The sequence below is a fragment of the Eptesicus fuscus genome, chromosome 18 (assembly GCF_027574615.1).
Source record: "Eptesicus fuscus isolate TK198812 chromosome 18, DD_ASM_mEF_20220401, whole genome shotgun sequence".
Classification (NCBI taxonomy): Eukaryota; Metazoa; Chordata; class Mammalia; order Chiroptera; family Vespertilionidae; genus Eptesicus; species Eptesicus fuscus.
Window position 1 is genome coordinate 6,907,510 of NC_072490.1, and position 127,016 is coordinate 7,034,525.

Below are 127,016 nucleotides of genomic sequence, written 5' to 3' on the forward strand. Positions count from 1 at the left end.
TTCTAAAGCTCACCTGTGTGGGCTCATTAGTGTGTGTGGTTTTTAAAAAATATACTTTTATTGATTTCAGAGAGGAAGGGATAGGAAGAGATAGAAACATCAGTGATGAGAGAGAATCATTGATCACTGTCTCCTGCACGCCCCCGACTGGGGATTGAGCCTGCAACCCAGGCATGTGCCCTGACTGGGAAATGAATCATGACCTCCTGGTTCATAGGTCAAATCTCAACCACTGAGCCACGCCAGACAGGCAAATGTGTGTGTGTGTGTGTGTGTGTGTGTGTGTGTGTGTGTGTTGTTGTTGTTGTTGTTTTTTAAAATATATTTTTATTGATTTCAGAGAGGAAGAGAGAGGGAGAGAGAAATAGAAACATCAATGATGAGAGAGAATCATTGACCAGCTGTCTCCTGCACGCCCCCCACTGGGGACTGAGCCCGTAACCCAGGCATGTGCCCTTGGCTGGAATCGAATCCGCTGAGCTAAACCAGCTAGGGCTAGTGTGTGTTTTTATTGTATGTGAAATCCATCTGTGATTCATATGTGAAAGACGAACACTGTATGATCTCACTTATATGTAGAATCTAAAAATATGGAACTCAGAGAAACAGAGAGTACAATGGTGGTTGTCAGGGGCTGGGAGGTGAGAGAAATGCATAAGTAAGTCTTGGCGTGTATGTGCAGCTCAGACCACGGTTTATAGGCACTCCCACAGGCTTCCTTTTAGTGGGGAAATGGAGGCTCAGGGAAGTCAGAAGAGTATCTTGAGGCCAATCAGCAGTTGGGCAGGGAGACCACCCCAGGTCAGAAATTTACCTATCTGAAGTGTCTACTGTTTCTCTCCAGGTTACCAAACCTAGAGCAGATGCCTTCTGGGTAGACTTAAGGTGGGCAGCCATCACTCCTTCCTAAAGAGTTTTCCTCCAGGCTCTGGTTGAGCAGCAGCAAGCAGGCAAGGCAAACTGGAATGACTGGGGTTGTTAGTTAGAGGAACCGTTTCTTCAATAGAAGCTTTGGGGCGCCCCTGTGTGGTTGTCACAGGAACTGCTGGTCCAGACTTGGACTGAGACAAGCAGGCAGCAAGGTCCTGGCCCTGTGCCAGACATGCCATAGTCAGGGGCTCATTTGATCTTCAGCCTATTGGCCTGTGAGCTTCGCTGGTTTGGTTCCCAGTCAGGGCACATGCCTATGGTTGCAGGCTTGATCCCCAGTAAGGGGTGTGCAGGGGACACCCCATGGATGTTTCTCTCTCATTGATGTTTCTATCTATCCCTCTCCCTTCCTCTCTCTAAAATCAATAAAAACGTTAAAAGAAACAAACAAACAAAAAAAAAGCTTAAATGGAACATTTAAGTCAGACCCTCAACTAGGCTTTGGAACTGAGTAGTCATTTTGGAACTGAGTAGTCAAAAAGGGCGTCCCAATTTTATTAAACCCAATGCTTCCAAATTATTGTCATCTCAACATTGAATTAACAAAAAATTATTGAGATATTACATTTCCTTTTTCATACTAACGGTTTTAAAATCTGGTAAGTATTTTGCACTTACATCACATTGCTATTGAGACTAGCCATACTTCAAATATAGCCACATGTGGCCAGGGTGACTGCATTGGACAGGGCAGCTCTAGACATTATCATATTGAAACCACGGCTCTGAGAGAGACTGACCCACTTGCACAGGTTTCAGTCACATGCCAGAGGTGCTCACACCTGAGCATTGTTTCCTTATTTCTTCTTCATAGAGGCGATCACACTTCATCACCACCTTCTTGCCTGCCTTCCCACTACACTGAAACATGATGAGGGCGGGAACTGTATCCATCCACCGCCAATGCCACCACCATCAATTCCCAGCAAGTTGTTGTCCGACTGCCTGCACAATTAGAGAAGTGGCTATTTGCTCAGCACCCTCCCTGAGCTAGGCACTTAGTCACTTTATCATCATTCCCCATCATAGCCCCAGAGGGCCCACAGTCACACATACAGTATGGAGCATAACACCATCTTGGGAGGAGAAGCCACTTGCCCAAGGTCACCCATGTGGTAAGTACCCAAGTAGGACTAGAAGCCAGGCCTGGTTGGTTCCCACACCTCGTGCCTTCCACCTCACCAAGGGTGGCCACTATGTTTGCTTTCCATCTCAGAGGAACTGTCATCATCCAGTCCAAGTCTGGTCTTTGGGGACAAGAAGCAGCTATATTTTATTATAAACTAGGAGCCCAGCACGCGAAATCGTGCGGCCCGCCCACCCACCCGGCATTCTGCCTTGACACCCAAACCTCTCCATGCAGAGCTCCAGCACACCTGGCCCAGCCCCCACCCCCCCATATCCCACCCCTCTGGCCTTCTCTGGCCGCTTCAAGCCCAGCTCTCAGTCCCTTGAGTCGCCTCGGACTGGTCCTGCCTTCTCCAGGCGCCTCCCCATTTCTGCCCCATCATGGCGCTGGAGGAGAGCATAGAAACCTCCCGCGTGCTGCACTGTGCTCCTTCCCCAGGCAGGTGAGCCGCGGGGCGCTCTGAATGCGAGCAGTGGGTGGCGAAGGACTGGTGAGGGGGGCACTACAGGCTCTCACTCCCCTGCATGGCCTCCTCCGGGCGCCTCCCCGCTTCTACCCCATCTCCAGGAACAACACCCTGCCACATATGGGCAGGCAGCCTCCTCCTTAGCAGTAGTGACTGTGACACCATTAGGACCAATTAGCATATTACCTCTTTATATATATAGATATTTACCACTGTTCAATTTTTTGCATATATTACTGTGATAAAAATAAAAATTACTTAGAAGTTTAAAATCCCCTGCATACCACTCCTTCCCCGAAGAAAAGTGCATAAATTAACCTTTATGTATTTCATAGCTATTTTTATTTCTGCTCTGATGTTATCGGGAAATAAAATTATTTTGAGGTTTTCAATGAACCTGCTGACATTAGAAATTTCTGTATCTCTCTTGCTCATGTGAAGGGCTTTGTAATTATCCCTTCATTGAATTTCCCACCTCCTGGCAGTTATCAGGGCTGGAGAAAATGCCCAGTCCACACCAAGTAGTGGGCATAGTGTTTTGGTAAGAGTGTTGAGATAAGCCGAAACCGGTTTAGCTCAGGGATAGAGTGTCGGCCTGTGGACTAAAGGTCCCAGTTTGATTCTGGTCAAAGGCATGTACCTTGTTGCGGGCACATCCCCAGTAGGGGTTGTGCAAGAGGCAACTGATCGATGTTTCTCTATATCGATGTTTCTAACTCTCTATCCCTCTTTCTTCCTCTCTGTAAAAAATCAATAAAATATATTTTTTAAAAAAAAGAGTGTTGAGATAAGACTTAGTTATAAAACAGTTGGTTAGAATGAGAGTTCTGTTCAAAAAGAAACAACAGGCTCAAGGTGGAGTCCCTTGTCCCCATCACAGCAAACCAAGACTTAATTGCAATTTCAGCTCCTCCCGGGTATGCGACCTTGAACCAATTTTTGTTCATTAAGAGTTCTAATCTGTAGCAAGTCCCCCAGTATTTCCTGAAACCTAACATTTTCATAGAGTTTTGGTGCTCAGGCAGCAAATCTTGCCACTTATTAGCTCTGTGACCTTGGACAAGTTATTTAACTGATTTAAACTTCTGTTTCCTCATTCACAAAATGGTGATAATTATAATGTCCCCATTTCTTAGAGTTCTGGTGAGGATTAAATGGGACAATGTTATGTATGTGATAATGTATGTAGTATTTACTTGGATTGGCCAATAAATTAGCTATGGTCAGTATTATTTATAAGAACAATGTTGATCCTATGCAAACATCTGTATATGCAGTTAGCATACGTGGTATTGAAAGTAATATAACACATTAAAAATAATATTTCATGGGGTTGGTATTAGATAGACTGTAGTTCAGATCTGAATTCAGTTACTTGCCTTCTCTAGGATTCAAGTGGAGTGATCAAGCAAAGTTAAGGTGGTCTGTGCACCCCACTGGGGCTTATGTTAGTGGAGACCTCACATATCTGGTCCTACGTTGATGAAACAAAATTCACTTGCTGAGATTTTTGGAATTTGAAAATCAGCTTTCATCTTAAGGCCATATAAATAGCATATACAATGCAATAATGACCATGATATAAAGAGTTCCTCTATGTCATTAAGGAAAAGGCAACTGAATAGAAAAATGGGCAAAGGCTCTGTCAGAAGAAACAGAACAAAATGCTACCTGTATGAAAAGATTTCCATCCGGGTGAGACCATGCGTCCCTGGATCCGGATGAGGCCTCGTGCACCTAGGCCCGGGTGAGCCCAAGTGGCCCTGGGTCTGGGAGTGGCCAAACGTTCCTGGGTCTGGGTGAGACCATGTGTCCCTGGATCCAGGTGAGGCCTTGTGCAACTAAGCCCGGGTGAGGCCACGTGCCCCTGGGTCTGGGAGAGGCCAAGTGTCCCTGGGTACGGGTGAAGCCAGATCCTGGGTCCGGGTGAGGCCGTGCGCCCCTGGATCCATCCAGGTGAGGCTGGGTCCCAGGCCCGGGTGAGACCACGCGCCCCTTGGGTATGGGTGAGGCCACGTGCCCCTTAGTCCAGGTGACGCCGTGCCCCTGGGTTCGGCCGAGACCAAACCAGAGGGAGTCGGACCTCCATTACCACCATTTGTCCACCATCCAGAGCTGAGGGGTCAGTGCTGACATGTACACATAAGGAACTACTGGTCATCGAAATTGGGTCTCAAAAGAATTGTTGGTCCAGGGGGAAGCTCGCTACAGATTGATTCATTTGCCTGTCAGCATAAATATTATTGCTCGTCTCACATTCAGTTCTTATTAGTATATATCTAGTGACATTTGATCTCATTCATCTAGAGGAAATGATGAACAACATAGACTGAGGAACAAGAACAGAACCAGAATCAAGGAGGCATCGATCGGACTATCGGGCCTCAGAGGGAGGATAGGGGAGGGTAGGGGGAGGGTGGGGGGAGGGGGAGAGTTCAACCAAAGGACCTGTATGCATGCATATAAGCCTATCCAACGGTTAAGTTCAACAGGGGTTTGGGGCATGCGTGGGGAGAAGGGTGGGATGGGAATGGGGGGATGAGGACAAATATGTGACACCTTAATCAATAAAGAAATTAAAAAAAAAAAAAAAAAAAGAAAGAAAAGATTTCCAACCAGTAATATTCAAATAAGTGGAAACATTTTAAATAATGTAACTGGTTGTTTTGTTGTATAGGAAACAAATTGATATTGGTGTTTGCTTAAATTAACCTTTTTATTTTGAAATAATCATAGATTTACATGGATTTTAGGTAATAATACAAAGAGATCCGATGTACCCTTTACCTAGTGTCCCCCAATAAGTGTCTTGCAAAATTATAGTACATGATGATTACAACCCGGTTATTGACATTGATACCGTCAGGATACAGAACAATTCTATCACCATAATGACCTGTATTGTTGCCTTTTAGACTCATACCCTAGAATGTTCTATATATGGAATCATACAATATGTAAACATTTGGGATTGGCTTTATCTTTTTTTTCCCACTCAGCCCAGTTCTTCAGAAATTCATCCCACTTGTGATGTGTATCAATAGTTTGCTCCTTTTAACTGCCACGTGGTATTGCATGGTTTGCTTGCTTTGAACAACTGGACCATTTAATAAGTTATGCTGGCCAAACTGGCTATCCATGTGAAATAATTTTTTAATTATTCACCTGACGATATTTTTCCATTGATTTTTTTTTTTTTTTTTTTTTTTTTTTTTTTTTTTTTTTTTTTTTTAGGGAAAATGGAAGAGAGAGGGAAAGACAGAGAGAAACATCAATGTGAGAGAAACACATCAACTGGTTGCCTCCTCGGGAGGAGCCTGCAACATGCCCTTGATCAGGAATCAAACCCCGGACCTTCTGGTCCACAGGCCGACGCTCTATCCACTGAACCAAACCAACTAGGACTGAAAATAAAATTTTTAAAGACACTTTTACTCCATAACCATAGGCAAAAATAAATAAATAAATTTCAACGTGATAAAAGGCTCAAATGAAACGAAGCTGTTTCACAGAAGACCATTCCTACCCTAGTTAATGTCACCTTCCTGAATAAGAACGAAAAGTCAGAATCCACAAAACACAAGGGCGCTTTGACTAACCCCATACAAACAGAAAACACTTGTTTTGGCAAAATATGTCAACGCAGAGATGACATCGCTCGAAAATATATTTCTAACAAGGGTCATTTCTAGGTCATATAAAAAATTCATGCAAACCAGCAAGCCAATTTGGAGAAAAAAAAAAAAAAGTCATCGAGAGTAAGGCCACCACAGACAAAGCCAGGATAACACACACTCTCACACACACACACACAACACACACACACACACACACACAACATACAACACACACACACACACACACACACACACACACACACACACACACACACACAGTGTTGGCCAAGCCACGTTTCCCCCAGGACGGCCTCATGCCTTCGTCCCCTCCACCACAAAAACAAACCCAAGGAAACTGACAACTCCCACTTCATCCCAATGAAAAGCCGGGTGTGGAAAAGCGAACACAACCTCGAAGCAGGGCCAGGCCCTGTCACCGCGCCCCTGAGCTACCCACCATCCCTCCGACGCTGCTCATGGGGCCTCGCGCCCCGCAGTCCTGGTGCCAGGCTCCCCAAAGAGCGACGCCTCCCCCAGAGCAGGAGCCCCGCCCCCCGCCCCCCGCCCCCCTGACCCCTGACGGCACCTTGCCCCTAGGACAGGGCCCCAGTCGGCGCTGCAGCCCGTTCCTCCCGCCCACCCTGCGCGGCGCTCCATCCTCCATCCCCCCCGCATGCGGCTGCTGACCTGCCAGGCCGCGTGGCCTACCTCAGCCAGGGCAGGTTCGAACGCTCCCGTCCGGGTCCTCTCCTCCAGGATGGTGTCCGCACCAGTTCCGCTCAGGAAGCCCCATGGGGAGCGCAGCGGAGGGGAGCCCAAGGGGTGAAAGGCACAGGCTAGGCCCTTCTGTCAGGAAGCGGCAGGGCGCCAGCCGACTCTTAGCTGTGAGGGTTCTCAGCTGTGAGGCGCCTCGGCTGTGAGGGATCTGGGCTGTGAGGGGCCTCGGCTGTGAGGGCCCTGGGCTGTGAGGGGCCTCGGCTGTGAGGCGCCTCGGCTGTGAGGGATCTGGGCTGTGAGGGGCCATGGGCTGTGAGGAAACTGACAACTCCCACTTCATCCAAATGTGAGGCGCCATGGGCTGTGAGGGGCCTCGGCTGTGAGGGGCCATGGGCTGTGAGGGGCCTGGGCTGTGAGGGCCCTGGGCTGTGAGGGGCCTCGGCTGTGAGGGGCCATGGGCTGTGAGGGATCTGGGCTGTGAGGAGCTTCCGCCGTGAGGGGCCATGGGCTGTGAGGCGCCATGGGCTGTGAGGAAACTGACAACTCCCACTTCATCCAAATGTGAGGCGCCATGGGCTGTGAGGGGCCTGGGCTGTGAGGGGCCATGGGCTGTGAGGGGCCTCGGCTGTGAGGGATCTGGGCTGTGAGGAGCCATGGGCTGTGAGGGGCCATGGGCTGTGAGGGGCCATGGGCTGTGAGGCGCCATGGGCTGTGAGGCGCCATGGGCTGTGAGGGGCCTGGGCTGTGAGGGGCCATGGACTGTGAGGGGCCTGGGCTGTGAGGGATCTGGGCTGTGAGGCGCCATGGGCTGTGAGGGGCCTCGGCTGTGAGGAGCCATGGGCTGTGAGGGGCCTCGGCTGTGAGGGGCCTGGGCTGTGAGGCGCCATGGGCTGTGAGGGGCCATGGGGCTCTGAGGGGCCATGGGCTGTGAGGCGCCATGGGCTGTGAGGGGCCATGGGCTGTGAGGCGCCATGGGCTGTGAGGGGCCATGGGCTGTGAGGCGCCATGGACTGTGAGGGGCCATGGGCTCTGAGGCGCCATGGGCTTGAGGGGCCTCGGCTGTGAGGGGCCTTAGTTATGGGGGGGCCTCAGCTGTTACTGGCCTCGTATGGGAGGAGACCGGGCTGGGCGGGGCCTCAGCTGTGAGGGGCCCTGGGCTGTGAGGGGCCATGGGCTGTGAAGGTTCTCGGCTGTGAGACGCCATGGGCTGTGAGACGCCATGGGCTGTGAGGGGCCATGGCCTGTGAGACGCCATGGGCTGTGAGGGGCCATGGCCTGTGAGGGGCCATGGGCTGTGAGGGGCCTGGGCTGTGAGGGGCCATGGGCTGTGAGGGGCCCGGGTTGTGAGGCGCCATGGGCTCTGAGGGGCCATGGGCTGTGAGGCGCCGTGGGCTGTGAGGGGCCTCGGCTGTGAGGCGCCATGGGCTGTGAGGGGCCTGGGCTGTGAGGGGCCATGGGCTGTGAGGGGCCTCGGCTGTGAGGGGCCTCGGCTGTGAGGGGCCATGGGCTGTGAGGGGCCTCGGCTGTGAGGCGCCATGGGTTGTGAGGGGCCCGGGTTGTGAGGCGCCATGGGCTGTGAGGGGCCATGGGCTGTGAGGGGCCATGGGCTGTGTGGCGCCATGGGTTGTGAGGGGCCTGGGTTGTGAGGCGCCATGGGCTGTGAGGGGCCATGGGCTGTGAGGGGCCATGGGGCTGTGAGGGGCCCTGGGCTGTGAGGCGCCATGGGCTGTGAGGCGCCATGGGCTGTGAGGGGCCATGGGGCTGTGAGGCGCCATGGGCTGTGAGGCGCCATGGGCTGTGAGGGGCCCTGGGCTGTGAGGCGCCATGGGCTGTGAGGCGCCATGGGCTGTGAGGGGCCATGGGGCTGTGAGGCGCCATGGGCTGTGAGGCGCCATGGGCTGTGAGGCGCCATGGGGCTCTGAGGCGCCATGGGCTGTGAGGGGCCATGGGCTGTGAGGCGCCATGGGTCTCTGAGGGGCCATGGGCTGTGAGGCGCCATGGGGCTCTGAGGGGCCATGGGCTGTGAGGCGCCATGGGCTGTGAGGCGCCATGGGCTGTGAGGGGCCATGGGGCTCTGAGGGGCCATGGGCTGTGAGGCGCCATGGGCTGTGAGGCGCCATGGGGCTGTGAGTGGCCATGGGGCTGTGAGGGGCCATGGGCTGTGAGGCGCCATGGGCTGTGAGGCGCCATGGGCTGTGAGGGGCCATGGGCTCTGAGGCGCCATGGGCTTGAGGGGCCTCGGCTGTGAGGGGCCTTAGTTATGGGGGGGCCTCAGCTGTTACTGGCCTCGTATGGGAGGGGACCGGGCTGGGAGGGGCCTCAGCTGGGAGGGGACTGGGCGGGGCGGGACCTCAGCTGGGAGAGGACTGGGCTGGGCGGGGCCTCGGCTGGGAGGGGACTGGGCTGGGCGGGGCCTCAGCTGGTAGGGGACTGGGCTGGGCGGGGCCTCAGCTGGGAGGGGACTGGGCTGGGCGGGGCCTCAGCTGGTAGGGGACTGGGCTGGGCGGGGCCTCAGCTGGGAGGGGACTGGGCTGGGCGGGGCCTCAGCTGGGAGGGGACTGGGCTGGGCGGGGCCTCCGCTGGGAGGGGGACCGGGCTTGGAGGGGCCTCAGCTGGGAGGGGACCGGGCTGGGCGGGGCCTCAGCTGGGAGTGGTCTCGGCTATGAGGTGCCCTAGGGCGGCTGAGTTGGCACTATGTTCGGAAAAGATCTGGCCAGGCCCAGTTGGGTCTGCACAGTCCGCTCTCCTTCACTCCCCCCTAAGAGACAGGATGACCCCGCCCTGGGGAGGCATCTTTGCCCTCTGAGTCAGCACCACAGGGGAAAATGCAGCCTTTCGGGGAGAGGGGGAGGCCTCGGCCTGCGATAGGCCCTATTGCACGGGTTGTACTGTAGGTTAGCCTCTACTCGCGTTACTGGCAGTTGGCGCTATTATAATTAACGCGGCTATTAACATTCATTTCAGATTGTTGTGTGAACTGTTTTCATTTCTCTGGAATCAACACCCCAAAGAGCAGTTGCTGTGTTGTATGGTAGTTTCATGTTCAGTTTTTTAAGAGACTGCCAAATATTTCAAAGTAGCTGTATCATTTTACATTCCTACCAGCAATGTATAAATGACCCAGTTTCTCCATATCCTTACCAACATTTAAAAATTGTAGTGTTATCACATTGTAGTTTTAGTGAGGTCAACCATAATTTCAAGTACTTTTCTGGGGCATTTTTAATTTAAGTTTGTTTTTATTGTAAGTTTAATGTCAATTCCGTGTTGTGTTTCAGTAAGAACAATACAGATTCTGTATCTCTGGCTCCAGCCAGATATCCAGTGGTACAAATTAGCTCCAAGTTATACATACTGAACAAAAGAGGCTGAGTGAGCGAAGGAGTGGGGGGCAGAGATGGAAGGAGAAAAAACAAAGAATTGAGCACACAGGCAGGTTTTCCATACCACCTTCAATGCTATCCTGCTTCAGAGGGAGGGTAACAGTAGGCAAGGATGCGCAGCCATGGATTATTGAACTGGCATCATGCTTTTCAGCAACATTTCAGCAGAGTTAGAAACACTTTTTACAGCAAAACTATTACAACCACCTCCCCAAACAACCTTTAACCACCTCAGGCTAACACCCAGTTAATTGTAAACATTGGTATAAAATTCCATTTAAACAATTAGAAAAAGGGGAAATGATACTACATATGCCTCTATAGTGTGATTAACCTCTCTCCTAGATGCTTGCTTTGCCTAGAAGTCATTTCCATTTCTAATGGCGACATCTGGAAAGAGACAATGCAGTGATGCTGAAAAAGCCTCCATGCAGTCCTGTTAGTATCCTTTTTTACTTTAATTGACTTTAGAGAGAGAGAGAGGAAAGGGGAGGGGAAGAGAGAGAGAGAGAGAGAGAGAGAGAGAGAGAGAGAGAGAGAGAGAGACATTGACTGGTCACCTCCAGTTATGAGTATCTAAAACCCGCAACCTGGGTGTGTGCCCTGGCTGGGAATTGAACTCACAACCTTGGCGTATTAGGAGGACACTCCAACCAACTGAACTATGGGACCAGGGCTATGGTCCTGTTAGTGTCTTAAAGAACCTAAAAGTTGGGACAAGTAAAATCCACAGAAATTCATTCTGGCTTTTCCAACTTGTGGAAACTGTTGTTTAAAATAAAACACAAAAAACAGCCGAAACCGGTTTGGCTCAATGGATAGAGCATCGCCTGCGGACTCAAGGGTCCCAGGTTCGATTCCGGTCAAGGGCATGTACCTTGGTTGCGGGCACATCCCCAGTAGGGGGTGTGCAAGAGGCAGCTGATGGATGTTTATCATGGATGTTTCTAACTATCCCTCTCTCTTCCTCTCTGTAAAAAATCAATAAAATATATATTTTTTAAAAAACAATAGGGCCCTGACAGGTTTGGCTCAGTGTATAGAGCGTCAGCCTGAGGACTGAAGGGTCCCAGGTTCGGTTCCGGTCAAGGGCATGTACCTTGGTTGCAGTCATATCCCCAGTAGTAGGTGTGCAGGAGGCAGCTGATCGATGTTTCTCTCTCATTGATGTTTCTAGCCCTTGCTCTCTGTAAAAAAAATAAAAATAAAAAAATCAATAAAATATATTTTAAAAAAAATAAAAAATCCAATAGGGCAGGAACCTAAATCTTGAGACCAAATGTAAAAGTCAGATTTGTGGTTCTCAGTGACAATGGGGGAGTTTCCAGGGGAGCGCGGATGGAAAAGAGTAGCGTGATCAAAAGTACAGAGGTTTCTCTTGTTGGCCTGTGTCTCGCTTATCTTCATCTTCCACATCCTGCACACAGCACTTCTTTATGCTGCTCTTCACTCTGCATGACAGAAGTCTGTAGCGTCAGATTATCAGGTAACAACTGCATAAATTTAGAGTCCTTACAGCTTTCTTGACTCAGCATATCCTGCTCTGCAATTGCATCATCAAAAGCTGGTTTTGCCAACCTGCTGGCATGGGCAGGGGCATTAAAAATTTAATAGTGGAGCCGAAACCGGTTTGGCTCAGTGGATAGAGCGTCGGTCTGCGGACTGAAAGGTCCCAGGTTCGATTCCGGTCAAGGGCATGTACATTGGTTTCGGGCACATCCCCGGTGGGGGGTGTGCAGGAGGCAGCTGGTCGATGTATCTCTCTCATCGATGTTTCTAGCTCTCTATCCCTCTCCCTTTCTCTCTGTGAAAACTCAATAAAATATATTTTAAAAAAAAATTTTAATAGTGGAGCCCTACCTGGTTTGGTTCAGTGGATAGAGCCTCAGTCCTTGGACTGAAGGGTCTCGGGTACAATTCCGGGCAAGGGCACATACCTTGGTTGCAGGCTCAATCCCTGGCCCTGGTCAGGGCCCATTCGGGAGGCAACCAATCTCACATCAGTGTTTCTCTCTCTAAAAAAAGAAAATGTCTACCCTATCAATAAAAAAATAAGCTTTTAAAAAAAGGAATTTCATAGTGGAATACAGAAAAATTGAGAGCAAGATCTAAGCTAATGGTCTCCTTATCATGTATCATGGGAAGATGAACAAACTTGTTGCCAAAACAATAGAGTCCCAGAAGTGCCCCCCTTTGGAATCCCCAACCCCCATTGCTTATAATCTGTAACCATCTTACCCATTCTCATTCCCTTTGCCTACTTCCCCAGGCTGTATGTAATACCCATTTAAACTTTTGCATATCCATTCTTATTCAATTTGCTTACTTCCCCATGTAATCGTTGTCCTTTACCCAATATAAGCAGCTGGTCTATGGGAGGGGCAGATTTTTGTGGATGACCTGCCAATCTCCCAAGTTGCTAGCAATATTGGAAAATAAAAATGCTCAGATACGATTGAACCGTTTCTGCTTAATTGGCTCAAGTACTGACAAACATCTGGCACCATTTCATTGTCCAGTTTCACATGGAATTGATTTTGCACTTATGTCAAAAGCCAGCCAGGCATATTTGTGTAGATTTTTCTCTCATTTCTCTAATTTGTTCCACTCTTCTCTGTGCCCCTTCAGTTTCCTCTTCTTTTCCCCACTTTATCCTTCTTTTTTGAAATTATTTTTGCTTTTGTAGCTCCTTTGCCTCAGCATAAAGTTCAGAACATCAGAGTTAAATCAGCTTAAAAATAAAACAAATTGGAAAGTGTTCCCTCCTATATTCTAGAAGAGATTGTTTAGAATAATTCTTTCAGCATTTGGTAGAACTTTCCATGCTCTGATGTGAAAGTCAATGAAAGTCACTATGGTTCTGTGGTAAGCAGTTAGACATGAGTAAGGCAAAGGACAATGGGCCAGATACCAGGTCACCAGTGTTAATGTGAAAAAACCATTGAAACCTGTAAAGAATTTTTGTGAGTTTATTTGAGCCAAACTGTTGACATATGCTGGGAAGCAGAACCTCAAGGAATTGAGATAATGCTCCGGAGAAATGGCGGTTACATCTGTATTTATACATTGCAATCAAAGGAAGAGACGTAGGTGGGTTACATGAAATCCATTGGTGATAGATTAGAGAGGCAGGAGAAAGCAAATTGGGCGGGGAGGGGGGGGGGTGGAAGGGGGAGGGGGACGGGAAACTCCTGGGATTGGATAAAAAGTAAAATGATGGACACATACTTAGGTGGGTGCAGGAACAATTAACATGATAATGAAGGAATTTGTGGTCTCTGTCCTGGCGCCCAGCACATTTGGTGGTGCACCAGGGAGTCCAGAAAAAGGGAAGTTACCAGTTACCCAGACACTTCAAGGGTATGTTATCATAGATGCAAAAAGACAGATAGGCTCAGTTAAGGTAAAGGTTGACCTTGTCAGTGAAGATACCGGCCTAGGACGTAATTGCCCACCATAACTTCTTTTAGTTCAAGTTTAATTTCAGACCATCCTTTGTGGTTACTTTAGGTCTCTGAGTTTGCAAGACTGCCATGCAGGCCTCCCCTGAGCTTGTCAGGTCAGCATGCGGCCTCTTTTGTCCACACCAGTGTAGAAAGCCCCAGGTCCCTAGCAATGGATAATTGTAGGATGTGACCTTGCCCTCAGGGTGACTTTTCCTCTCCTAGCATATCACTGGTCAAGAAGTTTGGACCCCTGACCTTTCCTCCCTAGAGATAACATCTAAGCCTCAGTTGTATTTCAGTTCCAAGTCCAGAAAAGTAGCAAAGCCAGACCAACGCCCCTATGGTTGTCATCAGGACCAGCTGCATTGAATAAAGGCCTCCTGCCCTGGTGCTGGGCAATCAATCAATGGAAACCACAACCCTGAAAGGACACACCTGGAAAATTGCTGAATATTCTATTGAGATCTTTTCTTGGGACCTTTCCTAAAATCTCCATTCTTAAAACCCTTAGGCTGGAGGACCCTGGGTCCCTTTCCCTTTCTCCTCTCCCTCCATTATATCAGGTTACCATTAGCTTCCTCACTCCCAAGTTCCAAGGGCCCTTCCTTTACCTCCATAACTTGTTTCCTAAGCCCATTTTGTCTAGGACAGTGGTCGGCAAACTGTGGCTCTCGAGCCACATGTGGCTCTTTGGCCCCTTGAATTTTTAGCAAAGGCCAGCTTAGGAGTACCCTAATTAAGTTAATAACAATGTACCTACTACCTATATAGTTTAAGTTTAAAAAATTTGGCTCTCGCCGAAACCGGTTTGGCTCAGTGGATAGAGCGTCAGCCTGCGGACTGAAGGGTCCCAGGTTCGATTCCGGTCAAGGGCATGTACTTGTTGATATTTGGCTCTGTTGACTAATGAGTTTGCCGACCACTGGTCTAGGAATTACTTTCTACCTCCGTGATTTACCAAATATATATTCTCTTACAGTTTGGGTTTTGGCTCTGAATTCTTTCCTAGTCAGAACCCAAGTACTGAGGTTGCTGAGCCGAGGTTTGGTCTGACCCCAGCAGTCAGACACCTGATGACTTTCCTGCCACCTTCAGCAGATCTAGTTTCTTAATTTGGAGTTTTAAAATTGTGAATTCAATGTGTTTAATACTTATAGGGTTATTTCATATTGGGTGAGTTGTAGTTTGTGTTTTTTGAGAAATTAGTCCATTGAATCAAAGTTATCCATTTATGTGTGCATAATTGTTTTTAGTATTGCTTTTTATCCTTTTGATGTCTTCAGGGTCTGTAGTAATATCCCTTGTTTCATTCCTGATATTGGTGATTTGTGTCTTCTTTTGGTTAGCATGGTAGAGGGTTGCTAACTTTATTTATCTTTTCAAAGAACTGGCTTTCCCCTTGACTTTCTCTATTGTTTTTCTCTTTTCAGTTTCACTGATATCTGTCCTAAGCCTTTTTTTTTTTTAATGTATTTTTATTGATTTCAGAGAGGAAGAGAGAGAGAAACATCAATGATGAGAGAGAATCATTGATTGGCTGCCTCCTGCACACCCCACACAGGGAATCAAGCCTGCAACCTGGGCATGTGCCCCAACTGGGAATTGAATGGTGATCTCCATTTTTAAATATGTATATATTTTATTGATTTTTTACAGAGAGGAAGGGAGAGGGAGAGTTAGAAACATTGATGAGGGAGAAACATCGATCAGCTGGCCTCCTGCATACCCCCTACAGGGGATGTGTCCGAAACCAAGGTACATGCCCTTGACTGGAATTGAACTTGGGTCCCTTCAGTCCACAGGCTGACGCTCTATCCACTGAGCCAAACCGGTTAGGGTGGTGGTCTCCATTTTTATTTGGAATACATTACATTTAGATGCCTCGAATGGAACTGTCGAGTAGGTAGCTGCAGGTACGAATCAAGTGTAAGGAAGAAATATGGGCTAGACTAGGGAATTAGATGAGAGTACCACAGGCCCGTTAATGGTATTGAAGCCACAGCAATGGATGGCTGCACCTAGTGGTGTCAACAGAGAGGAGAAGAGGTCCAAGGGCTGAGCCTGGAGTCTCCTGATACAGACTGAAGTAAGTAAAGGATAGTAGTATTTGAAAAAGCTGCTTTGATTGATTGTTTGGGGGCGGCGGGGGGGGAGTTCTCTCAGTTAAATAAAAAATAAGGCCATCCACTGAAAACGAGGATGGGGGGTGAAATGATTGTCTTGGAGGCTGAGAGGCTGAATTAACCAGAGATATTGAGTAGAATTTCCTAGAAATGTGGAAAGCCTGCTTGAGGTTCATAGTCAGGAACTGAATGCCACTAGATGGGAAGTTATGTGCTGCTGTGTGGGTGCAGATGTGGAGCAGGTTAGGAGAGTTGAGGGTCAGTTCAAGGACTCTGAGAATAAGATGGCAGAATGGCAGTGGGGGATTCGAGTCTTCCCAGCATCAGTGTCCTTCCTGCTTCCCAAGACCTTGGTCCTATTTTCAGTGCTGCTTGAGTTTTCACTGGTGCCTTCCCAGAGGCTTTGCTCCTTGTCCATCTCCCTGCCCTGCCCCCACATGGGCCTCTCCCACCTTCTCTTTTGGTTACCTGTGCTCCTGCCCACAAGTCAGCTCAGTCAGAACGGAAACCTTCATTTCAAAGGGCACAGTTAAGAGGACTTTCTGTATTTGACTCTTCACATGGATGATGTCTGAACTCAATTTTCTTAGAATGAAGGCTCACTGAGGCATAGGAAACTCTGCTCAATCCCAGCCCACCCATTAGGTGTGCTCCTAGCCTTACTCTTGTGAGTTTCATTATGAGATGTGAAGGTCGCCTCTCAGCCACTCCTCCCAGTGTCTTCTCTATGGAGCTTTGGTCCCGCAGGGGAGAGTCTGACCCAGGTGAAGAGGACTGCAGTGGACATTAGGAAACACTTCCATCTCTCCCTGACTCCCTTCAGGCTAAATAACTTATTCCCCCAGCTTTTGGGGGTCCTTCTGGCAGATGTTCCCTTGCTCTCAGCCCTCTCAGGAATTGTTTTGGCTGAACAGACACTTAGTGAAGCGTGAAACCCCTTCTCAGGGCAGCCTGCATGCAATGACTGGTGAATACCAGGTTATAAGTAACCAGCTTCCTCCACTCAAATTGAGGCATCTCACAAGACACTTTCCAGCCTCAGAGCTCCCTGTGGTGTGAGGTGAGGCCTTCATTGAAACCTTGTTACAGCTGAGCTTTTCCATCTCCCCAATTCTTGTCTCCTACCTCTTTCTCCCACAGATGCTGTTCCCAAGAGCACCCCTTAATAACTCCCTGCACTCTAATCTTTGTTCCGGAGTCTGCTTCCTGTGTCCCCCACTTACAGCAGTCGATGCCAGAAGTGGTCCAAGAAAGCAGATGCTGAGATTTTATTGCCTGTAGAAATTTGTTTTCTTGGCATAGCACTAAACCCATACCAGTCCCCTAAAATAATCTCTTCATGGGATTTCTCATTTTCTACAAAATCATAATGGTATGTCATCTGGGTCTCAAGCCCACATCCTTCATCAAATGTAAGTTGTACCTATACTTTCTCCTCTACTGACCCAATCTCCAGACCAAGACACTGCCTCTTGGAGGCTGGCTCAGATGGCTGTGGAGTGTCTCTATCCTGAGTTCAGCCCCAAAGTGGCCCTGAGCTCACCTGTTCATGCTTCTCTGCCCCTTGGTGCACCTGCCCCAATCCTTTACTGGGCTGTGTTCAAAACTCCCTATAGGGCTACCAGGGAATAACTGACTTCTAGCCTTTAAAGAAAATGGGAAACTAACAGAAAAGCCCTACTCTGGATTTGGACAGAGTGTGTGTTTGTCAGTATTGCTCTTTTGCAAGACTTCCTGCTTCTGCAGAGATTCATTCCCCACCACATTAGCTCTGGAGGTTGGTGGGCACTCACAGAAGTCTATCAGCAACCACAAAGCATCCTTGCTTTACCCTCTTCTGTTTCTTCTCCAGCGGTCTCCACCTAGTGTGGTCTGAGTGGTGAGTTTTTCTGGCACCGGTGACATTTCTGATTGCTCAGCCACCACCTCTACTGGGTGTGGCCATCTTTTCAGGCATCAAGCAATGGAGATTCAGAGGGTCCCACTCCCAGTTTATTGGACATATCTCAAAATACTTCATCCCACAATAATAATAATACATTCCATTTTTAAACGAGATCTACATTGAGTAACCAGGGTTTGGGCAGACCAGATGAGAAAGAAGTTAACTCTGACTGCTCTGATGACTTTGGGTAGCTTTAGATAGCTCACTCCATTTCTGATGAGGATTGATAAGAGGTAAGAGAAGGGGCGTTGGTGTCCAAGTGGATGTTATAATCTGGACTGTACCCATTCTTCCCCATAAGAGTGTGCAAATCTTAGAAAAGTTATCTAAAATACCTACCTGGTTGTTCTGAGGATTGGATTTTCTGTAGGTGAAATGCCAGTGTGGCTGGTTCAAGGTCTCTTTTATAAACTATGGCCTTGCCCTAGCTGGTGTGACTCAGTGGTTGAGCATCTACCTATGAACCAGAAAGTCTTGGTTCAATTCCTGGTCAGGGCACATGCTGGGATTTTGGACTCAATCCTCAGTAGGGGGCATGCAGGAGGCAGCCTATCAATGAATCTCTCTTATCATTGATATTTCTATTTCTCTCTCTCCCTCTCCCTTCCTCTCTGAAATCAATAAAAATATATTTAAAAAAGAAAAGACAGCCGAAACCGGTTTGGCTCAGTGGATAGAGCGTCGGCCTGCGGACTCAAGGGTCCCAGGTTCGATTCCGGTCAAGGGCATATACCTTGGTTGCGGGCACATCCCCAGTAGGGAGTGTGCAAGAGGCAGCTGATCGATGTTTCTCTCTCATCGATGTTTCTAACTCTCTATCCCTCTCTCTTCCTCTCTGTAAAAAATCAATAAAATATTTAAAAAAAGAAAAAAGAAAAGAAAAGACAGCCTTGACCGGTTTGGCTCAGTGGATAGAGCGTCGGCCTGCAGACTGAAGGGTCCCAGGTTCGATTCCGGTCAAGGACATGTGCCTTGGTTGCGAGCACATCCCCAGTAGGGGGTGTGCGGGAGGCAGCTGATGGATGTTTCTCTCTCGTTGATGTTTCTAACTCTCTATCCCTCTCCCTTCCTCTCTGTAAAAAATCAATAAAATATATTTTTAAAAAAAAGGAAAGACATGTCATCATTAAAGAAAACTTGAAAAATAATGAGGAATAATCTAATCAATGACTGTTTTAATTTCTGCCTATTTCATTCTGGTATGTGATCACATGCACCCATGTCTCATTACACATAAGCATAAGCATCCATGCGACCTTAGTCTGCTTTTTTGTTGTTTTGTTTTTTTGTTTTGTTTTTTAATGCCCCTGCCAGAATCGAACCCAGGACCTTCACTCCGCAGGCTGATGCTCTATCCACTGAGCCAAACCAGTTAGGGCTATTAGTCTGCTTTTTTAATTTTAAGATTGTTCCGGGTTTCTACAAAGTTTTCATAATGATTTTTTTCTCTCAGAGACACACTACTTCCTGGGACTTCTGTGATGAAAGTGCATTTGATTGCTAAACTCCTTAAGAGAAGAACCATGTACTTTTAACCCTTCTAAAGACTAGAACAGTGTGGGAATATGCTAGTCCTCAGTAAGTGTTCGTTGCCTTGAAACACACACACACACACACACACACACACACACACACTAGTAGAAGATAAATTCTGGGAATAAATGACCATCAAAGGACTGAGATCTCATCAATCCTTGCACACAATGTGGCATGTGTTTCCTGAAAATGCAGCTAAAAATACAAATACTATGCTATCAACCACACATAGTTCTCCATGTTCAAATCTTCAAAACAATATTGTGGTCTTACCTTTGATTATATGCAGGCAACATTCCTGCCTACACTTACACAGAAAATAAAAATAGACCACATGTTAGGTCACAAAACAAGTCTCAATAAATTCAAGAAAACTGAAATATCAAGCATCTTCTTTGACTACAACAATATGAAACTAGAAATCAATTACAAAAATATTGGAAAATTATACAAACACATGGATGCTACAAAACATTATTAAACAATGAAGCGCTTAACAATGAGGTCAAGGAAGAAAATAAAAACACAACAACACAAATTTTATGGGACACTGCAAAAATAGTCCCCAGAGAAAAATTCAGCAATAGAGGCCTTCCTTAAGAAGCAAGAAAAGTCTCAATCTAACCCTTTACCTAAAGGAACTAGAAATACCACAACAAACAAATCTTAAAGTGAGTAGAAGGAAGGAAATAATAAAGATCAGAGTGGAAATAAATGAAGTAGATCTAAAAAGCAATGCAAAAGATCAATGAAACCAAGAGTTTGTTCTTTGAAAAGATAATCAAGATCAATAACCCTTTAACCAGAGTCACTAAGATACAAAGAGAGAAGACCCAAATAAATAAGAAGTGAAGGAGAGAAGTAATAACTGACACCTCAGAAATACAAAATATTATAGAAAATATTATAGCCCTAGCCTGCAGACTGAAGGGTCCTGAGATGTTTCTCTCTCTTTGTCTATCCCTCTCCCTTCCACTCTCTCTAAAAGTCAATGGAAAAATATCCTCAGGTGATGATTAACATACACACATAGTTCTCCAAAAAGGAAATATTACAAACAACTATATGCCAACAAATTGGAAAATCTGGAAAAAATGGATCAATTTCTAGAAACCTACAGCCTTTCAAAACTGAATCAAGAAGAAACAAAACTGAACAGACCAATTAGAGCTAAGGAAATTGATGGGAATAAACTAACAAAAATCCTGGATGGATGGATTAACAGGTGAATTATACCAAATATTCAAAGAATAACTAGTACCTATACTCTTCAAACTATCCAAAAAATCCAAGAGGAAGGAACACTTCCAAGCTCTTTTTATGAGGCCAGCATTATCCTAATGCCAAAACCAGATAAAGACACTAGAAAGAGTATTACAAGTCAATATCCCTGATGAACATCCTACCTAATAAAATGGTAATATGTAAATTACCATCACTCCACTATGCCCACGATTGGGCCAGCGGGAGGCGCAGGGGGCGGGACTCGGGGTGCCCGGGGTAGCCGATTGGGCCAGCGTCTGCACCATGGCTGTGCTGCAGAACAGAAGGGGCCTCTGGGGCAGCGAGCTCACGTCCCACCACGAACCATCAAAAGCTGGGGAGCTGGGTGCCTGTCTGCTCCGGCACCAGGCCTTTCAGAAGCCTCCAAAGCCTCTGCCACGCTGGAGGCTTCTGAAAGGCCTGGTGCACCAGCAGACAGGCACCCAGCTCCCCCGTGATCAATCAATCATGCACTGGGCCTCTAGTAGATGATAAAATCCTTAACAAAATATTAGCAAATCAGATCCAGCAATACATTAAAAAGATTACACATCATGCCGAAACCGGTTTGGCTCAGTGGATAGAGCGTCGGCCTGCGGACTGAGGGGTCCCAGGTTCGATTCCGGTCAAGGGCATGTACCTTGGTTGCGGGCACATCCCCAGTAGGGGGTGTGCAAGAGGCAGCTGGTCGATGTTTCTAACTCTCTATCCCTCTCTCTTCCTTACTGTAATAAATCAATAAAATATATTTAAAAAAAAAAAAAAAAAAAGAGGCAGCTGATCGATGTTTCTCTCTCATCGATGTTTCTAACTCTATCCCTCTCTCTTCCTCTCTGTAAAAAATCAATAAAATATATTAAACACACACACACACACACACACACACAAAAGATTATACATCATGACTAAGTGGGATTTATTGCATGGATTCAAGGCTGGTACAATATTGGCAAATCAATAAACATGACACATCACTAAACAATCGGAAGACAAAAATCACATGATCATACCAATAGAAGCAGAAAAAGTGTTCGACAAAATCCAACACCCATTTTTGATAAAAACTCTCAGCAAAATGGGATTAGAGGGAGCATATCTCAACATAATAAAAGCCATATATGACAAACCTACAGTAAACATCATACTCAATGGGTAAAAACTAAAAATATGTCCCCTAAGAATAGGAACAAGACAGCAATGTCCGCTTTCACCACTCTTATTCAACACTAGAGGCCTGGTGCCTGAAATTCGTGCATGGGGGGGTGTCCCTCAACCCAGCCTGCACCCTCTCCAATCTGAGACCCCTCAAGGGATGTCCGACTGCTCGTTTAGATGGGCAGTCGGACATCCCTCTCACAATCCAGGACTGCTGGCTCCCAACTGCTCGCCTGCCTGCCTTCCTGATTGTCCCTAACTGCTTTTGCCTGCCAGCCTGATCACTCCCTAACCACTCCCCTGCCAGCCTGATTGGTGCCTAACTGCTCCCCTGCCAGCCTGTTTGCCCCCCCCCCCCCCGCAGGCCTGGTCACCCCTAACTGCCCTCCCCTGCAGGCCTGTGTCCCTCCCAACTGCCCTTCCCTGCAGGCCTGGTCACCCCCAACTTCCCTCTTCTGCCGGCTTGGTCACCCCTAACTGCCCTCCCCTGCTGGCCTGATCACCCACAACTGCCCTCCCTTGCAGGTCTGGTGCCTCCCAACTGCCCTCCCCTGCTGGCCATCTTGTGGTGGCCATCTTGTGACCACATGGAGGCAGGATCTTTGACCACATGGGGGCAGCCATCTTGTGTGTTGGAATGATGGTCAATCTGCATATTAATCTTTTATTAGATAGGATAGAGGCCTGGTGCATGGGTGGGGGCCGGCTGGTTTTCCCTGAAGGATGTCCCGGATCAGGGTGGGGGTTCCCTTGGGGCATGGGGCGGCCTGGGCAAGGGGCCTGTGGTAGTTTGCAGGCCAGCCATGCCCCCTGGCGACCCAAGTGGAGGCCCTAGTATCTGGGGTTTATTTATCTCCTACAATTGAAACTTTGTAGCCTGGAGCAGAGCCAAGCCTTCTGCTTGCTCTGTGGCGGCAGCCATTTCTGTTGTGATTTATGTATCTTTTATAATTGAAACTTTGTAGCCTTGAGTGGAGGCCTAGGCCAGCAAGGGCAGGCAGAAAGCTTGGCTTCCTCCATTGCCCAGGAAACCCAAACCTCCCTCCTGCTCTCTATGGCCATAGCCATCTTGGTTGGGTTTATTTGCATATTCGCTCCTGATTGGCTTTGTGGGCATGGCTTGTGGGTGTGGCTTGTGGGTGTAGAGGAGTGGTGGTTAATTTGCATATTACTATTTTATTAGATAGGATAGTACTAGAAGTCCTAGCCACAGCAATCATACAAGAAGAGGAAATAAAAGGCATCAGAATTGGAAAGGAGGAAGTAAAACTCATTATTTGCAGATGACACGATATTGTACATAGAAAACCCTAAAGGTTCCACAAGAAAAACTACTAGATTCAATGAATTTTACAATGTAGCAGGATACAAAATCAACACCCCAAAATTGGTGGCTTTGTTATACACCAATAATAAATTCTCAGAAAGAGAAACTAAACAAACAATCCCATTTACCATTGCAACAAAAAATTAGGAATAAACTTAACCAAGGAAGTAAGAGACTTGTACTCAAAAAACTATAGGTCATTGAAAAAAGAGAAGATATAAACAAGTGGAAGAATATACCGTGTTCATGGACTGGTAGAATCAATATAATTAAAATGTCCATACTACCCAAGGTAATCTACAGATTCAATGCAATCCCTATTAAAATACCAAAACATATTTCCCAGATCTAGAACAAATACTACAACTTATGGCGAAAATTGTGTTACGTCTCGAAATAGGAATGATCTCTGACATAAACCGAGGACCTACTGTATGCACCCTGGTGTTCATAGCAGCACAATTTACAAGAGTTAAGATCTGGAAACAAGTGCCCATCAGTAGATGAGTGGATAAAAAAGCTGTAGTACATTTACACCATACAATACTATGCAGCAGTAAAAAAGAAGAATCTCTTACCCTTTGAGACAGCATGGAGGGACTTGGAGAGTATATGCTAAGTGAAATAAGCCAGTGAGAGAAAGAAAAGCACCACATGATCTCACTCATATGTGGAATCTAATTAACAAATTGATGAAGAGTGGATCCAGAGACATGGAATCATGGAACAGAGCATGGAATCTAGGGGGGAAGGTGGGGGAAGGGTGGGTGGGTGGGAGATAATGAACCAAAGACCCTGTATGCATATATACATAACCCATGGACACAGACAATAGAGTGGTGAAGGCCTGGGGCGGGTGGGGGGAGGGGTGTTGGAGGGGGTCAATGGGGGAAAAAGGGGGCATCTATAATACTTTCAACAATAAAGAACTATTTTTTAAAAAATTAAATTAAAAAAAGCCCTAGCTGGTTTGGCTCAGTGGGTAGAGCACTGGCCTGCAGACTGAAAGGTCCCAGGTTCGATTCCAGTCACAGGCATGCACCTTGGTTGTGGGCACATCCCCAGTAGGAGGTGTGCAGGAAGCAGCTGATGTTTCTCTCTTATCGATGTTTCTAACTCTCTGTCCTTCTCCCTTCCTCTCTGTAAAAAATCAATAAAGTAAGTATATATTTAAAAAACAACAACACTACACTGTAGGAAGCGGTTATAGGGTTAAGCCTCGGACTGACCTGCTGGCAAAGTTGCAAACAAGTCCCAGCTTGGAGGGCACAGTTTTCTAAGCATAATTAAGCTTGATCTTGTGACTGCTCCCTAGACCTTTCCTGGGTAGCTAGTGGGCTGTGGGAGGGGCAGCAAGTGCTGCCAAAACAAGTGAAACTTAACAACAACATTGTAGATTGCCTTGTTTGTCCCTGATTATAAATAAAGCCTCAGCTTTGCAGTCTGGATCTGTTCTGTGGCCTCAGCAAGGCACAGAAGATCCACCTAGACCCAGCTTTTTCTCTTTGTCTATCGTTTCTCCATCCTTCGTCGCCCCTGCTCAGGCTCCCCGAACCCTTGGCTGTGCTTGTGTGGCACACTACACAGGTGGCTCGATAGCTCAACCCAGTTCAACCTCTTACCACAGCGGCATTAACACACATGCAGACGCTGAGAATAAAATATTAGCAACTGAAACAAAGGCTGGAATTAAGGTATGTGTTAATCATCCTTTGAGAACAAGGATATAAACAGGAACATGTTTATGTTCTTGGAAAGGAGGCCAAGGGGAGGCTAATATTTCAGAGGTTTGCCACAAGAAGTAAATTTGTTTTTAATCTTTGAATGTCCCAGCTTACACAAACCCTGAATGTCTTAGTGCCTGCCTATGGCTCTGGCTGAGGGAACTGTGATTTGGGGTAAATACTTAAATAAAATTAATATCTTTAAAAATGGCTATCTTGTGGGATGAGGACAAATATGTGATACCTTAATCAATAAAGAAATTAAAAATAAAAATGGCTATCTTGCTTGGAATTTCAAATTAGAGAAAGGTGGCATAGTGAATAGGGATTTCTAAGTGTTCAGCAATCAAATGCCTTGAAAAATAGTAACTGTAGATTGAAATTACCTTGAATGAATATATCAATTTGAGAAAAATTATCATTTTTTTCTGATGAATTTATTGGAGTTGCATTGTTCAATAAAATTATACACTCAAACCAGTTCTTGAACATCTTCCATCTTGAACAATTGGATTCTTGACCAAGTTATTCATGGAGAAAATGTCTTGGTTATTGGAATAAATTTCAGTTCTCAACCTGACAACCCTTTCAGGCTGATACATCAGTATGACAAAAAAAAAAAAAAACCATCTCTCAGGCCACGAAGGAGAGAATACAATGTGGGTCTGGTTACCGTTAAATCTCACCTTGTTAACATCTCAGGAAATTGTGCTGTAAAGCCTAAAGAGGCCATCAAGAATGCTGATTTTGCTAAATGTGTAAAAGTGTTCATGAAATAATGATCACAGGCAATTGAAGGGGTAGGAAAGTTGTTGTTGATTTGGATAAATGAAAAGAAGTTAGCCAGTGACAGCCTTTCAGAGGCAATGGTATGTGAAAAAGTGAAGATTTGACCTTGGAATGAGTGCTGAAGTGATTTGTTTAAGGCTAGTAGGGGATGGTTTGATAAATTAAGAAAAGAAGTCTTTGCTTATAGATTAAACTGTACATTAAACATGTACTTTACATAGAAAGGTGAAAACAGAACAATTTGGAGTTCTGGAACAAGTTAATTCAATTTTCATTCTAATGAGGAAAAAATGATTTAGTTTTTGAACACACTGCTTCTCCAACAGCCTTTTGGAACAAATTAAGTTTGAGAACCGAGGTTCCACTGTATAGGTATCAAGTGTACCATCTATAATACATTGTCTGAACATTTGCATTGTGTGCTTTCCATCCAAAGTCTAGTCTCTGTTTTTCATTATGCATCACCTCTACCCTCTTTTATCTGTGGTCTGTATCTATGCGCCTTTTTTTTTCTTGATTCCTTCACCTATTTCACTCACCCCTCCAGCCCTCTCCTCTCGGACAGCTGTCAGTCTGTTCTTCGTATCTATGAGTCTGTTTCTATTTTGTTTCTTAATTTTGTTCATTATATTTCACATATAAGTGAAATCATATGGTATTTGTCTTTCTCTGACTGGATTATTTCACACAGCATAATACCACCTAGGTTCATCCAGGCTGTTGCAAAAGGTAAGATTTCATTTTTTTTTACGGCTGAGTAGTATTCCATTGTTTAAATCTATGCATCTACTGATGGGCACTTGGGCTGCTTCCAAATCTTGGCTATTGTTAACTAGCACTGCAATGAACATAGGAGAGGTCACATATTCTTTCCAATTAGTATGTCACATTTCTTTGGATATAGTCCCAGAAGTTGAATCACTGGGTCAAGGCAGTTTCATTTGGAATTTTTGAAGAACCTACACACTGTTTCCTACAGTGGCTGTACCAGCCTTCATTCCCACAACAGGGTATGAGGGTTCCCTTTTCTCCACATCCTGGCCAGAACTTGCCATTTGTGGATTTTTTTAATCATAGCCATTCTGACAGGTGTGAGGCAATATCTCATTGTAGTTTCAATTTGCATTTCTCTGATAATTAGTGACATTGAGCATCTTTTCACATGTCTATTGGCAATCTGTATGTCCTCTTTAAAGAAGTGTCTATTCAGGGCCTTTGCCCATTTTTTAATTGAATTGTTTGTTTTTGGTGTTGGTGTTGAGTTGTTTTTCATAAATTTTTGATATTATCCCCTAATCAATGCATCATTGGCAAATATGTTATCCCATTCAGTGGGTTGTCTTTTCATTTTGTTGATGGTTTCCTTTGCTGTGCAAAAACCTTTAGTTTGATGTAGTCCCATTTGTTTGTTTTTTCTTTTGTTTCCCTTGCCTAAGGATATATATCACACAAAAACATTGAACAAATTGCTTCTCCAACAGCCTTCTGGAACGAATTAAGTTTGAGAACCGAAGTTCTACTGTATAGGTATCAACTGTACCATTCTATAATACATTGTCTGCACATTGCATTGTGCAGAGAGAGAGAGGGGGGTGTCTTTGGTATCTCATCCTTTTCTTATGAGGACACCAGTTTAATCAGGTCAGGGCGCAACCCTTAGGACTTCTTTTAACCTTAATTACCTTTCTAAAGCCTTATCTCTGAATAACATCACATTAGGGTTTCAATATCTGACTTTGGGGGAGGACACACGTCAGTCCACAACATTCTGCCTTCTAGCCTCGCAAAACTCATGCCCTTCTCATACGCAAAATACACCCACTCCATTTCAACATCCTCCACAATCGTAACCCATTCCAGCATTCGTCAAAAGCTTAATCTAGCCCTAACCAGGTTTGGCTCAGTGGAAAGAGTGTCAGCCTGTGGACTGAAGGATCCCAGATTCGATTGCGGTTAAGGGCATGTACCTTGGTTGTGGGCACATCCCCAGTTGAGGTTATGCAAGAGGCAGCTGATCAATATTTCTAATTCTCTATAACCTCTCCCTTCCTCTCTCTGTAAAAAATTAATAAAACAATATATTTTTTAAAAAGATTCATCTAGATATCATCTAAATCAAGTATGTGTGAAACTGAGCTATGATTCATTTTGAAATCTTGGGAGAGGAGCGAGAACATTTAGTCTGAAACAGGGTTTTAAGACTTCAATATACGAGTTGGGAGTTGGGGGACGCATTCAGTCTGTACTTTTGAATTAAAATATTTTTAAAGTTGAATATCTCTTAGGTACCTCTGTGACCAGGTCCTCCTGCCTTGATGGATTATACACTCGAGCCCAACATGACAACAAGTGACTATTACTACCCTGATATCCTCTCAAGCCCCTGTGATGGGGAAGTTATCCAGAGAGAAAGCAAGTTGCTTCTTGCCATCTTTTACTGCCTCCTGTTTGTATTCGGTCTTCTGGGAAACGGCGTGGTCATCCTGGTCCTTGTCATCTGCAAGAAGCTGAAGGGCGTCACAGACATATACCTCCTGAACCTGGCCCTGTCTGACCTGCTCTTTGTCTTCTCCTTCCCCTTTCAGACTCACTATCAGCTCTCCCAGTGGGTGTTCGGGACGGTAATGTGCAAGGTAGTCTCTGGCTTTTATTACATTGGCTTCTTCAGCAGTATGTTCTTTATCACCCTCATGAGTGTGGACAGGTACCTGGCAATTGTCCATGCTGTGTATGCCATGAACGTGAGGACAGCCAGAATGGGCACAGCCCTGAGCCTGGCAGTATGGCTGATCGCCGTCATGGCCACCAGCCCCCTGCTAGTCTTTTACCAAGTGGCCTCTGAAGATGGCATCCTCCAGTGTTATTTGTCTTACAATCACCAGACTTTAAAGTGGAAGCTCTTCACCCACTTTGAAATAAATATCTTAGGCCTGCTGCTCCCCTTCACCATCCTGATGTTTTGCTACACTAGCATCCTGCACCAGCTGAAGAGTTGCCAGAACCAGAACAAGACCAAGGCCATCCAGTTGGTACTCATCGTGGTGATTGCATCTTTAGTCTTCTGGGTCCCATTCAATGTGGTCCTCTTCCTCACTTCCCTGCACGACCTGCACATCTTGGACGGATGTGCCACGAGCCAGCAGCTGATTTATGCCACCCATGTCACAGAAATCATTTCCTTCACTCACTGCTGTGTGAACCCTGTTATTTATGCTTTCGTGGGTGAGAAGTTCAAGAAACATCTTTCAGAAATATTTCAGACAAGTTGCAACCACATCTCCCTCTTCTTGGGGAGGTCAATCACCAAGGAGATGGGGGAGAAACCATCCTCCTCCTATCAGCACTCCTCCCGTTCCTCCGGCACAGACTACATTTTGTGAGGACCGTGCCTCGAAGTGGGTCTCTACTTTCCCAGCCACTCCTCTTCCAAAAGACAACAATGGTTTTACACTGGAGTATGAGTATCTTTTTAGATTTAGAAATTTGGTTATAGACACAAGATATATTTCACATTAAATTTGTATTAGTAGGAATTTATTGAAGTTTTATATAGAAAACCATTTCTCAAAAACACTTTCAAATGCTGTTATAATTCTGATTTCAATGTTTTTTTGCATATAAAATAATAGTATTTTGTTTTGAGTGACTGGAGTTTCTGGGGTAAAATGACTGGGCTGGTATAGCAGGGATCCAAAGGAGGGTAAAATTAATAAGGGAAAATTTTATTTTGTTACTTTTTTGTTTTTTTAGCTGTGGAATTTTAGGCAACTTCCTTTAAATGCTTCAGTTAGTTTCCTTACATGTAAAATACATATCTGATTCATGTGAGAGGATCATACAGGGTTACAAAGCTGTGTTCTGATGCCACCTACCTGCCATTTGGTAGCTGACAGTGACAAGCATCACCTGCAGTAGGATAGAAGAACTGAAGCTTAGTTCTGTATGTGTCACATGTTAAGAATATGTTTGTCGCCCTAACCGGTTTGGCTCAGTGAATAGAGCATCGGCCTACGGACTGAAGGGTCCCAGGTTCGATTCTGGTCAAGGGCATGTACCTTGGTTGTGGGCACAACCCCAGTAGATGCAGGAGGCAGCTGATGGATGTTTCTCTCTCATCGATGTTTCTAACTCTCTATCCCCTCTCCCTTCCTCTCTGTAAAAAGTCAATTAAAAAAAAAAAAGAATATGTTTGTCAAGGGAAGACTGAAGAACTATTCCAGATTGAAGGAGACTAAAGAGACATGACCACTAACCAGTATATAACCCTAAATTGGATTCTAAATCCGGGGGAAGTGCTGTGAAGGACCGTTTGGGTACAGTTGGTAAAATTTAAATTTGAACTGTATATGCGATAACCCAAGTATGAAAGTATCAGAAGAGATAAAACGGAGAGACACTTAGAACAGCACCTGGGGTATGGAGGTCCAACAGCTAATGTTACCTGTTATTACCTGCTAGGAAGTAAGCCCCATGAGGGCATCAGCTTCATCTGTTTTATTCACTGCTGTATCCCCAGAGCCTGGAACAGCCCCCAAAACAAAATTCCTAGAAGTGACAACCCCTGCAGTTCCGATGTCTTCACCAGGTGGCACTAAGGAGCGCGCCCTCACCTGCTCCAGACCAGCCTCCGACCCCGGAAGTTAAACCCCCCGGCTCTTTCTAGTTCCTCCAGCCGTCTCCACCCCTGATACATTGAACCTAATCGTCTGCAGCCCTGAAGTCTGGGCAGAATGTGCCGGAGAGCAGAGCCGCGGTGTCTGCCAAGCAAGTGAAAAGCTGCAGGTGGTTCCCGGGTGCAGGCTCGTACGCCAGCCCGGAGCCACGCGCGCAGCCCGGGACCCTGCAAGTCCCGACGCCGAGAGGTGCCGACGGTGGAGAGCCCCCGCCTTGAGACGCGTCATCTCCTCCCAAGTCGCCGGGGCCGGGCCAGAGCTCCCTCCGACGGCCCCCTGAGCCCCGTGCACTCACAGACCCCCTCCCATGATTCAGAAGTCACGCCCGGCGCTGCTGCAACCTCAAGATGTGGGAGACAGGATGGAAACGCTTATGGTAAACTGCGGGAAAGGGAAGGCAGAGGGGCCAGGACTGCCGCCTTGGGAGGGTGCCAAGGGTCGGCGACCCTTGTGGACCCTTTCCTGCGCCCCGGGTGCGTGCAGATCGGAGGACTTGGCGAGCAAGGAGGAGGGAGGAGAGGATCGCAGCTTGGGACACACGACTAAAGATCGCGCTGGTGCAGAGAATGGTCTCTGGGCGGAATTGCCGGGGCCTTGGGGGGCGGGACAGGTTGGAGGATGGGGGCGGGGCGATGTGCCCGTGAGGTGCGGGCGCTACGGGACGTCGCTTAGAGTTGGGTGCCTGGAGTGACAGAGGTGGGAGGACACCCGGGCAGATGGTTATTTGGACCATCTCAAGGCCCGGTAACAGCGCCAAGCCGGAGACGTTGGGATCGCTGCGGGCGGAGAGGGGGGCCCCTTTGGGTCTCCAGCCCCCAGCGGGCCGCGAGTTGGTGCGTCTGTCGGCGCCGCGAGGCCACGCCCCCAGGCGTCCGGATTGGCTGCCGCGGTTGGGCCTCCGAGTCCCTATTGGTGGTGACGGAGGCGGGGCTGCATCCAGCTCTGGCCTGGAGAGTTATTGGACTTACAATTTAACTGGTTTTAGGATTTACTGATTTACTTTTAAACATTTTAAAAATATATATTGTATTGATTTTTTACAGAGAGGAAGGGAGAGGGATAGAGAGTTAGAATCATAGATGAGAGAGAAACATCGATCCGCTGCCTCCTGCACACCCCCTACTGGGGTTGTGCCCGAAACCAAGGTCCATGCCCTTGACCGAATCCAACCCGGGATCCTTAAGTCCGCAGGCCGACGCTCTATCCACTGAGCCAAACCGGTTATGGCTACTTTTAAACATTTTTAAAATTGGTTTCAGAGAGGAAGGGAGAGGGAGGGAAAGAGAGGTAGAAACATCACTGATGAGAGAGAACCATCCATCTGCTTCCTCCTGCACGCCCCACACTGGGGATCTAGCTGCAACCCGGGCCTGTGCCCTGACCAGGAATTGAACCATGACCTCCTGGTTCATAGGTTGACGCTCAACCACTGAGCCATGCCGGCTGGGCTAGGATTTTATTTTTTTAAGGGATGTAGAAATTGCTTGGGGAACTAGTTTGCTAACTATTTAAGTGCTACTATTGGTGTACCTGTGTAGTATTGTTTGGTTCTTTTTGCCCCACAAAACAAAGAAAAACAAAGAAACTGGATTACTCATTTTACTTACTAGCTTGAATAATTTTGGCTATTTAGAAAAAAATCAAATAGTTATCAGCTCTATTTATATATTTACCAAATATTTATTGAGCCAATAATATATCTAAGCACTGTGCTGTGAAAAAAAGGATTTGAAAAAGATAGTTTATGTAATGGAGGAGGAGGTTCTCTCTTTTTTTTTTTTAATCCTCACCTGCTTTTTTATTGGTTTTACAGAGAGAGGTAAGGAGAGGGAGAGAGAGAAACATTGATGTGAGAGTGAAACATCGATCGGTTGCCTCCTGCGTGCACCTCAACCAGGGATGGAACCCAAAACCTGGGTATGTGCCCTGACAGGGAATTGAACCCGAGATCTGAGCCACACCAGCCAGGGCTGATTCATTCATTGTTGACAGTTGAGCACCTACAGTGTACCAGGCTCCATGCTAGAGGTACCCTTGAGCTGTACAACCAGGACCTGTCCTGGACCCTCAGTCATAGGGAGATGAGCTCAGGTGTGGTGGAAGCACTGATGGGGGTTTTCCAGGGCGCGTAAGATCTAAGCAGAGGCCCAGATTAATTAGACATGGGAAGAGCTCGGGCAGAGTTCTCACAGGTGAGAAGAAGGCAGAGAGTCCATCCATTATAATTGCAGAGTGTAAGAGGCAGGAGGCTGAGAGCACAGGCAACAAAGATAAGATGGGGCCAAAACCGGTTTGGCTCAGTGGATAGAGCGTCGGCCTGCGGACTGAGAGGTCCCGGGTTCAGTTCCGGTCAGGGGCATGTGCCTTGGTTGCAGGCACGTCCCCGATGTGGGGTGTGCAGGAGGCAGCTGATCGATCTTTCTAACTCTCAATCCTTCTCCCTTCCTCTCTGTAAAAAATCAATAAAATATATTTAAAAAAAAAAAAAGATAAGATGGGGCCTGTTGATTCGTGGAAGGTTCTGCAAACCAGCAGTTTGGATTTTATCCTGGGAGGAATAGGAACAATTAAGGAGTATTGTTTTTAAATTTTAATTCAAGTCTCTCCCTGAAGGTGTTTGCCCCTGGAAGCAGTGTGGTCAGATTTGCAGTTTTAAAAGATGACTGTGGCTGCCGGGTAGAGAATGGACTAGAGCCGTGGTCGGCAAATCACGAGCCACATGCAGCTCTTTGGCCCCTTGAGTGTGGCTCTTCCACAAAATACCACGGCCTGGGCGAATCAATTTTGAAGAAGTGGCGTTAGAAGAAGTTTAAGTTTAAAAAAATTTGGCTCTCCAAAGAAATGTCAATCGTTGTCCTGTTGATATTTGGCTCTGTTGACTAATGTGTTTGCCGACCACTGGACTAGAGGGATCAAAGTGATGAGGTGAGGGAAGAGGTGGTGGCTGTCACCGAGGACGATGGGGCCCTGAGCTGGGATGACAGAAGGTGAATTTGAGAGCTGCTAGGAGGTAGGATGAGCAGGTGCAGAGGGGCCGCGTCAGGGGTGCTGCCCAGGTTTCTGGCTGGGTCGGTAAATGGCACGGCATTCACTGGGACAGGGCAGCCAGGAGGAGGAGGAGCAGGTGGGGGTGAGGGAGAGAGAGGAGTTCAGGTTGGAAATGTGCCTGTGGCACAGCTGAGTGAGTGGATATGTACGTGGGTCTGAAGCTCTGGAAGGAGTTGTGAGTGTGGACAGAGGGCTGGAGATGGAACCGTGGGAGTGGATAGAGGGGGTAGGCGTGTTGTCAGGGAAAGAAGAGGACCGTTTCCACCCAGAAAAGAGGCCGGAGAAGTGGGAGGCAATCCCCGAACCAGGAGAGAGCATCCCAAGACGAAGCCGTCAGAGGTCAACGGTGGAGCCACGTGCCCACCTCAGGCTGGGAGTGTGGCGAAAAGAGCCTGAACTTGGCGTCCCGGCCCACAGCTTCAAACCCTGGGTCTTGGGCCACATCTGTAACCTGTGTGAGCTCTAGTTTCATTTGTCGAGTGGGTTGAACACCTAGCTCTTAAGTGTTGTGAGGTTTTTGAGGTGGTGGGTGTAGATGCCTTGCCCAGTGATGTTTTGGGAGCACGGTGGAGGGTGGGTTGGCACAGTTAGAGCTGGAGAATGCCCGGGAGGCCACCAGGATGGATCGGTGGGGGCAGACTCTGGGTGAGGGGTCATCAGCAGGACTTGGTCATGAAGCAGTAGATAGACTGAGGAGTCTTTTGTGTCTCCCAAATGTCTCCTGGGATAAATCCGTGTGGATTAGAGAGGAGGCAAGTGTGTGGAGAACTGTTGGCTGAGATTCCATGTTGGAATGTTGGGGTTGAGATGCCTGTGTGCCAATGGGAGGTGGAGGGGGCGTGGGAATATCAGTGTCTGGACCGCGCCTCCTGGGCTGGAGGTGTGGGTGTTGCTGCCTGTGTGTGGTGTGGGTGTGGGTGTGTGGGGTGGGTGTGGGTGTGGGCAGGGTGAGGTTGCCCTGAGAGGCTGCAGCTGGAGGAGATAAGAGGAACAGCAACATCTGCAGGCAGGCTGAGGGAAAGGAGACACAGCAGGGCAGCCGGAAGAAGAGAGAGAACCCCAAACTGAGAGGGGAGGCCATCAGCCATCTCAGATGCACCAGAGCGGCCACGTAAGAAACGGATAAAGACGGGAATGAGGTCCTGGGATGCAGGGGGTCCTTGGCAAGCACCAGGGCCGCTTAGTGGAGAAGCCTTGGCTGGATGGCAGGTGGTGGGGGCCTGAGGCGTGAAGAGGGAGAGGAGATGGCTGGCCATTGAGCTGGGAAGCTGGGGGCTTGCGAGCTTGTTTCCAGGCAACAGAGAGAGAGTGCAGGGAGAATGCTCATTGGTCGAGGCTGAGAAACACGACACTTAGGGGGATGAATATGTGTTAGCAGAAGGAGCAGGAGCCTCTCCTTGGGGGCGGGGATTTGTGACCAGACCTGTAGTACTACACATTTTACTCCGTTTCACTGTTGTCTTCCCAATTTTTTAAAAATATTTTTATTGATTTCAGAGAGAGAGAGAGAGAGAAGTATCAATGATGAGAAAGAATCATTGATTGGCTGCCTCCTGCAAGCCCCACACTGGGGATGGAGCCCACAACCCGGGCATATGCCCTGACCGGGAATCGAACCATGACCTCCTGGTTCATAGGTGGGTGCTCAGCTACTGAGCCACGCTGGCCAGGTTGTCTTGCCAATTCTACCATCCTTTGATACTTTTACAAGCTGCTTGAACGTGGTTATAAACTCCACTGCTTACTGTCTGAACTTACCTAATCCTTTTCCCAACAATCTTTTAAGTAATTCCAGTTATAACTTGCGACTTAATTGTTTGGTGGAATATGGAATAATTTCTCATCATAATCATTTTGGTTACATGATGTGCATAAAGGCAACTTTATATTCATCTTAATAGTGTTTTAGGACCACGTGTGCTATTTATTTAAAAATAACAAGGGGGCCCTAGCTGGTTTGGCTCAGTGGATAGAGCGTAGGCCTGCAGACTGAGGGGTCCCAGGTTCGATTCCAGTCAAAGACATGTGCCCAGTTGTAGGCTCGATCCCCAGTAGGGAGCATGCAGGAGGCAGTTGATCAGTGATTCCCATCATTGATGTTTCGATCTCCCTCTCCCTTCCTCTCTGAAATCAATTAAAAAAATGCTAAACAAACAAACAAACAAACAAAAAACCCAAGGGGGAGAAGACCGTTTTGAATGGAGCTTTCCAAGTAATTCTTTGGAGAAGGCTTTCCTTTTTTATTGGATTTTTATTTTTCAGTATTTCTCTTTTTCTTTTTCTTTTTTTAAATATATTTTATTTTATTTTATTTTTCTTTTTTTATTTTTAAATATATTTTATTGATTTTTTACAGAGAGGAAGGGAGAGGGAGACAGAGTTAGAAACATCGATGAGAGAGAAACATCGATTCAGCTGCCTCCTGCACACTCCCACTGGGGATGTGCCCGCAACCAAGGTACATGCCCTTGACTGGAACCGAACCTGGGACCCTTGAGTCCGCAGGCAGACGCTCTATCCACTGAGCCAAACCGGTTAGGGCTATTTTTCAGTATTTCTTAATTGTTTATCTATCAAGAGCTATTCCTTGGCTCAGAAGTTCATGTTTCATAGTCCAGGAACTCGGGTCAGTGACAAACTTCCATGGAACACACAACCCAGAGAGATTCTTGACATTCCAAAGTCACTTTGCACTCTGAAAGATGTCAGCCTTCCTCATCTCCTCAAAATCTTCCATGGGATCCTAATTTCTGTAGAAATCTGCATTTGTCTTCTTTCTTGGTTCAGCCACAGCAAACTTACAGCAAGCTGCAACCCCAGGGCTGCAGTGATGGCTCCAACAATATGAATGGCGGACGCCTGGCCAGAAGGCTGCGCATCTGAGTGCTGGAGGCTAATCCCAGCATGGTTTCGTCAAAGCACTGGAAGGCCAGCTGGTCCTACTCATCTTAATTAATACCAGCGCATCCTTCTTGATTGGATTTGTGCAAGTGACTTTTTGCCACCCTGTGTGACTGCGGCTGGATCCTGGGGCATGCTGTGAGGGCTCTGATGCTTGCCTGGGGGAGTCCATTGAGTTTTTGATGGATTCCTGCCCTTCCGGGTGGTGCCTCAGGATTCATCAGTGTGTGTGACAGTCCTGGCTTACAGGAGAGCCAGCAAAACCAGGAAAGGCCACTGGTCTACCGCACCCTCAGCGAGCTGCTTAGGTCTCAGAGAGATGGGTGGGTGAAAGGAAGGGGGAAAGTTTTAAATTAAGGAAACCCATAGGTCCCACAGGAAGTGGCGCGCGTCTTACACTGTGGCCGAGCTTAAGGTTTCATTTCCTTTGTCTTGTTCCTATAAATATCTGCAGGCCCTTGTAGCCAGGGAGCCTGGAAACCAGCCGTTCAGAGTCCAAACCCTATGATCAGCCGGTTTTGCTTTTGTGAAGATAAGGAGATGGGCAATAATTTTTATTTATTTTTTTATGGGCAATAATTTTTATTGTGGGGACACCGATGACATAGACCAGAGAGCTCCCCCTGCCGCGTGCTGTGCTCTCAACAACCTCGCAGCGCCGGTCACTCCTGGCTGCGCTTTTCCCTTCTCCCGAGTATGAAGCCAGCAGAGGGCGCCACCAGGTGACGTCTATGAGAACCTCCCACAGGTGAGGCCGCTGACAGCGTTCTCTTGTCCCGCAGTTGCACCCAGCGATCAAGGCTTTCCTGTGCGGCTCCATCAGTGGCACCTGCTCTACCCTCCTTTTCCAGCCCCTGGATCTCCTCAAAACGCGCCTGCAGACACTCCAGCCCTCGGCCCATGGGTAAGGCCTGCTGTCCCCCATCTCCCTGAGGGACCGGTCTCAGAACCTCTCCCTGGCCCGGGAGCATCTGGACCGTGTGAAGTCCACCTCCATTCTGTTGGCTGCTGGGCTGGGAAGCAGGCCAGGCCCTGCCTTCGTGGGTTTTGTGTATATTCTTCTCTGTGAATATTTTTTACATTAATTAGTGTAATTGACGTAATTTAATGTTGATTAAACGGGGTCCTTCCCTGCGCAGCTTCCTGGATCTGCCTGGGTGACATTTGCGTGTCATTGTGCTGGCCCGTAAGGTACCTGTGCTGCAAGTATGGAGTGTCTTTTTGGCGTCCCCGTACTGGGTCCAGCACCGTGGGCAGTGTACTAAATATGTATGAACTGGAAGGATATGATATAAATCAGGTCATCCCATTGCTTGTCGGATGACTGGACAGATGAACACATAAGTGTCAAATCACGACACTTAAGAACTCTGAGATTCCAGGACGCATTGTAGATTTTTTTTTAAAAATATATGTTTTATTGATTTTTTACAGAGCGGAAGGGAGAGGGATAGAGAGTTAGAAACGTCGATGAGAGAGAAACATCAATTCAGCTGCCTCCTGCACACTCCCCACTGGGGATGTGTCCGCAACCAAGGTACGTGCCCTTGACCGGAATCGAACCTGGGACCCTTCAGTCCACAGGCTGACGCTCTATCCACTGAGCCACACCGGGTAGGGCGCATCGTAGATTCTTAAGTGCCCTGACGGGTCCACGCAGAGGAGTCTTGGAGCGGGGAGCTGCCCTGTGCGGATGTGGTCTGTGACTTTCCCTCCCTGCCTCCCTGTTGTCTGCCCTCAGATCCAGGCGCGTGGGGATGCTCACTCTGCTTCTGCAGGTGGTCCGCACCGAGAGTCTTCTGGGCCTGTGGAAAGGGATGTCCCCTGTAAGCTGCCTTTTGGATCTTCTCTTGCACCCTCTCCTTCATAACTCGCCATTTCTCGTCTACCCCACGTACCCTCCTTTAAGCGGACGTGAGCGGCGGAAGTGGTGGGAGGACCTGCGCGGTCCTCCTGCCGGTCTCGCGGCGGCTCACTTGCTGTGTGAGGGCTGGGGGACGGGCACCTGCACTCTAACAAGGTCTGGCTGGCTGGTGCAGCTTCTACCTCACCCCCCTCCTCGGGTGGAGGGATAACGCTGAGGCATGTCCTCCACCCGTGCCCAGAGTTCCCCAAAGGGATTCCGTTGCCCATGGGAGTAACTGATGGACCGTCTTCCCTCCACACCTTAAATCAACTACTTGCATGCAAATCCCGGGTCCTTTGGGAAAACCCAGCTAAGACAGTATCTGACAGCACCCGTCTTTGATTTCTTTCCTCCTCCAACTCTTACCACCACCACCACCACCACCCCTCCCTGCAGTCCATCGTGAGGTGTGTCCCTGGTGTTGGAATCTACTTCGGGACTCTCTACTCTCTGAAGCAATACTTCCTGCGAGGCCATCCCCCCACTGCCATGGAGTCTGTCATGCTGGGGGTGAGCTCTCGCTCGGTGGCAGGGGTCTGCATGTTGCCTATCACTGTGATCAAGACGCGTTACGAGGTGAGTTTGGCCACCTTAGGCCCTCAGGGTGGGTAAACAGAGGCATGAAGCTCCTTGAGTCAAGTGGCCACTGCTGTCACCTCCCAGAGAACCCATTTGCGTATTCAGGCCAAGCTATGTGAGCCAAGGCCCCGGTGCCCTGGTAATGCCACCCACCCTGAAGTTGGCTTGCTTCAGTGCTCACACCCAGGGCCACTGTGCGAGCCCCTGTTCTGTGCTTCCTTTGCAGAGCGGGAGGTACGGCTATGAGAGCGTCTACGCAGCCCTGCGGAGCATCTACCGCAGCGAGGGCCACCGGGGCCTCTTCAGTGGCCTGACAGCGACACTCCTTCGTGATGCCCCCTTTTCTGGAATCTACCTGATGTTTTACAACCAGACCAAAACCATCGTGCCCCATGGTACGGATGAGAGCAGGTGTGGTGGGGAAGAGATCTCCCGAAGCGCATTCTCACCACTTTCTCTGCGACTGTGAGACTGTTTGTCGCTCTTAGCAGCTCCAGATCCTCAGCAGAGTTTTAAGAACTGAGCCTGGGCATTGTGGCCAGCCAGGGCAGGCGCGGGGGTGCAGTGGGCATCACAGGCATGGTCTCTGCTCTTCCACATGCAGCCTTTGGAAAGGGATGCACTGTCATTCTCAGTGGGGGATGGGGCGGAATAAAGCACTTCTACAGAGGCCCTTAAGCATACTTCCTAAATCTGCCTGATTCTAAGATTGCAAGAGGACCAGTAAGTGATGTTGTGTCCCAAGTACCTTAACATCGGGAAGCTGATGACATCAGTCTGACCCATTGTGGGCGATGTTAACTTTTTATCACGTGGATAAGGTAGCATCTCCATTGAAAACTCAATTATTATTATTATTTTTGTAATTTGTATCGCTGTGGGGAGATACTTTGAATCTACATAAATCCATATAAAACTTCTTGTTCCCTTCATCCATACATTTGAGCATTAGGCATTGGTTCTTGCTTGAATCAATTGTGATGGCTATAAAAAGGTGAATTTTCACTCCATCAACACTTATTAGTTATACCTTTAAATTTTTTATTTATTTTTTTCTTTTTTAAATATATTTTATTGATTTTTTACAGAGAGGAAGAGAGAGGGAATAGAGAGTTAGAAACATCAATGAGAGAGAAACATCGATCAGCTGCCTCTTGCACACCCCCTACTGGGGATGTGCCCGCAACCAAGGTACATGCCCTTGACCGGAATCGAACCTGGGACCCTTGAGTCCGCAAGCCGATGTTCTATCCACCGAGCCAAACCGGTTTTGGCTAAATTTTTTAATTCTTAACTTTGTTTGAATCCAGGCCCTTCTGGCTATGGGGAAAAATTAGTGGGCAACTTGGCATTGATGTTTATCTGATGAATGAGATCTATTTACAACTGAATGTTCCCTTTGTCGTATTTCAGACCAGTTGGATGCAGCCCTTATTCCCGTTGTAAATTTCAGCTGTGGGATATTTGCTGGTATTCTGGCCTCCCTGGTAACTCAGCCTGCAGATGTTATCAAAACGCATATGCAGCTCTCCCCAGTGAAATTTCGGTGGATTGGCCAGGCAGTGACAGTCATCTTCAAAGTAAGGCTGTACAATCAATATTTGTTCTCATTGTGGTTAAGACACTCTCTAGAGTAGCAGTAACCCTTATCCTTTACACAGTAGAATCACCTGGGGAGCTTTTAAAAATCTCCACAACCTGAGCTGATTACAGCAGAATTTCTGGAGGGTGAAACCCAGGTATCCGTATTTTACGTTCCCCAGTGGTTCCAATGTGTTGCCAAGATTGAGAGCCACTGCTGAAAACCTATGATCAGTGTTTTGTTTGTTTGTTTTTCCAGGGGCCCTATATTAGGACAACCTGTGATATTTGTTAAGATGTAGATTGTAGGATTCTACCCCAGACCCATTGAATCAGGCGATCCGGGGAGACTTGTCAAGGACCCAGGAGGAAATATAGTCAGAAAAAAACCACAAGCACATTTTGTTTCTCGCATTTGCTCTTATGCAAATGGTGTTACTGAAGATAACAAGTACAGTAGACATAAATGCTTTGAAGTACTATTTAAAGCCACTGAGTTGGCCCTTGGGAAACATGTACTGTTACTACCCACCAGATACTCTTGTTTGTGGTAAATTTATCACCTGTATCTTTAGATTTTTCTGTACTTGTCAATTTTTCTATGCAGCAGAGGAAACCTGAGCATATGCATCAAGTTCCACCCTAGATAAAAGCAGATATTTATGAATCTGATCATATCTTCACACTGCTTAGGTTGCCTGCTTTCTTCTTCTCTATACCTAAAGTCACATAGTCTGAAATATATTCATATATATAGATAGATACATATGTATATATATTTATTGTTGATACTATTACAGCCATCTCCCACTTTCCCCGCTCCCCCACCCCCCAGCCCCTACCTGAAATATATTCTTCAATATATGAGAAAATGGCAGGAATGAACAAATCAATTCAGATTATGGGGGATGAAAAAGAGGTGTTTTGTCTTTAATTCTTATATAGAGCCACCAAAAATATACAGTGAATTACCGCCCTCCCCCTCCTCCCCTCAAAACGCTCCCTCTAGGCAGAGAAATTGCCAAAAAGGCACCTTTTCCTTCTGCCTGGAGCCAGGGCCCAGGGCTGGGCAAGCAGACCTTGGTCTGGATTTCAGCTGCCACTGGGGCCTGGTGCTTCTGTGCACCGCACAAGCTCTACACCTGTACAGCCAAGAAATAAATCCCCTGGGAGGTAGCAAACCTAGAAAGTTTAGCCAGTAAGCAAAAAAAAAAAAAAAAAAAAAAAAAAAAATTTATTACAATGTTACTTTATGGTAATTGCATGGATATTAATTTCAGGAGGCATTGCCCAATAAAAGAAGTACAATACTAAAATGTACAGAAGCTCCTTTGGAGAAAGGGACAATACTAGACAAGTTACGAATTTAACGACACCAAAGCGTTTATCCTACGAAAGGTTGCCAAATCCATTTCTTGGCCCTCTCATTGGTGAGAATGGTCTCCCTGGTACTTAGCACAAGGTGAGACTGTTTCTACACCAAATGTTGAAGCCTGAGTTTTTGGAGTCCAAATGGATGGGATCTCCAAATTCTGCTCCTACTGCAGTATGGCTGACCATCCTCTGGAAAAATAGCCTCTTTCCAGGGTGAAAAAAAATTTTTTTGAAGTTCATTGTCTTCTTGAGCTCATTAGTCATAGTTTGGACATTATTTATAATAGCCTAAAAACTAAGACTCAAAAATGGGGTACAGAGAGACCTCACTCTTGTGGCAAGCATATAATGATATTGCCCCTTAACCGGGTTTTGACATTCGTTTCCCTCCTAGGACCACGGGCTGCGTGGCTTCTTCCGAGGCGGTGTCCCCCGGGTCCTCCGCAGGACTCTGATGGCAGCCATGGCGTGGACAGTCTATGAGGAGATGATGGCCAAGATGGGCCTGAAGTCCTGAGCCAGGGGCACCGGGAAGAGATGGGATCTGTTGCCCTGCCTGGTTTCTGCCAAGAGCCGCTTCGTCGCTATCCTGGACTGAGACGAAGCCCCGTGGGGAAAGCCAGGCAGATAAGTCACCTTGGTACCCAGTTCAAGTAGCGAACAGGTGGTCCTGACTTGAGCTTTCAGAATCTCCCTGAAGAGGAGCCACTGAGACATACAGCCCCTGGGGGAGAAGGGCTTGCACACCCTGCAAACCTGAAAGCTTTTCCAGGGAGAGTGCTCTGTCGGGGGTCTCCGCTTCAGCCACCCCCCTATACCACCGTGCCTCTTTGGGTCTGTTCTTGGACAAGGAAGTGCAAAGCCAGAGAAGCTGTGGGCCACCTGCCGTGACTGAGGAACTCCAGCGGGGAGGGGGAGGCCGGTTCTGCAGAAAGAGGAGTCACTGTCATCAGGCCAAAGTCCACATCGGAGATGATGTGGGGATGAGGAAGAAAAGGTGTCATGACTTCATTGGTTCATTAACCTGGCACAGGCCCTGCAGAAGGGGGGACAGTGGCTTCCTAGCCTCTGTGTCCAAATAAAGGTTTTTTATTTGGTCCCAGCACTGTTTCAACTCTGAGTTCTGGCATTTTCTGCAGCTGAAGTCCAGATAAATGAAACGCAGCACTTTATCATTGAGACTGCTTGGAAAACCTAAATAGTGTCATCACTCTGTCCTAAGACCTAGATAGGTCCTAAAATTTAGGACCTAAAATGTGTAAACAGTGTTATGTTACTTGTCCTCAGTGTGCCCATTACAAATATACAATTCAGTGATTTTTAGTAAGTTTACTGCAGTCATTACCATAAATCAATTTTAGAACACATGTGTCTCTCCTTAAGATCTCATTTATAGTTAATCCTCATTCTGGACTCCAACCCCAAGCAGCCACTGGTCTGCTTTCCGTCTTAAATTTGCCTTTTCTCTATATCTCATGTCAATGGAGCCATACAATATGTAGGCTCTTGTGTCTGGCTTCTTTCACTTAGCGTAATGTGTTTAAGGTTCATCTCTGATGTGGCATATCCAACACTTTATCCTTTTTTAGTGGCAGAATGCTATTGTATGCCTATACCCTATGTTGTTTATCCGTCAGTGAACTAATATTTTGTTTCCACTTTGGGGTTCTTACGAATGATGCCACTATGAACATTCATGTACACATGTTAGTATGGATGTACATTTTCTTTTCTTTTTTTTAAATTTTTTAATTACAGTTTTTTAAAATTTAGGTTAAACCAGTAATTCAAAAAAGGCAAACCATTATTAAAAACTAAACTGAAACTTTACTTTTACGTGAAAATGTAGCATGTTGTTTGGTTTATCATTGAAACTGTTGAGGCTTTCACATTCAATAGCTAAATGGTGACTGGTTTCTTTAGCCAAACAATTCCTCGAACTGGAGATGTTAAATGCAAAGAGTCTTCCTTCTTTCCTGTTGCAGCTTCTGCATTTCAGCAACAGGAATGTGAAATCACAAACATTAGGATTCTAAGTTGATTAAAGGCATTCATTTCATGGTAAACCTGTTCTTCACATACAATGAGCAATAAGTCAGCTTTTCTTATAAAACATATTATGAATGAAATAAGATATAACAATAGGTTATCTCAGTGATACAAATACAACTCATACTTCAGTAGAAACAGAAATATAGAGAACAAAAACATATCCCCAAACAATTTGTATATTGATGATTTAAAGTTTTATAATTGTATACTAATTAAAAAGAAAGGGTAGGCCAACCACCTTACAGAACGGAAAGCATCCCAAGTAACAGACTGCCAATATTGTTTCGCGAGTATCCTCCCTTAATGGCCTATTCACACTGGGATGCACTCTTATGGATGTACATTTTCATTTCCCTTGCATATACAGGGGTGGCCAAAAATAGATTTGCATAATGCAAATAATAATAATAATACAAGAATAAACTTTCCTGTACTCACAACTGTAGACCTACCTTTGCCCACCCCTGTAGGCCTAGGAGTGTAATTTGCTGGATCACATGTTAACTATAACCAGTGGAGAAACTACCAGGTGGTTCTCCAAAGTGGCTGCACCATTTTACATCCCCGGCAACCGTGTATGAGGGTTCCAATTTCCCCACGTTTTCCTCAGCACATGATACTTACTGCCTGTTATTATAGCCATCCAAGTTTTTCTATCAACGTTCAAGCTTAGGAAAGGGCTGTTATTTTAAGCACCAGAAAGGGGAAGCTTGGTCTCCTGGTTAAGAACGCGGCCTGTGACCCAGGCGGCCCAGGTTGAAAGCCTGGCTCTCCACCTACTAGACACACTTGAAATTGTGTAGAAAATGGAGGTAGTGACATTTCCTAATCCGAGGTGGTGGTGAGGTTAAATGAGCAATTTGCATTAGTTTCCTAGGGCTGCCACAATAAATTAGCACAACGGTGGCTTCTAACAGCAAATGGACTCTCAGTGCTGGACCCTACACATGAAATCAAGGTTTCAGCAGGACCAAACTCTGAAGGCTCTCGTTCTTTGTCTCCCCCAGCTTCTGGTGGCTCCTGGCAGTTCTTGGCACTCACCACTCCAATCTGCCGGTGTGTCTCTATGTGTCCAAATTCCCATCTTCTCTCTCTCTTTTTTTAAATCCTCACCTGAGGATATTTTTCTATTGATTAGAGAGAGTGGAAGAGAGAAGGAAAGACACAAATATTGATGGGGAGGGAAATGCATCGATTGATTGCCTTCCTGCACCATCCCCGACCAGGGCCTGGTCCGGGGAGGAGCCTGCAATCAAGATATGTGCCCTTGACTGGAATTGAACCTGGCACTCTATCCACTGAGCCAAACCGGCTAGGGCTCCATCTTCTCTTAAAGACGCCAGTCACTGGATTAAGGCCCATCTACCCCAGAATGACCCCATCTTAACTTGATTACATCTGCAAAGACCCTGTTTCCAAATACGGTTGCCTAAGAACTGGGGGTTAGGACTCCAACATCTTCGGGGGGGGGGAGGGGGGGGACACAAATCAACCCGTAACATATTAAGTTCAATGATTTACAAGTTTAAGTTTATACTTTAGGTTTTAGGTTAAAATACCCTATTTTTTATTTATTTTTTAATTACATGGGAAGGAGTATCAGAGAGAACAGAGTAGGATACTAACCTCATAGTGGCACCTGAGTCCCTGGTGCATGGTGTCAGGCGAGGCCTTGTGCTGGGGAAAGCAGCGGAGCACTTAGGACTGAAAAAGGTGTGTTGGGACAGGAATGAAAGGAGACAGTGGGAGGAGTGGCTGTCTCCTAAAGGACTCGGCCATGGCACTCAGGTCCTTTCTCAGGGCCTCTTCGGTCTCCTTTGATTCTCATTTTGGGCCTCTGGAGTGTCAAGTCAGTGAGGCCCCTGGGAGAGGAGGGGCAGATATGAGGCCCAGAGGTGTGGGCTTCATGCCAGTGCAGATTTGCCTACCTTATATTTGGCTGGTGGAGTTCAGCCACCAGAGACCCCATTCCATGCTCTTCATTTGTTCTTTTAGGGGAAAAATAATCAAAAGATTGGGGAAATAGTCTAACTTCCTCTAAACCTAGGGTGAAACTGAAACTTGCCTTGTGAACCTTGATTCCAGAGGCAAGTGACCCTGGGGTTTGCATATCCCAGGCCCCAAGAATTTGTTTTTTCCTGTCCTGCAGTCTCCCAAGGATATTACATTTCAGAAAGGAAGTGACTCTGTAAACATTGCTCACTGTTCCCCCCTCTCACTTTTTAAAAATTGATTCAGTTCTTGGCTGCCTCAGGCAAATTACTTAGAGGCAGGGCTTCTTGGAAGGAAATAGGAGAGAGAGAGAGAGAGAGAGAGAGAGAGAGAGAGAGAGAGAGAGAAGCTGGTAATGCAGAGCCAAAAGAGGACAGATGCCAAGCTTTCAAGCTGCCATTATACTCTGTTTCCACATACGTATTGGGAAATATTCCAAACAATCAAACAATCACAGGAGTGGAGCAAATGGTACATGGCCTTTCATTCACATCACCCCGTCGGAACAATTATCAGGATTTTGCCACTCTTGTTTGGCTTTCCACTCTTGCCCCCACTTTTTTCCTTTGTGAAGCTTTTAAAAGCAGATCCCAGACATCACACCTTTCATCTTTTCACACTTCAATGTGCATCTCAAAAAATTGGACTTTTGTGTGTTTTTTTAACGTAACTGCAATGTTATTATCCCACTTGGAAAAAGTTAGTATTTTTTGGTATATCCTCCGATACCCAGCCTATAGTCACATTTCTCTGATCTCTGTTACGCACATTCTTGCACTCCATTATGCCCTGCTTGGGGCTCTTACCCCTCCCTGCGATTTTCCTGTAATTTTCACGATAGGTTTCCGGATTCACCACCTTCAGTTTCCCATAAACCACCTCTCCCAGTTTCCAGTGGACCGCCTACACCTGGCCCCCCACCTGCACTTGGTCCCACCCCTTACTCCGAGTGACCTTTGCAAAGAGACATAAATATTCCACTCCCCCTACTCTGCCCCACTGATGCCATTTTGGTCTCAGCCCTTCTGCTCATAGGTGTAACAGTAAATTTATAGTTCCTGACCACGTTGGGCCTCCTGCGTTCCTCCTTCAGCACTCTTAACTGCCTCAAAAATGTTTACAATAAGTTTATTTGAATCAGAATTCAAATAAGGTCCTGAGATCCTTCCACCGGCTGCTCAAAAGGGTAAGTCCTTTGGGGGCCAACCATGATTAGAGTCACTGTCCTCCCTATGGGCCTAATCAAGCCAGGGAACCTAGCAATAAAGACTCTGGGGTTGTGACGCTGAGATCTGCTCACCAAGGTTTTTCTCATTGTTGTTCAAGGTTTATTACGGATATTTAAAACATATACTAAAGTAGAGAGACTGGAAAAATAAAACCTCCAAACCTCAGCCCCCCCCCCCCCCCCTACTCATCCTGCTTCAACAATTTGCAGCACAATGGCCAGCCTTATTTTATCCCACAGGCTGAGCAGTGTGCACTTCTAACTTCTTGCTGGCACCAAATTCTCAAATCTCAGCTTTTTTTTTTTTTGTCACCACGCGGTCTCCCCAAAGAGTTGGTTCAATGCAGCAGCCTCTAAGCGTTTCAGCTTCCAAGTTCTGGCTCCTTGGGAACCGCTGGCTAGGGAGCTGCTAAACACCCTGGAGTGTAAGACGCGTGGTTCTCAAACTTGGATAACCATTGGAATCACCTGGAGAGCTTTAAAACCTACTGATGCCTGGGTCTGCCCCCCACAGATTTTATTTTATTTTTTTTAAACATATTTTATTGATTTTTTTACAGAGAGGAAGGGAGAGAGATAAGAGTTAGAAACATCCGTCAGCTGCCTCCTGCACGCCCCCTACTGGGGATGTGCCCGCAACCAAGGTACGTGCCCTTGACCAGAATCGAACCTGGGACCTTCCAGTCCGCAGGCTGACGCTCTATCCACTGAGCCAAACCGGTTTTGCTGCCCAGCGGGGGCGCCCCCACCCCCCATTTTAATGTCTCCTAGGTGGTGGCCTGGGTGCGAAGCGCTTTAAAAGTTCCCCAGGTGATGGACCCTAAGGCGCAGCAGCCCCAGGCAGAGAAGCCCGGAGCAGCCCTGCAGGGCCGATTCCTCCCTCGTTCAGCTCCCCCAACCTGAGCTCCAAGGGTTAAGTCAGAGCTCGTTGGGAGGGGGGGTGCGAGGGGGGAGTGCGTGGGAGGAAGAGGGGAGCTGGGGTGAGGGGCGGGGCTCCGGCGGGGGCGTGGCTGGAGGGAAGGCGCGAAGGGCCATAGGCTTGGCTGCTGCAATTCAAGCGGAACCGTCCCATCTTTTCAAAACAAAGAGGAGAGACGGGAGGCGTGTGCGGCGCGCGGGGCCCCGAGCTCCCCGGATTGGCCGGGCCTCCGGGGGCTTCCGATCTGCTGGGCGAAGATGGAGGGGAGCCTTGAAGGCGGCTGTCTCTCGGGGCCCGACGGCCCCCGGGCCAACGGGGAGACCACGCAGGCCTGGGAGGGGCTGCTGAGCCGCTTGCAGAAGACCCTGGAGGTGCTGTCCCCGCAGGAGCTGCGCAAGTTCCGCTCCGTCCTTCAGAAGGTGGACGAGGAGCCGCGCGTGACCCCGCTGAGGCTGGAGCTGGAGGGCGGCAGCATCGCGGGGCTGGCCCAGCTCCTCGCCAAGCACTACCACCCGTGGGCCGCGTCGCGCGTCATCATCAAGATCCTGCGGCAGCTGCCCCGCACCGACCTGCTGCCGCTCTGGCAGAGCGACCCCGCCGACGGCCAGGGTGAGCTCGGGGACCCCGGCCCGGGGTGGTCCTCGCGGGGCCGCGGGCTCCGGCCCTACCGGCCCGCCCGGGGGTTCCCAGGCGGGTCCCCAGGGGCCCCTTCGCGCCCATATCAGAGGCTGGAAGGACAGGCGCGGTAGCCAAGTGGTAAGGCGGCGGTCTCCTAATTGCACCTGCGGCGGGTGGGGTGAGGGAAGGGGTGGGGGGAGGATGGGGGGATGGGAGGATGGGATGGGGGGTGCGTGGGCAGGATAGGCACCACGTCCAGGCTAGGAATCCCCGTGTCCGGTTGAAGAATAGCCATCAGGATCTACTCGTGCGTTTTGAGGCGGGCTCAGAGATCACATGGACTCAGCAGGCCCGAGATGCATTTTTAAAAAAAAAATATATTTTATTGATTTTTTTACAGAGAGGAAGGAGAGGGACAGAGAGTTAGAAACATCGATGAGAGAGAAACATCGATCAGCTGCCTCCTGCACACCCCCTACTAGGGGTGTGCCCGCAACCAAGGTACATGCCCTCGACCAGAATCGAACCTGGGACCCTTCAGTCTGCAGGCCGACGACGCTCTATCCACTGAGCCAAACCAGTCAGGGCCCCAGCTGCATTTTTAACAAGTACCTCCAAGGGACTGTGACGTGGGAGGTCTTTAAGTGGCGCCCGGAGCAGCCCCTGGTTGGAACCCTCTCTGCCCTGTCCCCAGTGGGTGTTTGGGGGAGGGAGGTCTTCGCCTCCTTGCACACCGCTAGCTCATTGCCATAAATCTGGGAAGATGTGGTTTAGGATCAAGACATGCAGCAGGAAAACAGGTTGAGGGAGGTTAGTCCCTCCACCCCCCAATTTAATAAGTGTATAATATATGAGTGAATGGAGAGAGAGAGAGAGAGAGAGAGAGAGAGAGAGAGAGAGAGAGAGAGAGAGAGAGAGAGAGGCAAGGCAGTGCTTATATGGGAGGCTTTGAGCGGGACACTAAAATGTACCGTCCATGGTCCGTGCCCTCAGCCTGCATGTGCTCTGGTTGAGTTTGAGGTACGGAGCCGTTGCTGATTTTTGCAGGTTGGCAACGGATGAGAACTGTAATTGCCAACAAACAAGGCCTGTAGGCGGGATACTGGTCCCATTGACCTTTGATTCCCCCTTCGGTTGCTGCCCCTGCACAGCAGCTTGCTTACATCGTCCCTCCCGTTAGTTGTTTGTGTATCACAGTTTAATTACCGTTTCCTTTACTCCATCTTCTCTTTATTGATGTCTTGGTCTCCTCCTCAGGAAGTGCATGTGCCTAATATCAATTAGTCCTTGTCCTTTTAACCTCTGGCTGGGCTCTTTTCTGTCCCTGAACCTCACCAGGGCCTGAGGGAGTTCTGTTCTAGGTTTCTAGCCTCATGAGTTGGAGGGGGGGGGGGGAGAGGGGGGGGAGGGGGGGCATTCCTAATCCAAGGAACCTGTTCTAAAATGTGATGGAAGCCTGCTGGACCCAAAAACATAAGAGGCCATTGGAATGCTTGGGAGGAGCTTGATTCAAAAGAAAAAAAAATAGCTGAGGCCGGTTTGGCTCAGTGGATAGAGCGTCGGCCTGCGGACTGAAGGGTCCCAGGTTCGATTCCGGTCAAGGGCATGTACCTTGGTTGCGGGCACATCCCCAGTAGGGGGTGTGCAAGAGGCAGCTGATCGATGTTTCTCTCTCATCGATGTTTCTAACTCTCTGTCCCTCTCTCTTCCTCTCTGTAAAAAAAAAATAATAATGCTCTTTTTCTGTTCTCTTTCCTTGAAAATTCAGTGATCCCAAGAAAAGCTCTGAAGAGAAGCTATGACTGTGTGGACGGTGACTTGGTAAATATCATCACCCTTCCTCCCACACTGCGCCCCGGTTATTAAAGCTGGTGCCTGGCCACCACTTGAACGTTTGGGGTGCTGCTCCTGTAGGTTAAAGATGACTCACAACCTGTGAGGCTTATCTCCCGTGGTCAGATCTCACTGCTTCCTGTTAGAACAGAGCACGCCAGTTGAAACCACTGTTACTCTCTCTATTTTACAAGTCAAAGAAAGTGACCGCTGGAGATAAAACACTGTTTGCATGGCCTTAGGGTTTTTTTTAAATTGTTGTTTCGGTTTTATTATGGATATTTTAAACTGTATGATAAAGTAGAGAGACTAGAAAGATGGCTCCTCCAAACCTCAGGCGGGCATACTTCTCCTGCTTCAGCAATTAGCAGCATAATGGCCAGTCCTGTTTTGTCTGTTTTCCCCCCTCCCATTATTTTAATGCAAATCCAGATATCTTATCACTTTCATCTACATATACTTTATTTTAGTATGTATCTCTGAGAAAGCTTTTCTTCAAAACAGAACCATATCCCTAACCGGTTTGGCTCAGTGGATTAGAGCATTGGCCTGCGGACTGAAAGGTCCCAGGTTCGATTCCGGTCAAGGGCATGTACCTTGGCTGTTGGCACATCCCCAGTAGGAGGTGTGCAGGAGACGGCTGATCGATGTTTCTCTCATCGATGTTTCTGACTCTCTGTCCCTCTCCCTTCCTCTCTGTAAAAAAAAAAAAATCAATAAAATATATTTTTTAAAAACCCCCCAAAAAACAGAACCATAATTCCCTACTTCTATCTAAAAGAAAGCATTCAGATATCCTTGACTGGTTCCTGTGTCTTTTAAAGTTGGTTTGTTGGAATCAGAATTCTGGTCTACACAACTACATTTGACTGGTTTGTCTCTTAAGACTTCTTCCTGCCCTGGCCGGTTTAGCTCAGTGGACAGAGCATTGAACCCGGATAAAGGGTCCCGGGTTCGATTCTGGTAAAGGGCACTTAGTACTTCCAATTGCAGGCTCCTCCCCGCCCGGGCTCTAGTCAGGGCACGTGCAGAGTCCAGGAGGCAACCAATTGGTGTGTTTCTCTCACATCGATATCTCTCTCTGTCTTTCCCTCTCCCTTCCACTCTCTCTAAAAATCAATGGAAAAATATCCTCGGGTGAGGATTTAAAAACAAACAAACAAACAAACAAACAAACAACAAAAGTCTTCCTTCTTTAACCTTTTTCTAGTTGCATATATGTTGAAGAAACCAGATTGTCCTGTAAAACGTCCCACGTTCTGGATTTTCATGACTGGCAACCCTGTGTTGTCATTTACCTCGTTCCTCTGTCTGTCCTGCTTCCTGAAACTGGCAGTTATGTTGTATATAGGAATTTTCTGAGATTGGCCTACTAGTCCAGGTCTGAGAAGGGTATTGGAACGAATTATAAATCAAGCCATGCCTCCCCCCAGAACTGGTAAGGGAGGCCATCACTGCTGTGCCCCTGATCTGGACTGGGAAACCTCACCATTAATCCCAGAAGAAACTCATCGCTTCATAAACCGATGACCCTTGAACAACACAGGTTGGAACTGCGCGGCGCCCACTTACACCGGGCGTTTTCCACGGACAGCGCAGTTCCAGCCGCGTTGTTCAGGGGTCCGCCTCCCGTGGTGTATCTGGCTTTCTGAGTGTGGGTTGGTCTAAACATGGTCTCTTGGCTTTGCTGGGAAACAGGACTGTTACGACCTGAGGGGCCGGCGGGACGCTTTCCTCATGTGTGTGAAGAGGAACAGGCCAGGGGCCGACCGCGATGTCGTTCTCATGAAGCAATGGCTTCGCCAGTGCCAGTTTGAATATACGTCATGCATCGACCCTGACAAAAAGGTAACAAATGAAAAACAAAAATGAAAAATTGTAGCTTGGATTTTATACCCTTCCTTCCTTTTTTTTTTAGATAAATAGTTGGGCCCTACGGGCGTGGCTCAGTGGTTGAGCATGGATCTATGAACCAGGAGGTCACAGTTCGATTCCCAGTCAGGGCACATGCCTTGGGTTTCAGGCTCGATCCCCAGTGGGGGCGTGCAAGAGGCAGCCAGTCAATGATTCTCCCTCATCATTGATGTTTCTATCTCTCCCTCTCCCTTCCTCTCTAAATCAATAAAAAATATATTAAAAAAAAAGAAAAAGAGTTGGGGTTTAGTACCTTGGCAAGAACCACGACCTGCTGAGCAGTGACCTGTAGATCCTGATGAAATTGTTGGTACTTTTATAATCTGAAGTGTGTGACACCCCAGATCCCCTTCCAGTCAAGCAGGACCTCTTGGGTTTTAGCCTTAGCTGGGGCTGTGCAGTTGAAGAGAGAAAGGGAACTCAAGAAGATGTCCTAGGCCTGTGGTGGGCAAACTCATTAGTCAGCAGAGCCAAATATCAACAGTACAACGATTGAAATTTTTTTTGAGAGCCAAATTTTTTAAACTTCTTCTAATGCCACTTCTTCAAAATAGACTCGCCCAGGCTGTGGTATTTTGTGGAAGAGCCGCACTCGGGGGGCCAAAGAGCCGCATTTGGCTCGCGAGCCACAGTTTGCCGACCACGGTCCTAGGCAACATGGACAAGGAGGCCCAAGGATGAGCTGTGTGTCCAGAGTGGGCAAGGTCCAGGACATCTGGGAGAAGGGAAGACCAAGGAAATAGCTTTGAGAGGTCAGCAGGAGGGATTTCAGCAACATTGGAGCCCCTGGGCTTTGAAAAGTCCTTGTGGGACTTAACTGGAACCATGTGAGAGGTGGGTCACTGAGATCCCAGGCAGAACTGCATTGTGACTTAAGTAGATGACGCAGAAAAAATAAGATGGATGAGCAGTGGGGCGGAGGGGCAGTCCATTTTGATCTCTGACCCTCGCTCAATCGTGGCCTAGAGCTGCCATAACTGTGGGACAAGGACATAGCAAAGCCCTTCAGGATCCCAGGAGTCACAGCTGGTGAGCATCAGGGACCAGCATAGCATAGGGGCTGCGGATGCAGTGCGGATGCCAGCGTTGGAATCCTGTCTCTTACTGCCTGTGTTACTTTAAATCTGGTTCTCCGCTGCAGGTGACTTTGTCCCCCAGACATTCGGCGATGTGTGGAGACGTTTTTGGTTGTCACAGCTGGTAACAAAAATGGGGAGGGAGAACTATTTCCTTAATAAATAAAAAGTGCCTACCAATCAAAAAGGGAAAAAAAGCCCCAACAACCTAACAGAAAAATGTGCAAAGGATATGGAAAACAGCAAGTGGTGTCCAGTGGGTAGAAGCTAAGGGATGCTGCTAAGCATCCTACATTGCCCAAGACAGCCACCTACAGCCGTGGCCGGCAAACTGCGGCTCGCGAGCCACATGTGGCTCTTGGGCCCCTTGGGTGTGGCTCTTCCACAAAATACCACGGCCTGGGCGGGTCTATGTTGAAGAAGTGGCGTTAGGAGAAGTTTAAGTTTAAAAAATTTGGCTCTCAAAAGAAATTTCAGTCGTTGTACTGTTGATATTTGGCTCTGCTGACTAATGAGTTTGCCGGCCACTGACCTACAGCAAAGAGTGTTCTGGCCCCAAATGTCAATAATACAATTGCTTTAGAAACCTTGCCTTAAATCAATTGACTACTTTCTTTTGTGTGTGTGTTAATCCTCACCCAAAGATATTTTTCCATTGATTTTTAGAGTGAGTAGAAGGGAAGGGGGAGAGATAAGAGAGAGAAACATCGATGTGAGACACATCACTTGGTTGCCTCCTGAATGGGCCTCGAGAATAGGCCCTGGTGGGAGCCCAGGATCAAGCCTGCAACCGAGGTACGTGCCCTTGACCGGACTCAAACTCCAGGACTCTTCAGTCCATTGGCCGACACTCTATCCACTGAGCCAAACCACCTAGGGCTAATTGACTACTTTGTTATCTCTACAATGGGCCTGATGATAGTAAATTATCTTGTAGGGTGCTTGTGAGAATGAAATAAGCTTCTAGTAGTATATGTAGAAGTTCTCAGAATAGTAGCTGACTTACAGTTAAGCGCTCAGTTTTGATTTTATTTTGTTTTTTTTTTTTTTTTTTTTTTTTATTTATTTTCTCAGTTTTGATTTTATTATTCCAAAGCTAAACACAGGCTCCTTCATTTTCCCCAACGATTGTACCAGAGTCTCTTCTGAGTTACATGACTTTTCATCAAGTCCCTTCCGCTTGGATGGCAGATATTGCTAATGTTTTTTTAGTTTATTCTCTTAAAGATCTGGAAGTAGCCCCTTTCTCTATATCCTGTCAACATTCATTTATAAATACTTCGTAATCTTTTTTTTTTTTTTTTTTTTTTTTTTTTTTTTTTTAAATATATTTTATTGATTTTTTACAGAGAGGAAGGGAGAGGAATAGAGAGTTAGAAACATTGATGGGAGAGAAACATCGATCAGCTGCCTCTTGCACACCTCCTACTGGGGATGTGCCCCCAACCAAGGTACATGCCCTTGACCGGAATCGAACCTGGGACCTTTCAGTCCGAAGGCCGATGCTCTACCCATTTAGCCAGACCAGTTAGGGCAATATTTCGTGATCTTACTGGCAAAAGTATTTCACTGTTTTAAGTTTCATTTTCTAGGTCATTAGTTTGGTTGAACATCTTTTGGCCATTTTTTTTCCCCTTCTGTAAAATATCTGTATCTTTTTTCCTACTGGACTTTCTTTTTTTCTTTTTTTACATTTTTATTGATTTCAGAGAGGAAGGGAAAAGGATAGAGAGATAGAAACATCAATGATGAGAGAGAATCACTGATCGGCTGCCTCCTGCACTCCCCCTACTGGGGTTCGAGCCCGCAACCCAGGCATGTGCCCTTGGCCATAATCGAACCTGGGACCCTTCAGTCCGCAAGTCGATGCTGTGTCCACTGAGCCAAACTGGCTAGGGCTGGATTTTCTTTTTCTTATTCTATAGTTATTTTCCTGGACACTATTCATTTACAAAATATAGTGCGAAAATTTTTCTCCCACCCTGTTACTTGTGTTTTGACAATTTTTGACTTTTTGTTGTCTTAAGTCATAGGGAAGTCTTCTAAATGTTGTGAGTAAACTGGTCAGTTTTTCTGTTTGTAGGCCCTTTTTTCTTGTGTCTTGATTAAACGCACTGCCTTCCCAATTTAAAAAAGTTTAAATTATTTTTCTGTGACTTCTTTAAAATTAAGTTTACCTTCTCCCTGTAATTTTAGTTTTGTAACAGTGTGGTGTAGGAGGTCTAATTTTATTTCCAAATGGATATATAGTCCTCTGAATATTTATTGAATGATACATTCTTCTCTCACATGTTTGAAATTGTATATTTATCATGAACTAAATTCCTATAGATAGCACTTGAATTGATTTCTGGATTCTAAAATATTCCATTCCATTCACATAGTTGTTTATAGTTATACAGTATATCACTATTTTTTTCACCATGATTTTATAGTACGTTTTGAGTTCTGATAAGACCTATCCCCCACTCATTCTTTTTTCTTCTAAACATTCTTAGTATTCTTGAGAATGACCTGTTCTCTATGCCTTGAGAACCATCTAGTTAACTTCTACAGAAATCCTTTGGGATTTTGATTGGCATGACACTGAAATGAGATTAATTTGGAGTGAATTAGCAAATTAACAGTATTGAGTCATCTCAGCCAGAAGCATCAGCATGTCATGGTTTGTTTATGCTGCCTCTTCACCAAATACATATATATTTTTGGTTTTCTTCACTTAGGTAATGCATATTCCTTGCTGGTTTTTTGTTTGTTTGTCTGTTTGTTTTTTTCCTCTCTAGGTATTTTAGTTTTATTGTGACCATGGATGGGATCCCCCTTTCCATTATGTGGCTTAAATGATTATTGCTGGGTAATTGGGGAAACGTAGACTCTGTAAGTGAATCTTATATCTGGTCAACTTGATGATCTCCAATTCTAATAGTTTTTTAGTTGATTTATTTTATATTTCCAGATAGATAGGTTATCTGTATATAATGAGTTTTGGCTCTTTGTTTCCAATATTTGAACTTAATTTTTACTTTACTTCATTGAGATGGGTAGGGTCTTTGTTAGGACGTGCGTGGGAGTAGAGATGGCTGCCCCCTGTGGGTGGACTTGGATGACATCTGCTGCTAGACTCTGGCAGGTGTATATAAATGGCTGCACTCTTCCATTCCTTTCCATTTCTACCTTATTAAGAGTATTAATTTTATAAATAACTTTTTATATATTAAAATAAGTTAATAATAATAACTAAAAACACCAGCCCTTTGAAGAGCTATAATTCTGTTGTATTTTGTGGTAGATAATCAGAAATGCCCTAATTTTGTCAAACTAGAACCAGTAGCACAAGAAGAAATCAAATGAACTCTGAGAGCAACCAAAAGGGAGTGACAAGTCAAGAAACGAATATTGACCTCATACTAACTCTGTTAGAGATGTAGGTACCATCATATCTATCATCGCATTGGATCACCTCCTTAGGAAAGGGGCCGCCTCTGGTGTTTCTGATTTTCTCCCACCTTCAGTTCTTATCTTATACTAGCAGCCCTGTGCCCGAATCCGTGTGCCAGTAGCTCTCTGGGGGGCCTGGCCGCTCCGTGCCCGCTGCCCAGAGGCTCTCCATGGCCCAGAGGCCCATCCACGGCCGGGTGCGGAACACTTGCCTCATCGCCGCGGTGCCGAAGCAAGCATTCAGCCAGGCCACTCACGCTGCCCGCTCTCAGTGGCCGCCCTGCCCCATGACTGGAGGACTCCGGCAGGGCTGAGAGGACTGGGCGCCGCCATCTTGTGGCTATGGGCTCCTCCATATTTGTGACTTTGTGATGGTTAATGTGCATATTACCCTTTTATTAGATCGGATAACAAAGAGGTAATAGGCAGATTGACCCTCACGCCTTCATACAAGATGGCCGCCCACATGTGGTCAAAGATGGCTGCCACAAGATGGCTGGCAGGGGAGGGTAGTTGTGGGTGATCAGGCCAGCAGGGGAGAGCAGTTAGGGGTGACTGGGCCAGCAGGAGAGGGCAGTTGGGGACGACCAGGCCGGCAGGGGAGGGCAGTTGGGGGTGACCAGGCCAGCAGGGGAGGGCAGTTGGGGGCAATCGGGCTGGCAGGGGAGCAGTTAGGTGTCGATCAGGCTGGCAGGGGAGTGGTTAGGGGGTGATCAGGCTGGCAGGCAGGCGAGTGGTTGGGATCCAGCAGTCCCGCATTATGAGAGGGATGTCCTACTGCCGGTTTAGGCCCAATCCCATGGCAGTCGGACATCTCCCGAGGGGTACCAGATAGGAGAGGGTGCAGGCTGGGTTGAGGGACACCCTTCCCCCTCCCCCCCAGTGCACGAATTTCGTGCACTGGGCCTCTGGTCTATATATATAAAAGCCTAATATGCAAAGTATCCCCTCAGGAGTTTGACCAACTGGGAGTTCGATCACTTGCTATGACATGCACTGACCACCAGGGGGTGGTGCGGAACGAAGGAAGGCCCCGCCCGGCAGCCACTAGGGACCCTACCTGTGCCTGCATTTCATGCACTGGGCCTCTAGTTTTAATATATTGTTCTATTTCACAGGAGTTACTTGAAAAACTAACATCATTTCGTGATGGATTAAATGAAATTAAAGATGAAATTAGCTGTTGCCTTGTCACTCTTATGTCCCATGGAGAAAAAGGCTATATTAAAATAAAAGACGATGAAAGAGTCAGCCTGGAAGAGATTTTTGAAATGTTTAATAATAAAAATTGTCCAGCACTTCAGGAGAAACCAAAGATCTTTATAATCCAGGCATGCAGAGGAGGTAAGTGGAAACGTCTTTGTAATCACCATGTTTGTAGGGAATTCTCATACTGATGACAGAGTAAAGAAGAATAGGTTTAAAAACATATACACGCAAATAATATATTTTAAATTAGAGGATCCCTAGCTGATGTAACTTCAGTTGTATAGTTATACTAGCGACTTTGAGCTGGAGAAAGGGATGGATGGAAAACTTACCTGGGATAGAATAGCTAACTTGGGCTGAGGAATGGTCCAAGTCACTGACTTCATGAGGTCGGTCTGGGAGCTTCAAATTCTGGGAGAGGTTACGTGTACAATTTCCAAGGGGTGTCCCACATTCCAGGTGATTCCAGGTGGCTGGTGGGACTAACATCCGACTTAGCTTATTTCTCTCTTCCTGTGAAGATACACGCTGTGATGACGTTTATTTATTTTAAATATGTTTTTTTATTGATTTTTAAAGGGAAAAGGGAGAAAGAAATAGAAACACTGATGAGAGAAAAACATTGATAGGCTGCTTCCTACAAGCCCCCTACTGGGATGGGCTGCCTCCTGCATGCTCCCTACTGGGGAATGAGCCCGCAACCCTGGCATGTGCCCTGACCAGGAATCGGACCAGCGACCTCTGGGTGCATGGGTCGGTGCTCAACCACTGAGCCACACCGGCTGGGCATGGTGGCGTTTATTAAGGGTCACTGGTGTCAGTGATGTATCATTGTAGTTTGTCTCTTCATTCCTCAAAAAACAGAGAGAAGAGATAGTGGTGTTGAAACAGATGATGAACCCATGGACTTGGATGACATATCCGAGAGGAAGAGGCTGCCCACGTTCAGTGATTATTTCATCATCTATCCTACCCAGGCAGGTAAGACAGCAAAGCTAGATGATTGTGAGATGCCCATTACCCGCCTCCATCTCCTTTCAAGAATGGTTCCTACTTTCAGAAATGGTAGGTTGGCATCTTACCATTCATTTCTTCCAGGAAGACATCAACCTCTGAGTAACCACAAAGTAGATAAGGTCATTCATTGGCTGTCATGTGAAAACAATGTTGGCTCAAAAGCTAACTCTGTCACTGGCTATCTTTTAGACCCTGCAATATTTTTTATGTCAGCTGTGTGTGTGTGTGTGTGTGTGTGTGTGTGTGTGTGTGTGTTTTTTAATCCTCACCTTGAGGATATTTTTCCATTGGTTATAGAGAGAGTGGAAGAGAGAGGGAAAGACAGAGAAATGTCAATGTGAGAGAAACACATCGATTGGTTGCCTCCTGCACGAGCCCTGACCAGGGCCCAGGCCAGGGAGGAACCTGCAACCGAGGTACGTGCCCTTGACCGGAATTGAACCCAGAACCCTTCAGTCTGCAGGCTGACGCTCTATCCACTGAGCCAAACCGGCTAGGGTGTTTTGTTGTTGTTTTTTTTTAATATATTTTTATTGATTTCAGAGAGGAAGGGAAAGGGATAGAGAGGTAGAAACATCAATGATGAGAGAGAATCATTGATTAGTTGCCTCCTGCACACCCCCCACTGGGGACGGAGCCTGCAGCCCAGGCATGTGCCCTTGACTATAATCGAGCCCAGGACCCTTCAGTCCACAGGCCGATGCTCTATCCACTGAGCCAAACCAGCTAGGGCTAGGGTTGAGGTTCTTCATGTAAAATGAGAATGATAAAATTTACTTATGTCATTAGGATGTTATGTAAATTAAATTATGTAATGCAGGTGCTGTGCTTATTGTAATTGGCATAATAAATACTGAAAAATTAGCTAATATTATTAGTAATGTATTATGCTAATATCATTATTATTACTAATACTGTTACTAATAAGTTAAAAGTTTTTAAAAATCTTATGTGCTGAAGGGATGGACTTGACAGGGAAATATAGAGAAGATAGAAGTAAATGATCAAGGACATTTATTTAGCTGTTTTTAACTTTACCTTCAAAAAGGATTAAGATAGTATATATATATATATATATATATATATATATATATATATATATATATATATATATGCAGTTCAAGATAAAATGTTAGTGAGAAATGGAAGCTGAGGATGTAAGGGCAGTAATGTAAAATGAAACATACTGAATGGTGAGACATGAAAAATGTCCCCACTAAAGTTAGATGTAAGATTCCACTTCTTGGTTATTTACCCAAGAGAGATGAAAGCATATGTCCTCATAGTCATTTGTACACAAATGTTCATAGTGTACAAATAGTTATTTGAAGTAGTCAAACACTCTAAATAACCCAAATGACCATCAACAGGTGAATGGCTAAGCAAATTGTGGTATATCATACTTGGAATACTCCTCGGCGTTAAAAAGAAATGAGCTACAGCCCAACCAGTGTGGCTCAGTGGTTGAGCATAAACCTATGAATCAGGAGGTCAGGATTCGATTCCCCGTCAGGGCACATGCCTGGGTTTTGGGCTTGATCCCCAGTAGGTGGCGTGCAGGAGACAGCCCATCAATGATTCTCATCATTGATGTTTCTATCTCTCTCCCTTCCTCACTAAAATCAATAAAAATATATTTAAAAAAAAAAAATAGAAGAGGGATAAAATGAAGCAAATGGCAAAATGATAGAAAGCACTGAATCTGAAGGATGATTCTCTGGGGGATTGTTAAACTTTGCTTTCTACCTTGGTGTATATTTGAAAACCTTTACTCAAAGAATGCCCTATTGAGAGGTTTCTGTGCTGTTCATCACACGGGCCAGCTGTTAAGGCCCATGTCTGTTATGGCCCCAGGCACACTTCTGCTAATGCAAGAGCGTTTCTGTCCTCTCAGTTCAAAGCCGTTTCCTAGGCCAGTGATGGGCAACCTTTTGAGCTTGGTGTGTCAGACTTCGCCAAAAAACTGAGCATAACTCGGGTAGTGTGTCACTTTGAGGAAAAAACTAACTCCAAGACTCTAGTCCCAAATGTTTCATCCTCGGCATGCGGCCGCGTGTCGTCAGAAATGGCTACGCGTGTCAGTGCTGACACGCGTGTCATAGGTTCGCCATCACTGTCCTAGGCTTCAACTGTGGGCACAAGAGCAGTTAGCGCAGGTGGAAGAGGAACATGCACGGAATGTTTGTGTCTTCATTTGTAGATCACGTTGCGTTGCGGCACCCCCACACCGGCTCTGTGATGATTGAAGCAATGACGGAAATCTTTGAAAAGTATGGGAATAAGTGGCACATCGCCGACTTTTTCACCAAAGTAAGTCAATTCCAAGGGTCTTTGCGCTTCCTTCTCTCTAAAGCGCATGCGCTCGATGAGAAGGTTGTGATGACAAGATTGACCTTAGCCATGTAATCAGTGTTCGTGTTGCTGTTACTGTGCTCGTTTACAACCTTTCCTAATTAACTCGCTTTTCATATAAAAATGCCAGATTAAGAAGAAACGTACTCAGCCTGGCTGGTGTTGCTCACTTGCACAGGGGTGCTTTCCGCAGCCCCTCACGCTAGGTCAGCTCTTCGGTGTGAGCACCTACACCAAAGGGTTGCAGGTTTGATCCCCAGTCCAGGTGGGGGCACAGGCGGGAGGCAACCAATCAATGTGTCTCGCATCAATGTTTCCCCCACTCCCTCTCTCCTTTTCATTCTCTCTTTAAAAAAAAAAAAAATCAATGAAAAAAATATCCTGGGGTGAGGATTAACAAAATAAACTAAGTAATTAAAGTAAATGAAAAGAAAAAGAAGAAAATTACTACTATTCAAACCTGATGATAAATCACTGAAATTGGCCATTCTCCAAACTGTGGTTCCTATGTAAGCTCTTGCTGACTAGACACTGGTGAAAAAAGTCTAGGAATGCGTATGAGGCGGCCTCTGCAGGTGACAGATGTGCTGACAGCCACCCCTGGAATTGTACAGCTGTTGGGTACGTTGGACATAATCACGCATTCGCCCGCTTTCATTTCACCATGAGTACCAAGGCTCAGAAAGGGTTCCTACCTGGCCTGATGTGACCCAGGGGCAAGTTGGAGAGTGCACCCGGGTCTGTGGGCTCCTCAGTCCAGTGCTCTTTGCATCTCACAGGACCAAGCACTTGTTGGGACATCTCCCCCTATAGTGATGTTTGCATTGCGCTCCTAGGGGTCAGCATTCTGCCCCCTCCTCCTGTGGGGTTTCCTGAAAGACTCTGCTCGGGGCTCTGCAGGCTCGTGGACAGTTTGTGCTTTTCTCTTACAGGTGAATAACAAGGTGGTGCACACGGAATTTTTCCTACGTGAGGAACCAATAAAAGTATCGCTTGTCATGGAATCCACTCTAACGAGATCCGTGTACTTTTGACATCAGGATGGTTTAAAAAATAAGGACTTCTTTATAATAGACTTTGTAAAGAACTGTGAGGCTTTGTAGCATAGGTCAAATGAGTATATCATTTTGTATTATTTTTGTCACGAGTTGTATTTCTCTAATTTGTTTTGTATACGTATGTTGTTTTTATAAGATTTAACTCCGCGTATTTGGAGTTTGTAAATAATTACTTTTTTTTTTTTTTACACTGAATTTCTTATTTCCTGAACTGTTATGAAAACATGGAAGTCCAGCCCCATGTGTGTGCTGTTTTATCATGTACTTCTCTTGCTGATCACCCCCATCGGCTCCACTGTCCGTTTGGTGCCCCGGTATTAACCTTTTGCACTCGGATGTCGAGTGTGACTCGACACGGTTAGCATCGGTAGCAGCTCGAGAAAAAAGCAAGCAAGTGCAAAGGGTTAAGCCTCATCTTCTTGGCTTAGTATTCCGGAACTGCCTTTATGTTGTCTTCCCCTGGTTCACCTGTTTCCCCGTATTGTTGTCTGCGGCCAGGCTGATCTCCTTTTTGACTTCCTAAGCCACCCCCAAGTCTGACCTTGGGTATCTCTACTTGTCCTTTGTGTCTTGGATGCCTTCATGTTTTCACCCCCCCACCCGTTCTCCGGCCTCCTCCTCGTTGCCTTGGTACCTTTGAATGAACTGCTGCTTTCTGCCTGGCACACTCTGTTCCACCCCATAGGTTAAGTCCCTTCTGTCCTTCCAAGTTTAGTTCAAGCATCCTTGCAAAGGGATGCTCTCCGCAGCCCCTCACGCTAGGTCAGCCCTTCTTCAGTACTCGGAGACCCTCTGCTTTTCTTCTGTGGCATTTAACACTACTGTCCTTACATGGCTGTGCCGTGGCTGTTAGTCTCGCTCCCCGTTCAGTTGTAAGCTCCAAGAGGCACAGGCCACGTGTCTTACTCGTAACTGGATTCCAGCTTCCATCTGTGCCTTACGACAGAGAGAAGCCCTGTAAGAAACATTTAGCAAATGACTGATCCATCTTTTCATTACTGTATCCATTCCTCAGACCTCGCCTCATTACCTCTGTGCCTATCTAGCCACACGCTAGTCATCCCCACCCATGTGTCCCATGGCCACTTTTAAAATATATATATATATGTATTTTTATTCATTTCAGAGAGGAAGGGAGAGGGAGAGGGAGATAGAAACATCAATGATGAGAGAGAATCATTGATCGCTCCCTCCTGCATGTCCCCCACTGGGGGGTTGAGCCCGCAACCCGGGCATGTGCCCTGACCTGGAATCGAACCTGACCTTCTGGTTCCTAGGTCGATGCTCAACCATTGAGCCAGGCTCCATGGCCACTTTATAGTCAGTTGGAAGTTAAGCTGTTTCCCCTAAATCTCCCCTAAGAGCCACCCATTGTTAACCCTTTGCCTCCTCACTGCCTACAGGATATACTCCAGGTCTTCTTTATGTCAGAGTTCACTCTCCTTTCCACCCGCAGCGCCCTCTGTTCTGTGCACTTCCTCCAAAATACGTTCTTCAGGGTGCCACTTGGGTCCCAGCCCGCCAAAAGGAAAATCTGAACGCAGACCAGTGTCTTCACAGGAACAAGCTGTGGACTGAGCATGGGTTTTCACTGTAATGATGTTCTAACTCCCTGTGTAATGTGGAGCGTGTTTGGGCCTCGGTTTCCCCATCTGTAGAAAAGGAGATGTGGCTCGGCTGACTCAGAACTCATCCCACTGCACCTCAGGGAACTTGGACTTCTCAGGGAACTTGCTCATGAACGTCCTACAGAGGTGACTGACAGTTCCTAAACCCAGAGGTTCGAGATGGCATTTGCCTCAGACTGTTGGGCCTGCAGGAGAACGCAGGTGGCTGGCGAGGATGCTGTGAAGATTGACGGAAGCAACCCAGGATTCCCAGGCCTATCTCCATTTCAGGGATAATTGTGTTCCTTTTTGGTTAGTGTGATTTCTTAAGCATACATACATGTGATTTAATCTTGGAACCTTGGCGTTCCATTTGATCTGTAACTGATTTTTGTCTAGAACATTAAAATGTCTTCTTGGTTTGTAAATAACAGCACGGGAGCCTCTGCATTCACTTGCGTCTGTAGGATTTCCAGGCACAGGGGCCGCCTCCAGGGCCCGGCAGCACCTGAATTATCACCAGCTCTTACTTCCTGGGAGAGGTTCAGTGACTTGTCAGAGTCACCGTTAGAAGGTGGTACAGCTGGGGTCCCAAAGCATGAACTTAAGACGCAGAGTGCGAAGTGATTGAGAAAAGTTACACAGATGAATGCTTACGGTGGACAGAAGGGACCATACCATGTAACTGAGAGAATGAGAGCTTTGGGACAAAGCAGGGAAAAGGGATTTTGGGACATGGCTCAGGCACCACAGGTAAAGAACTATCGGACAACTAGGTATCAGGATAACAGGTGAAGAGGAGCAATAAGGAAGTCTGGGTTAGAAAGGGTGGTGGGAAGATGCCCAAGATGAACTTGATGCCTGGGGCCAATTAGATGCCCCATCTTCTCCCAGCTTCAAATGTCTTCGCCACCCAATGCCATGTGAAGTGTAGGCCAAAGTCTCTAGCACAATTTTATATATGGGGAAAAAAAATCATTTTTTTTAAATACAAGGCCCAGAAACCAAAGTTTGGGAAAGGAAAGCTCTGAGATTTTTGTTCATCAGAAGTGGGCATGAATAAAATAATGATGGAGCCGAAACCGGTTTGGCTCAGTGGATAGAGCATCGGCCTGCGGACTGAAGGGTCCTGGGTTCGATTCCGGTCAAGGGCATGTACATTGGTTGCGGGCACATCTCCGGTAGGGGGTGTGCAGGAGGCAGCTGGTCGATGTTTCTCTCTCATCGATGTTTCTAGCTCTCTGTCCCTCTCCCTTCCTCTCTGTAAAAAATCAATAAAATATATTAAAAAAAATAATGATGGAGATGCTTGTGCAAAGGACCTGGGGCCTGCGCAATGGAGCCACAGCCATTTGACAAGTGTGTCTTTGGCTAGGGCTCCTCACCGGGACTTCCACAGTGCATTTTTCATCTTAGGACTCTTATTTCCTCGCCAAGAGTTTTCACCGTGCAGATCAGTTGTCAAGGACAGAGTTAATTTTGTGGGGGAAATATTAGTGTCTTGTGGAGAAACAAACACGTAAACGTAATTACAGTACAATGTCCTGGTAGTTACAATGATGGAAGGTATTCTTCAGACCTTGGTGGACAGAGGAGGGAGCTGATGAGATGGTTTGGAAGTATTCAGAAGGTTCTCCCGAGTCCTTCACCATCAGCCATTCAATTTTCATAAAGCTATTCCTAAGTCTTAACCTTTTGTGAGAGCCAAAACGTCTCCAGATACTTACTTCCTACGGATGCTGAAAGCCAAGCCTCTACCTTTACTTCTTTTCGATGCCAGCTTTGTTTAGAAGCAGTGGGGTTTTGTTTTCAATATACGAGCATCCTATGTTCCTCGGAAAATTTAAAAAATACTGAAAAGTGAGGGGGAAACCCCACCTACTTTCTGTACTTGTACATCTGTAGTTCTCACCTTGGCTGCACATTAAAATGATCTCGGGAGCTATTTTTTTAAATCAGATTTTCTTGGTTTGGGTTGGGCATGTTTAAAAGCTTGCAATTGATTCTAAGGCGCAGCCAGGGTTGAAACCTACTGTATACGTAATTATTAATAATTCGGCCATTTAAAATAATCTTAATTCGTTTCAGTTTTTTTAAGAGTCACCCTCATCCTCTAATTCTCTTTTGTACCATAGAATTTCAATTATTTTTTACATGGTTATATAGTATTGTATTGGAGTAAATTTTTAGTAACTAACCGATTGATGGATATTGCAATTTTTTATACCTTCTACTCCCCCCACCCCCCCCCCACCAAAAAAAAAAAATTCTCATGCATCTGTGCAGTCTTGTCCTTTCTATTTTTTTCTGGAAATTTTCCCATAAGTGAACTTTCAGGATCTGAATTACGTACTTCTAAAATGTCCTCCAAAAAAGTGACAATAGTTTCTGCAGCTTTTTTCATCCAACACTCAGACTTGTGGGTTCCACACTCCTTCCCACGTAGGGACACCGCAGCTTAGGTGAGGGACCCGCTGAGTCCGCAGGTCCGGACCAAAGGCTGAGTCGTGGCCGGCGGGCTGGCTTCCGGCTCGCTGGAGGGGGGGAGGGAGGGGACCCTAAGTCGCGCTCCGCTCCGCCCCGCTGGCACCAGGGCGCCCCCATCCGCCGCTCCGAGAGCCCACGCCGCGCCGTCAGCCCGCCTCCCGGAAGGAGAAGGCCTGGATCCGCCCCTCTTCCGCCCGGCTTTTGTTGTCATTGGCTGGCGGCGGGGTATATTAGTACGTCATTTCCGCCCGCCCGGCCTTTCCGCGCTACCCAGGGAGGGCTCCATACGGCGTTGTTCTCGGTGAGTCCCCTGTGGGGTTCCCTGCGTCCTCCCAGGGCCGCTGGAACCACCTTCCTGCACAGACGAGGGGCGTGGGGACCGGGGGTGAGACCCGTAGATGGAGCGGGGCTCGGCGCCCTCCGCATCCGCCCGGCGGCGCGCACGTGGCCGACTGGGCCCGCGGGCTCCCACAATGCCCTCGGAGGCCGCGCTGGGGCCCGGGCGCGGGGCTGGGGTGCGGTCCGAGTTGCTAGTGGGCGCGGGTGCAGAAAGGGGGTGCACCGCGCTGCGGTCGCTTGGGACCCCCAGACTTTGGCTGTGAAACCAGAGGCCTAGGCCCCACCTTACACCTGCTGCTGGGGCGCGTCGGTTTTGAGGAAAAGGAATTGCTACCGGAGGGAGAGGTTAACTCCAGCGTGCCCACCGACAAGCTACTTGAATGTAAACGTGTCCATATCTCCACCGCCTTGGCTCTGCGTACGTTCTCGAATTTGCCTGCGCGTCTCACATCTGGTAGTTAGCTTTGCTCATCTAGAACTTGAGCTTAACTCCTGGGTACCTTGAGAAGTGTTTAAGTCTCAATTCGCCAGTTTGATTTAGTTTATTGCCCGGCTTTTGCCCCATCTTCACACCCCTTTGTCCTCAGTACGATTTGATGCGGTTAGTAGGTGTGTAGCGCCTGTATAATAAGGTGTCTCATCCCACTGGACTGTATGGTCATTCTAGAAGGTGGGCTAGATTCCATTTTACAAAGTTGCTTTGAGGAGTAATTAGAATGCACCTGCTCCCCTACCCCACTGAAATGAAAAGGACTAGATGGTTAACTTGTGTGTTTTTTTCAGGTTCCCACGTAACTTAAAGGGAAACTTTTCACAATGTCCGGAGCCCTTGATGTCCTGCAAATGAAGGAGGAGGATGTCCTCAAATTCCTTGCAGCAGGAACCCACTTAGGTGGCACCAACCTTGACTTCCAAATGGAGCAGTACATCTACAAAAGGAAAAGCGATGGTCAGTCATTGCTTTAGTGGACCTTTTTTTTTTTTTTTTTTGCCATTTCACCTTTCAGGGCAAATTTTGACTCCCGCCGATCTGATGAGAAGTGCTGGGTGAAGTAATTTCTGCGTCTGCTTTTGGAGGGCTCTCTCCTAAGTAATAAAACCAGATCTCTAGATTGAGGACAGGCTTTAAAACTAGTGTTCAGGCTGTGGTTGGAAGGAAAGGTTTCTGGGCTCCAGTGGAAAAGGGTCGTGGGACTTGAGTTGGGTCATGAAGGTGTGAGGTGAGATGATGAAGCTCATGAGCTGCGTTCCCCTCCCACAGTACCTTATATTTCATAGGTGCTGATAGAGGTTAGTTCAACTAAATCCGGAGGAAAGTCGAGCAAGAGATGGGAATTGGCAGTTGGGCTTGAGAGGTATTAAAAGAGGGGAGATAGGTTGTGACAAGAGTGTGGAAGGCATTACAGTGGGTAAAGCAGTTCTCAGCTCAGAGGTGGAGCTACAGAGGGATTTCAGCTATGACGGACAGAGTTTTAGATTGAATTTGGTGTCAAGGCAAAGGAGAGGAAAGGGCAGTGAGAGGCCAGACAGTGGGCAACAACTCCTAGGCTTTACTGCAGAGAAAGAGGATGGTGACCTGCCGATTGAAAGCTGCACACTATTAAAGCTCGGGGTGGAGGCCAGTCTTGGCCGATGAACTTCTGAGTGTCGGAAGTGTGCTATATTAACGGCAGGACTTTCGCTGACACCAGTAGAGCTTGCCTCTATGACTGGAGTTGATAGTGCTCTCTGCCACATTCAGCTGTTTAGAAGAATGCCCATTGGCAAAGCCAGGCCACGTGCTAACACCTTTGCTGCCACTAGGCATCTACATCATCAACCTGAAGAGGACCTGGGAGAAGCTTCTGCTGGCAGCTCGGGCCATTGTTGCCATCGAAAACCCAGCTGACGTCAGTGTCATATCGTCCAGGAACACTGGCCAGGTTTGTGGAACAATATGCTTGGTTTTTATTATTAAAAAGTAAACATTTAAAAATACACATTTTGGGATGTATGGAAGAGTATAAAAATAACCCATGTGATTTCACTCTAGAAATGTTGAGCTTCATTTTTCATGTCATCTATTTTCTTGTGCCACTAAATATTGAGAAACGACCCTGATGGAATGGCTCATCAAATTTAATGGTAGTCAAATTTTTTATATTTAGATGAAGTGTACTGGGTTGCCGTAAGAGAAATTTCGTTGTCAGCTGCAAAGTTTTTCAGAAAGGTTTTCAACTCTCCCTCCTGGCAGCATGCCCGGCTTTTCCCTTTTCCCATCCCTGCTCCTAAAAGAAAAGAAAGGTTGTCTTAAGAGTATAGTGCTAGTCCTCTCATCCAAGTCTTCATAAGAAACAAGAGTAAGGATCTTTTCCAACTTAAATAAAAAAGAGCTTTTTTATTCACCCCATTTCTAATTTTTTTTTTAAAAAAAATGCTTGGCTTTTATTTGAACAGAGCTTTTAAAATGAGAGAATCCTTTCATGTTTCATTGTTTAGCTTGACAATAAAACTAGTTCCCATTAACTTCCAGGGTATTTTGTGGGAGTTGGTTGTTCCCCAGAGGCTGGCTTGTGACCGGATCCCTCCAGTTTGGTGCCTGGTAGAAGAAAGTCTGCTGTAGAATGAACTTAGTGACCACTCTCACGCTTCCTTCACTGAAAACTTGCTAAGCATTTATATTGATCTAGGAAGTGTTGCTAGGTGCTTAGGATATAGCTGGAAAACAGCCAGATCTGCCTTTTGGAAGGCAGACAGGAAATAATAAGCTCTAGAGGAGAAAAGGTGAGGGAAGGTAAAGAAAGCTGGCTGTGAGCCTATCCAATGGTTAAGTTCAACAGGGGGTTGGGGCATCCGTGGGGAGGGGTGTGGGATGGGAATGGGGGGATGAGGACAAATATGTGACACCTTAATCAATAAAGAAATTAAAAAAAAAAAGAAAGCTGGCTGTTTCTGCTTTTGTAGTATAGCTGTGATAACGGGACCAGAGCTGGAAGTGCTTACTGGTTATCAGGCACTCTTGTATTGGTTCATTTAATTTTATAACCCTACTAGAGGCCCAGTGCACGAATTCGTGCATAGGAGGGGTCCCTAGGCCTGGCCGGCGATTGGAGTCGTCTTGCCCAGTCCTGATTGGGGCCAGCTGGCCGGTGGGGGTGGGGGGATTGGTGGAGGGGACCTGGGGAGTGCACTGACCACCATAGCAACTGGTCAACTGGACTTTCAGTTGTAAGGGTCGTAAGTTATTGGTCAGGTAACATGGAGGACAGAAGAATTGCTGGAATTTGATGCTTTCATTTTTGAGAAAGGGATATTTGGGGGTTCTGGCTAAATAGGCTGCTTCACGTGATCACAACCCATCACATGTTTATTCTGAGTTCCTCGGTCTGGAGCGCTGCTAACTCGTAATGTTAATTCTTAAGCGAGCTGTGCTGAAGTTTGCTGCTGCCACTGGAGCCACTCCTATTGCCGGCCGCTTCACTCCTGGAACCTTCACCAACCAGATCCAGGCAGCTTTCCGGGAGCCAAGACTTCTGGTGGTTACTGACCCCAGGGCTGACCACCAGCCTCTCACAGAGGCGTCTTATGTTAACCTGCCCACCATTGCTCTGTGTAACACAGACTCTCCTCTGCGCTATGTGGACATTGCCATCCCTTGCAACAACAAGGTAACTGCTTTCAATCTAAACTAGATCTTGAGAATGAGTTCTTCAGAGATGGTTGGGCATTCCTCTGCACATTGTTAGAGCTTGGAGTTGCGGCCACTGGTGGCCCATTGACTCTCAAGTGTAGGTAGTGTGCTACACGAGAGGCAAGATTTTTGCAAACACCACAAGGGTCTCTGGCCCAATGAGTGGAGTTTGATAGTAATTCTTGCTACAAGTATGAGTTGAATGTATGAGAGTTTTAAGGATATGAAAACATTTGAAAAATGGTCTGTTTTCTGCTTTCTCCAAATTTCTTGCTTTACTTGGGACTCTCAGGCATTACTCAGCCTTTCTGTTTTCAGACCAACTTGATGAATCCTGCTGTAAGATCCTTAAAAGGTGGGCTGCATATGGTTCAAGTTGGTCCGGTTTGTCACTGGTCTCAAAACCTGAGTTTCCCAAATGTTTTTAATTAAATAACCAGTGTCCTGGCACTGATCTTGGGGTATTTAATTTTGTTGCCTAGGATAGAGGCTTAACAGCAGTACTTTTGTAAAATCTCAACCAATCAAGGTTGAGAGCTACTGATAAAAAAAACAATCTTAATCTTCCTTATTATAAACACTTATACTAAGCCATGTCTGTTCTCTTGGAACCAAGAACCTAGATGATGTGGGTTTGGGTTAGATGGAACGGGAGGTACACAGTTTGGGGTTGACCAAGTGTCGCTTTTATATATATATATTTTTTTAATTGACTTCAGAGAGGAAGGGAGAGGGAGAGAGAGCTAGAAACATCAATGATGAGAGAATCATTTATCGGCTTCCTCCTGCACGCCCCACACTGGGGATCAAGCCTGCAAAACAACCCGGGCATGTGCCCTGGCTGGGAATTGAACCAGGACCTACTGATTCAGGGAGATGGTCAACCACGGAACCCCATCGGCCAGGCCCAAGTGTCACGTTCTAATATCCTGGCGTTCTTGTAGGGGGCTCACTCAGTGGGTCTGATGTGGTGGATGCTGGCCCGGGAAGTACTACGCATGCGTGGCACCATCTCCCGTGAACACCCGTGGGAAGTCATGCCTGATCTATACTTCTACAGAGATCCTGAAGAGGTAAGCGTCCTCCACAAAGGCTTATGGTCACATAAGCAAATTGGACACCTTGGTTTATACTTCTTGCAAGTCAGTCCTTATGAGAAAAACAACAACAATTAAAAAAAACACTTTTTTTTAAAAACCAGATTGAAAAGGAAGAGCAGGCCGCTGCTGAAAAGGCTGTGACCAAGGAGGAATTTCAGGGTGAATGGACTGCTCCTGCTCCTGAGTTCACTGCTGCTCAGCCTGAGGTTGCAGACTGGTCTGAAGGCGTGCAGGTGCCCTCTGTACCCATTCAGCAATTTCCTACTGGTATGTACAGTAAAACCTCCTAATGGCGGGGGGGGGAGGGGGGGGGAAGGGTGTTAAACCCAAAGTCCATTAAAAAATTGATAAGTTGGTTTACCTGTTTTTACTTATGTAGACACGTTTGTAATTAATATTAAGTATGAAAAGTTAATCTTCACAGTAAAGTTTTCTATATGTATTACTGTAATTTTAAATTTGTACTGAGTAAGTCTAGTCACTTCGAGTAAACAAATGCACATATCTGAGATATGGTTTAGCACATGTCAGAACATCCAAGGAAAGTCATACCATTTAACAACCAATTACCTCATGTGATGTGGTGTGATCATATTCTAATCATTGGCTGAACATTTACAAGTGATGACTCTTGAGTTTAAATATGTAGTCTATAGTTGTAGATACATAATGTTTATGTCAGCGAAATCACTAGTGTTTTTTCCAACATGGCCTATTCACTAAAATTTGTTAAAAATAACAGTATGGATTAATAACAAAAATAACCTGTTAATTATGAGCAAATCTTGGTTAAAAGCCTTTTAAAATTAATAGGGTGTTAATTTTCACATGACATATGGACTGGAAATTTTGCCCATTAAATCCGAAGTCTGTTCAATCAAGGTCTGCAAAGTCAATGGTTGAGACTGAATCATGATACAAGTGCATCAAGCTGGTGTTTTGGAACGTCCGTTTTTAACTTGAATGATCTCCATGGCCCTGTTAAAAAGTTCGTCCCAAAAATGCTGTGTTAACTTGAGAGATTGAATTCAGGTGCATTTGAAGTGATCTGACTTTGAAATGTGTGTCTGACAGAATCAAGGCAGATTGCTGGTGCCAGGAAGGTGACAAAAAGTACTATGGGAACAGAGCTGATGGCTTTTTCTTTGTATTTTCTTAACAGAAGACTGGAGTGCTCAGCCTGCCACTGAAGACTGGTCTGCAGCCCCCACTGCTCAGGCTACCGAATGGGTAGCAACAACCACTGAGTGGTCCTAAGCTGTTCTTCCACAAATTCTTAACGGAAATAAGGTTGATGGAAAATAAACAGTTTCTAAAAGTCGTGTCCATTTGTTTGTTTTTTATTCCAGATCAAGATGCCTGGAATTACTTTAGGTGCCTTGACAAGTAAGTGTATTGCTTTTCACTTGGGAATTTTCCTGAGCTGCTTTTTTGTATAAGGATCATCATGTGTTCTGGAAATAGATGTGAATAGCTGCACATAAGTGTTAACCCTAGGAATATTTTTCCAAGGCCCTGATACTCTTAACATCTGTATTGGTCAATTCTATAGAATCCAGAGTTTAGTTGGTTTTCATTGACAGTCCTATTTGACAGTTGTATGGCCATTGTATGGGTAATGTGGCAGTAAAGACCCACTCTGGGCAAAGGTGGGATATGGTCTTCAATTGTGGAACCACTGGAGGGGTCAGAGCCTTCCCAGCTTTGAGAGGCATCTATTTTCTGTCACCTAGTCAGCTTACCTACAGGTTCTGGGAGAGGGTTGTACAAGTGTGAGAAATGCTATAGAATTATAGCATAGTGCTCTGTGCATTTCAGTTCTATTAAGAACATGGCTCTCTGCTGATGTCACAGTGCCACTCGGCCAAGTGAAAACCATTGTCTTCAATGAAAATAGAGCAATTAAGTGGATCCAGGTTTGGAGTGGCTTCAAATGATTTACATAGATTCATTGTACCCTTGGAAATTGACAATGTCCATGTGACTGTTCTCAAGGCCCCTTGCAGTGGAGCAGAGGCAGTGGGGACCCCTCAGCTCCAGCAGCATTAGCTTCATAGAAAGTCTGCCACAGGCTGTGTTTAGGAACAAGTTTGAACAAATCGCCCATGTCCTTCAAAGCTCCAGTGTTTGGAGTTCAAACCCATGACAAGAGGTCAACACCTGCAGTAATTTCTGGAATCGGGGTGGCTGGAAAGCAGGGGTTGGTGAGGAGAAGGAACGCTGGGTATAAGGGCCAAGTGAGGGATGGAAAGCTCATTTGTCAGTATGTCTTGGGGTCAAGGAGGCTGTTCAGAGACCAAGGAATAGGAAAACATGGTCAGTTTCATCTGGAAAATACATTCTTTGGTTCTAAATTGACTCCTGTCTCCAATGCTGAACCCTCCAGAACTACCCAGTCTATTCTCTTACTACCTCAGATCCCTTCCAGTCCTGTGTCTTAGTGCCCAATATCTTCAACCTGGAAACATTGCTGCATTCCTCTTGTTGGGGTGCTTGTCTTCTGGCATTGGCACAACAGCAAATGGCCTTTTATCTCCCATAGAATCTAACTTGAAGGATGAGATGTCTGGCACGGTTGTTGTACCCCATACCGGAAGCCAGGTCCTAGATTGGGAAATTCTTTACAGACTCCTTACCTGGCTGAGTTAAATTTGCCCCGAGGATCATCCTCTTAACCTTCATGAGATGTCGCAGGCACGTACAGGAGCCATCAGACAAAGGAGTTCTTCAAAGTAGTGCCACAAAACAGCCCAGCCACCTGGCTGGTCAGTGGCAACTTATATCCACCCTCAAAAGAGGCCTCATGCCAGTTTGTGATGCTTGTACTACATAAGCTGATACATCCTTGCCTGCACACATGCATATGGCCAGTTGGCCCTGATCATCTGGCGTACTCTTATTAGGGTTCCTACACAACCCCTTACACAGGATGGTCTTCTAGGGGTACCCTGCCCATTTGCCAGCTCCTTCAAGAGTCTGCGACAAGAATGGGTCCATCCTTGGTGAAGCTCACATTCCTGTCCCCACATAGGGTGATGGCCTACTAGCCACTATTGCTTGTGCCATTGTGGCCACTGTATAAGCCTGTAAAGACAGTCCAGCTGCCCTGATGGCTAAAGGGCTACTTTGCTCAGCATCTGAATCAAACTATTCGGTTCGTCAGTATCCATCTGGGCAGTCTCAGCTGTCCATGTAGCAGGGTTCTTGACTAGACCCGTCCTTACACCACATGGTCTCGGGGAGGGGTGTCATACCTCCTCGGGAACAGACTAGGGAGTACCCCTCCGTAGGAGTTTCATCTCTTGATGGGGTCTCATGTCACAGGGTTTGCAATCACTGTGACGGGCTGGTACTTATTGCTGCTCTCTGTTGATAGTTACTAAAACTAGGTTAAAAAAAAAAAAAGGGTTTCCTCCCTAATTTTGTATAAAAATTTTCATAAAAACAGCCTGCCTAGTTATGTTGAACATTGCAATTCACTGAAGTTTAACTGAGAAAAAATAAAAATACATTAACCAATATCAAATATTGAAATGAAAATACCATAAACTATAACCTCCACAGTAGATTCCTGAAATAAAGACTTTCATCCAAGCCTGGCCAGCGTGGCTCAGTGGTTGAGCATTGACCTTTGAACCACGAGGTTAGTTTGATGCCTGGTCAGGGCATATGCCTGGGTTGCAGGCTGGATCCCCACCCAGTGTGGGGCCTGCAGTGGGCAGCTGATCAGTGATTCATCACTGATGTTTCTCTGTCCCTCTCCCTCTCTGAAATCAATAAATGTATTTTTGAAAAAAGGAAATAGTGCTTGACCATTAATGCAAATCTATTAACTCAAATGGCCACAGATTACCTAAGATCTGTGATTTTCTCAAGGCATTTTCTTAACAAACCACCAGATAAAATGGTAGGTGCATGGCTGTTGGTAAGCAGAGAACTAAAACAAAGGTAGTTCTCTTTTTGGAGATCATTCCCATTAATGTTGGGTCCTTCATTGTGCATATTTCCTGTCTCTGTATTGATAGCAGTAATTAGAATCAGGGCTCCGCATTGCCATGTGCTGACATCTGACCAAGATCCCCTTGACCAACTTCAGTCAGGCTCCTCAACTCCTTTCCCAACGAGGTCTGTACCTCTGTCTTTGTATCGTCCCATTTGAACAAAAATTTAGCTGAGTCATTTTAGCAAGAATGCCCTACCCTTGATAATCTAATTGAATTCCTCATCCCCCGTTATCCTCCCCACCCCCATAGTGATGTCTGCTCAGTGGGTCCTGACTCAGCAAGAATCCTATCAACGGTTTAGCCAGAAATCCCCCAACCCCGCCGGATATTTCCTCTTAGTAATTTTCCGTTCAACGACTCCCTCAACCTGCTCCTGGGCTATAAATCCCCACTTGTCCGTGTTGTCTTTGGAATTGAGCCCAGTGTTAAACTGAAGTCTCTTTCCCTCCTATTGCAACAGCTCCTGAGTAAAATCTGTTTTTAACACTTGAATTACTGTTCAGCTCGGGTTTTCTTTAACACAGTACACTGATCCATTCTTGTTCTGAGTCTCTATCTTTGCTAGAATCCTTGCATTTTGCTACCCTGTGTCCACCCTTTCCTTCTCTAATAGTAATGTTACAAGCCATGAATTGGGCTCAGAAAGTTGAATAGGAGAAACATGCCACCTTAAGAGAGAGGTTTTTTTGTTGTTAATCCTCACCCCAGGATATTTTTCCATTGATTTTTAGAGCGAGGGAAAGACAGAGAGAAACATCCATGTGAGAGAAACAAATCGATTGGTTGCCTCTTGCACAGGCTCAGACCTGGGCCAGGGAGGAGCCTGTAACCGTGGTACGTGCCCTTGACCAGAATAGAACCTGGGATCCTTCGGGCCACAGGCTGACGCTCTATCCACTGAGCTTAACCGGCTAGGGCAAGAGTGAGTTTTAACACAGCAAGTTGGATAAAGCCCAGTCCCTTAATTAAGGAACATAATGTACATTATTCCACAGGTCACTAGTGGCCAAACACAATTCACAATTTTGCCTGGGCAGAGGATAGGAGAGAGAGGAGAGGGGGAAGGGGAGTGGAGGGGCAGCAGGGAGAGGGAGGGAGGCTGGTGTGGAGCTTGGGAACACAGAGAGGCTTTGTCCAAGCTGCTGGCAGCTCAGATGGTGCTGTATTCTTCTGTTTACCAAAGTTGGGGACTGTGTAGCTGAAAATCGGTAAGATCAAGGTCAAAGTCTCGATGGAGACAGATTTGCTCTGAAAGTTAGGATTGAAGGACAAACGAAGAACCATTTAGGTTTGTTTCTTTCAGTTTTGATCAACCAATTCATTATATACCTTGAAATAATTAAATGGTCTTACAGCTATTCATAAAACTCATTTTTTCATATTTCTACAGGAAAAATAGAATTTTTGTCATGAATCTGAAAATCTTTGGCTTGTTTTTTATTTTTAAGTCTTTTAAATAAAAAACCAATTTTTACAACACATTTTGACACATGGTTTTGTTAGGTAAGTAACAATGCTCTAATTGTGGATGACTTCATGTATATTGAAGCTTTAGGGTGAAATAATAGAGATGTCTTTATCTCATCAGATGACTTCCCTCTATAAATGATCCACTCATTTCGTACTTATCTTCACCAATCTCCATAACAAGATGTCATACCCTCCAGCCCTTTTTCTGCTTGAATAATCTATACACTCATATAAAATAGTGTATGTTTCACTGTAAATGAGTATGGATTTATTTTTAAAGTAGTGAAAACGTTAAAGAATTTGATAGTGGTGTTGCTTCTTTAACCCTTAAATATATTTTAAAATCTCTCCTTTTTATGCCTAAAATTTTGAATTCTATGGTACATATATAAGTTATATTACAATAAAAACAATTACTGTGTTTTTGGTTAAAAGTGGCAGGTGAACACATACTGTTTCTTCCAAAAATATGGAAAAATGATGCATCCACAATTTTGAGGGAGAATAATTTTCAATCTAGAATTCTATACCCAACAAGGCAATCAAATGTGAGGGTAGAATAAAGCAGCTTTCAGGTATGCAAGAACTAAAACAAAATTCACTTAATACGTGCTCTTTCCAATGACGGCACTAGAGAATGTACTTCAAAAAATCAGGGAGCAAACAAAAAATGAGAATGACATGGGATCCATGACATAGGTGATCCTTACAGCAAAAAAAAAAATGCAGGGAAGTTTCAGTCCTGCACCAGACTGAGAGCAACCAGTCCAAAGTAGAGCAAGAGGTCAGATTACAGAAGACAGTAGAAGTAAACAATTATTTGATATATTGGAATATTTGAAAAATTGATAGTTATTTGACAGGTCTGTTGGAATATTAAAAAAAGTTAGAAATAAAAAACTAAGCCGAAACCGGTTTGGCTCAGTGAATAGAGCGTCGGCCTGTGGACTGAAAGGTCCCAGGTTCGATTCTGGTCAAGGGCATGTACCTTGGTTGCGGGCACATCCCCAGTAGGGGTTGTGCAAGAGGCAGCTGATCGATATTCTCTCTCATCGATGTTTCTAACTCTCTATCCCTCTCTCTTCATCTCTGTGAAAAATCAATAAAATATATTTTTTTAAAAAGTCAAAAAACCCCCACAAAACTAAGCAAATTAAATAAAAGAAAGCAAAATAGAACAATTATTAACTCCAGGAAAAACAAATTTGTACAAAGAAATGAAATCATCGTAATTGACTACAAAGTTGTGTAGAAAAGATATTTATATATTGATAATAATATAATAATAGAAATTTTGACAGGTATAGCTATATTTAGTTGGTAGGGGGAAAGGGAGAGAAAGGAGTAGAGTGTAAGAAAATTAAATCCTCAGTTGGAAGCCAATAGTCTAAAATAATAAGCATGTATGTAGCTGTTTAACAATTATGGAAATAAATATAGAAAAATAGCTAAAATTTGTTGAACGTGTTGCCTCTGGTGAGTGGGATTATGGAGTGGGATGAAGTGCAAAAGGGGCTATTCTCATAAGCCTTTTAATGCATTATAACTTTGTGCAAATATTATTTTGATAAATACTCATCAAAATGAATTAAAATAGTACTTACAGTAACTGATGTATTCGTTTGCTAGGGCTGCCATTACATAGTACCACCTAGTACCACTGAGTGGCTTAAACAGCAGTTCTCCAGGCTGGAAGTCCAAGCGGAAGATGTCAGCAGGTCGGTTCCTCTGGAGGGCTGGAGAGAAGGTATGTCCCAGGCTGCTCTCGTTGGCTTGTCAATGACCATCGTCTCCATGTGTCTTCACAATTGACTTCCCTCCATGAGTTCTCTGTGTCCAATGTCTTATTTTTTATAAGGACATCAGTGACCCACCCTAACAACCTCATTTTCATTTGATTATGTTGGAAAAGACCCACTTCTAAGTAAGGTCTAGGAGTTAGGTCTGCTACCTGTGAATCTGGAGGGGACACAATTCAGCCCATAACGTGGGGATTGTCTGTGGCAGCCAACGTTTCTGTGGAGGAATGATCTGCAATGTTAGCAAGTCATTTAATGTTGGCCACGAATCCACTTGGAGTTCTAGGAGGTGGTGCCTTCTGTGGAACACAGAGCTGCCATTCAAAGAAGTGGCCCTGACTCAGGTGTGGCCTCCTACGCTGTCTTTCTGGGGCTGAGAACACCACCGCATGAAGGGCAAACACCAACATTTAAACAGGAGTAAAGAGAGATGGCATAACGAGTGTTCTGTGGGAACTCCATACTTTGGTTGCATAAATTGTACATCACTCCATATAGCATGGAGTAGAAGATCGAAGACAGGACTTCACAAAATTTGCCTGTAAGGACCTTTGTTGGAAAGGTTTGAGAAGCAGAGGAGTCCTTTAGGGAAGAGGTATCTCTATAATCTACCCACTCTATCTTGCACTTTTTAAATAACCTGAATTCACCAGAGGGAAAGGGGGTGGGGGAGGAGAAGAGGGTACAGAGGGGGTAAATGGTGATGGAAGGGACTTTACTTGGGTTGGTGAATACACAATACAATATATAGATGCTGTATTAGAGAATTGTACACCTGAAACCTACATAGTTTTATTAATCAGTGTCACCCTAATAAATTCAATTATAAAATGAAATGCAAAAGAAAAGCCTGAAAAATAAATGAAATGAAGTGAAAAAAAAAAAAAAACCCAAAAAACACCCAAAAGCCTATTTAGACAACATCTCCGGTTGTTTTCTAAATAGGAAATGTGTTCTTACAACTGTTTTGCCAGCTTCTTTAGGGCCAGACCACAATAGCTAACACTGATGTAGCACTATGTGCCAGGCACAATTCCAACCAGTGTGACATCTTAACCGACTTAGTGACTATCCCTGAGTCCTCCAGAGCCCGTGCTCTGAGCCACCTTGCTCTGCTCCCGAACCCTCACGCACATCCATGCAGTACAGGCAAAGCGCTGGCCTCACAGCAGGAGTGAACCAACCAGCAGACATATATACCTCAATACTCAGATCAAGAATGTTTCATTAGCCATGAAGTTAGTGTACAATGAGATTTATATTGTGTGTTTTCGATTCTTTTCTCATTACTGTGACAAGAGCCTAGCACAGTGATGGGCAATCTTTTGAGCTTGGTGTGTCAAACTTCACCAAAAAACTGAGCATAACTCGGGTAGTGTGTCCCTTTGAGGAAAAAACATTATTTCGCAAATGTTTCATCCTCAGGAGCAGCAAATGTTTCATCCTCGGCATGCGGCTGTCTCAGCGGCCGCGTGTCATCAGAAATGGCTACGCGTGTCAGTGCTGACACGTGTGTCACAGGTTCGCCATCACTGGCCTAGAAAGAAACTTTATGACAGTGTTGACATTTAAATCTTGCTGTCATGCAAGGAGCTGTGGGAATTCAAGAGGCAAGGCTGCTGTTGGTTGGATTAGTTTCAGAAACATCCTTTCATCTTTCAAATCAGTATGTAGTTCTACACATAGAATGACATTTAGCAAAAGCACTGGTTGTAGGATCACGTCATTTAACCGAGGCACAGAGTTACAGGATTCAATGGTGTAACCCCCAAACTCCAGGAAAATGGTAAGAAAATGCCATGTCCAAGACTGAAGTCAATATTATCATGTTAATTAAATGAGATTCTTAATTTACAGAAGTTATCATAGATTTTTAAAAAATATATATATTTTATTGATTTTTTACAGAGAGGAAGGGAGAGAGACAGAGAGTCAGAAACATCGATGAGAAAGAAACATCGATCAGCTGCCTCCTACAGGGGAATGTGCCCACAACCAAGGTACATGCCCCTGACTGGAATCGAACCTGGGACCCTTCAGTCTGCAGGCCGATGCTCTATCCACTGAGCCAAACCGGTTTTGGCTATCATAGATTTTTTTAAGTTTTCATGAATTTGAACGTAAATGGTAATGGTTATAGAATTGTCCAGATCTAATCTCACTAGTAACTACACTGAGGTACGCTTGCTGAATTGTGTGAGGGCATGCATGTATGGATGCTAGTCTTGGACGTGTGTGTGTATGCATGCGTGTGTATGTAGGGAGGTGGGTGTTGACTCTGAGTAGCTTGTGGAAAGAGATTCCGAAGGCAGGGATTTATTTGTCAGTGTGATTCCAACCCCGTTCATCGCCTGTGGGTTTGGCTTGTGGCATGTGCGGTGAGTTATAGCGTGGTGGGGGCTGGGATGATTGCTGTGGTGGATGCCACATTGGCAGAAGGATGTGTGGTTTGGTGGAGTGAGTTGGTGTGTGGTGTGATTTGGGTAAAGTGAGTACGGAGAGAGCCTTGGTGAGGGGGTTGGAATGGGGTGTTATGTGGGATGTGAGAGGTGGGAGAGGCATATGAGAGTGTGGGATTGACGTGTAGATATGGTTTGTGACTGTGTGTATGTGTGTGTTTGTGTGTAATGTGGTTGTAACTTAGCTTTTGTTTAGATTTTCTTTTGCCCTTTGTTTCGGTGTTTGGCCTTTGTGCTGTCTTTGTTTCACTCTTTGTTTAAACTTTCTTTGGCTTTTGTTTGCTCTTTCTTTAGCCTTTTGTTGAAACTTTGTGTGGCCTTTTTGTAGTCTTTGTGTAGCTTTTGTTTTTAAGTGAATCTTGGCTGAGAACCCATCAAAAACACCTTGTGTAATGAAATACCCGGATATATAATCCCTCCCTATATATTCCGCACGCATTGAGTAGCCTCATCCTCTCAGGCGCCTGGTACAGATGAGGAACCTGTTTCACACAACAACTGCTACTTGAAGGTAAGGGCATTCTGTTGGTTTCCATCTTACTTCATGCTGTACTTCATCATTTGTGTATGGGCCGTTTTACTATATCCCAGGGGAAACCTGCTGGAATAGCTGCCAGGAGTGGGAGGACATAAAAGGATGGAGAACGCAAGCACAGAGGACACCAAGGCTATTCTGATGTGGGCAGAGGGCCCTCCTGGAATGTTCTGGCAAATGCCTGGAAATTGTCTGAGCCTGGGACAATTGTCTGAATCTGGACCCTAACTCAGATTCTGGTCTGAAGCCCTCTGCCCTGGCTTCTTCTTTTTCTCTCCTTTTATAATTTATCAGGATTTGAAATGAGATTTTAAAAAAAATCTAGGAACGCTTTCCTTCATACAGCTGGGTTTATGTGGGGGCCGGGGGGGATGGCCAGCAAAGCCCGAATCTTGGAAGAATGTTTGTTTCCTAGAAAACATAAATGGAAGACATCCATGCTTTGTCTTGAACAGAATTTCAGAAATCACAGAGGTGTTTCTTTTTATTTTCAGTCTTGTAGTTGATAGAAAAAGGAAAGAAAATATTGTGTGTCAGGGGAATAAAGTTATGAACTTGGCTAAAGTTCTAGGAAGAACCTGGGGAAAAGAATTTTTAATGCTTCATGAATAAATCCGGGAGGCAGAAAACAGACTATTGTCAGATGTGCCAGCTATTTTATGTTTATTCAGAAGAGCAGGAGAATGCCTTGGTGAGTGGATTTTAAAAATTATTTCATGTTTACAGAAAAATCACAAGCAGTACAAAAATCCGATGTATCCAGATTACTCAAATGCTTACGTGTTACCACATTTGCTTTATTATCCTTTCTCTGTATACGTGTATACATATTAATTTTTTTCTGAGCCATTTGAAATTAAATTAGAGACATGATCAAAATTAAAAAAATTAACATGGAGAAAATACTATTATCTATTCTGCAGACAACTAGATTTCACCAGTTATCCCAGGAATCAATCCAGGATCAGGCATCCCCTTTGGTGGCCATGCCCTTTAGTCTCCATTACTCTGGAACAGTACCCAAGACAGCCATTCTCTTTCATGCTTTGACTAGTTTTGAGGAGTTGTTATTATTATTATTTTGTTAATCCTCGTGTGAGGATATTTTCACATTGACTTTTTTAGAGAGAGTGGAAGGGAGGGTAAAAGAGAGAAAGACACTCATAAAGAGAGACACACTGACTGGTTGTCTCCCACACGTACCCTGACTACCAGGGCTGGGTTCAAATCTGCAGCCCACGTAGGTACCTGCCTTTGCCCGGAATCAAACCCGGACCCTCTGGTGGACCCCTGGGGTGCACAGGCCAATATTCCACACTGGCCAGGGTAAGGCGTTATTTTGTTAAATGTCCCTCACTTGGGGTTTGGTCTGATGTTTTCTCATGATTAGGTCCAGGTTATGAAGTTTGGAAGGACTATGCTTGCATTATAGATCGTACATATCCAAATTCACACTTAAATCTGATTGTATACATTTTTAATTCAAGGGGTTGTTTATCTAATGGTTACTAGGATTTTAAATGAGTACCTAAAATCTTACAAGAAAGTGCAAAAAAATTAAAAATCCAGGGCTTTTTTCTGATAATTCCCAATATTCACCAAAAGTGTGTAAGTGCTGTCCCTTACTTATGAATGGTAATTACAATGATGTGTACATGAACTTGATAGGTGTATGGTGAGGTATTTAATCTAGATTCTTTGTGTGTGTTGGATTCATGTCTGCTATTCTATGAGTGTCATAAATGTGATCATTTCTTTCTAAGCAAAACCATCTGCTGAAAACAGATACAGTTCGATAAAGAGCTGTCCTGAAGAGCCACTCCGGGCTCGCTGGCCACCTTCAGCGCGTTGACAGGGTGTCTGGTAGAAGCAAACTTTGTTTGCTCGTAAGTGGGAAAACTGTTTGGAGGTGGCTGGCGGTTTTATTATTCTTAAAATAGATCCTTTAGATACACAAATATAAAGCATCCTTTTTTTCCCCCTCAAAAACTCTGATGTCATCATAAATTTGAATGAGGGGGAGTTGATTAAGTTGTTATATGATCTTTGTAGTTAAGTGAATGTATTAGGGCTTTCACAGGACTGTTCCCTGGATTAGGTAGATAAATATTTTCTTTCTAAATATGAAATTAGGTTAGAATTTTGGGATTCTGCACCTGTTGCTATTTAATGTTGAGGAACCCAGCTTTTGAGAAAATGTAGCATTAGCTGTTACAATTGCCTTATCTGGGCTGTAAAACTCACCCTGGAGTTGGAGAAAGTGTTTTCTACTTGAAGGGTTATGTGTTCCTGTGATGAGCCATCCTGGGGTGGAAAATAAGGGCCTCCTCACACTTAGTCAAAAAAATTGGGGTCAGGACATGGAAGGCTTGAAAGGCCAGGAGCGTCTTGTGCCTGGGAGTTGAGTTGCTTTCCACAATCCAAAGACTGTCAACCCGAGGATTAGGTGCCATCGCAGAGACTCCAGGAGTGACCACTTGTATGGGCTGTGAAGGCCACTCTGGATTCTGGTGCTTCTGTTACAATGCATTAGGTAAAACCTGGTGTTAGCTGTGGTTAAGGGACCAATATATTTTAAAATGTACCTGGGATATTGTTTTTGTTTAGGTGTGGTGAGGCCAGCAAATCAGATGACTGCCATTGAAAAGATCGTTTGTTACCCTGGCTGGTGAGGCTCAGTTGGTTGGGTGTGGTCATGTGCACCGAAAGGTTGCCGGTTCTATGGTTCGATTCCAGGTCAGGGCACAGGCCCAGGTTGTGCACTCCGTCCCTGGTAGGGAGTGTGCAGGAGGCAGCCAATAGATGTTTCACTCTCATATTGATGTTTCTCTCAACTCTCCCTCTCTCAAAAAAAAAAAATTTTTTTTTTTTAAATGAAAAGATAGTTTGTTACTCACAGTTCCCAAGAGGAGAGGGCATGCCAGACCATGGAGGGCTAGATGGGGAAGCAGTAGAGTCTGCCAGGAACCGGAAGGGGCTAGGAAGGCATGAGCAAGAGACTTGATTGTACCTTTGTACAGGTATGAATGAGCCAGGCAGGGTAAGCAGGGTACGCAGGTGTAGGATGGGCGAGTTTAAGTTCAGAGGGGGACTCTGGAGTGTAGGGTTGACCTGAGTTATCTGGTACTTGGCCCTGGGATGATTAGGATAGAGGAATTTTGGCTCAATCTGTGACAGTTGACACACACACACACACACACACACACACACACACACACACACACGCCCACGCGAGGTAGTTGGTGTGTTTAGGCTCTGGATTGGTTGGTTTGCATACAAAAGGCACTCTCAACAGGGAGTCCTTTGCTGTGTCTATGAATTAATTAGCCTTGAGAGGGGCAGTCTCCAGGATCAGCAAGGCCCCAGATGCCAGAGCATCAAGAATATAGGAAGTAGAAGAATATAGTTAATCCCTCGTCAGAGTCCACATGTGGCATGAATGGGCATAGGGGGCATAGGGGAAGGAGAGCTGCATTTAGACTCTGGAGCAACAGCCTTTAAAAGTCAGGAATCTGATGCAGACTGTGAAAGTGAAGCTCTGTGCACAACGCACTCGCATTAACTACAACCTAAGTAACCAGAACACATTCTGCTGCTTCACTTTTAGGGAAAAAAGAAGAAGAAGCAGATGATACCAAGACAAGCTCATAACAGAGACCTAATCACCAGATGTGTATGGATGAAAATACAGGTACCAATGAATCTCTTACACTCTTTTGGACCTGCGTCTAGATTGCTGTATAATGATCACTTGTTCAGAAAGTTCAAGTAGAATGCAGAATCAGCAAAAGACTGAGCGATCCAATTTTGAGTAAGAGTTAAACACTTCTAAAAACTATTCCAGGTGTTTCATAGTATTCTAGGTTTGGGGAGTAGGAATTTTGGGGGAAAAACCCTATGTCTGTGCATCAAGACACTATGACCTAAGCCACCATTTGTCTACCTTCGTCAAACCCATGTACTATACACTCACCCTCATCCATTCATTGGGACACTGCGGAACCTGCCTATACTTGAAACTACCTCCTCTCTAATTCAAGTAGTACAAACATCTGGGGTCTCATTCATGACCTTCCTTTCTTTCAGCTTACTATGTTAGGCACCCTACTACAACTCTGGAAACCACTTACTTCCTAGCTTCCAGGACTCTCCTCCCCTTCATTCTCAAACTCTGGCCTCAGTTGACTTAGTTTCTCTTTCCAAATCCTCAGCCCCTATTCCTTCCACAAACCCTCTAATCCAGTTTCTGTTTTAAACATTCCATGCCAACAAATTCTTGCTAAAGTCACCAATTACTTTCATGTCTCTTAATCTAATGTACTCTTTATATCCCCATATCACACCACCAGTGTCTCAGAATCTTTCTACAAAGTTGACTACTTCCTCTTTTGAAACACTCCTTCCCTTTGGCTCCCATGCTCCATCTGTCCCAGCGTCCCTCCTTCCTCTCCGACTTTTCTCTCTATTCCTTGCCAATCACTCCTCCTCCACCTAACCTGTAAATGTGGGAGTGTCCTACAGCACAGTTATACCCTCTTCTCATCCACCATTCTGCCACCAAGGCAATTCCTTCCATCCCCAAGGCTTCAGTTGCCACCTATACTCCAACAACTTTCAGATTCTATCTCCCACCCGGACTTCTCCTCTGAGCTTTCCACTTGACATCTCCATCTAGATACCCTCTAGCGCCTCAACTCCTCTGCATCTAAAACTGAACTCATGATTGTGCTTCTTCCCCCAAACCTTCTCCTCCAGCAGGTGCTTCCACCACCCACCGGGTCACTCAGACTATATACCTGGGAGTCACTCTTGACTCCGCCTCTGTTTTTTTAAATAGATGGATAATTTCAATATAATATGGTAAATATAAAGATGGAGGTATATCAACTACAAAGACTTCCTCGGTTGGTATTTTATCCAACCGAGGAAGTCTACAAATGTAACTGCCATTGGATGACTCAGATAATGGCCTTGGACACAAAACTCACGAAAGGGGTGGTCACCAATCCAGTGCATATCTTAGCTTGTCTCTGGCCTGGTCTCTTCATCTTCCCGAGACGGATGCCCTTGGAGAACCCATGGCAAAGTAATCAACCAGCCCATCAGGTAATCTAGGGTCTTTCCCTTAGCCCCTGCCGAGACTAGGCCAAACTGACACAGGTTTTTCTATAAACAAATGCAAATCTGGAAGATTGTTTGCCTTCTCCTTTATCCAGGAAAAATTACAAGGGAGGATTTGTTTTCCTTACATAGGAGTACATTCAAAATCCCATCGTTTTCATAGAGCAGGAGAAACACAATTCTTATTTTTAAAATCACAACCAGATTAAGAAAGACAAATGATTACAAAACTAAGCACATATTGAAGAAATAATATTTTCTACGGAGAAAGCACTTATGTTAAAATCTTAATTCTTAAAATAACCGTGTTGAGAATCTAACCAAAGCCACCTGAGTTCTACATAACACCCCAGAGGATTTTAAAGATACTCAATTCAGTAACAGTGGAGGGCACAGCAGAGCCCTGGGGATTCAGACAGAAGCCCTTCTCTCAAAGAGTTCAAGCTGGGATCCCAGACATACAGCCACACTCTTCCAGTGTGACATGCCCACCAATAGAGGTATGCAAAAATTACAGAGGTAGCTCAAAGGTGGGTGCATCCTTTAATGAGGTGAGACCTTAGCTGGGTTGTTGAGGATGAATAGAAGTTCACCACACAAACAGGTGTTTCTTCTTCTTCTTTTTTTTTAAAACATATTTGTATTGATTTCAGAGAGGAAGGAAGAGGGAGAGAGAGATAGAAACATCAATGATGAGAATCATTGATTGGCTGCCTCCTGCACGCCCCCCACTGGGTATTGAGCCCGCAACCTGGGCATGTGCCCTTGACCGGAATTGAAACTGGGACCCTTCAGTCCGCAGACTGACGCTCTATCCACTGAGCCAAACCAGCTAGGGCACAAACAGGATGTTTCTGACCTATAACAGAGAGGGGTGGTTGTGAGAGATAAGGGGCCAGGTGGACAGGAGGTGTCTGTGTGCCATATTAACTAAGAATCAAGGACTTTGCTCTGTAACTGGGGAGAGCCTCTGACATTTTTGAGCAGGGGAAATGACAAACAAGGAGACAAATCATACCTTTGGTTCCATTTCCTGGACCCATTTACCCCATCTGTAGAAAAGTTTGGAATGATTTATCCACATACCATTCTAGTGCAAATTCACATGTCCATAAGGTAAAAAACAATGTATTGTATCATTTTAGATGTAACAAAAACAATGTAATGTTATTAAAATTGCATTCAGGAAATTACTTCTTACATGTTTATCTGGCTTCACTATAATGAACAAGGTTTTTATTCCTAAAAGATTTGCCAAATATATTGTCTACTAGAGGCCCGGTGCACAAAATTTGTGCACGGCAGGGCGGGATGTGGGGGGCGTCCCTCAGCCTGGCCTGCACCCTCTCCAATCCGGGACCCCGTGGGGGATGTCCGACTGTCTAAACCGGCAGTCAGACATCCCTTTCGCAATCCAAGACCACTGGCTCCTAACCACTCACCTGCCTGCCTGCCTAATGCCCCTAACTGCTCTCCTGTCTGATCACCCCTAACCACCTATGCCTGCCTGCCTGGTTGCCCCTAACTGCCTCTGCCTGCCTGCCTGGTCGCCCCCAATGGCCCTCCCCTGCCGGCCTGGTCACCCCCACTGCCCTCCCCTGCCAGCCTGGTCACCCCCAACGGCCCTCCCCTGCCGGCCTGATCACCCCTAACTACCTCTGCCTTGGCCCCCACCACTGTGGCTTTGTCCAGAAGGAAGTCGGACATCTGGAAGATGGCCGGTTGACCCGGTCTAATTAGCATATTACCCTTTTATTAGTATAGATGTGCAAAGGATACCAACCTTGGGTCACACGCATTCCCTTTCTAGATTAGCCCGAGCCAGGCAGTGTTTGTTCAGTCAGAAAGGCCTTTTGCACAAGTCTGTGAGGTAGCTGACTGCCAGCAGTGTGGTCCCTGGGCTGCTTTCATTTATCCTTGTTGCCAGAGTCAAAGAAAGCACTGAGGGTGTTGTTTGTCTCCCAAGTAGGTTGTCAACCTCAGGATCCGATTTCCACAGCCCCGGCAGGTCCTCCAATCAGCTTTGGGTTTTGACAAGATGCTGCCCTCTGGGGAAAAGCACTCTGATTCAGAATAAACACCTGTATGGCGTTTCCTTCCCTGGAACTGGCTTCCAAACAGTAATCTGTTCAACATGCCTTGTACCAATTTGTAAACATTTTGGTTGCCAAGGACACACACGGATAAACAAGGACCAATGGATAAAGGTATCCTTAGAGACAGCATGTGGTAGCCGCAAAGTTTACTTCCTAGATGTATTTTTTGCTGCTGCGGACTGATCAGCACGGCAGCCATTGTCTTTCCCTGTGTAAATCTGCACTTGGAGGAAAGCATTAGCTCCTGGCCTGAGAGAGAGTTAGCAAGGTGTTAGAAGCTATTACAGGTTCTGGTGGAGGGGTGGATGTAGAATGAATTTGCTTTGCAGTGGTCGTGTTTTTCATAGCAGAGGAGTTGGGGCTGAGCAGCCTTCGGAAGGATGTGGTAGGTGAAAGAAACCTAGGCATGAAGTGAAACTTTTGAACCCTTAATTTTTATTCCATAAACAGCTCCTGGTCAAAGCATCCGCATGCACTCCTCACTTGCTGGAAGTCGGAGGCATCCTTCTGACCGCCCAGGGCTTGCAGCCTGGATGGTTCATTGAACCGGGCTCCAGCCCAGTCCTTGTCTGCTGAATGCTGCTAACTCCCACTCCCTCCCCGACCCGCTGATTGGCAGCCTTTTCCCCATTCTTTGCTAATATCATCCCCTCTTTTTTGGGCCAGTCAGAGTGGGCACGAACTGACATTTCTTTGCTTTTATTTCTTTATTTTAATCTTACAGACTTAAGCCTATTGGTATATGATCACTGGCTTTTGTATTATCTTTTTTCTATTATTTGCCTGTTTCTTAAAAAATTTATAATTTTTTTTCTGTAAACATTCTGGTTATCAGCACCTTATATTTTTATGTGTTCCTATATTTTCTTTTCTGTTGGTACAGCTCTTTTAACTTGCAGCTTTGTAGTATCTTTTGTTCTATTACATCATCATCTTTGATTTGCTTCCCTCCTCTTCATGTCTGCTGTGAGAAACCGCATAGTGTCAAGATTAGAAATAGTGACCAGTCTGCCTTGGCTGAGATCTTGGGGCCCCTACTTACTAGCTCTATGTCCTCAGCTTTCTCATGTGCAAAAACAGGCCTATTGTGAGGATTAAATGAATTAAATATGTGAAGTCTGAATTGTGTCTGGCTGGTATCTCCTGACATGTATTTGCTGTTATTATTCTAATTGGGGTCTTTGATCTGTTCTCATTTTTGTGTCTCTTTTGAGTAGTTCATCTATTTTCCATTATAAAATGCCCCCTTGGAGAAATCCTGTTTGTTCTTCTTTCCTGCCTGCCATTAATCCACCTGCAAGTCCTGTTCATTGTTGGTCTTGCTGCCTTGCTTCTTGCTCATGTTATACTCTGGTCCTTAGCAATTTTGAGGACTAGTCCAATGTTTCTACGACAGACCAGTCTACTGTGTGTGTGGCGTCATCAGCACTAGATCCTCATAAGCATCTCGGATTTACCATATTTGACACAAAGTGGATGTTCAATTAATATTTGTTGAATAAATGAATGTCCCACTATTCCCTTACACCCCTCCCCCCATCTCCTCCATCTCAGTAAACTGCTCTATTAGGCATTTGCTCAGGCCGAAAGCCTGGCAGTCATCCTTGCCCTGCCCTTTCCAATGGACTCTACATGCAATCCATCCTTAAGTCTTATTAACTTTGCTTCCAAGATCCACCTTCACTGCCACTGCCCTCGGTGAATTTCCTATCCTCCCTCACTGGTCTTCTCGCTTCCACTGCTGCCTCCTTCTGATCGCCATGGCCAGAAGCCCGAGTGATCTTCCTGGAACATGAATAGGAAGATTCACCTCCTCTGGTCAAGACCTTTCGGTGCCTTCCAATTCTTCCTATTCATCAGCTCACCGTCAAGGCCCTGGGGTGTCTTGCCCACATGATATTCAGCTGCACCCCCTTCTGTGGTTTCCTCAGCACATCAAGTCTCAGGGCCTGCTGCCTGCAACTCCCTCCTCCCCTACACATGGGTGGCTCCCACATATCCTTTAGGTCTCAAGTTCAATGTTTCTTCTTCAGGAATCCTCCCCTCGCCCCTCAATCTAAGTTTATTTCACTGCTACACTCACTCCTAGCACCCAGGAGTCTAATCACACTTCAATTAGACATTGACCACCTTGTTCATAATATGATCTGTTAAAGTCCCCTTCACTGTACCCTAAGCTCCGTGAGTACAGGCACCTACTTTGTCTTGTTCACAATTGGCACTTAGTAGGCACTCAATAAGTATTGGAATGAATGGCTGAGTGTTACTATTGTATTTACCTTCCGTTTTTTTCCGTGTATATTTTTTGCATATGTCACCTGTCATCCACTGTCAGTGGGTCTACTGTGGTCACAGCTGTCTTAATAGCTCCCACCAGCAATTCAGAGAGTCTTTGCCAGCCTGAAAATTAGGCCTAAAATTGCTTGAAGTCTCCAGAGCATCAGTGTCTCACCTGTTCAAGGCAGGGTCTGATTGTGTGTCTCTCCTGCCGAGGCCACCCTGGCTTCTGTCCTAGACCCTGATGAGAGGACTACTTCTGGAGGAGTCTGAGGAAGCTGGGAGCCCTCTTGAAGTGGTCAACCCCTCTGACTCTCAGCTGGCTGCAGCTGGAAGCTGGAGTTGATGACATACAAGGAATAGTCTAGCCCTAGCTGGATTGGTTCAGTGGATAAAGCATTGGTCTGCGGACTGAAGGGTCCCAGGTTTGATTCCCGTCCAGGGCACATTCCCGGTTTGCAGGCTCAATCCCCAATAGGGGGCATGCAGGAGGCAGACAATCAATGATTCTTTTTCATCATTGATGTTTCTAACTCTCTCCCCTCTCCCTTCCTCTCTGAAATCGATAAAAAAAATATTTAAAAAAAAGAAGAAATAGTCTAGCTTCCTTCTGCCTTCACTTGATATTACAGAAATATTTTCTTATGTCAGTATAACCTCTTCATAAGCATCTTTAAAAATAGCTGCCTAATATTCCATTGTTCTTCAAATAGCTACCTATTATTTCCATGATTCATCAAGTATAAAAATATTAATAATTAAATAAAATCAAAGCCTTACTGCTTACATTGTGTTTTTATAAAAATGCTAGGATTCCCTTGCCTATATTCTTGCCTTTAATAAGCTAATCTGATTTTAAGAAATATATAGAGTTACGAATGCTTCAATCTTTCTGTTCTGGCAATTTCTTGAAAGACCATCCCCTGATTCTGTGTATTATGCAAAATTAAGTCTTTTTTTTTTAATCACTTATCCCAGCTGCCCTCCTATGCTTACCAGTTAGTAAAACTCCATTTACTATTTTCACCCATATTCATGCATTATTACTGTAACTATATTTTATTTCTGTCTCCTCTCAGAGAATGAAAGGTTAACTGCTTTTATTGCTCTCAAGGGCTTTGATTTTCAGAGAATAAATATTACATTGTGAAATGGAGGCAAGATCTAACAGAAATTCATTAAAAATTTATAAATATTTTAAGCACTTGAAGTTAATTCTTCATGTTTTGAAATACTAGTGCTTTCAGTGCTAGACATTTCATCTTGTTCTTTGAAAATGCCAGTTTCTGGTTACTTCCATCTTTTCCTTACAATTATTCCCAATCACTGGAAGGCAGAGAGGGTGGCCGTGTGGTTTCAGTGAGAAGGGATAGCCGTGTATAAGAAGGAGTTGAGGAAAGGGAAGGAAAGGCATGGGGAGGAGCATGGCCCCCTTCACTCACGCCTTTTCCACTTGGGGAGTTTGTGGAAGAATTCTGTGTACTGTGGAGCACATTCATGGGGGAGAGAGAGAAACTGAAGGAGACAGACAGCCATGTTCTCTCTTTTCTCCAGATGAAACCTCAAAATCAGGGCGGGGGGGGGGGGTGGTGCGGTAGAAACGTCCAGACCGATTTGAAAGTGTGTGTGGTGAGTCCTGCTGCCACACTTCAACAGGAATAGTGGGGACAGATTGCCAGCCCTTGGAGGATGCCTGCCCTCATCTAATGTGGCCCACGAGTGAGCACACAGCTTTTTTGGGGGCGTGGAGAGCGCTCTCTAGGCCAATGGCCCCAGGAAAGGGCTCTTGATTCCCCATAGGTAGTGCATGGCAATGCGTGGGAACCATAAGTTACCTGGAGTGGCGGTGGAGGGGCTGAGAGGACAGCTGGATCACAATAGGAGGCTGCTGTGTAGGGACCAGTGGCTTTGGTGGGGTCACGTGGTAAGTGGTAATGTGTCATTCATGCCAGGGGCCAGGTGAGACCACACAGGTACTCTGTGGCAGAGTCTAGCAGAAGAGGACATGACCTAGACCAGCCACCCCTTCCTCCCTGCCATGAGGACTTTCAGGTACTCCTGTCCACTTTGAGGAGGAATTGTCTCACGTAGAGGAGCACAGCGTTCAAGAGTCCAGGTTTAGGACAGCAGCTCCGCTGTCACCACGGATTCGGGCTCCTCCAGGCTTTGTGCTCAACCCTGAGGCTTCCTCTTCACGGCTGAGCCACCATCCAAGGTGGCTGCTGTGCCCAAGAATAGATGGCTAACCTGTAGTTTGTGCATACTTTTATCTTCACTAGGTAACCCCAAATTGTTTCTGAAAATGCACATTTTTTTCAAGCACACGTGGAACGTGGAACAATGCTGAATATATACCAGGACATTGTCAAGCAAATCTCAAAAAATATCAAAGAGTCATGATCATATACACTCTTCTCTGACTAGAATGCAGTAGAATTAGAAGTCAGTATAACAAAATTAATTCCATACACTTGGAAATTTTACAACAGATTTTTAAAGAGGATTGATGAATCAAAGAACTCATCCATATTTAAAATGAAGTGAAAATGATTTATGTTAACACTTGTGGTATGCAACTAGAGTTGTATTTAATGGAAAAGTTACCGTCATAAGTGCCTATGTGAGAAGCGTTTGATTCAAGAATAGAGAAGTAGCCGAAACCGGTTTGGCTCAGTGGATAGAGCGTCGGTCTGCGGACTGGGGGGTCCCAGGTTCGGTTCCGGTCAAGGACATGTACATTGGTTGCGGGCGCATCCCCGGTGGGGGGTGTGCAAGAGGCAGCTGGTCGAAGTTTCTCTCTCATCGATGTTTCTAGCTCTCTGTCCCTCTCCTTTCCTCTCTGTAAAAAGTCAACAAAATATATTTAAAAAAAAAGAAAAGAAAAGAAAAAAAAAAGAATAGAGAAATGAACAAGAACACAAATGTAAAGAGAACTGAAGAAAAGAAATAATAAATGCATACAGAAATTCATGAACTAGGAAAAAAAAAGAGCAAAGAAAAGCAAGAAAACCAAGAGATTGTTTCTGAAAAGAATATAAAGGAGATGACTTCTGGCAAGATTAATCAAAACGAGAGAAGATGAAAACATATAAACTATAAAGGGGGCTGTGACTATATGTGCTCTGACTGGGAATCGAACCATGACCTCCTGGTTCACAGGGTGACATGCAACCACTGAGCCACGCCAGCTGGGCAGAATTTTTGTTATTTCCATTCATCCAAAATATTTTCTTCTCAACAGTGAATGTAGGTTTTGAAACCTGCGAAGGCCAGGTGGTGGAGGAGCAGAGGGAAGCACCTGTCTGTCACTCTCCTTTCGGGGCCCTCTCTGAGTTCACATTCTAGTACCCCACTGGGAGCTCTCTTGCTTGCTGGGGAAGTCCTTGCTGCCTATGCACACTGTGCGAGGTCTCCAAATGCCATTCTCGACCTTTCCTTCTTCACTGAGCTCTTTCCCCACCTTTCAGTCTTTTTCAGCCCAGGACCCATGCACATCTACGCAGACTAATCCTTTCTCTGGGCCCATCTCAGTCCCCCAGAGTCCGGTCTGGGCCCAGCGCCTGGCCCCCTGCTGCTGGGAGAGGAGGGCTGAGCACAGGGGGCACAGATAGTGCTGGACCTGGTCAAGGGGCACAGGATTTTGGAGTCCTAGAGGCATGGGTTCAAATCCTCTGCCTCTTTACAGGCTTTATGAACTTGGTCATGTTTCTTAGCTTCTCTCATCTTTAGTTTGTTGATAATGCCATATGTTATAAAAATGAGGTGACGTATATAAAGCAACCACCATACACTAGCTGCTCATTAATGTTTGGCTTTGTAATATCTTTTTCTATCTTAAATGGATCACTAAACATGGGAAAAAGAGTCCATTTCCAGAAAACAAACAAACAAAAAAAAAACACCCCAAAAATTAATCAACCTTTAATTTAGTTGTTCTCCATACTTGGGGAGGAACTTGATGTTTCAGGTTTTTGCTGCATAAGACAGCTCTGGTGGGAGTAGCAGGGAGTGCGTTCCTGAGTAGAACACTCTCTCACCTGACCTGCTGTTTTCTGCCTCCCCACCTCCCCTGCGTGGATGATTTCCAGTGAGATGAGTCAGAAAACGAGTAAGGAGGGTCCCAGACTCTCCAAGAACCAGAAGTTCTCCGAGCAGTTCAGCATACGTTGCTGCCCGCCATTCACCTTCCTCAACTCCAAACGTGAGATTGTGGACCGGAAATACAGCATCTGCAAAAGTGGCTGCTTCTACCAGAAGCAAGAAGAGGACTGGATCTGCTGTGCCTGCCAGAGGACCAGGTAAGGGATCAGCACCTGGGCTGGGCGTTGGCCTGTCATCTCTCAGCTCCAAGCCACCCCCTGACCTCCGTACCCCGACCTTTCTACTCTACTCTGTGATGCTGGGGCTGGGACTCTGCAAGCTGCTCTTCCCCCAGTCCCCTGACCGTCGGATCCCGGTTAGGTTCTGCCATTGGAAGGTGCTAGAGGGAGACTGGAAGGTGGGAGGGGGAGCAGGGCCTGCCTCCCTGGTTCCAGCTCCTGTCAGCATCCCTTGAGCAGCCGAGGAGAGCCATGGCTCCAGCCTCCAGCTTCTTTTGGCCCTCTCAGAACCAGGCGCCGTGCACCGTCCCCCCAGAGGCCCAAGCTCCAGCCAGCTGCACCCCCCGCGGTGGTCAGAGCACCAGCCAAGCCACGGTCCCCTCCGAGGTCTGAGCCACGGTCCCCTCCAAGGTCTGAGCGTCAGCCACGACCCCGTCCAGAGGTCCGGCCACCACCAGCCAAGCAGCGCCCCCCTCAGAAGTCCAAGCAGCCGTCACGCAGCAGCCCCCACAGAGGGCCAGGCACCAGCCGTGGGGGGTCCCCCATCAAAGCTTCTAGGTTCTGGTAACACCATCTCTTCCCTTGTGTTCCCCCAGCCCTAAGGTTAGTAGCTGCTTCCTGTGTTTACTAATATCTGGGTTATCTCAAGGGCCTTCTTTCAGCCTTTCCAAGCCTATGCCGTCAATTCCCTGCATTAAATCCCCTCTGTTTGAAATACCTAGTGTGGCTTCTGCTTTCCTTATACATGCCATCGACATAGTACCTCAGATGGCAGTTTCCATGGTCTAGTATAGCTGGAAGTGATTAATTTATCAGTTCAGAGTATTGACCACAGTAACGGGTTCAGTAGATGAGGCTCTGTATTCCTGTGCCTTGGAGAAAGAAGGAATGGTCACTCTAAAGAATACCTGGGTATGTGTAAAGCAGAGGTTCAGCCATTTTGTCTATCCATCCTCCCAACACACTTCATCTAATGTTAATCTCAATTATTCATATATATATATATGTGTATGTGTATGTGTGTGTGTGTGTGTGTGTGTGTATGTATTTAATTTAGAGAGGAAGGGAGAAGGAGAGAGAGATAGAAACATCAATGATGAGAGAGAATTACCAATGGGCTGCCTCCTGCACGCCCCCTACTGGTGATTGAGCCTGCATCCCGAGCATGTGCCCTTGACTGGAATCGAACCCGGTACCCTTCTGTCTGCAGGCTGATACTCTATTCACTGAGCCAAAACAGCTAGGGATAATCTCATTCATTCACTCAGTCAGTCAGTCATCTAACAAACTTGGTTCCATACTTATAGAGTGCCAGACACCATGCTGTAGGAAGGGGCATGGCAATGAACAAGCCAGTTTGTATGTGTGTGTGTGTGTGTGTGTTTCACTAGGACCAAACAAGAGAATAGCTGGTCACAGTGTAGGGTATACCGTAAATGTCCTAATATTGTCACAGTCAGTATGTACATTGGGCCATAGGAGTCTGGAGCAGGGCCCTGCTTCACCGAGGCTGCACAGAGGTGGTCAGCTGGGATGAGTAGAGGGTAAAAGGCGGGGGATCCATGTAGAGAGAACAGGTGAGCCAGAGAGGCACATTTCATCTGCATCATCTTAGGCAGGTCAACTTTTTTTTTTTTTTAAATCTTTATTTTTTAAAGCAATTTTTAGGTTCACAGCAAAATTGGGCAGAAGCTACAGAGATTTCCCATACACTCCGTGCCCACACACATGGCAGGCCAACTTATAGTCCTTTTAATATTTGTAAATGAGCCTATTTTATAAGTTAATGGTAGGTTTTAATTGTACTGGAGAGTCTCATGTCTACTCTGATGCCCAGCCCCTCATAGCACAGTACCCTGTGTGCATGTCACATGGTATTTACAGAGTTAGTATGCAACTGGGGAGCATGTCATAGATTCTCACTTGGAGAAACTGACCTCCATCTCCCATAAATCAACGATCCACATTACTGTGATGTGGAAGGTGACACATTATGGTTCTAAAAGTGAAAGCATTAAAGAGTTTCCTGGGCTGAGCTGCTTTTAGCTCTTCGGGGCTCCACTTTTGAGAGCGGGATCTGTGGTTTTCTGGAAACCGTTGTGGCTGTGAGTGAGCGATTGGGGGCCAGTCACCGGGCAGGGCTGTGTGTGCCTTTGACTCATTTGTTCACAGCATATCTTGTACCAAATTGAGCCTTGCACACAGGAAGCCTGGAGGACCAATTTATTTCCATATGTATTTCCAAGCCTCTTTTCTGTGACCATGTCTACAGCACTGAACTAGGCTCTGGCAATCAAGGGAAATGATGCAGGTCCCTGGTCCAGATGCTCAGATGGTCACGACTGGTCACTATGATGCGCACTGACCACCAGGGGGCAGAAGCTCAATGCAGGAGCTGCCCCCTGGTGGTCAGTGCGCTCCCACAGGCTCAGCCAGAAGCCAGGCTCACGGCTGGCGAGTGCAGTGGCGGTGGTGGGAGCCTCTCCTGCCTCCGAGGTAGCACTAAGCCGGCAGTCGGACATCCCCTGAGGACTCCCAGACTGCAAGAGGGCGCAGGCCAGGCTGAGGGAACCACCCCCCACCCCGGTCCCCAATGTACGAATTCCATGCACTGGGCCTCTAGTGCAACATAAACCCATATACTTGACAAGCTAGGATTTACTTCCATGAGCAGTTACTATAAGGGGTTGGATAGTGTGCATCGTTAGAACCAGGTGTTGGGGCAGCTGCTAAGGTCCAGGCAGTTATGGGGAGGTAGCTTGCCTGTTCTTCAGTCATGTGGACCCAAACATCCCAGACATTTTCTATGACATAACTTGTCTTCCTTTTGTCCTTCCTGATGCCAAGATGTTCACTCTGAATTTTCTCCTAGAAAACCATGGGGCATTCTTTCTTTCGTGCAGGATTGGATAAACTGGCCCTCCCAGTCCCTTTTCTGAGCCCTCCCTCTGTTTCCCCAGATAATAACATTGGCTTTGTGGTCATGTCTTAGAAAGAACTTCTCTCTTACAGGTTTGTGGAAAAATTGCATCCAAGCATATATTACGCTTAATTTCACCTCATTGTTTATGCCTTGGTAATAATCTATCTTTGGTCTTATCAGCCGAACAAAATCAGAAATTCACCAGTCATTTCCCAGGGAACAGCAGCGTTAGGGAAGAGACCTGAGCTTCTGTTGTCAGATCAGGCACTTGCCCTGCTTGCCTCTCAGGTTGCATTATTGCTTTTGTGAGTTTGGGTGACTGAACTCCTGAGTGCTGCTCTCCATAAATCATAAATTCCTTCCCATTCAGGAGCAGGCCTTGGCACATCATGGTGGTCCCTAGAGCATCTTTGCACATCATAGGTAGTCCCTATGCAGAGGCCTGGGTTAGGCAGCTGTGGGTTCCCCCAGTTAGACAGCTCCTCCCAGATCACATGTCCTTCACCTAGACCACATGGTTAACCAGTCTCCCTCCAATAGCCTTAATCCTCTTGTCCCGTATCTTGTTACCTTCATCTCACAAATCCCTGCTCTTACATCAAACTGGTAACTCATCTGCAGTTTCCCAACTGCTGAGCCCGTGGCTGCTGAGCATGGCTAGGAAAAGCCTTATAGCCCTGTGGGTTGGTGCCACCACAAATGGATGAGCCTGAGTCCCTCTCCAGGCTAGCCTGCCCACCAGCCCTCACAGGTTTATCAGGGAATACACTTGTCTTTAAATGCTTCCCCTCAGCCTCAGAGGACAAAGCACACTTTTCTGATCAGGTCAGCTACACTTGTGATCTTCCTTCCTCCTGTCTCCTCCAGGGTCTTGCATGTGCATGCATGTGTAATACACACCACCCCTACACACACACACACACACACACACACACACACACACACACACACACAAACATCCTACATATGTCAGGTTTATTAAGATGCACAACCTTTTCAGAAAATAGCTCTATGCACACAACCACCACCACAATGCAGATATAGAATATTTCATCACCCATAAAATTCTCTCATACTTCTCCTTTGCAATCAACCCCCAAGCTCCTGAAAAACCACTCATCTTTTTTCTGTCTATAGTTTTGTCTCATCCAGAATGTTGTATAAATGGAATCATACAGCATGGAGCCTTTTGAGCCTGGCTTCTTTCACTTAGCATAATGCATTTGAGATTAACCACATTGTTGCATGAATAAATAGTTCTTTCATTTGGATTGCTGAATAGTAGTCCTTTGTATGGATGTACCTATCATAGTTTTGCATTCGCCAGTTGAAGGAGATTTAGGGTTTTTCCAGTTTTGGGTGATTATGAATAAAGCTGCTATAAACATTCATGTGAGCATAAGTTTTCTTTTCTCTTGAGTAAATAACTAGGACTGGTTTGACTGGGACATATGGCCGTTGTATATTTCAATGTATAAGAAAATGCTAAATTGTTTTCCAAAATGGCTGTATCATTTTGTACTCTGACCAGCATTGTGCAATGCTCTGCATTCTTGTCAGCACTTGGTATGTCAGTGTTTAAAATTTTATCCATTCTAATAGGTGTGTAATTTTGCATTTTCCTAATGATGTTGAGAACCCTTTAATGAGCTTGTATATCATCCACCATTTATTGGTGAAGTGTGTGCTCATTCTTTTGCCCATTTTAAAAAGTGGGTTTTTAATTTCTTGAGAGATTATAAAATTTATCTATATACAAATATATGTTTTGCAAATATTGTTTCCCAGCCTGTGGCTGGCTTTCTCATTTTCCTAACAGTGTCTTGTGTTGAACCAGTTTCAAATTTTACAAAGTCCAGTTTATCATTTTTATGGGTTATGCTTTTTGTATTATATGTAAGAATTCTTTGCCTAATCCAAGGTCACAAAGATTTTCTTGTAGAAATTTAAAAATGTAGGTTTTACATTTACACTATTATCCATTTTGAGTTAACTTTTTCTAAATGGTGTGAGGCATGAATTAAGGTTCATTTTCCCCCCCCATATTCATTTTCAATTGTTTCAGCCCCATTTGTTGAAAAGATTCTCCATTGAATTACTTTTGCAATTTTGTTGAAAATTTGTTGGCCATAACGTGTGAATTTATTTCTGGACTTTCTATTTTGTTCTGTTAATTTATATATTTTTCCTTTCAATACCACCACACTTAATTACTGTAGCCTTAAAGGAAGTATTAAAATCAATTAGTGTGAATTACCTAACATTGTTCTTCATTTTTGAAATTGTTTTTGGCTATTCAAGTTTCTCTATTTTTCCATATACATTTTAGTGTCAGTGTGTCAGTTTCTACAATATATCTTGGTAGAATTTAGAATGAGATTGTGTTGAGTTTATAAATCAATCTGGGGAGAAGTAGTAACACTGTTGAATCTATTAACATGGTATATCCCTCCATTTATTTAGGCTTTTTTTTGTTTTATAATTTTCAGTACACAGATCTTGCACTTATTTTGTTTTATACCTAAGTAGTTTATAAAAGTGCTATTGAAATTGTTAGTATATAAAAAATTGATTAATATATTGAAATTGGTAGTATATAAAAACAATTTATTTTTGTATATTGATCATGTATCCTGTGATCTTGCTGAACTCACTTATTCTACCCTTTTTGGGGGGATAGACTGGGATTTTCTGCATTGACAATCTTGTCTATGAATAGAGACAATTTTGTTTTTTACTTTTTAATATGTATGCTTAATTATATGCAAACCTAAGCTATTTCACTTAGAACATTTGTTTTTTAGAGAATTATTTTAACAAGATTAAGTCCTTGATAATTTGGCTTTCTGGATCACTAAAAGGGATTAAAGTCCAAAGGCTTGAGCTCAACCAAATAAGGTACTTGGGTTGGGTTGTAGCTTTATGTCTGTACTTTCTTCATATTCTCATTTCAAGATATGGTTAACCTTTTGCACTCGGATGTCGAGTCTGACTCGACACGGTTAGCATTAGAATAAAGGAATCGAGAAAAAAGCAAGAGAGTGCAAAGGGTTAATCTTTCCTCATGGTGCATTGATTGACATGCTCTATCATTAAACTAGTGAATGGGCATGAATGTGTTTTGGATTTAAAACACAAAGAGGTTCTAATCACTACTAGAATTTGGGGCCTATTTTGAGTTGGTCAATGGGGATGATGCGTAAACTATTTCATGTAAGCAGAGAACATCTCTCCTGTGTCTGCAGAATCATCATGATTGTCAGTGGCTAGGAGCGTTGGCACAGCCTTCATATTTCTTGCTTAGGAGATGCCCACCCCCTCCCTAGGCTCAGTTGGTATCTCCACTGCTACACATTGGACACCATACAGTCTATGTCCCCTGCCGGAGTGTACATGACTCAGGAGCCGGGACTCTGTCTTACACTCATGTCTCCAGGGCCCGACTCGGGGCTTGGCTGATGTTATTGACTGAATGAGACCTATCAATACACCTAGTCTGGCACAGTGGGAAGGGCAAGGTCACTGGCATCAGGTTTGCATCTGAGCTCTGTTGCCGGTCCAAGTTACTTATTCTCTCAAAACCACATTTTGTCCCATCTGTAAAATGAGCATGTTATCTACCTCATCATTTATCACGGTAAAGTACTTAGTGTAGGATCTTACAGCACTAGGTAGGTGGGTGTTATTAGAACTGTTACTTAATGGATACACTGTGCCATTTAAACCTAACTATTAGCAGATTCTCCTCCACTCAGGTGCTCCCACGTGTTGAAATCGAATTCAGGGGCCGTGGCTGCACAATTTGGCCATCCCCAGTGCCATCGATGTGGCGGCCATTGCCAGTAAAGTGCCAGTTACATAACTAGGTGCTCATGTTTTCTAAGATGCCACAGTGGCTGATTGCAGTGGTACCTGCACAGGGTGATGCCTGGGATCTGTGGGCTGCTGTGCTACTGTTCTCATCCAGGGTTTTATATTCGGCAGGATCTGTGTGGAGCTCTAATATGAAAAGGCTGTTTCATGTCGGAGGTCATAGAGGCAATCCAGAAAATATAAAGATTCCCTCCCCATATTTCAAGGGATGTGTTCCAACCTCCCAGGCTACTACAATGCACTCTGCAAATTTCAACAAATTGTTTCTTCATTTATCCTTAATCCTGTCTGAAGGGCACCCGCATTGTTAGCTTGATATATAATTTGGGGTTTGGGAAAATGCTATTGTTAATATGAATTTTAGGTCTAAAATAAAATTATAGGAAAAGCTGTGATTCCCATAAGTTCAATCCGTAGTGCAAAAGTATGGCACGCTTCTGATATATGCATCTTTGCTATTGTTTTTTTTTTCTTTTTTAAATTAAAAACGTGGATGATGATCTGAAATTGACAGTCTCATTTCAAAGGTGGTCACAGAAAGTTCTGCTGTCTAAATTAATTGCAGTTAACATACTATGGAGAATAAGCTTGCAAACAGAGCTTGTCTGGGGCCACATTTTCACAATATCTTTCCTGGGTGTTGTTTATTTTCTTGAATACAGTCTGGTCCCCATCAAAATGGGAACATGTCCATATAGTCACAATTTTATAATGTGAGTGCATATGCCCTATGTGTATATGTGTGTACACTCACATCTTTACATTCCTGGGCAGTGTGACTAGTTGTTTTTGTTTTTTTCCATAGGAGTGGGGTGGTATTTTGATTTCCTTTGTGTTTTTCTGTGTTTAAAATTTATCTGCAGTGATTAAATAGAAAAGCAATAGTTGTCGCACATAAAAATAGAAAGACCTTTAAAGAATATCTCTTCTAGGATCAGGCCAGGAAAAAAATATTATTTTAGCCAGGTACTATCAGAATTGAGAAATTAAAGAGAGGGACTCTGATTAATGACTTTCCAGAAGACAAATAACCTCAAAGGTAGTGTCTACAAATTCAGAGTCACATGAACTGAGCCCTTACCAGGGTCATGGATTCTTCTGTCTCTTTGTAAACCAGATTGAGAAGGAGGAGCAAGCCAACCCCAAGGAAGAAGTAACCAAAGAGGAGTTTCAAGTGAAAGGATGGCCTCAGCTCCTGGACGTACTGCTGCCTGACCCACATGCCCTTGGGCAAGCTCGCCGGTTCCGAATATGATGCAGAGGCAGACACCTGCTGATGCCCAAGGTCTCCATGGCAGGAGGGCCACCGGGCAGCCTGCCTGGAGGTGAGAGGGGCATCTCTGTGTTATGCTCCAGTCGGTGGGTCCCCACAGGCTCCAGAACTCAGGGCATGGCTCTATTGGTCTCACCTGCAGTCCTTTCTCCCCAGGATGTGCACTGGCCCCCAGGGTCTTTGGATCAGGATGGTTTAAGTGCCAGCCCATGTGTTAGCCTCTAACCCCTATTCCTTTCTGTCCCTGGCATCCTGTTGCAGATCCTTGATCCTGTTTAGATCCTTGACCTTCTTCTTTGTAGTGAGTTCCCTGTACTAGCCCACAGTCAGAGGCGTAGTTGGCTCTGGGGAAGATCCACATTCTTCTCAGAGTAAGATAATAGGCTCTCAAATAATCTAGACCTGCAAAGATATTCCCAGGGAGGGTCAGAGTGGTCTACATCCACATGTAGCTAATATACTGCATCAGAAGCTAAGAGAAAAGGCGTGAGAAAGCAGCCCCTGCCACTCCCCAGGCTCCTGTCTCCAACCTCGCAGAGGAATTTGTGAATGTCTCCTCCTGATCCCCGCCTGAATGAGAGAAAATACTCTAAGGCACTGCTTTTGAGCTTGTCAACCCATCTGGATGGTCTCAACTCCAGAATCCATTGCTTTGCAAATTGTGTTGCTTTGAGCAGGTTATTGGCCTCAACCATGATGCCCTGCTCCCATCCCCTCTTCTGGGGAGTCCTGGAAACCGGGCTGCTAAGATGGGCCCTCCATGCGAAGCAGGAAATAGTGTTTTCCCACCTCCTCACTTCCCTGAGTGGGCAGATGGCCCCTGGGCACTTTCACAGGACCAGAACGTGTGCTCAGAGAGTTGCTATAGAAATAGTGCCCAGTTCCTGGGGAGGATTGAGGCCTGGTCCCTCCATGCTCTCCCTAGCTGGTCCCCTTCACATTTCTCTCTGATACTGCAGTGGGATCAGGAGAAAAAAAAAAAAAGGAGCTTGGCTTTGGGGAGAGGAGAATTAAGTGGGTGGGAGGGGTGAGTTAGGGGAGGTTAAGCAGCCCAAGACTTCTCTTCCTGTGTAGGAGGCCATGTAAGGGTGTGTTGAAGGTGGGATAGGGGGTGGGGGGAGGGCGGGGGGCGGAGAACTGGTCCCAATCATAATGGTGCAGGACTGTGGTTGAATGCCCATCTCTGCTCTCTGTTTTACTCCCACTACCTGTAGCCCTAGACTCTTGGGAAGGACTTTGGTGTCAGTATGGGCTCTCTATCACCACCATAGGAAGTAACCCTCCCCCGCCCCCATCTACCCTGGTTCCACCACACCCCCTACACACACCTACACACATACACATGCTGTAGGGAGGGAGTGTGTCCACAGGTTACATGGTTAAATGAAGGACTCTCAGGTCACCTTGTGGATTGGTGTGTGTGTGTGTGTGTGTGTGTGTGTGTGTGTGTGTGTGTTAGGGAACTTGGCTTTGGGAGAACATCATCTTTGGGCACTCATTTTTTTCTCCCACGCACAAATACAATTCCACATTGGATCCATGTCCCCTGAGGACCCTGACCTCGTAAGCTGATCATCTGAAAAAACAAACTAACATACTCCCTTCTGGGCCTGTCTTTGACTTAGGGTTCCACTGCATGCCGAGCAGTAGCCTTAGAGGAGCCCCTCTTGGCCGCTTTCCTTCATCAGAGTTGGAAGGTGGAAGGAGAGGGTTGGAGTGGATCAATCTCTCTCTAGGCTCCAGCAGGCTCCATTCCAGAAGCCACCCCAGCTTATTTGAAGCCCAAGCTTGGCTGATTTATATGTTGGGATTGAAGGGTGAAAGGTGCAAGCAGTAGATACTTCCCCCATTCTCCCCACCTCCCCACACTTTTCTTCTTACGTCTGGAGGTGATGTGGAGCCAGGCCCCAGACCATAAGGGTAAAAGGCTTATGGTTCATCCAGGCTTGGTTCACCCTGCTTGGGACTCAGATGCCCTTTCCCTACTGAGGAAGACCACACTTTCTTGCCTTCTTTCTGTTCTCTCCTTTTGTACTTGTAAATAAGATGCTGTCATTTCTCCTCAGTGCTTGTGTCCATCTTGGGGCTCTGTTGTTCATTCTGCCTGTGAGGCTCTGGCCTAAGATCTTTGCACTGGTGCCTTCCGCTCAGAGTGGTTTCCATGGTTACTTTCTAGCCCATCACTCCAGTTTGTTTGTCTTTACAGCGCTTATCACCCTGTGGAATTCTCTTGTTCATTTTTTTCACTTGTTTATTGCTTGGCTCCCTTTCCTTCCTGATGTAGACTCCAGGACGGCCAGTCCCCATTTACTGCTACACACCCTCAGTTCCCAGCACTAGTAAAAGCAATAAATACTTGTTGATTGAATGGATGTTTGTTTGTTTGTTTTCTTATAGGAACAATTTTTTTTTTAAATGTAGAGACTATTGAGGAATCAAAGATGTCTGTTGTATTTAGTAATAAGGAATTTTTGGTGACTTTGTAGGGCACCCTCTGTATGGAGCAAATGGAAGGTGAGGAACAGGAATTCATGAAGATTGATGTAACTCCCTCAACTAAACTTGACCATAAAGGGAAGCAGAGGATAGGGCAAGAGCAGGAATTTTCCATGAATTTAGGAGACACTTGAGCATGGGGAATGCCGCTGGGAAGAAGGCAGCAGAGAGGGTGCATGAAGGAGGAGGAGGAGATTAATTGATAGAGTAAAGAACTGAGGATGTGGGAGGTGGAATCCAGGGAACAGATGAGGGGATTAGGCATGGATTCAGAGGCACCTTTTTTTTTTTTTTATAAACATATTTTATTGATTTTTTACGGAGAGGAAGGGAGAGGAATAGAGAGTTTAAACATCGATAAGAGAAAAACATCGATCAGCTGCCTCCTGTACACCCCCTACTGGCGATGTGCCCACAACCAAGGTACATGCCCTTGACCGGAATCGAACCTGGGACCCTTCAGTCCGCAGGCCGACATTCTATCCACTGAGCCAAACCGGTTAGGGCCAGAGGCACCTTTTTATTAGGAAAAAATTGAAGAAGAAAAGGAGAGTAGAGTCTGATGGGCATGCAGGGTCAGTGGCAGGAGCTTGGGTCATTTCTCACCTTTGGCTTTGATTTTCTCTTGAAGTCAACAATGGGGGTGCTGGTATTGGGGTCAGAGATAAGAATGGTGGAGAAGAAACCACTTTATCTCAGGTTATTGAAATCTTATTAAAAAAACACCTTTCCCCGGTGAATTTAATTAATGAGTTAATTAATTTACAATTCAAGGCAATATTTTGCCACTAAGTCCTTGCCTATAACTTCATATTTAGATGTAAATTCCCGATCTAACTTGAGACCCATATTGTCTCAGAAGAGTTGGAGCAAGGCCCTGGCCGGTTTGGCTCAGTGGATAGAGCGTCGGCCTTCAGACTGAAGGGTCCCAGGTTCAATTCCGGTCAAGGGCAGGTACCTTGATTGTGGGCACATCCTCAGTGCACGAGGCAGCTGATCAATATTTCTCTTTCATTGATGTTTCTAACTCTCTGTCCCTATCCCTTCCTCTCTGTAAAAAATCAATAAAACATATTTTAAAAAAAAGAAGAGTTGGAGCAAGAGAGAGTCTAATCTTCTTAAGGAATAAAGAATGATGAGGAAGCCTTCACTCTTGGAAGCTATAAAATTTCTGACAGCTCACAGCCAGATGGGGCTGTTCCGTGAGACAGTAGTTTGCGGAATGTCATCTGGGCTGCTGTTCTAACATTAGAGGGATGTGGGAACTCACCCTGGAAGGGTCCTAGGAGGGCTTCTTGCCTGACTCCATAGCATATGTGTCAGGCCCATTAATAACACCATTAAAGAGTACTTATTACCTCTGTGGAAATATAATGAAGTGTTCTTTTGTTTAAAGATATTTTTTATTGATTTCAGAGAGGAAATGAGAGGGAGAGAGAGAGAGAAACATCAGTGAGGAGAAAGAATCATCGATCGGCTGCCTCCTACATGCCCCACACTGGGGATCGAGCCTGCAACCCGGGCATGTGCCCTTGCCTGGAATCAAACCTGGGACCCTTCAGTCCGAAGGCTGACACTTTATCCACTGAGCCAAAACCAGCTAGGGCTAATGAAGTGTTCTTAATGGACAAAGATGATTCTGTCGACTGGACAGTAGGGTGTACAGTTGTAATTTGGAGAGATTTTTCACACTTGCTCTTCTGATTTGTATGACAGGTACACACTCAGAGGAATGTTGGGTAAAGATCATGCTTCTTTTTTATTGAGCATAAGCTACTAGTATACATCCATCTTATTTTTTTTTTTTAATATATTTTATTGACTTTTTACAGCGAGGAAAGGAGAGGGACAGAGAGCTAGAAACATCGACCAGATATGCCCACAACCAATGTACATGCCCTTGACCGGAATGAACCTGGGACCTTTCAGTCCGCAGGACGCTCTATCCACTGAGCCAAACCGGTTTCGGCATGGCCCCCGTGGCCATTGAAATGTGACCTTGACTTTGCTGCCATAATGCTGTGACCTAGAAGTTTCCAATCTGAGCTGGTGGAGCCCTGGAATACTTGGAGATGCCACCTTATGAGATGAGAGGGAGGTGAAGTCAGCAGGCTCCTGGCCATACCTCCACATCATCTAAGGCAGATTTTAGGGTCTATGTTGATTTCTAATTTTATATAGTTAAAGGGTTCCACTGGAGTAAAAGAATCTGACAGTCTCCACTTTCATGACTGAAAGCAAATATTGGTAGAATAGTTATGTTAGTGATTTTCTGAATGATTTATTGAATTGAAGAGTATACTATTTGGAATTACATCATAGGTTTGGGTTACTTATTTCGGCTTATGAAACAATTTGCCAACACAAAGTTGATTGTTTTGACCTTTGATTAACTGGCTAGGTTTATCCAGTGTGTGACTGAGCAAAAGAGCATAGGTTAACAAATATTCCTGATCATTATATTTATACTTCAAAAAATTTTATGTAAAAATATTACACTCAACATGGCACTCAACATTTCTGTTGCATATGCTACATTAACTATATAAACTACATTAATAATGCATAAAATGGGTTTGAGGAGAGTGGAGAAAACGAGAGACTAGAGTTTAAGTGGTAGCCTTCATAGCAAATAAAATATATAGCAGATTTGAATAATGTAGCTCATAAAAGATCTCTTAATAATAAAACTAAGCTCTAAAAAGGTGTTAAATTTAATTACCAAAGTAACATTCACATTGGGCTTTGAAGCACATAAACTCTCCCAATAGTTTCTTTATAACCTGAGGCTGGAAGCCTGTGGGGCCCAGGGTTGGCACCTGGAGAAGCTAATGGCCTTCTCTCTAGACCCCATAGGCTGGAAGTATTTTGTAGAGAGAGAGAAAGATAGATACTCTCAACTAATTAGGGTCCAGAAAGCAGGTAGTCTCTTATGGCGAAAGGGTTTAAGTTTCTAGAGGTTCCTTTAGACAGAATGCAAGCCCACCAGGAAGAAAGCGTGAGAAAGAGTGTCTGGGTCCACGTTTGAGAAGGTGGCTGATCGTGGTGAGAGTCCTTTCTGTGCTGAGTTCATGACAGGTGCTCCTGATAAAGATAGGACGTTACTTTCATCAGCATTAGCCAAACCAGCCCTTGCTGTAGGGAGTGCAAGCTCTTTGGGCCATTCTTCATTAATGAAGCCACCAGGATCGAACCTGGGACCCTTCAGTCCGCAGGCCGACGCTCTTTCCACTGAGCCAAACCAGCTAGGGCTAGAGGTAGATATTTTCATCAGATATTGAAAAAGTCCCTTGGCCAAGGTGGTGGTCCATGAACAGCCCTACGCTAACACCCAGGCAAATCTGTTTGATTAGTGATGAAATGGAGATATCCCTCTTGTGTCCACCATCAAGGAGGGTTGGGTAGTGTGTCGTCAGAGGGTGTGGGACCCACTAGACATTCTGGCCGTGTTTCATCGATTAAGTCATGTTTGCATGCAGATTAGAGGGTAAGGTTTTTCCTGACAACACATATATATATCCCTGTACCCAGGTACCAGCCCACTCACAGCTAATTCACTTCTAGGCATTCATCTTCCATAGTAAAGAAAGGTGAAAGGTAGTGTGGGGAGTACAGTGCCCCTGTACTCATCAGAATATCTCATGGGAGCCCATCTGGTTTCCAGAACCTCCTATTGATGGGAGTTATTCAGTAGATCTTGTTGGTTTGGGTTTATTTCTGAAATCTCTGAAGTACAACTATCTTTGGGCTTGCTACCTGCAATTTCTGCCTTAGGAAGGCAGCACCTCTCTTTTCTACAGGAAGAAATCTTGATGCATCAAAAAGAAAAAAAGCCTGGGGTCCTGGGCATTTTTGTTTGTGTGTTTTCCCAGCATGGTGATCCAACAGAGTTTTACATAATCTGTTCTCACGGTAATTCACCCTCCATTTCTTAAATTCTCCATGAACACCCTCTTCTGTAGCCAACAGCTTCGGTTCTTTCTCTTCTGTCTTGTAAGCTTTCTGAGTCAGGCCCTTGAACAGTCTTAGTTTTCTGATGGAGATCATTAAGGATCTCTACTGTCAGCTGCAAGATATGGCATTTATTTTCAACCAGAGCTTTGGCTGCAAGTAAAAAAAAAAAGCATCATCTTCCAACTTTTCCCCACAGCTGACGTCTTGCTGACACCTCATTATGTAGCTTGTAATGTTAATGATGTGTGTCTTTATTCAACTCCTGGCAATGCGGATTTCGCTACCATCTGATTTCCCTGACTTTTCATCTTCTTACTATGGTAATCTGCCAACTAACTTTTTATTTTAAAAATAATCCTGTCCATTTCTTTCCCTAAGGGTTTTCTCCTCTGATGCAAAGATCAAGTGGTTTCAGCTGCATAACATAATTATTCAGAATGTCAACTCCATTATTTTTCTAAGCCACAGCTTCTTAAACAACCAAAGATCTTCCGTGATTTGCTCACTGATCTCAGTAGGCAGTGCTGGGAGGGCAGGAACAGCTAGGGGCAGACCATAGCCTTCTCTTCGCTCCAGGGTCCTGCATGCCCTCCAAATGCCATCCTTCTTTCAGCTCCTGGCTTCCATCTCTTTCCCTCACTCATCTGTCTTTCTACAACTTAAGGTCACAAAACATCCTGGCTTTCAGATCTCTGGCAGAGCTACTATCAATCTTTCTACACTTTTATCGCTCCGGGCTTCACAGTCTTCACTGCCTTCTCCAGATCTTTTTCCAGGTGCTGACAGATTCTGTCCAAACCAACACCACTTTGAGGCAAGTCCCCACTGTCAGGTAACTATGAATGGCCCCTGATAGGGCTGCTGTTCTATAGCCAGGTGTGTTCTGATTCCAGGTCTCTACAATCTTGGTTTTCTTCACTTCCCCAAATGGCCTGGTGCCAAGGTGCCATGATGCCCTGCAGGCGTGTTCACCTGCATTAGGATGGTTGTATCATCTCGAAACCTATCTCTTAACGTCCTTTCACCTACAGGTTTAATTTGCTGTTACTTGCATCGTCTCAAATCTCCGAAAGTCCTCAGTCAAATTTTTGAACCCAGTTCCTCATGTGATGCCTTCCATTTTTTTCTAGTGTAAGTTTCCCTTTGGAGAGCTATTGGGGTCCTAATAATAGAATAGCTGGAGTCCTAAGGAAGAGCTGGTAGCATTGAGCACCAAAGTTTTCCTTTCTTCCTTGAAAAGCTTCCTCACTGGACTCTCAGATGCAAGGGGCCAAAACAAACAAAATGTATAGTCAAAGTGTGGAGATGGAAGGGCTGAGAATGTCCAGAGCTCTTTCTTTCTTTAAAAAAATATATATTTTTATTGATTTCAGAGAGAGGAAGGGAAAGGGAAAAAGAAACATCAATGATGAGAGAAAATCATTGATCGGCTGCCTCTTGCTTGCCCCCTACTGGGGATCAAGCCCGCAACCCAGGCATGTGCCCTACTGGGGAATCCAACCATGACCTCCTGGTTCATGAGTCAACACTCAACCACTGAGCCACACCAGCTGGGCCAGAGCTCTTTGTTTATGTGCCTACTCTTGACAATCATGTGACCAGAAGACACAAGGTTCTAGGATTTGCCCAGCTTCAGACACCTACCCACCCCTTTGGTCAAGGGACAGTATCTATTTCTGAAGAAGGTGGGGGAGGTCCAATAGAGAATGTACAGATAAAATCACCAAGAGAATAATAGAGAATTCTAGTTTGACTGATTTTATTCTCCCCTAACAGCATTTTGAAGATATCATTCTATTGTCTTCTGACCTCTATAATTGCCAATGAGAAATCTGCTATCATTCTACTTGCCTTCCATTGTAAGTAAATTGTATTTTCCCTTTGGTTGTTTAAAAATGTTTTTTCTTTGGTTTTGGTATTCTAAAATTTCACTATGATGTTACTCACTATGGACTTGTTTCTATTTATTTTGCTTAGGACCCAAGTTTCTTCAATATGAAGATATATATCTTTCTTCAGGGATGTGCAAGAAAAATATATTGTACAACCATCATAATGGCAAAAGATAAAAATTTTCAAGTGTTGGCAAAGATGTGGGGAAAATTCTCATAAGTTACCAATGAGAATTTATAAACTTCTACAGCACATTTGGAGTGAAGTCTGTGGATGCTAGTAAAGCAGGATATTGTATAGAACAAGAAATTATAATTTTAAATACCCATCCTAGAGAAAACTTGCATTCATAGAAAAAGGAGATACTGGTGTAAGTTTAAATCTGTTCAGTGAAGCATGGTTTGCCATTGGGAAAAAAAGAGAGACATAGGAAGAAATTAATCAATGTCCACCAATAAGAGAATGAATAAATCAATAATCGTATATTTAAATAAAATCCTAAACAGCAGTAAAACAAGTGAATCAGATATACCCATACCAAGTAGATAAATTTGGAAAACAAGGTGAAAACTATAAAAAGCAATAGTAGATGGTAATTGCAGTATGATGCCCTATGCAAGATTTGAACGACTCACAATGCTATAGTTGCCAAATAAGCAGAAACCTTAAGATCTCACACTTTCTCTGTAATGCAAGAGAATTTAAAAAATGACAACAAAATAAAAGGTTACCCAAGAAATATCTGTCCTCTTGGAAAGCAAGAAGAAGACTTGAAATAATTACTGGCTTGAAGAAATAATAGAAATTAAAAGCTATATGGAAATGGTCAACAATATTAGCCAGACACAATGTTTTTGGAGAGATAAGTGGGGGACTGATGATAAGCCTAGCATCTCTCCAAGGTTACAAGTCTTAGAAAACAAACACATCTGTTCCGAGTCAGTTACAGATCTGGATTGTATTGTGATTCCTGCAGGTTTCTGACATGGGGGAAAAGGGGAATATATAGAAGACTCCCTCTCTCCCAGCCTTCCTTTAGTAATACGTGGGAAAACACAGAAGATAATAGAATGTTGTAGAATGTGGAGGGATGTTAGGTGGAGCGAAACTCAGAGTAAAGGAGAAAGGGGGCATCCAGAGCAGTCTTGTGCTGGGAGCCAGGGTAGCCAAACACTGGCCTATTCCTGAAGCTCTACCAAGGCATGGCCCTCTGTCCTTCAGTGAGCACAGGCAGTTTAAGGGGCAAGTAAGAATATGGAGGCAATGCCAGAGGAAGTCCTGTTTAAGGTGTGGGGCTGGGACTAGAAGAAATGGCAGAGAGTAGGGAGGAAGTGTAGTAGATTCAGATGAAATATAGCTCAGAATACCAACCCCTCGGAAAGAGGAATCTGGCCGAGTACTGTCCCAAGGCAGCTGGAGGGCGAGGCCTGAGTGTCCTGGCTCAGGCCATCATCCTCTGTTGAAGTGGCAATAAAAAGGCAGGGGAATTCAGCTACACAGAGCCTTCAGGTAGAAGTGTTTCTCCTGCCTAAATTAAGGTGCTAAATGAACAATAAAATGAGAACCTCTACTGCAAACAATTTCCAACGATGAGTTATCTGAGGCCATTACGTTCCTGGGAATAACACCAGGGATGCCACGACAGACTAGGGGGCCAGCCCCACTCAGACTCAACAAGGAAACAATATTTCTTCAGTCCATTTTAGATTTTGGCAAAGCCAGACCCCATACTCAGGCTTGCTAGGCTCTGTTCTCCATATCGTCCAGAAGGTACACAGTTATACAGAGTGTAAAGTTGGGGAGGAGAGAGCATAGCATGTATTCGTTCATGTAAAGAATTGGATGTCAGCATGGAAATTTAATCACTAGACAATACTGAATTCTCTATGTTTGTCTGTTGTGGAAATAAAACCCTCTGGAAACTGATAGATAACTAAATGTAATGTGCCTTGGATATTATAACTAAAACATACTATTAATCTAATTGTATTTTTTGTCTTTTTAAAAAATCAAGTCACTGTCTTATTTTATTACACACACACACATATTGATTTCAGAGAGGAAAGGAGAGAGAGAGAGAGAGAGAGAGAGAGAGAGAGAGAGAGAGAGAGAGAGAAACATCAGGTGAGACAGAATCATTTATTGGCTGCCTCCTGCATGCCCCACACTGGGGATCGAGTGTGCAACCCAGGCATGTGCCCTGACCAGGAATCGAACTGTGACCTCCTGGTTCATAGGTCTGTGCTCAACCACTGACCTATGCCACCAGGCTGTATTTTTTGTCTTTTAAGGGTTAGTTCTGGGGAATGTTATGCAGTGACAATTGCAGGAATTATATAAAGCTCCCAAAGCTATTTTATATAGACCTCTTGAGTGGGAATTCTCAGCCATAATGTTTGGCATATTACTCAGATAATTCTAGATGTTAATCGGTAGCATGTCCTGACATTTTGACTGATTTTGGGAAAACTGAGGTGTGTGCCCAGAGTTGTTCTGTAAATGCTTAACAATAGACTCTCTGGATAAAAAGTCCTGATTTACAGCACTTTCCAATTTCCATGGTGTAAATACTTCTACTGTGGGTGACTGCAAGCTATGAACATGGTGTCTCTGAATGCAGAATTGGGAAAAGATGTGCACAGTTGACTCTTGAGTGGGTACAGGCCACTGTATGTACCCATGGGCTCTGTGCAACTACAGTTTTCCACTTAAAGTTCTGTCCCATAAGTATACAAAGGCACCAGAGGAAGAAAAAATATGAAGGGAAAGTAAAACGAATTCAAATCAGGGAGTTCAAGTGGAGAAAAGTGACAGATTTTTTTTGAAACGTTGAGGAGTGGTACTTGTCTATAATCTACACTGCACTATTATCTTCTATTAAGCAAACATGCTATCACTCTGAGTGTACTGAGCTCTTCGTTTCTTTGGTGTTTTCTTGGCAGAAGGCCGAGGCTTTTTTCTTTACAGATTTTGCGCAAAGGCCATGCTGACCAAAGAATCAATGGGACTTGCACACTGTGAAGCCAGTTTCAGGATGGCTGGCCTGAGGGTCAAAGAAAAAAAAAATAAGATAGGGAAGCCTTCTGGTTTGGGAGTCAACACTGCAATTTAGAGCCCTGATTTGGTATGATAATGTAAAGCTTTTTAAAATTAACATTAATTTAAAAAAGAAAAAGTAGTTGTTCAAAAAGTGAAAAAAAAAAAGGATGACTAAACTTTTCTATTAGAGTAAGTAAAAAAGAAGTTGTTTAAGTAGAAGTGAACTGGAAATAGCAATAAGAATCCATGGACATTTTTTTAAAAGAGGCTTTATCTGTTCTGTCTCTACCGTGATTTATACTTTTGGAGAGTTTTGCTGCCATCCTGCCAAATTCCAGTCAAAATGTGGAACAAGCTTATTTGTAGAAGAGTACCTGTGGCCTCTAAAATTGTTCTCCAGTGAGAGGAACAAATACTAGTAGCTTTGGAGGACAGTCGATTCCATATTTCCAAGCTCAGGATTAGTTGGCGAATTCTAGATGTTGAAACAAGGCTGTATTGTCAGAATCATAAATCCACAATGATGTAAAAGAGAAGATAAAACAGAATTGCCTGAAAACACACCTGGTTTCTGAAATGTTTACGGAAAAGACTGTACAGTGTCTAACAAAACTTGTATGAGGCCTGCACTTACATGTTTTTTGTTTGTTTGTTTGCTTTTAAATATATTTTTATTGATTTTAGAGAGGAAGGAAGAGGGAGAGAGAGATAGAAACATCAGTGATCAGAGAGAATCATTGATCGGCTGCCTCCTGCACACCCCACACTGGGGATCGAGCCCGCAACCCCGGCATATGCTCTGACCTGGAATCGAACCGTAACGTAGTGGTTCATGGGTCGATGCTCAGCCACTGAGCCACTGGCCAGGCTATCTGGGCATTTTGTGACTCAGTCAAGCTGACATAAAATTAACCATTACATCAAGTAATTTTTTTAAAGAACTTGACATTTTATTTTTCAATTACAGTTTACATTCAATATTATTTTGTATTAGTTTCAGGTGTACAACACAATGTTTACATCAAGTAAATTTTGCTTCATTTATATTGATATGATTTTCAGAGGTAGGAATATCATGGATTTATTATTATTTTTTTTATAAACATACTTTTTATTTTTATTTTATTGATTCTTTACAGAGAGGAAGAGAGAGGGATAGAGAGTTAGAAACATCGATGAGAGAGAATCATCGATCAGCTGCCTCTTGCACACCCCTTACCAGGGATGTGCCCGCAACCAGGTTACATGCCCTTGACCGGAATCGAACCTAGGACCTTTCAGTCCGAAGGCCGACGCTCTATCCACTGAGCCAAACCGGTTTTGGCTCATGGATTTCTATAACCTATAGACGGAAATGGGTTACAAATGATCTAAAGTCCTCCCTTCTAAAAGAACAGGGGTATTTCATTTCCCCAAGAATTTGTTGTCCAAATAAACAGCCATTAGAGGGAGCTCTTGTTGCAGTTGAGAAACAAAATTATTCTCCATGAACAGACAGTGTGAACTCGGAACTCCCAAGTTCTAAGTTTTAATGGAGACACAGAGGAAAAAGCAAACACACAAATAAACAACACACACACATTTAAAAAACTAAACTAAAAAATAAGTATCCTTTAGCATCACCATTTTGTATTTCTGAACTTAGTGAGACCCAACTTGCTTCATGGGGTGCAAGAGCCAAGGCGATGCAGAGCCAAGGCCGGGTGGAATGGGAGGGCGCTGGGTTTGAGTCCAGCTCCGTCCTGGGGCAGCTGTGTGCCTCCCTCTCTCCTGGCCTGGTTCCTCTTCTGAACAATGAAGAAGATGACAGAGATTGGTGTGCATCACACACCGGTGTCTGTGGCTGGGGGAATTCTAGAATTTAAATATTTTTCTTTTTTCAATAGACAACCTTCCCAAAAGTGTAATGTTCTCAAAAGCTGATGGTCTTACAAGGATTATTTTAACTGTGTCCTCGGTCATGTGGGTGAAACACTCAGACTGAAATCAGCTTCTGCCGTGTCGTTTCTGGGCTGTGTTAACAATGATGTGGGTACAGAGCGATCCCCGTCTTGAAGTGACAGCATTGAACTTTTACTGTGCGGCTAAGCCTCTCTGGATGACGTTAGTGTGGTGGTGTCGAAATGATAACAGTTGACTCATAATTACCATTGTACTCATGTTATAAAGACAGATTTTTCTGTTCAGCAGTGGTAATATGCACGGGAGAGCATTGCCATAGGAGAAGGCTTTTAGAGTTGTAAGTCATTTTGCAAAATGAGATTCTGATTTGACATCCTAAAAAGTATTGCAAAACAGGAATATGCTTACTACTTCCATTTCATTTCTTTCACTTCTTATGCTAATGAGCACGGAACACTATTACATAACCGATGCAACCATGCAAATGAAAGCTGCATGACAATATATTGGGCTGAATAAGCCACACACAAAAGTGTTGTGTGGTAGTTTGAAGAGAGACAAGAGGTAGGAGAAATGAGTCCTTACTCAACACCTATATGATAGACAAGCTGAAGTAAAAAGACCTAGGTCACAGCAGGCAGAAGTAGACTCATGAAAAGTAAATGCTTCTTGCCCGGCTGGTGTGGCTCAGTGGTTGAGCATCAACTCAAGAACCTGGAAGTCATGGTTCAATTCCCAGTCAGGGCACATGCCTGGGTTTTGGGCTCAATCCCCAGTAGGGGGCGTGCAGGAGGCAGCCGATCAATGATTCCCATCATTGCTGCTTCTATCTCTCTCTCCCTCTCCCTTCCTGTCTCTGAAATCAATAAAAATATTTTTAAAAAAGTAAATGCCTCATGCAGATCTTGTTTCTGTGGTATCAACTGAAAATGGTTTAGTAGTAGTAGCTGTAAAGGTTTTCAATACATTCTCATTATTGGACTGCACAGTTTGATTGATTGGTTCATTATAATAAAGGGTCATGTTAAATGAAAAGATAGCAATACTCTGCATGCTTGAAAAGAAAAATAAAGTAGATCAACAAATTTTAAAACACCCAGACAACCTCTAAATACATTTTTCTATTATTAAGCCAACATAAGTGTTTTTTGTTTAGCAAAACAGCACCATCCATTACATTAAACATGTTCATTTAAATGAAAGCAGTTCTGTAGTTTTGCCTCTGGACTAGGATCCAGAAAATGTGTCATGTCAAAAGGAGAATTTGAATCAGGTCTTTCTTTTTTTTAAAAAAATTGTAATATATTTTAATGAGAGGAAGGGAGAGAGAGGGGGAGAGAGAGAGAGAGAGAGAGAGAAAGAGAGAGAGAGAGAGAGAGAAATATCAATGATGAGAGAGACACATCGATGGGTTGCCTCCTACATGCGCCTGGGCTAGGGCAGGGGATAGAGGCGGCAACCAAGGTAAGTGCCCTTGACTGGAATCGAACCTGGGACCCTTCAGTCCACAGGCTGACCCTCTACCCACTGAGCCAAACCGGCTAGGGCAGGTCTTCCTTTACTTCCATATTTTTTTAACATATAAAATCTCTGTGTTGCCCATCAAGAGTTCCTAAGACGTGGCCTCTGGGAGTCTCTGCTCTGTGGTCTTAGCACTCTTCTGCTCCTGCAAATCCTAGAACCTGGCTAGATGGAAGGAAAAGAGGAAGTACTGGGCTCAGCAGGAGAGTGCGACAAAGTGGGAGTGGATTGTGTTATGCTAAGTCGGCATTCTGGTATTTCCTGCTGAAGCACAGGATTGCACGGGTGACAGCTGACGGTGATTTGCTGGCACATACAGCATTGAGCTCCTTTTGCTAGCTTGGCCCTAACTCAACCACGCCTTGACTCACAAAACGATGCCAAGAAGAGGCTATTCAGGAAGGTGTTAAGCAAACTTTGGAATTAAAGGGGAGTTTTGCATACCACATTCTTAAGTGTGTTAATGGTTTGGGACTAAAAGGGAGAAGACAAGTGCAGAGGCCACAGTTTGCTGGGACCTCCATGTGCGGTGTCATTTACATTTTAGGAGAAGAGAGACTTTCTGTCTTTCACCGCCTTTATTCTTTCCCATTCTGATCCTGTTGCAAACTCTTACACTCAACTTTTGATAAGAGAGGCAACCAGTCTTATCAAGAATGTTTTTTTGTTTGTTTGTTTCGTTGAATCTGGACCCTACCTCTCATGGAAAGAAGTTGAGATTAGGTCTTTCCAGCCCTCACCAAGAACTGTGGTAAGATGGAACTGAGTCCCTGTGGAAGGAGCAGCAGGTAGTTAAAAAAAAAGGTAGGAGGAAACCAAGGGAGAAGAGACTTTGGGTGCCCATCAGATCTGGATGAATTGAATGTGGCGAGAAGAGAACTTTCCAGAGAGCCGTGATCCATCTTCTGGACTCCGAGGGTATTCATGTGAGATTGAAACTCTTTGGAACACAAATGTTGATGTTCCCTAAGTCTATCTGCTGAACCCAGCTTTCTTTTCCAATTTTTAGACCTAATATTTAATGAGTGTCTTTCATCTGATGTCTCAGAGGGACTTCAAACTCAATGTGACCCAACCTGAACGTGCCATGCCCTCTTGAACGGCTCCTCTACCAGGACCCCTACCTCTGTGTTTGGCACGGTCACCTACCCCTTTGCTCAAGTCAGAAAATGGGAGTTATCCTTGACATCATCTCCTCTCTTACCAACATCCCCCTCTTGTATCCAAAAAATGTCCTTCTGTTACTTCAACTTACCACGTATCAATGGAATCTGCGTACTTCTCTTCATTCCTGCTGCCAGGACCCAGGGCATCATCATGTCTGGCCTGAATTATAGAAATCACATCCTTCGGAGTCTTTCTACCCTCAGATTGGTCCCTGGCACCTAGAGAGTGTCTGGCATGCAGCAATCACTCAATAATTGTAGACTGAGCGAGCGAATCAGTGAGTGTGCGACTCAGCCGTGTTAAGAGGAAACACAGCTGTTTGCCGTTTCCCTTCCTTTCTCCTCCTCTCTACCTCCCCGTCTCCCACCATCCTGGTTCAAGGATCCAGAAAATGACTCCAGGGCTATTTCTCTTTGAATTCGAGACTGGAATAACTTTCTTAGCTTTGCAGCACCAATAGCTTTCAACATACTGTTATGTTAGCTGAGCCTCACATTCCCCCACAGGGACACCCTTGAGAACTTCCTTTTGGCAGCTGAATGTCATTTTTGCAGACTTAGGGCAGCAAAGTAGTTTTCCCAGGATTGCCAAGGTGGTCAGGAGCAAAGGGAGGCCCAGGCAGGAGGATGTGGACTCCAAGGTCCATCCAGCCCGGTTTGGCTCAAGCTGACGTCAGTGCGCAGTGGAGCAGGTTTGGCTCCCTGGCTCAGTGGAATGCTCGCCCCTCAGAGAGCAGCTCTGAGGCCTAGGGAACCCGGAAAAGGGGAGAGTGAAGGAGAGCCTGGAACTTGAGCGGGGTGGGGAGGGTCTCCCTCACCTCACTCTGTCAACAATAACAGAGGCTGCCCCTCCCAGGTCGCTGCTAGGGTGTGAGGGACATGAAGCATTTTCATGCTCTGTCCTTGGTTTGCTAGAAATGTAGAAATGCAGATGGTGAAACTTACTTGGTCAGGGAAGACAATCCAGAATGAGGAGTAATCACAGGAAGCAGGAGGAATCGCTACAGTCAGCTTGCTGCCAGGAAGTGGGCCGTCAGGGGCAGGACGTTGGATGAAGAGAAGCGAGGGAGTCCCAGTGGCACGGTGGTGGCCTGAGCTCTGGAGGGGGCTCCCGGCTTCCCAACTCAACCAGGTGTGAGTGCTGACCGGGAGCAGGAAGTCTTCGCTCAGGTGACCCTCAGCTGGTGCTGAGCCAGTACCGGTGTGCTCAAGGCACTGTGCCAGCGCTGGGCACAGAGCTGACACAGCACAGCTCCCGGCCCCGAGCAGCCTAGTCTAGCCAGGCAGACGAGACATGGGCATAAATAGCATAATGCAAAATACAGAGTCCTATGTCTCCCAGAAGAGGTTGTGACAAGGTCCCGGGGCATCCCGAGCTGGGGGAACAGGATTTGCTTCATGGCGGTGGAGGCGTTGCAGCAGGGCTGAGCCTGAGGTGCAGGGATTTGGGTAAACAGAGAATGAGAACATTCCCGACGGGAAGAGTCACATGTACGAAGGCAAGAAGAGCTAGGGCAAAAGGCTCCTCATAGCTCAGCAATGGGGACCCTGAGGCTCCAGGCAATCAGTCTTTTCTTCTGATTCAATGGTGTTCAACCCCTGCCCTTTTGGAATTCCACTAACAAATTCCCATGGAACATTTCTTCCATCTCAAGTCCCTCTGCTTGGCTGTCAGATGGGGAGTTCCTCCTCCCTCCCCCAGGTACAGAGCCTGCTCCTGAGGCTCCTTGGCGCCCTGGGCTCTCTTGCATCTGATTTTATTGCATGAGGGTATTTAGAGACGGTGCATATAACTCCACTCTTTTCCCCAGGCATGTGGAAACACTGGCTGAATGGCCCAGCACAGGTCCTGAGGCTGTTTGGTGAAAACACTCGCTTCACTGCCTGGCACGTAATTAAGTCCAGGGTGGAAAGCAGAACAGACTCCCTTTCCGATGTAGGACCCAATAGCTCACCATGGGGCTTCTCATCTCAGGTCCTGGGTGGGACGTTACCCTGTGTCCCCCCGCTTTTTCTCTGAATCATTTTCTCCCCACTCAGAGGCAACCCCAGTCCCCCAGGTATCCATGGACCTACTGTCTCTTCTCCATGCCTTTGCCGGGCCAAGCCCTCCGAACCATGGGGAAGAGGCCACCACTGCCCTGTCTCACAGGAACTCACCAATATGCATCTTCTACATCAAACTCTATTGGAGACTCTTCTGATAGCGGGGATACCTGCTGGAGATTTATGGGAAATTCCACCAGGACTATTCGACCAGACAAATCTGGTTTCCTTTTTTTTATGGTGACTTGAGAAGGGTCACCCCTGCAGCTGTGGTAGGTGGGCAAGGGTGGCAAGGCTCTGGGAGGCTGGATCATGGGACCCCCTGGGTTTGGAGATAGGTGTGTCCCTGTCCCTGAACCCATCCAGGTCAAGGCTGGTGTTGCCTCCCCCACTTCCCTCCGTACCTTCCCCTTCTCTTCAGTTCTTCTCCCATCCACCGGAGACTCACATCTGTATTGATGCGTGCTTTTCCTTTTTCCTCACATCTGTATTGAACACAGGCCTATCCTGTTCCTGTTCCTCTGTTGAACCACATGTGTCCTTTTACCAGTTATGGGATGTTGTTTTTTGATTTTCTATATAACCATAACTCACTCTGAGCAGACGTTCTGCATTCTCACTATGTAATATTTTATTTATTTATTTTTATTGTTTAAAGTATTACAAATATGTCTCTTTTTTTTTTCCATTTGACCTTCCCCCAGCCTCCCCTACCCCCCTGGCACTTGCCCTCACCCCCCTCCCAGTGTCTTGCGTCCATTGGTTATGCTTATAGGCATGCATACAAGTCCTTCGGTTGATCTCTTACCTCCCCCGACAACCCTCCCCAGCCTACTATGTAATATTTTTATCAGCATGCCACTGCACACCTGTGCTGGAGCCTCGCGGCTTCCCTACAGCTCGGAGCCTTCTCGACATCACGGCTCTGTGAATTGGAAGCTTCTTCCACCCCAATGCCTGGTCTCTGAGGATCTGAGCTGATGAAGGGTGAGGATGAGAGGGAATGATAATTGTAGCCGTGCCGCTCCGGGTGCTCTTTCTCTCTGGCCCCGCCTCCACAGAGGTGCCTCTGGTGGTGGACACGCTCCTAGGCCTGTGCTGATGGCAGGCTGTGTCAAGGGGACACAAAGCCCTCCCCAAAGAGGCCTCCCTTGGTGGCATTCTCCCCCTTCACAGGTGCTTAGCCTTTTTTGTGTGCTTAGTTTATCAGAACTGTGAGAATGGACCCATCTCTCAGGCAAGTTTCACACGAATAAAACTCACGAATGGGACTGAAGTATAAAGTAGACGGATGAGATTAATAGCTGACAAGAATCGTCTCAAGGAACAGAATATTTAAAGTCCAAATCAGTAGCACACTCGTCCCATGGAGCAGAAATAACGAAAGCCAAGCCCCAATCAAAGCCCCAGGTCAGATTTTCAATGAGAAATCTCTGCCAGGAAGAGGAAGTACAAAGCCCAAGGGATGGTTTAGGCAGGAATTCAATTGTGTTCCTGGCCTTTTGTTTTAGGTTCCTTCGCAGACTGTGAAGTGTTGGAGAGAGAATGAGCTTGGAGCTGATCAAAACAAGTAGGAGATCCAATCGAGGGAGTTTAGACAAATGGATTTTACTCCTCTTTGAATTGTACTTTCCTTAACGGTAAAAATGTGACAATGGCATAACATGCACAAAATGGTCAGCAAATGTTAATTTCTTCCCTTTGCAGCATCTTTATCTTCTTTTATGTTTAAAATAAAATGCATTTAAAAAATGAAATAGCCCTAGCTGGTTTTGCTCAGTGGATAGCGCGTCGGCCTGCGGATTCAAGGGTCCCAGGTTCAATTCTGGTCAAGGACACATGCCCGGGTTGCAGGCTTGATCCCCAGGAGGGGGTGTGCAAGAGGCAGCCAATCAATGATTCTCTCTCATCACTGATGTTTCTGTCTCTCCCTACCTCCCTCTTCCTCTCTGAAATCAATAAAATTATATTAAAACATTTTAAAAATGAAATAATCACTTGAATGCTTTGATTTTTCAGTGTCATTTCAACTCCTCTTTCTCAAATGGTGCACTTTGGATTAATTTATAGTCTACTCATAATCCCAGAAATAAGAAGAGAAGTTACTTTATGTTGAGGATAGTTTACCATGAATATCATTATCACATATTGACATTTACCAAGTATTTCCTGGTCTAGTAAAAAGACAATTGGTGCCGAGACCGGTTTGGCTCAGTGGATGGGGCGTCGGTCTGTGGACTGAAAGGTCCCAGGTTCGATTCCGGTCAAGGGCATGTACATTGGCTGCGGGCACATCCCCGGTGGGGGGTGTGCAGGAGGCAGCTGGTCGATGATTCTCTCTCATCGATGTTTCTGGCTCTCTGTCCCTCTCCCTTCCTCTCTGTAGAAGATCAATAAAATATATATATTTTTTAAAAAAGTTATTTATATAAAAAAAAAAAGACAATTGGTTATTAAAAAACCTGACATCAAGCCCTAGCCAGTTTTGCTCAGTGGTTAGAACGTCACCCCGTGGACTGTACGGTCCCAGGTTTGATTTTGATCAAGGGCATGTACCTCGATTGCAGGCTCGATTCCCGGTACTGGTCGGGGTGCATGCGGGAGGCAATCGATTGATGTGTCTCCCTCACATCAGTTTTCTCTCCATTTCTCCTCCTCCCTTCCACTCTCTTAAAAATCAATAGAAAAAATATCCTCGGGTGAGGATTAACAACAACAAAAAAAACCCTGACCTCAAAACAGCCCTGTTGCCTCGGCAGGCAGTAGAAGAAATGAAACTAGCATCTGTGCTCCTGAATTGTACGGGGACCCCAGGTTCTTCACCCACATTTGTAATGTTACTCTTTGATCTGTCATCTCCTTTCATTTGACCCTACAGACCACTTTGGGAAATCATTTGATACCCTTGTACAGTCAAGGAAACTGAGGCACGCATGCTCACACGCACAGCTGTAGTACCTTGCCTGCAGCTGTAGCAGATGATAGTAGTAAAACCAGAATTCAAGGCTCTCCAGCGCCGCTGAGGCGCTTTTCTCACAGAGGAGCTGAAGCCCATTTTATATGCGGGGCCATTTGCAGTAAGTATTTGATACAATCCTGTATGAATCTCATGAATATTAATGTTGTCAACACCCCGGATCTATTTTAAGGTGCTTCAAGGTAACAGTCTGCCCACATGCATTACTTTCTTTTAGGCACTTTAATCAACCATAAGATCTAGTCAATAACTATTTCAGTATAAATGGATTAGTGAGCATATTAAAATCATGACTCCTTGCAGTTACCATCCTTAAGAAGCCTTTATTCTTGACCCTTTTTTAAGAATGTCAAAACTCCTAACAAAATATCATTTGAATATTTGTTAAAAGCAGTTGGTGGGGCATTAGAATAGCCCTAGGTTGTAAACGTATGTTTAGTATTCATCAGCCCTTTGAATATTACTATACATATTAGCACTAAAGGAGAAATATATCATTAATCCAGCCTTGAAGTCAAGGATTACCAGTCAAGTGACACAGCATACATTCATGAGGCAATATTACCCTCTAACTCAAAGATGAAGTGATTTGAGATCTACTGACAGATCTACACAAATGCTCTTGCACCTATTTTAATATCTCCCACGGGGAAAAAAACAGGACAAGACTAGGAAACAAACGTATAGATTTTTCTTTTATCTACTTTCAGACAAGCATGAAAAGTATTCCCAATAGCCAAAGAGTGTAATTTCGTTCGGTCGTACTTGGATTTCCACTTGTGTTTCTGAGAGCAGAGTCGATGCTCACAGCCTAAAACGTTTTCAAAGCAACACTGCTGTGTCCCTACCAATCTGTCAAAAAAGACAAAACCTTTCTGCAAAGCAACACATTATTTGTGGAAATCAGAAAGATGTGTGACTTCGTCCAATGTTTCTAGATGACAACATGTCATTATTTAATAAATGTATGCATGCAGTCAGAAAATCTAAGTAAGAGCATATATGAAATTAAAGTTCAGTTGAACATTAAGATTTCCTCAAGCTAATGGTTTTCTTTTCACCTGTGATATGGTAATACATTCTAAAATTGGGCTTTAAATTAATTCTTTTATTTCATACTAGATGCCCCGTGCATGAAATTCGTGTGCGGGCATGGGGGGGGGGGTGCGGTGTCCCTCAGCCTGGCCTGCACCCTCTCATAATCTGGGACCCCTGGCCCCTAACCACTCTGCCTGCCTACCTGATCGCCTCTAACTGCTCGCCTGCCTGCCTCATTTCGCCCCTAAAACTCAGGCTCCTTCTTTTTTAATTTTTAACATTTATATTTCTTCTTTATTTTTTATTTTAAAATTCAAGCTTCTTGAGAACATGAGGTGTTTAACATTATTCCATATTCCTTACAGAGAGCTAAGCATGGTAAACACAGCAAATAATACTTATGGGCTTCTATACAAACACGTCCCAACCAGGAATGTTTTCATAGGCAGTCTCCAAAAAGTTGACTGGAAAACCCCAAAGTAGAGTGCTCAGATTTCAGGCATCAGTGCTATTAGCAGGATTTCTATCCCAATTAAACTCTAATTCTGAGCTCTCAACAGCCTGGACAAACTGCCCTTCACTATCTCCAAAGTTTCTTATTCGTCACTATCCCATTTTCCTCCGCTTCAAACCAAGGTAACAAAGGAAACCTTTCATTCTGATCTTCCTCGCCACAAGGGAACAGCAAACCTCAATTGAAACAATTTCCCGCCAGAAGTCACGTCTAAATTTTGCAAGACTGAGGCCTATAGGGCTGACTATGCACATGCGCAATAACAGGCCCACGTTCTAGCAGTAGGAGCCCAGGCGTCCTCCCCAATCCCACAATCCTCTGGTGGCCTACTTCCGGTTTTTCTAGCTCCTCCTTAAGTGGTGTTTCCTTCAGTCATGTTGTAACGTCCAGGCAGGGGTCCTCAAACTTTTTAAACGGGGGGCCAGTTCACTGTCCCTCAGAGAGAAGGCGGGAGTCGGAGAGTGGGGCGGAGAGTGGGGCGCACATTCCACACATGCGCACTGCGGGCCTGGGTCCAGTTGGCTGCTAAGCAGGACAGGCAGCGGCGGCAAAACCACCCGGCGGGCCGGATAAATGTCCTCGGCGGGCCGCATGTGGCCCGCGGGCCGGAGTTTGAGGACCCCTGGTCCAGGGCCTCGAGTTGGAGAGGAGTTTTCTGTTTTGGCGTTGGTAGCTGTTTACTATTTGGAATCAGTGAAGTTTCAGGAGCACTGACGCCGCCATGAACATGTCGGTCCCAAGCGCACTCGTGAAACAACCGCCCATCCAGTCCCCGGCGGGCGCCATCCTGGTTCGCGATG

At 45.5% G+C, this 127,016-nt stretch overlaps 5 protein-coding genes and 2 non-coding genes across 9 annotated transcripts; all 7 read left to right on the forward strand.

The window, feature by feature from the left end:
- The first annotated feature begins 27,865 nt into the window (after positions 1-27,865).
- CCR8 (C-C motif chemokine receptor 8) lies at positions 27,866-28,930 on the forward strand. Its single transcript, XM_008154791.3, has one exon. It carries the CDS (start codon positions 27,866-27,868, stop codon positions 28,928-28,930), a length of 1,065 nt encoding a protein of 354 aa, XP_008153013.2.
- Positions 28,931-30,232: 1,302 nt separating this feature from the next.
- SLC25A38 (solute carrier family 25 member 38) lies at positions 30,233-42,717 on the forward strand. 3 transcript variants are annotated; one of them, XM_008154780.3, is made up of 7 exons: positions 30,233-30,599; positions 36,955-37,076; positions 37,914-37,998; positions 38,475-38,654; positions 38,884-39,052; positions 40,071-40,237; positions 42,007-42,717. In XM_008154780.3, the coding sequence occupies exons 1-7, from the start codon at positions 30,531-30,533 to the stop codon at positions 42,127-42,129; spliced, it is 915 nt and encodes a 304-aa protein (XP_008153002.1). In that variant the 5' UTR covers positions 30,233-30,530; the 3' UTR covers positions 42,130-42,717. The 3 variants fall into 3 exon arrangements, with proteins under 3 accessions (XP_008153002.1, XP_054564015.1, XP_027987651.1); XM_054708040.1 differs by having other exon boundaries at positions 38,475-38,588; XM_028131850.2 differs by lacking the exon at positions 40,071-40,237 and having other exon boundaries at positions 42,007-42,095.
- A 5,242-nt stretch (positions 42,718-47,959) lies between these two features.
- Positions 47,960-63,406, forward strand: LOC103300245 (caspase-14-like). Its single transcript, XM_054729654.1, has 7 exons — positions 47,960-48,412; positions 50,190-50,242; positions 51,953-52,102; positions 57,801-58,026; positions 58,756-58,872; positions 61,109-61,218; positions 62,193-63,406. Exons 1-7 carry the CDS (start codon positions 48,061-48,063, stop codon positions 62,292-62,294), a joined length of 1,110 nt encoding a protein of 369 aa, XP_054585629.1. The 5' UTR covers positions 47,960-48,060; the 3' UTR covers positions 62,295-63,406.
- Positions 63,407-66,649: 3,243 nt separating this feature from the next.
- On the forward strand, positions 66,650-72,843 carry RPSA (ribosomal protein SA). Its single transcript, XM_054729609.1, has 7 exons — positions 66,650-66,713; positions 67,535-67,700; positions 68,555-68,673; positions 70,153-70,398; positions 71,366-71,494; positions 71,623-71,788; positions 72,684-72,843. The coding sequence occupies exons 2-7, from the start codon at positions 67,568-67,570 to the stop codon at positions 72,776-72,778; spliced, it is 888 nt and encodes a 295-aa protein (XP_054585584.1). The 5' UTR covers positions 66,650-66,713; positions 67,535-67,567; the 3' UTR covers positions 72,779-72,843.
- On the forward strand, positions 68,341-68,490 carry LOC114228640 (small nucleolar RNA SNORA62/SNORA6 family). The gene has a single exon (XR_003614770.1). It is a non-coding gene; the product is annotated as a small nucleolar RNA SNORA62/SNORA6 family (small nucleolar RNA).
- Positions 70,462-70,614, forward strand: LOC114230005 (small nucleolar RNA SNORA62/SNORA6 family). Its single transcript, XR_003615839.2, has one exon. It is a non-coding gene; the product is annotated as a small nucleolar RNA SNORA62/SNORA6 family (small nucleolar RNA).
- Positions 72,844-78,692: 5,849 nt separating the features above from the next.
- On the forward strand, positions 78,693-103,554 carry MOBP (myelin associated oligodendrocyte basic protein). The gene is made up of 5 exons (XM_054729611.1): positions 78,693-78,713; positions 81,714-81,764; positions 85,396-85,479; positions 95,371-95,580; positions 103,515-103,554. Exons 4-5 carry the CDS (start codon positions 95,375-95,377, stop codon positions 103,552-103,554), a joined length of 246 nt encoding a protein of 81 aa, XP_054585586.1. The 5' UTR covers positions 78,693-78,713; positions 81,714-81,764; positions 85,396-85,479; positions 95,371-95,374.
- The last annotated feature ends 23,462 nt before the right edge of the window (positions 103,555-127,016 follow it).

Coding starts and splice junctions, on each gene's coding strand:
- MOBP (XM_054729611.1), top strand. CDS start 95,375: ATGAGTCAGAAAACGAGTAAGGAGGGTCCCAGACTCTCCAAGAACCAG. Junction 95,581..103,514: donor TGTGCCTGCCAGAGGACCAG/GTAAGGGATCAG, acceptor TTTGTAAACCAG/ATTGAGAAGGAGGAGCAAGC.
- SLC25A38 (XM_008154780.3), top strand. CDS start 30,531: ATGATTCAGAAGTCACGCCCGGCGCTGCTGCAACCTCAAGATGTGGGA. Junction 38,655..38,883: donor TGATCAAGACGCGTTACGAG/GTGAGTTTGGCC, acceptor CTTCCTTTGCAG/AGCGGGAGGTACGGCTATGA. Junction 39,053..40,070: donor CAAAACCATCGTGCCCCATG/GTACGGATGAGA, acceptor GTCGTATTTCAG/ACCAGTTGGATGCAGCCCTT.
- RPSA (XM_054729609.1), top strand. CDS start 67,568: ATGTCCGGAGCCCTTGATGTCCTGCAAATGAAGGAGGAGGATGTCCTC. Junction 68,674..70,152: donor CGTCCAGGAACACTGGCCAG/GTTTGTGGAACA, acceptor TTAATTCTTAAG/CGAGCTGTGCTGAAGTTTGC. Junction 71,789..72,683: donor CATTCAGCAATTTCCTACTG/GTATGTACAGTA, acceptor TTTTCTTAACAG/AAGACTGGAGTGCTCAGCCT.
- CCR8 (XM_008154791.3), top strand. CDS start 27,866: ATGGATTATACACTCGAGCCCAACATGACAACAAGTGACTATTACTAC.
- LOC103300245 (XM_054729654.1), top strand. CDS start 48,061: ATGGAGGGGAGCCTTGAAGGCGGCTGTCTCTCGGGGCCCGACGGCCCC. Junction 48,413..50,189: donor CGACCCCGCCGACGGCCAGG/GTGAGCTCGGGG, acceptor TTGAAAATTCAG/TGATCCCAAGAAAAGCTCTG. Junction 52,103..57,800: donor GCATCGACCCTGACAAAAAG/GTAACAAATGAA, acceptor TCTATTTCACAG/GAGTTACTTGAAAAACTAAC.